Raw genomic sequence first — 126,741 nt, forward strand, 5'->3', positions numbered from 1 at the left:
ACAACAAGATAGGATGAAGCAAGACCGTTTAGTATTTTATACGTAAGTAGTAAAACATTAAAGTTGCATCTTAAGTGCATAGGAAGCCAGTGCAGGTGAGCCAGTACAGGCGTACTATGATCAAACTTTCTTGTTATTGTCAAAAGTCTAGCAGCCGCATTTTGTACCAACTGTAATCTTTTAATGCTAGACATGAGGAGGCCCGAAAATAATAGGTTACATTAATCGAGACGAGACATATCGAACACATGAATAATGAACTGAGTGTCAATGGTGGTTTAAAAGGAACACATTTTAGCAATATTACTGAGATGAAAGAAGGCTGTTTTAGTAATGTATAATGCATATGTTCCTTTTTGACTGTACTTAAATGTATAATAGACTGTCCATCCATCCATTTTCTATTGCTTATTCCCTTTTTTGGGTTGCGGGGGGCGCTGGCGCCTATCTCAGCTACAATCGGGCGGAAGGCGGGCTACACCCTGGACAAGTCGCCACCTCATCGCAGTTGTATAATAGACTGTATTTATATTATTCACATGTGAATAATGCTGTATAATAGACTGTATTCATATTATTCACATGTGAATAATGCTGTATAATAGACTGTATTTATATTATTCACATGTAAAATATACCCAAGTGTTTATTGTTTATTGTGAGCAAACTGTGGTGCCTGATTTCCCCCAGGGATCAATAAAGTACTTTCTATTCTATTCTATTAATGTGTGACTCAAATGAGAGAGTTGGGTCGAAGATAATACTGAGATTCTTTACCGAGTCGCCTTGTGTAATAGTTTGGTTGTCAAACGAATTGTCAAATCAACGGTTGGTAGAGCGGCCGTGGCAGCAACTTGAGGGTTGCAGGTTCGATCCCCGCTTCCGCCATCTTAGTCACTGCCGTTGTGTCCTTGGGCAATACACTTTACCCACCTGCGCTTAGTGCCACCCACACTGGTTTAAATGTAACCTAGATATTGGGTTTCACTATGAAAAGCACTTTGAGTCACTAGAGAAAAAGCGCTATATAACTATAATTCACTTCACAAATGTGAAGGTGGTACATGCAATTGCGAAATTAAAAAAAACAAACTTTTGGAAGAAATACTTCCTTATCACAGACTAATACATAATGTGCGGCACATTTGCGTATTTGTATAGCAGTTAATTTTAAATCTATTAGTGAAAATAAGTATTTGATGATTTAGTGAGTTTACTCCCTTAAAAAAGACTCTGCATGAATATTTCAAAACTTATATGCTAATTTTATTGTAACAGAAGGAGATAGACAGCAAAACAAAGTGCTGAAAATAATGAAGAACAACATTGATTAAATGTTATGTTTTAAAAGTAGTTGATGTCTGATCAGCGAGGAAGAATTCAAACTCTCCCTGTACCTATGACGCACACAAATTGGTTGTGTCCCTTTAGGAAACACCTGTCAGGTCAATTCAAAGCCCTGACTGTCCCTCAGAGAAACACCTGATCCCCCTGCACTACTTATCAAAACCATTTATCCTAGTCGGCCGCCCCGGTTTCATCACCTCCTCTGCACCTGGAGCTTTTGCAGCTGCCTTTACTGGCTTACACTTGGGTTCCTGGGACAGACATGCCTCATTTCTCTCCCATGAGGACTAGGGGCAGAGTTAGCTCTTTAGGCTCAATGTTAAGCCCGAATGTTTTCTGAAAAGCCTCAAATCTAAATTTTACTTTGGAATGGTGGGAAAGAAACTCTCAAAAGTTACGGTTTGGATGGCGGTTTGGCTTCCTCAACACGTTCTGAACATGACGCCAATGCAGATTACTGTAGCTATGTAGTTCAGTTAAGTTCAGTTTATTTATTTATGCAGCATATTTAAAAACAACTGCAGTTGGCCAAAGTGCTGCAGAATCACATACTTGCCAACCCTCCCAAATTTTCCGGGAGACTCCCGAAATTCAGCGCCTCTCCCGAAAACACATTTTCTCCCTAAAATCTCCCGAAATTCAGGCGGAGCTGGAGGGGGCGTGGCCTCCAGCTACATGCGGACCTGAGTGAGGACAGCCTGCTTTCACGTCCGCTTTCCCACATTATAAACAGTGTGTCTGCCCAATGACGTTATAACTGTAGAATGATTGAGGGCGATTTTTGGTTTCTTATGTGGGTTTATTTTTAGGCAGTTTCATTAACGTCCTCCCAGCACGGTAACAACACACAACAACAGCAGTCACGTTTACGTCTACCGTAAAGCAGTGTGTCTGCCGTAAACAGCAATGTTGTGACACTCTTAAACAGGACAATTCTGCCATCTACTGTACATGCACCACAACACCTCCAGGCAACACTTCCAGGCAACTTCAACCCTTTACTAATACCCTCCTCCATTCACATCCCATCGCCCCGGATTGTAAATAACCTAATATAAATAATCGAGTGTATTTCTAATGTATATACTTGTTCTTATGCTATCTGAACTCACTATGTTCTCTGCTCGCTGTACATATCCTACTAAGTAAGACCTACACTGTTTCAATGTCCATTTCTCTGTTGATGCAATTGTTGATGACTGAAGTACTGATATCAACCAAAGCTCCTCATCCCACCCCCCGGATTGTAAATAATGTAAATAATTCAATGTACATACTATGATGATTAACTTGTATGCTGACTGTATTATGCTGATAGTATAGATTTGTATCATGAATTGATTAACGTGGACCCTGACTTAAACAAGTTGAAAACTTATTGGGGTGTTACCATTAAGTGGTCAATTGTACGGAATATGTACTGTACTGTGCAATCTACTAATAAAAGTTTCAATCAATCAATCAATCAATCATGCATATGTGACAATAACATCTACGGCTTTTAGAAAGTGCAGAGCACAATTGCACTCACAACAGCTGTAAATATACTCCTCCCCTCTTAACCACGCCCCCGAACCACGCCCCCACCCCCCACCTCCCAAAATCGGAGGTCTCAAGGTTGGCAAGTATGCAAAATCATAAGAAACAATTTGAATTTTAAAAAAAGTGCACTTAGTGTCACATTTACATTGTAACACAGGGGTGTCAGTCATTGTAGCTCAGGGGCCGCGTGGAGGTAAATCTATTCCCACGTGGGCCAAAGGAGTAAAATCATGGCATGATAACTTACAAATACAACTAGGACAAGTTCAGATTGTTTTCTTTGTTTTACTTCGGCCCAAAATAAAACAAGCAAATTGACAAAATGAAAAAAGGAAAAAATTGGTGGAGTTTCAAAAACATCATGATGAACACAATCAACTTGATCTCAGTATCTCTACAAAGCAATTCAACTTTAGGTCAAAGCCCGTCTAGGATTCAACAAACAACTAAATAAAGCGTAAATAAAAATTATTCTATGTTTTCACTACCTCATTTGTCATTTCCCCTGGTCACTTTCTTTCAATTTGCAGAGAAGACAATCATTTTCACAGAACCATTTCAATGTGTAGCACGGTGACAGAGTGGTTAGTGCGTCTCCCTCACAATACGAAGGTCTTGAGTTCAATCCCAGGCTTGGGATCTTTCAGTGCGGAAATTGCATGATCTCCAAGTGACTGCGTGGGTTTCCCCCGGGTACTCCGGCTTCCTCCCACTTCCAAAGACATGCACCTGGGGTTAGGTCGATTGGCAACACTAAATTGGCCCTAGTGTGTGAATGTGAGTGTGAATGTTGTCTGTCTATCTGTGTTGGCCCTGCGATGAGGTGGTGACTTGCCCAAAACGCATAGCTAGGCTCCAGCAACCCCGAAAGGGACAATCGGTAGTAAATTGATCGATGGATGGCATATCAATGTGCAGCATTTTAAGTGTTTAATTTACTCCTGTTTGTTTAAAAGCCTCGCTTCACCATGTACCGCTTGCTCACCCTGGCATAAGCTATTTGCTTGCCTAACAGAATTGCTATTGCGACATCCAGTGGACACATTTAGAACAGCAGTTTATTTTCTTTAAAAATGCAGCTCAATTTTTACACTTAGCAAACTCATCTCGCGGGCCGGATTGAACCTGTACGTGGGCCTGATCTAAAAACAAGAAATAAAAAGATATTCAGCCTACCTGGATTTCAACGCCAGGAAGTAAAAATATGTTTTTAGCCTAGATTTAAATTGGCTCAGAGACTGGGAGGATCTAATAAATAGTATAAGGTTGTTCGATAGTCTGGGCCCTGCCACTGAGAAGGCTCTAGCTATGAGTCTGTTTTTTGGAACAGCCAGGAGAAGCTGGTCTGAAGACCTTGAAGTCCTGCTGGGACAATAAGGCTGTAGCAGCTCAGTAAATTAGGGCGGAGCTACTTGATGTAGGCATTTAAAAACAATAAGTAACATTTTAAAATGAACTCTAAAAGTAACCTGGAGCCAATAAAGGGAACCCAGGACAGGGGTAATGTGGTCACGTTTGACCAGCTCAGTGGCCTTGTCGTTAGAGTGTCCGCCCTGAGACTGGGGGGTCGTGAGTTCAGAATCAGAAATACTTTATTAATCCCCAAGGAGAGATTAACATTCCCATCAGAATCCCTTTGAAGATCAGACATTACAGGGAGACAGAACAGGATCGCTGACGGGTCTGCTAACCCCGGCCGAGTCATACCAAAGACTACAAAAATGGCACTCATTGCCTCCTTCAGCATCAAGGGTTGGAATTGGGGGTTGAATCACCAAATAATCCTGTGCACAGCGCAAACTGCTGCTCACTGCTCCCCCCCTCCTAGGGGGTGAACATGGGGATGGATCAAATGCAGAGGACACATTTCAACACACCCACTGTGTGTGTGTGTCAATCGTTGGGACTTTACGTTGTTACCACAGGCCTCCATATCGCTTCTTGATGAGCCTGTGATGCTTTTGTATTTAACTCTGCCATCTTCATGTGGTCACCGTGTCCAGTGGCCACATAATGAAAGGCTGGGAGGAAAATGTGACTCGCAGATTATGGCGCTGTTCACACAGTATTATCACGGATCTTTCGCTCTTTACACGACCGGTTTCGAACCGCCAAGACTGTCACAAAAAATTTGCAAAATTTTTTTGTTGGGTACAGTTCTCTGGAATCATGGCAGATGAGTGACAAAGGATCCTTTGTATCATAAATTCTACATATTATCTTATTGTACTTAAAGTTTATTGTTCTCAAATTTTATGAATGTCTTGCACTTTTGTCCCACACTTTGGGTGAGATTTAACGGATGTAAGAGGCTGTAAAAAATGCTGTTGAAATGATTAAAACCTCTCCACCAACTGGTCCAATAACTTGCTATGTGACGGATAAAGTAAGTAAATAGGACACTTTCACAAATCAATAACCCTGATTGACTTATTATGCTGTACAGTACATGACTTTGAACTGAACTCTCGCGGTTGTATTGGAGCCACTATGGATTGAACTTTCACAGTATCATGTTAGACCCGCTCGACATCCATTGCTTTCGGTCCCCTAGAGGGGGGGTGCGGGTGGGTGGGCGGTGAGGTTGGGGGGTGGGGGGGGAGCATTTGGGGGGTTGCCCACATTTGAGGTCTTCTCCAAGGTTCTCATAGTCATCATTGTCACTGGCATCCCACTGGGTGTGAGTTCTCCTTGCCCACTGGGTGTGAGTTTTTCTTGCCCTTATGTGGGTTCTTCCGAGGATGTCGTAGTCGTAGCGGTTTGTACAGTCCTTTGAGACATTTGTGATTTAGGGCTATATAAATAAACATTGATTGATTGATTGATTGATTGATTGAATGATGACAGCCAGTCGCACAATGTACCACAATTAACTTGTTTTGGACATGAAAAGCTATCATTAGTTAATCCATTTGAGACCGGTTAACATTTGGAGCCGAGATCATTCAACCTGGCAGCTATCCCTCTAACCTTATCTAAGAGTTGATAACCGGATGCTGCTCTGTCACAAGCTTTGAAGAACAGAGCAGTCGGTGTTGAGATGAACAGATTCGCTTTGTTCCTCGAAGGCAGCTGGGATTGGCTCTCAGCCTGCCTGAATCCTCTCCAATAATGAATCTGCAATACCCACCATTCAAATACAACAGAGCATCTGTGGAGTGAATTGCAGGTGCACATACAAACCCCATTTCCATATGAGTTGGGAAATTGTGTTAGATGTAAATATAAACAGAATACAGTGATTTGCAAATCATTTTCAACCCACATTCAGTTGAATATGCTACAAAGACAACATATTTGATGTTCAAACTGATAAACATTTTTTTTTGCAAATAATCATTAACTTTAGAATTTGATGCCAGCAACACGTGGCAAAGAAGTTGGGAAAGGTGGCAATAAATACTGATAAATACTGATATCAAATACTGATTGATAAAGTTGAGGAATGCTCATCAAACACTAATTTGGAACATCCCACAGGTGTGCTGGGCTAATTGGGATTAGGTGGGTGCCATGATTGGGTATAAAAGCAGCTTCCATGAAATGCTAAGTAATTCACAAACAAGGATGGGGCGAGGGTCACCAATTTGTAAGCAAATTGTCGAACAGTTTTAGAACAACATTTCTCAACGAGCTATTGCAAGGAATTTAGGGATTTTACCGTCTAGTGTCCGTAAAATCATCAAAAGGTTCAAAGAATCTGGAGAAATCACTGCATGTAAGCGATGAGATTACGGACCGTTGATCCCTCAGCCGGTACTGCATCAAAAACAGACATCAGTGTGTAAAGGATATCACCACATGGGCTCAGGCACTCCTCATAAAACCACTGTCAGTTACTACAGTTGGTCGCTACATCTGTAAGTGCAAGTTAAAACTCTGCTATGCAAAGCAAAACCCATTTATCAACAACACCAAGGAACGCCGCTGGCTTCGCTGGGCCTGAGCTCATCTATGATGGACTGATGCAAAGTGGAAAAGTGTTTTGTTGTCTGACGAGTCCACAATTCAATTTATATTTGGAAACTGTGGACGTGGTATCCTCCGGAACAAAGAGGAAAATAACCATCCCGATTGTTATAGGCGCAAAGTTCAAAAGCCAGCATCTGTGATGGTATGGGGGTGTATTAGTGCCCAAAGCATGGGTAACTGACACATCTGTGAAGGAACCATTAATGCTGAATGGTCCATACAGGTTATGGAGCAACATATGTTGTCATCCAAGCAACATTATCATGCTTATTTCCGCAAGACAATGCCACGCCACGTGTTACAACAGTGTGGTTTCGTACTAAAAGAGTGCAGGTACTTTCCTGGCCCGTCTGCACTCCAGACCTGTCTCCCATCGAAAATGTGTGGCGCATTATGAAGCGTAAAATAAAACACCGGTGACCCCAGACTGTTGAATTAATAAAGCTCTACATAAAACAAGAATGAGAAAGAATTCCACTTTCAAAGCTTCAACAATTAGTTTCGTCAGTTCCCAAACGTTTATTGAGTGTTGTTAAAAGAAAAGGTGATGTAACACAGTGGTGAACATGCCCTTTCCCAACTACTTTTGCACATGTTGCAGCCATGATATTCTAAGTTAATTATTATTTGCAAAAAAAAACAAAGTTTTTGAGTTTGAACATCAAATATGTTGTCTTTGTAGTACATTCAAGTGAATATGGGTTGAAAATGATTTGCAAATCATTGTATTCCGTTTATCTTTCCATGTAACACAATTTCCCAACTCATATGGAAACGGGGTTTATATATATATATATATATATATATATATATATATATATATATATATATATATATATATATATATATATATCACTAAAAATTGGCCCTAGTGTGTGAATGTGAGTGTGAATGTTGTTTGTCTATCTGTGTTGGCCCTGCGATGAGGTGGCGACTTGTCCAGGGTGTACCCCGCCTTCCGCCCGATTGTAGCTGAGATAGGCGCCAGCGCCCCCCGCGACCCCAAAAGGGATTAAGCGGTAGAAAATGGATGGATGGATATATATATATATATATATGTATATATATATATATATATATATATATATAATATGTATATATATACAAACCCCGTTCTTTAATGAATTTATTATGGGTCTACTGAAAATGTGACCAAATCTGCTGGGTCAAAAGTATACTTACAGTAAAGTTAATATTTGGTTACATGTCCCTTGGCACGTTTCACTGCAATAAGGAGCTTTTGGTAGCCAGCCACAAGCTTCTGGTTAAGATTTTGACCAATCCTCTTGACAAAATTGATGCAGATCAGCTAAATTTTCTCCAGAAGGTCTTATCTTTGTCCATGTTATGTCAGATGAAACACAAATTGAGCTGTTTGTCCGCAATACCCAGCTCCCAGGGGGTGATCATGGGTGATGGGTCAAATGAAGAGATTAATTTCGCCACACCTAGTGTGTGTGTGACAATCATTGGTACTTTAACTTTAACTTAATATGTTTGGAGGAGAAAAAATGAGGCCTTTAATCCCAGGAACACCATGCGTACCGTCAAGCATGGTGGTGGTAGTATTATCCTCTGGGCCTGTTTTGCTGCCAATGGAAGTGGTGCGGCAGCACGGTGGAACAGGGGTTATTGCGTCTGCCTCACAATACGAAGGTCCTGAGTAGTCCTGGGTTCAATCCCGGGCTCGGGAACTTTCTGTGTGGAGTTTGCATGTCCTCCCCGTGACTGCGTGGGTTCCCTCCGGGTACTCCGGCTTCCTCACACCTCCAAAGACATGCACCTGGGGATAGGTTGATTGGCAACACTAAATTGGTGAATGTTGTCTGTCTAGCTGTGTTGGCCCTGCGATGAGGTGGCGACTTGTCCAGGGTGTACTCCGCCTTCTGCCCGATTGTAGCTTAGATAGGCACCAGCGCCCCTCACTGTAGAAAATGGATGGATGGAACTGGTGCTTTACAGAGAGTAAATGGGTCAATGAAAAAGGAGGATTACCTCCATATTCTTCAGGACAACCTAAAATCATCAGCCCGGAGATTGGGTCTTGGGCGCAGTTGGGTGTTCCAACAGGACAATGACCCTAAACAAACATCAAAAGTGGTAAAAGAATGACTAAATCAGGCTAGAATTAAGGTTTTAGAATGGCCTTCCCAAGTCTTGACCTAAACATGTGAACAATGCTGCAGAAAAAAGTTAATTTCAGAAAATCAACAAAATTAGCTAAACTGCAACAATTTTGTCAAGAGGAGTGGTCAAAAATTCAACCAGAAGCTTGTGGATGGCTACCAAAAGCGCCTTATTGCAGTGAAACTTGCCAAGGGACATGTAACCAAATATTAACATTGCTGTATGTATACTTTTGACCCAGCAGATTTGGTCACATTTTCAGTAGACCCATAATAAATTCATAAAGAACCAAACTGCATGAATGTTTTTTGTGACCAAGTATGTGGTCTAATCACTCCATCACAAAAAAACAAGAGTTGTAGAAATTATTGGAAACTCAAAACAGCCATGACATTATGTTCTTTAGAAGTGTATGTAAACTTTTGACCACAACTGTATGTAACCGGTGTTCTTTTACTTCGCGGTGTGGCTTTTAATGGAACACGACCGACACGGGGAACCCACGCAGTCACGGGGAGAACGTGCAAACTCCACACAGAAATATCCTGAGCGCAGGATCAAACCCAGGACTACTATGTGAGGCACATGCACTTACCCCTTTTCCACCGTGTACTCCGGCTTCCTACCAACTCCAAAGACATGCACCTGGGGATAAGTTGATTGACAACACTAAATTTGGAACTAGTGTGTGAATGTGAGTGTGAATGTTGTCTGTCTATCTGTGTTGGCCCTGTGATGAGTTCGCGACATGGCCAGGGTGTACTCCGCCTTCCGCCCGAATGCAGCTGAGATAGGCTCCAGCAACCCCAAAAGCGAAAAGCGGTAGAAAATAAATGGATGGATGGATGGATGGATGGACTGACACAGGGGTTTCTGCTCAGCTGCACCTACTGACAATACAGGAAGTACAATTGTTGTCAAAATGTTTCTGCCACATACTTGCCAACCCTCCTGGATTTTCTGGGAGACTCCCGAAATTCAGCGCCTCTCCCGAAAACCTCCGGGAAGAAATTTTCTCCCGAAAATATCCCGAAATTTAGCCGCAGCTGGAGGCCATGCCCTCGTCCAGCTCAAACATGCACAGTTCAAAGCTTGAAAAGGAGGATTGCAGGCGGATCTGAAGGCATTTAAAGTAATTTTTAAAAACGACCACGGCTATTTAAAGTAGGAACACTCCAGAGGCAGAAATTCATTAAGAGGCGCGGACTCACTGGCTCTCAGCCCTGTTTCCGTCACACAGAGGAAGTCAAGTCCGCGGGAAGTGAAGAAATCCTTCAGGATAAACGTTTTGTGTGTCAAAGATCTTGCGTTTACAAGACCAAACCTGGCGGGGGCCAGCATGTCCAAGGGCGCAGCTTATCAAGGTGGGGCCCGACACACAGCCCGCAGGTGGCGGGGGAGAGGATCCACGAGGCGGTAAAGGAAGGCAGGAATCCGGCAAGGTGAAAAAGCTGACTGGGATGTCGAAAAACCAACGTTGAAGTTGATCATATCAGTGGGAGAAGGGCAAAGATCCAACAGTGTTTGGCAGTCATACACAAGCAGTGAGCTGACAGAGACGGAAATAGACGCAAACAACACAAAAACGAACAGAGCTGACAGCGTGACACGGCAGGTCAAAGCACATACTGGCGCCATCTTCTGGAAACTCGGAAGCGACGTTACTCAAATAGTGAAAGGTAAGTGTTGTTTTTTGTTTTTTTAGTAACCAGCAAGCACAGTACAGTTAGTAGAACCACTGTGTTTTTACTACTGTGTATTTGATAGGTGCCGTCTGAAATTCAACTATTTCTTTTATTTATACATATATAATAAAATAAATATATACAGCTATAATTCACTGAAAGTCAAGTATTTCATGCATATATATATATATATATATATATATATATATATATACATACATATATATATATGAAATATTCGAGTTGGTGTATTGGCTGTCAATATATTCCTCCCCTCTTAACCACGCCCCCCGCCTCAACAACGCCCTTAAACCACGCCTCCGCCCCACCCCCGACCACGCCCCCCACCTCTCGAAATCGGAGGTCTCAAGGTTGGCAAGTATGTTCTGCCATCAAACATATATTAGTACAAAGCAAGAAATAGTGAACCTTAAATTATTTACGAAAAAATAAATTAACTTTTTTTTGTCGTTGCCTACCACTCTCGTTATCATGGACAAAAGGGACGTAGGAAGGCGTGTCCAACGCATATAAAGAGACAGGTGTTACTGCAACTATTGCAGTAAGAGGGACAGCGACACAATGCTTCCACATTGACAACACATCAGACAACCTTCAGGTATTTACATGTAATTTAAACGCATAAATATTTCAATTTCACTTTTTTGAACAAAATGTATAATTTGTTCTTCCCCTCTTCACGGTGGCAGAGGGGTTAGTGTGTCTGCCTAACAATACGAAGGTCCTGCAGTCCTGGGTTCAAATCCAGGCTCGGGATCTTTCTGTGTGGAGTTTGCATGTTCTCCCCGTGAATGCGTGGGTTCCCTCCGGGTACTCCGGCTTCCTCACAATTCCAAAGACATGCACCTGGGGATAGGTTGATTGGCAACACTAAATTGGCCCTAGTGTGTGAATGTGAGTGTGAATGTTGTCTGTCTATCTGTGTTGGCCCTGCGATGAGGTGGCGACTTGTCCAGGGTGTACCCCGCCTTCCGCCCGATTGTAGCTGAAATAGGCGCCAGCGCCCCCCGCGACCCCAAAAGGGAATAAGCGGTAGAAAATGGATGGATGGATGGATATAATTTGTTTTGCATTCCGCACTCAAATAAGATATATATATATATATATATATATATATACACATGTATATATATATATATATATATATATATATATATATATATATATATATATATATATATATATATATATATATATATATACAGTGGGGCAAAAAAGTATTTAGTCAGCCACTGATTGTGCAAGTTCTCCCCCTCAAAATGATGACAGAGGTATGTAATTTTCATCATAGGTACACTTCAACTGTGAGAGACAGAATGTGAAAAAAAATCCAGGAATTCACATTGTAGGAATTTTAAAGAATTTATTTGTAAATTATGGTGGAAAATAAGTATTTGGTCAACCATTCAAAGCTCTCACTGATGGAAGGATGTTTTGGCTCAAAATCTCACGATACATCGCCCCATTCATTCTTTCCTTAATACGGATCAATCGTCCTGTCCCCTTAGCAGAAAAACAACCCCAAAGCATGATGTTTCCACCCCCATGCTTCACAGTAGGTGTGGTGTTCTTGGGATGCAACTCAGTATTCTTCATCCTCCAAACATGATGAATTGAGTTTATACCAAAAAGTTCTATTTTGGTTTCATCTGTCCACATGACATTCTCCCAGTCCTCTGCTGTATCATCCATGTATCCATTTTGGTATAAACTCAACTCGGCGTGTTTGGAGGAAGAAAAATACTGAGTTGTTTCAAGAACACCACACCTACTGTGAAGCATGGGGGTGGAAATATCATGGTTTGGGGCTGTTTTTCTGCTAAGGGGACAGGACGATTGATCCGTGTTAAGGAAAGAATGAATGGGGCCATGTATGGTGAGATTTTGAGTCAAAACCTCCTTCCATCAGTGAGAACTTTGAATGGTTTACCAAATACTTATTTTCCACCATAATTTACAAATAAATTATTTAAAATCCCTACAATGTGAATTCCTGGATTTTTTTTCACATTCTGTCTCTCACAGTTGAAGTGTACCTATGATGAAAATTACAGACCTCTGTCATCATTTTTAGGGGGGAGAATTTGCACAATCGCTGGCTGACTAAATACTTGTTTGCCCCACTGTATCCCTTTGAGACACTAGTGATTTAGGGCTATATAAGTAAACATTGATTGATTTATTGATATATATATATATATATATATATATATATATATATATATTATTTTATTTTTTTTTTTATTTTTTATTTTTTTTTATTTTATTTTTTTTTTTAAATCTTTTTTTAAATTTATTTATTTATTTATTTTTTTATCAAGTCAATGTATCTGTTCGCTATAAAAACTCCGATACAAATTAAGCTAAGAAAAAAAAAACAGACAATAAGTAGGCGGGTTTAGTAACTTCCTGTGCGTCTCAGCATCTCAGTCAGTGCGTTGAGAGCTTTACCGAGAGCAGACCGCCTCCAATCACTCATTCTTTCCCGGCTGCCGATGCTTCAATAGGCGACAGAGGAGGAACAACTCGCCGGGCACTGGAAGTGTAAAAAGCAACAGTTTTCTTTTAGACAAAAAAAAACAACAAAAAACTCCTCGAAAACCTGAACTATTACATCCAAGTTGGGGTTTCGGTTTGACTTGGTGAATACGTCGTCATCCAGGGGTGGAGCCGCGGTGCCCTGCTGCTGCTGGTGGTGTTGGTGGTGGTGGTGCGTCTCCGGCGGTGTGACAAGAGGTGAAGGATCAGCCTGCAGGGAGGCCGAGCAGTCAGGAGGATGCTGGAGGGCAATGCCTGCAGAAAGAGAGGATGAGATTTGTCGAAAGGCGCTGGAGTTGCTCTCCGACCTGTGCTCCAAGGGAGAGGTGCAGGACGACAGTTGCATAGATTTCATCTACTACTTCAGGGACCTGGCCAGACCTCGCTTCACGGACTCTGGTAAGGGAGCCATGCATTACTTGATTTATGGATGCCTATTTACTCCACTGGTTTCAATGGGCAGTGAGAAAAGTGGCAGATGTGAACTTGTTGCTTTCCTCTCTTAAGAGTCCATCATCCTTCTAACACAATTGAGCAAGCTAAAAAAAGCAGAGTTGCTTTGTTTTTGTTTTTGTTCTAATGTACATACTCTATAATATAGTGAGACAGAAGCCCCACCCGGCATCCCCTTTTAGCTCTCGGCTCTTTGATGCATCCAGAAAAACAAACAAGCTTTGAGCTAGAATATCCAGTTAATATTGCTTCTTTGACTCTCCTGCTCTTAATATTTATTCATGTATTTTTTATTTACAGATATACATAGTTTTTTTGTATTTCATTATTGTTTTTTTTGTTAATATCAGGGTCCGTTTTGCAAAAAGGTCATCCCTACAAGCGTACGGCTTATGGACAGGAACCCACAGTTAAAATATACATCATCATATAATATACAATACAATATATTTTAGAATCTACCAAACAAATACCCATTTACAATTTCATTTATGAATAAAAAAGGAATCTTTAAATTCACCAAATCAGTCTCACTATCCTATTATTCAAATTTGATTAAGAGGTTGCATCTTGAAGACTTGCGATAATCTCATACATACATACAGAGGTCAAGACCAAAATTATGCGACCCATTTGAATCCCTCAACCATAAGGGGTGTGCTAAATATACTAAGCATAACGTCGCAATGAATTTAGCTTAAAACACTTTTTAAAAATGTTTAAAGAATTTGATTCTTTTATAGAACTATCAATCTCCACAGCAGGGGTCACCAACCTTTTTGAAACCAAGAGCTACTTCTTGGGTACTGATTAATGCGAAGGGCTACCAGTTTGATACACACTTAAATAAATGGCCAGAAATAGCCAATTTGCTCAATTTACCTTTAATTATATATATATATATATTTATCTATATATATATATATATATATATATATATATATATATATATATATATATATATATATATATATGTGTATATATATATATATATATATGTATATGTGTATATATATATATATATATATATATATATATATGTATATGTGTATATATATATATATATATATATATATTAAAAAATGGGTATTTCTGTTTGTCATTCCGTTGTACATTTTTTTTCCTTTTACGGAAGGTTTTTGTAGAGAATAAATAATAAAAAAAACACTTAATTGAACGGTTTAAAAGAGGAGAAAACACGAAAAAAATTAAAATAAAATTTTGTAACATAGTTTTTCTTCAATTTTGACTCTTTAAAATTCAAAATTCTACCGAAAAAAATAAATAGAAAAACTAGCTAATTCGAATCTTTTTGAAAAAAAAACAAAAAAATTTATGGAACATCATTAGTAATTTTTCCTGACTAAGATTGATTTTAAAATTTTAATGACCTGTTTTAAATAGGTTAAAATCCAATCTGCACTTTGTTAGAATATCTAACAAATTAGACCAAGCTATATTTCTAACAAAGACAAATCATTATTTCTTCTAGATTTTCCAGAGGTTGTATTTTTTCTCTAAAATTGTCTTTCTGAAAGTTATAAGAAGCAAAGTAAAAAAATAAATACATTTATTTAAACAAGTGAAGACCAAGTCTTTAAAATATTTTCTTGGATTTACAAATTCTAGTTGAGTTTTGTTTCTCTTAGAATTAAACATGTCGAGCAAAGCGAGACCAGATTGATAGTAAATAAATAAAATTTAATAAATTGAGGTAGCTCACTGGTAAGTGCTGCTATTTGAGCTATTTTTTAGAACAGGCCAGCGGGCTACTCATCTAGTCCTTATGGGCTACCCGCGGGCACCAGGTTGGTGACCCCTGCTCTACAGGCTATACTAAAGCTTGTACACTTTAGATGACAATTTTTCCCTTTTAATAAAAGTTTACTTCTTGTGTTATGTCTATGAGAAGTAGTGGTCACTGGAATCATATTTGTTGAGTTGACTATTTGGAGACAGGAAAAAAGTCTGGAGAAAAAACTACATCAGCAAAACTAAAATAATGCTATTTGGTTGCAGTAGAAGAGAAAGTCAAATACAAATACAATTACACAGATTAGCCATTGAAAGGGTAAAAGAAAACAAATGTTTTGGGTGTAATAATAGATTATCAAATGAATTGGAAATCTCATGTAAAAAATATACAACATAAAGTAGCAGGAAACACGTCAATAATGAATAAAACTAAACATGTTCTAAACCAGGGGTGTCAAACTCATTTTAGATCGAGGACCGCAAGGAGAAAAATCTACTGTGGGCAGGAGTGGTAAAATAACGGCACGATAACTTAAAAAAAAAAAAGAACATTTCAGATTGTTTTCTTTGTTTAAAAATAGAACAAGCACATAGTGGGTTTTTTTTTACTCTTAAATGTTGCGGTTGTGAATTATGTGAATGTGAATTATATTTATATAGCGCTTTTCTCCAGTGACTCACAGCGCTTTACATAGTGAAACCCATTATCTACTGTAAGTTACACTTAAACCAGTGAGGGTGGCACTGGGAGCATGTGGGTGAAGTGCCTTGCCCAAGGACACAACAGCAGTGACTTGGATGGCAGAAGCAGGGATCGAACCCAGAACCCTCAGGTTGCTGGCACGGCCGCTCTAACAACCGAGCTTTACTGCCCCATTGTTAATAGTTTTCTATCTTTGTTTGTCATTACTTATAGTTTCTGAACAATTATTATGTGATAATGTTCATCAGTCAACCTCATTGAGTGCCAAGCAGGGGGGCAAAGGGTCCCATTTTTTTTTATAGTCTTTGGTATGACTCAGCCGGGATTTGAACTCCCAACCTACCGATTTCAGGGCAAACACCCTAACCACTAGGCCACTGAGTAGGTTAAAACTATTAGTTCATATTTGTTCACTTCCTGTCTCAACCTGTAACACAAACAGAAAACTGAGTACATAGTTATATATCAATAAGATTTACATAAAAAAATCATCAAAAATTTTGGTTCACATAATTTACTAAAGACTGTGATAGATAAAATATTGTCTCATTTTTTACAAGGTTCACAATATTTATGAAGATTCTTTCTTGTAGTTTGTAAACACATTATTCGTAAACTGGATCATATAAGCACATTGTGTATTTGTTTATTCCATTCCATAATTTAATTCCACATACTGATATGCTTAAGGTTTTAAGTGTTGTACGTGTATACAAAAGTTTTAAGTTGAATTTTTTCCTAAAGTTGTATTTCTCCAGGTTTGTTGCAAATAATTGTTGTACATTCCTGGGTAGCAGGTCAATGTCTGCGTTTTGAATACTTTTAGTTGTTTTCAAATGCACAAAATCATTCAATTTTAATATTGTTTTAGTCTACTAGTAATTAGTTTGAATGTTTTCTATTACAAACATTATGAATTATTCTAAATGATCTTTTTTGTAAAATGATTAGTGAATAAATCATACTTTTGTAGTTATTTTCCCATATTCCTACACAATATGGTAACAGGAGCGAACAGATGGATGTAAATGTATTGTTATTATGCGTGTGCTTCTATGTTGACTTTGTTAATTGCATCTGAGGCCGGGCCGCTGCCTTTTAAAAATGTTACAATCCATCATTAAACATGTATGACGTAGAGGAAGTTCAAGCTACCAGATTGGTTCCCTGAGGAACTGTGACCCACTTCCTCTTGTATTAGACTGCTCTAAATGCACGCACACATAGTTTGATCCACATCGAACAACTGTCCTGCAAACTGTGTAGATGCAACCGAATCAAGTGCAGAGTAATTTCACAAAAAAAACCCTTCATCTTATTAAAACACAGTGATTTTACACTGGATAGCTTCAGTGCCAAAACACATGATTGTGACTTAGTTGAGTCATGTATTGATTAATTTTACAGATAGTAAAAATATAACATATAAATGCAGATGGTATCCATCGTCTTGCTGAAAAAAAAGTAAAATAATGTTTTAATTGATGGCCTGTATTAACCACAAATCTGAGTAAGTAGTCCCACCATTAGCATTAAAGGCGTACTGAAACCCACTACTACCCACCACGCAGTCTGATAGTTTATATATCAATGATGAAATATTAACATTGCAACACATGCCAATACGGCCTTTTTAGTTTACTAAATTACAATTTTAAATTTCCCGTTAGTTTCGTCTTGAAAACGTCGTGTAATGATGACGTGTACGCAAGACGTCACAGGTTTTTAGGAAGTATGAGCGCTGCACACACACCCAGCTAAATGTCGTCTGCTTAAATTTGTTCAAATAATATTGGAGAAGTCACAGTAGAAAGATGGAGTTGGGAAGCTTTAGCCTTTAGCCACACAAACACACGGTGATTCCTTGTTTAAAATTCCTGGAGGTGAAACTTTACTATGGATCAGAGCGCGGTCAAGCGAGCATGAATCAAGACGGAATGTCAACCAGCAGTTTTCGGTGAGAAAATTGTGGTTAAAAAGTCGCTTCTTACCGGAGAAAAGCTGAGCTTGTGTCGTCCATAGCTGCCGTCGACTCCTCTGAGACACTGCGCGTCAACACACCCGTGGAGACACCCTTCTGACTATCAGGCACTATTTAACTCACTAAAACACTAGAAACACAATAGAAAGATAAGGGATTTCCCAGAATTATCCTAGTAAATGTGTCTAAAAACATCGGAATCCGTCCCAATCACGTTTTTTTTTCATTTTTCTAGTCCGTCGCTATCAATATCCTCAAACACTAATCTTTCATCCTCGCTCAAATTAATGGGGAAATTGTCGTTTTCTCGGTCCGAATAGCACTTTTTGTTGGAGGCTCCTATTATAAACAATGTGAATATGTGAGGAGCCCCCACACTTGCGACGTCATCATCTGCGACTTCCGGTAAACGCAGGGCTTTTCTGTTAGCACCAAAAGTTGCGAAGTTTATTGTGGATGTTCTCTCCTAAATCCTTTCAGCAAAAATATGTCAATATCGCGAAATGATCAAGTATGACACATAGAATGGACCTGCTATCCCCGTTTGAATAAGAAAATCTCATTTCAGTAGGCCTTTAATGTGTTATCACCTGTCATGTCAGGACATGTTATGTTTTCAGTATTATTCTTAGTTGAGTGTCTATTTCTGTTTTGATGCCCACTTCAGTTTCCATAGTTCCTATGAGCACTGATTGTTTTCACCTGCCCCTGATTAGTGGTCAGGAGGCTCACCTGCTCCTAAACACCAATCAGAGAGCTACTTATACCTGCCTCATTCTCCACTCAGTCTTGTTTGCTCTGCGCGACTGTTCATGTTTGCTTCATGCTATTTAGTTTTGTTATTACGCTGAACTAAGTCTGCCCACAAACATCTTTTGCGTTCCAAACAGCTAGCTGGTTTGTGTTTAGACGTATGCAAGTAAAGAATACTTCTTCGCCTTACCTTTTTAGTGCTTCTTGATATTCTTCTGCATTTTGGGAAAACGACCACTGCAAACATGCCACAAAACACAACAGAAGACTGCCAGCAATACGTTTTCCCGCAGAAGGCGTCTCCAAGGAACAATTCACTGTGTAGAACATAGAGCATGGGTCACCAACACGGTGACCCATATATAGCTTGGTCCAATTTGTTATATTTTATAACAAATTGCAGATTGGATTTTGACCTATTTAAAAAATGTCATCAAAATTCTAAAATTAATCTTAATGAGGAAAAATTACTAATGATGTGCCATAAATTATTTTTTAAATTTTTTCAAAAAGATTCGAATTAGCTAGTTTTTCTCTTCATTTTTTTGGGTTGAATTTCGACTTTAAAAGAGTCGAAATTGAAGATAAACTATGTTTCAAAATTTAATTTTCATTTTTTTCCTGTTTTCTCCTCTTTTAAACCGTTCAATGAAGTGTTTTTTTCATCATTTATTCTCTACAAAAACTTTCCGTAAAAGGAAAAAAAATGTAAGACGGAATGAAAGACAAAAATACCCATTTTTTTATATATATAGATTTATTTATTAAAGGTAGATTAAGCAAATTGGCTATTTCTGGCAATTTATTTAAATGTGTATCAAACTGTTAGCCCTTCGCATTAATCACTACCTAAAAAGTAGCTCTTGGTTTCAAAAAGGTTGGTGACCTCTGAAATAGAGGTATTTGACAAAGTGACTTGGCGGAAAGGGCAGAACGGTGGGTGAGGGGTTAATGTATGTGACTCACATTACGAAGATCCTGGGTTCGATCGCCGGGCTCAAAGTCTTTCTGCATGGAGTTTACATGTTTCCCCGTGACTGCGTGGGTTCCCTTCGTTAAAATTCTGGACTAATGATATTGCTACAAATTTCATTTTACCTATCTAAGCGTCGTAATTATGAAACGGCACGCTGAAACATTCATTCAGGTGCTGCTGCAAAGCATAAAAAAGACACAGCGGAACAGCCAATCGGAGTCCAACTTTTATCGCCTTGCTTCTGTGTAAGGAGAAGTTAACATATTCTATAGATTTGTGCTAAAAACAGACTTTAAATGTGGAGAGTCTCAGAAATTGGCGCAATGTGACTGAGATACTGTCATTGAGAAGAAAAGCGGAAATTTTACCCGTGCATTGGACACACACTCACCTCCACAGAGGGGCCAGCACTCTATTGGAGGCTGCCCTGCACAGTGCATCCTTCTGTGCATTTCTGTGCTTGCTTCCCGGACACACGACCACCTCAAGCTACCAAACTAACTATAATACAGTGCCCAACATTTCCAAAATGACTTATAAGTGTTAGGGGATATGTTTTATTTTGCAAACATGATGACTATTTGTCGCCATAAAGTTGTTTGAAAAACACCTGCTACTACTGCAGCCAGCTGGGTATTGTGGCCAAAAGGATGAATATTTATTTCATCTGACATCACATGGACAAAGATAAAACCTTCAGGAGGGAAGTTCTGGGGTCAGATGAAACAAAAATGTAGCTGTTTGGCTGCAATACCCAGCAATGTGTTTAGATGAGAAAAGGTGAGGCCTTTAATCCCAGGAACACCATCCTACCATCAAGCATGGTGGTAGTAGTATTATGCTCTGGGCCTGTTTCGCTGCCAATGGAACTGGTGCTTTACACGTCAAAAGAGGTAAAGGAATGGCTAAATCAGGCTAGAATTAAGGTTTTAGAATGGCCTTCCCAAATATATATATATATATGTGTGTGTGTGTGTGTATATATATATACATATGTATATATTAGGGCTAGGCAACGATTAAAAATTTTAATCGAAGTTAATCGCACCTTTTCTCCGATTAATCGTGATTAACTGCATTGTATACGCAAAGCCCAATAATGAATTCAAAAGTAGTGTGTAGTGCACCTTTATTGGAATATTCTCCCACATGAACAGAAGCGCCAAAACATTTGTTGTGCAAACACAATTCAAATCAGTCTTTGTTAAACAGTAGCAGTTAAATAGCATATTTTATGAAAATCAACTCAAAAAATGTAAATACAAACATTTAAACTTATTTCCACTGCCAGGGTATTTAAGTTATCCTGTTTGTAATGGAAAATAAATATAATCTACATACAAATGATGGAACATTTGGCGGAAATGCCGACCAGTTCTGCAGACTTCATGGCTGGCTCGCATCGTGGTCACTCCGTGATCACGTACGACCGCCAGACACTTCTGGATATGGACACATCGGGCCGTTTTGGACTGATAGACGCGGGCGTGCTAAACATGCTAACTAGCATGGGGATACGTCGGCGGCTACATCCAGCGGCCTGTGAAGCAGCGGAGTCTAGTAGCAGCGGGGGCCGTCTACGGAGCAGACGCCAGCGGTGTGATCGGAAACGCGGATGTCGAGCGGGGCTAAAAACAAAGCAGAAGGCTAATCCCCACAGAACACCACTTCCCTCCACCCTGAAGACGGATTTAAATAAGGGATGCGAGACTACTGGTCTGGGTAAGGAGTCAGTTAAATTAGAACAAGTTTTTTCTGCTTTGAGTGTTTCAGAGTTGGACATGTGTTTTACTGAGGTGGCTAACTATGATGCGTGCAGTTTATCAAAGCAACAAACAAACAATCGGAAAATCCCCGTTACTGAGGAGGCTAACCATGATGCGTGCAGTTTATCAAAGCAACAATCAAACAATCGGAACATTCCCGTCGTATCAATTCCTAGATATGGTCGTAATTATACTGAATGCACTGGGTATAATAAACACAACATTATTAATATTGCTACTACGGATAATTTGATCAAAAATTCCCTAAAACAGCCCACTACCTATAATATAGGTTTTTTAAACATAAGATCATTGTCTCCCAAAACGTTGTTAGTTAATGATATCATCAGAGACAACAATCTTAACGTCATCGGTCTCAGTGAAACCTGGCTTAAACCAAACAACTTTTTTGCGCTAAATGAGGCATGTCCTCCTAACTTTACACATGCGCATATTGCCCGTCCGCTTAAAAGGGGTGGGGGGGTCGCACTAATATACAACGAAAACTTTAACCTTAGTCCTAACATAAATAATAAATATAAATCGTTTGAGGTGCTTACTATGAGGTCTGTCACACCGCTGCCTCTACACCTGGCTGTTATCTACCGCCCCCCAGGGCCCTGTTCGGACTTTATCAATGAATTCTCAGAGTTCGTTGCTGATCTAGTGACACACGCCGATAATATAATCATAATGGGGGACTTTAATATCCATATGAATACCCCATCGGACCCACCGTGCGTAGCGCTCCAGACTATAATTGATAGCTGTGGTCTCACACAAATAATAAATGAACCCACGCATCGCAACGGTAATACGATAGACCTAGTGCTTGTCAAGGGTATCACCGCTTCCAAAGTTACGATACTCCCGTATACTAAAGTATTGTCCGATCATTATCTTATAAAATTCGAGGTTCAGACGCATGTTCGTCAAACTAATAATAATAATAACTGCTATAGCAGCCGCAACATTAATACGGCCACAACGACAGCTCTTGCTGACCTACTGCCCTCGGTAATGGCACCATTCCCAAAGTATGTGGGCTCTATTGATAACCTCACTAACAACTTTAATGACGCCCTGCGCGAAACCATTGATAACATAGCACCGCTAAAGTTAAAAAAGGCTCCAAAAAAGCGCACCCCGTGGTTTACAGAAGAAACTAGAGCTCAGAAATTATTATGCAGAAAGCTGGAACGCAAATGGCGCACGACTAAACTTGAGGTGCACCATCAAGCATTTAGTGATGGTTTAATAACTTATAAACGCATGCTTACCTTAGCTAAAGCTAATTATTACTCAAATCTCATCCACCGCAATAAAAACGATCCTAAATTTTTGTTTAGTACGGTAGCATCGCTAACCCAACAAGGGACTCCTTCCAGTAGCTCCACCCACTCAGCTGATGACTTTATGCAACTCTTTAGTAAGAAAATTGAAGTCATTAGAAAGGAGATTAAAGACAATGCGTCCCAGCTACAACGGGGTTCTATTAACACTGACACGATTGTATATACGGCGGATACTGCCCTCCAAAATAGTTTCTCTCGTTTTGAGGAAATAACATTAGAGGAATTGTTACAACGTGTAAATGGAATAAAACAAACAACATGTTTACTTGAACCTCTTCCAGGGAAACTGATCAAGGAGCTCTTTGTATTATTAGGTCCATCAGTGCTAAATATTATAAACTTATCACTTTCCTCGGGCACTGTTCCCCTAGCATTCAAAAAAGCGGTTATTCATCCTCTTCTTAAAAGACCTAACCTCGATCCTGACCTCATGGTAAACTACCGACCGGTGTCTCACCTTCCCTTTATTTCAAAAATCCTCGAAAAAATTGTTGCGGAGCAGTTAAATGAACACTTAGCGTCTAACAATCTATGTGAAACCTTTCAATCCGGTTTCAGGGCAAATCACTCGACGGAGACAGCCCTCGCAAAAATGACTAATGATCTATTGCTAACGATGGATTCTGATGCGTCATCTATGTTGCTGCTCCTCGATCTTAGCACTGCTTTCGATACCGTCGATCATAATATTTTATTAGAACGTATCAAAACACGAATTGGTATGTCAGACTTAGCCCTGTCTTGGTTTAACTCTTATCTTACTGATAGGATGCAGTGTGTCTCCCATAACAATGTGACCTCGGACTACGTTAAGGTAACGTGTGGAGTTCCCCAGGGTTCGGTCCTTGGCCCTGCACTCTTCAGCATCTACATGCTGCCGCTAGGTGACATCATACGCAAATACGGTGTTAGCTTTCACTGTTATGCTGATGACACCCAACTCTACATGCCCCTAAAGCTGACCAACACGCCGGATTGTAGTCAGCTGGAGGCGTGTCTTAATGAAATTAAACAATGGATGTCCGCTAACTTTTTGCAACTCAACGCCAAAAAAACGGAAATGCTGATTATCGGTCCTGCTAGACACCGAACTCTATTTAATAATACAACTCTAACATTTGACAACCAAACAATTAAACAAGGCGACACGGTAAAGAATCTGGGTATTATCTTCGACCCAACTCTCTCCTTTGAGGCACACATTAAAAGCGTTACTAAAACGGCCTTCTTTCATCTCCGTAATATCGCTAAAATTCGCTCCATTCTGTCCACTAAAGACGCTGAGATCATTATCCATGCGTTTGTTACGTCTCGCCTCGACTACTGTAACGTATTATTTTCGGGTCTCCCCATGTCTAGCATTAAAAGATTACAGTTGGTACAAAATGCGGCTGCTAGACTTTTGACAAGAACAAGAAAGTTTGATCACATTACGCCTGTACTGGCTCACCTGCACTGGCTTCCTGTGCACTTAAGATGTGACTTTAAGGTTTTACTACTTACGTATAAAATACTACACGGTCTAGCTCCATCCTATCTTGCCGATTGTATTGTACCATATGTCCCGGCAAGAAATCTGCGTTCAAAGGACTCCGGCTTGTTAGTGATTCCCAAAGCCCAAAAAAAGTCTGCGGGCTATAGAGCGTTTTCCGTTCGGGCTCCAGTACTCTGGAATGCCCTCCCAGTAACAGTTCGAGATGCCACCTCAGTAGAAGCATTTAAGTCTCACCTTAAAACTCATTTGTATACTGTAGCCTTTAAATAGACTCCCTTTTTAGACCAGTTGATCTGCTGTTTCTTTTCTTTTTCTTCTATGTCCCACTCTCCCCTGTGGAGGGGGTCCGGTCCGACCCGGTGGCCATGTACTGCTTGCCTGTGTATCGGCTGGGGACATCTCTGCGCTGCTGATCCGCCTCGACATCTCTGCGCTGCTGATCCGCCTCCGCTTGGGATGGTTTCCTGCTGGCTCCGCTGTGAACGGGACTCTCGCTGCTGAGTTGGACCCGCTTTGGACTGGACTCTCGCGACTATGTTGGATCCATTGTGGATTGAACTTTCACAGTATCATGTTAGACCCGCTCGACATCCTTTGCTTTCCTCCTCTCTAAGGTTCTCATAATCATTATTGTCACAGACGTCCCACTGGATCATTATTGTCACCGATGTCCCACTGGGTGTGAGTTTTCCTTGCCCTTATGTGGGCCTACCGAGGATGTCGTGGTGGTTTGTGCAGCCCTTTGAGACACTAGTGATTTAGGGCTATATAAGTAAACATTGATTGATTGATTGAAATCTCTGAGCCACAATCATAACATCTGAACAGGCAATTTCTGAGGTAACAGCAGAAACATTTTTTATCAGGGATCTTATGTTTAAAAAACCTATGTTATAGGTAGTGGGCTGTTTTAGGGAATTTTTGATCAAATTATCCATAGTAGCAATATTAATAATGTTGTGTTTATTATGCGTAGTGCACTTAAAATAATTATGACCATATCTAGGAATTGATATGATGGAAATGTTCCGATTGTTTGCTTGGTGCTTTGATAAACTGAACGCGTCATATACATGGTACTATATTGTGATGTTATGAGCCAGGGAAAAAAAGAACTACCCTACCCAGCATGCAACAGGAGTGACGAGCATGCGCGGTAGCCCGGTATAGGTTGTGTCGCCATGACGGCATCTTGTATGTTGTGATATGCACGCTCTGAAAGCAAACGTTAAGAACTCAGCCAACACGCCTCGTCTGCATTATTCATAAATAGACAGACAACACATATACTCCGCTGCTTCACAGGCCGCTGGATGTAGCCGATAAAGTATTCCCATGCTAGCTAGCCGGTCTAGCAAGCACGCGTCATTCAGTCCAAAACGGCCCGATCTATCCACATTCACAATTGTCTGGCGGTCGTAACTGATCCCGGAGTGACCACGCTGTAAGCCAGCCATGAAATTTGCAGAATTGTCCGGTATTTTTGCCAAATGTTCCATCTTTACCAAGAGCCCCTCCACGCCGAAGCCCGTCCGGGCGCCGCCATCTTTATAAGAAAAGGCGTTAGCAAAATAAAAGCATGTAAACAACATACGCAAATGTGCGATAAAATAATTGTCGGCGTTAATAGATTGATGAGTTAACTCGTAATTAACGCATTAATTTGCCCACCCCTAGTATATATGTATATGTATGTATATATATATATATATATATATATATATATATATATATATATATATATATATACTGTATATGTGTATATATATTTATATACTGTATATGTATATATATATACTGTATGTGTGTATATATATATATATATATATATATATATATATATATACTGTATATGTGTACATATATGTGTAGCATGGTGGAGCAGGGGTTAGTGTGTGTACCCCATAATACAAAGGTCCTGGGTTCAATCCCCAGGTTCGGGGTCTTTCTGGAATTTGCATGTTCTCCACGTGACTGCGTGGGTTCCCTCCGGGTACTCCGGCTTCCTCCATGACATGCACCTGGGGATAGGTTGATTGGCCAGACTAAATTTGCCGTAATGTTGGCCCTGGGATGAGGTGGTGACTTGTTCAGGGTGTACTACGCCTTTCACCCGAGTGCAGCTGAGTTAAGCTCCTCCCCAGTAGTAGTAAATGGATGGATGGGTGGGATGAGGAGCTTTGGTTGATATCAGTACTTCAGCCATCAACAATTGCATCAACAGAGAAATGGACATTGAAACAGTGTAGGTCTTACTTAGTAGGATATATACAGCGAGCAGAGAACATAGTGAGTTCAGCTAGTTCAGCTAGCATAAGAACAATTATATACATTGCAAATACATTTGATTATTTACATTAGGTTATTTACTATCCGGGGTGATGGGTTGTGAATGGAGGAGGGTATTAGTAAAGGGTTGACGTTTCCTGGAGGTTTTGTTTTAGAGCGGTTTTGAAGGAGGTTAGAGATGCACTTACTTTTACACCAGTTGGGAGTGCATTCCACATTGATGTGGCATAGAAAGAGAACGAGTTAAGACCTTTGTTAGTTCGGAATCTGAGTTTAACGTGGTTTGTGGAGCTCTCCCTGGTGTTGTAGTTATGGCGGTAATTTACATTAAGGAAGTAGTTTGATATGTACTCTGGTATCAGGGAGGTGTAGTGGATTTTATAGACTAGGCTCAGTGCAAGTTGTTTTAATCTGTCCTCTACCCTGAGCCAAAGTGGGCTGGAGTGAGGTGTGATCTGGGGTGGAGGTCTAAAAGTAACTGGACTAGCTTGTTCTGGGATATTTGGAGTCTAGATTTGAGGGTTTTGGAGGTGCTGGGATAACAGGAGGTTATCTGCTATCCTTTCAGCTGGCGGACCAAAAAATAAAGTGTCTGCCAGAAGGAATCGATGTCTGTGATAGGCATCAAAATGCATCAATCAAATCAATTCATGAAAAATGGCTGATACTGATCTGTGTCCCATTGATCGGCACATCCCTTGTAAAAATGATAGCACTTTAAGCATATCTGTATGTCTATCATAGGCCACTATAATTTCTGAGCAAAAAAATCATAGTGAAAATATTTGTAAACCATGGATTGTTATAATTTCTCTGTACACTAATATATCTACTAAACCTTCGCTTGTTTGGAGTCAGCTATAATATTTGAAACACATTTTTTGTAAATATAACATGGGGGTGATTCCACTTCATTCCCAAAAAGTTTTATAGCAGAGGCTTACCCTGAAACACAGACTTGTTTAAAGTTATGTACTGAAGATACCTACATGTAAATTATACCGACCACATTATCAAAAACTTTTGTGGAGCATAAATGCAGCACAAAAAACTTAAGGAATTATGGGCGAAATTGGTCAACATTAGCTATTATCAGCATGTAGCATTCTCTTGCTCTACTCACAATTCTACAGCTAGCCAATGAATTGATTAACGTGGACCCCGACTTAAACAAGTTGAAAAACTTATTCGGGTGTTACCATTATTGGTCAATTGTACGGATAATGTACTGAACTGTGCAATTTACTAATAAAAGTATCAGTCAATCAATCAAAAACCAAGCTAAATGACCACAATCGTCCCCCAGTGTATGGTAGGCTGACAGCATTTTCCAAAGAAACCAGGACTTCACATACACATGTAAAAATTGGGTAACCCCTGAGAATGGGGAACATGTTTTAAGTAACAACGACTTTTTTTTTTTATTGAATCAACATAAAAATACACAAGATACACTTTCAATTAGTGCATCAACCCGCCCCAGAAAAAAAAAAACTCCCTCCCCCATTCACACTCATCCACACCCACTCACACAGAAAGGGGTTGTTTCTTTCTAACATTACAATTTTTTATGTATTTGTTTTTAAATTATTTTACTTTCTTTTTTATAAAAATAAAATTTTAATTTTTAATTTTAATTTATTAATCTTATTTTACTTTATTTATAAAATAAAAAAGGACCTTATCTTCACCAGACCAGGTTGTTAATGAAATTAGACTTGTCTAAAGGGTTTTTAAAACCAGGTCCAGTCCAGATAATGTCCAAGTCGGGCTCAGCAACACAGACCCTATTCCATCTACAACAAAAATTAGGGAAACAACAGTAACAAAGACTTAATTTAGAGTTATTTGGACACTAGGAGAACATATTCGAAGTAACAAATACTTAATTTAGGGTTGTTTGGTTAGGGTTAGGGTTAGTGTTAGGGCCATGCAGAACAAGGCACTAATAAATACTTAGTAATGACTAATTAAGAGCCAATCTTACTAATTTGAATGTTAATAAGAAACTTTTTAATGGTGAATATGTTCCCATACTAAAGTGTTACTAAAAATAGATTTTTTATAAATGGATTTTTAACTAGTTTCATGCATGGAAATGTACTCTGAATGCAGACTTACTAGAACTATGAAAATATATATACACATCTAGAATGAAAGTAAATTAAAAGTCAGGACATTGTTGTATGCATGTAAACATTAACCTGACTCCCGCCAGATCCTTGTAGTTCGCTGAGCTCCACACAAGGATTTGGGCTCGAGGGCATTGGAAACTCCTTCAAGATAGCAAAAAAATAATGAACCAATCAGGATCGCCGGGCGGGATTTCATAGACATGACGTAGCGCCGATGCGACTGTTTGATTCAAACAACAATGGCGGCACTTAGCGAGGAGTCGTGTGCTGACATTGATTCTGCATATTTTCTTTGCACAAACAACTTCGATCGTCTAATGACATTGCTACGTTGTTTCAGTAAAAGTTCTCTAACTTTTTGCTCTGTCCTTATCCAATATGTCGGCTGTTCTGTTTTGGATTTCCCAGCGTCGCTCTCATCAGCGTCATGGGTTGATTTTGATGTGAGTGGTTGAAGTAGCACGTCATTCAAGATAACGGACAAGTGGTTTATCCAATCACATACAATGATTTTTTTTTTACAAGGCTCCTATTGAGAAGTCCAAAATCTTCGTGTGGAGCTCAGCGAACTCCAAGGAGCTGGTGAGAGTCAGGTTATGTAAACATCGCCACTGTTCATGTAAATGAGGCAGCTGAAATTTCCAGAGCTGCTAATTGAAAATGCAAGTGTGTCGATACACATTCATTAAGAGATGCCACGGTTCTACCATATGTTTTTTTTTTACTGATGTTGATTAGTTGTACAACACATACACATGCAACACTGCCTGATTCATTGTTAGTTGCTGCTTTTGGGGTGGAGCCCTTCTAGAGAGCTGCTTGGATCAAAGAGAAAAAAGGAACAACTTATTGTTGCTGCTCCAGTTACTGGTTTTAGGAATATGTTGATGCAACAAACAGTAAATGCAAAACCTTGTTGCCTCTAATTGGAATTAGGTCAAGATCAGTCCTAGCTTTCTCATTCATTTAAACTTGGAATGCATTGTCACAGTTGTATGTTACTGTCCATTAACCTGGAAGAATGAATCAGAGTTGGTGCTGTTAAGACATTGTGGAATGGAATCACCACAACTTAGCATTGCTTATTAGCAGTGTTACTGTCGGAAACAACTTTAAAAAATTATTAATTATCCCCCTCCAACCCTAACAAGTGTTTACATTTCTAACGGACTGATAATATCTTGATTTTGTATGTACTTTATGTCATATTTTATTAATTATAGTACTTTTTGGTCACTTAGAATATTGTTTATCCTTGGTACACTAATGTGTTTATTGTAGGCCAGTGGTCCCCTACCACCGGTCCAGAAACCGGTACCGATCCATGAATCTTTGACTTAACGTTCGCCTGTCCCACTAAACACACTATAAGCTTGTTTGTAGATGTAAAATAAAACTCCTCATATGAAGTTACCATTTGTTATATTTGTTACAACTGTGTGACATGATACAATGCAAATTAATGAACGTATAAAATATAAATATGACAGATTTTATCCAAAGGCTGAGTTCCATTGCAAAGAAACAAGCCCAGGGCTCCCACTAATTCAGCGTTATAGTGAGTTGTATTTTTCATGCACTTATTTTTGCTATATTTATCTGGCAGTGGAAAGCCGATCCCTGAAAATAATGCCTACTTTAAACCGGTCCGTGGTGCAAAAAAGGTTGGGGACCACTGTTGTAGGCCATTGGTTCTTTGTTTTATCCTTCCATCCATCCATTTTCTACCGCTTATTCGCTTTGGGGTCGCGGGGGGCGCTGGTGCCTATCTCAGCTACAATCGGGTGGAAGGCGGGGTGCCGCCGCACTCCCCAACGGACGACCTTACGTAAAACTTTAGAAGGGTGAGTAACTCTGATTCCCCCCTATAGAAATATAGTTTGTGTAACTTAAAACAAAATGTGCTCATACATTACGCCTGCTGGCCCTAGCGAACTAATTTTTGTTAGAACTATTTTTCGGTTAAACATGCCAGAGCTATTAAAAAGGGTTTTGAAAGACTTTTACTCTTGTCTGATTACCATATTTTTCGAACTTATAATCCGTTCATCTCCTCAAAACCTTAACAGTACGCCTTATAACCCGGTGCGCCTAATGTATGGAAACATTTTGGTTATGCTTACCGACATCAAAGCTATTTTATTTGGTACATGGTGAAATGAAAAGTGTGACCAGTAGATGGCAGTCACGCATACGAGATAAGTGTAGACTGCAATATAATGGCAGTCACACATAAGCGATACGAGTAGACTGCAATATGACTCAAGTAAGCGACACCAAAATTGTATATGTTCTGTTGAAAATATATAACATCACACACGGCGCTCAAAAATCCATCAAAATGTTTTAGTACGACTTTAGAAATCTATGAAGCCGCACCGCTTTGATGGATTGTACTGTGCTTCAACATACGAGTATTATGGTCTTTGTATAAGGCAAGACATATTATCTGGTGTTTTGTTTCGCAATGTTATGCAAAAGCAACTTTTCTTACCTTCTGGTACCCACTGATCTGTATTTGGGATCTGCATAAGTTCAGAAAATTAGAGCGCCTTCACCTTTGTAGTCTGTGTCGACACTGTAGTTGATAAACGTCTTCCTTTTCTCTATCTTCATATGTGGCATTCGTCCCTCCGCTGTTGCCGAAGGTGAGCCACGTAAATAAAAATGCCCACAAAACGATGCATTCAGAAGCGACTGTCAGAAAGTGGCTTGGAGATGACCTGTAAAACATCGTCTATGCAACATTTTGACCAAAAAAACACCATTACATGTTATGTAGACCACAAGAAAGTGTTTTCAATTTAGAATAAAATAATATATATATACATATATATGACCCCTTTAAGTCGCCCTATAATCCGGTGCACCTTTTTAATGAAAATAGACCTGACTCGACCCGCTCATCGGCGGTGAGCCTTATAATCTGGTGTGCCCTATGGTCCGGAAAACACGGTACTCAATGTCTTTGTTATGGATTGGACTCAGGGAGACGACGGCAAAGACACCAGGGGGTTTATTGCTCGATGTATTTATTATATGTATATACATGCGATGAGGTGGCGACTTGTCCATGGTGTACACCGCCTTCCGCCCGATTGTAGCTGAGATAGGCACCAGCTCCTCCCGCGACCCCAAAGGGAATAAGCGGTAGAAAGTGGGTGGATGGATGGATAATTTAATTAACTAGAGAATGGTGTGTGGCAAAATCCAGGAGTGTGTATGGTGTAAGACTATGTGTAGGAATTAATTGCTGAGTGTTTACCAGAAGTGTTGACTCAAGAGGAGGAACAAGGCGTGCAGGCAGTCCTTGGGGCAGGCAGATGATCCAGGGCGAGAGAGAGGCGTCAGAGTCCGTGTCCATGCGAGGGCTCAAAGATCGAGGGTGGCAGTCCAAAGTCCAAAATAGAAGTCGAGACGCACAGCTCGATCACACGGGGACGAAGGCAGATTGCTAGGGAGGACAACAATGAATAACAATGAAACACGGAGGGGAGAAACCCAGGGAGAGAGAAAGAGAGAGAGATACAGAGAGAGAGTGAGAGAGAGTCATAAAGCTGGTTATCGGCTTACGGTATGGCAGATTGTGCGGGTTTATGAAGGCAGCTCGCTCATACTCGTAGGTGAGCTGATTGCGGATTATCTGCAGGCGCAAGGAGGCACTCAGGACGCGAAGATGAGGGTGCATTGGAATGCGCCCTGGTCGTGACAGTCTTATTACAATATACAGGCGAAGACTGTCGCAGCCATACAGCATGTGACCGATTTGACCCCAGGTCTCCAAATATTGCCTGGATAAATTAATGTCATCACAAATATTAATACAAACATGAAGCATTAATTGCATTGTCAAACAAGTGAATTTTGTGTCTTTGCCTCGATCTTTTATACACCGTTAAAATCAATTGTGGCAGAGCCCGAATGTCAGGGGTGGGGAGTTGGGGGGGCGATGTAACTGTTCATATAAGCCTTGAAAAAGGGTTTTAGGGAGGTTTTTGTGCGTAAGCAAGCTTTGTACATGAGACCCCAGCTCCTTATCTTTATTCCTTTTTATATTCTCAGCAGCCGTAAACTCAATTGCTGTTTTAGCATTACCACCTGCAGTTTAAGTGTAAACTTTGAGGCCATGCAGATTAATTAGCACACAAGACAAAAATCGCACTTTCAATAAATTAATGACACTGCGAGCAGAAAAGAGACAATATAAGGGGCAAAAAGTTAATATGCAAAGTTATTCTTGCTCTGTAGCTGTAGCAGTGGAAGAATACAGTGTCTATATATTCCCAGCTGTAAGTGAGGCTGTGAATTGTTATTCACACGGAGACTCTGTAGCCGTATTAGTAGTCTGGTAAGCTTAGTAAAAAAAGATGTTCCATTTGGCCTCCCAAAACGCAGATGGCATCTGAACACAATGCTGAAATGGCAAACACTTTTGTTGAAAATGTTTTGGTGTCGCCTTAAAAGAAAGTTGAGGCTGGAGTGTTGCATAAAATAAATCTTTCTTCTATGCTTTTTTCAAGCTGAAACGACACACGGCCCCAGAGGAGATAATGTTTGGAAAAAAGCGTAATTTTTTAGCCAACTTTTGTAATGAAGTGGGAATAGCAAACGTCCTGTTGATTTTATCCGGGGGATGTCACTGGATGAAACATAGGTCGAACTGAGACCTATGTAGTGGTTTTTGTTTCATGTTTCTACGACATTCCTACTGGAAGTTACAGACAGTCTTGTCTGTGTTTTCTTCCTAAGGGGCGCTAGAGCACAATTTTGAGTTTTGGGGTTTGGTTTGTTGATTAGATTGCAATTTTTGCCAGTCCTGATTTGTGTGTAAAATTTGGTGAGTTTTGAAGCATGTTAAGGGGGTGAAATTACAGCTCAAAGAGGCGGCGGTATCATAATAATAAAGAATAATAATAAAACCTTAGAAATTCAATAGGGTCCTCTGTCCCTAAGGGACATCGGTCCCTAACTAGGGCTGGGCGGTATGGCCTTTTTTTAATATCTCGATATTTTTGGGCCATATCGCGATACACGATATATATCTCGATATTTTGCCTTACCCTTGAATTAACACTTGATACATATAATCACAGCAGTATGATGATTCTATGTGTCTACATTAAAACATTCTTCTTCATACTGCATTAATATATGCTCATTTTAAATGTTCATGCAGAGAAGGAAAGCACAAGGAAGTCAAGTGACCAAAACTATATTATTGATCAGTAACTAAGCAGTGGCACAATCATTCATGTCATTTAAAAATAGAAAGTGCTAGTTGTGAGAGACATTTTAAAACAAGCTATTAATGCACTTTTGTGCATGATGTCACTAAGATGACATATCAAAACCAAACTAAATTAAAGTGCACTTTTTGTACAGAACACCACTACAATAGTTTAAAACAAATAAAGTGCACTTTTGTGCATGATGTCACACAAGATATTTCAGTAACTGTCAAATAAAAATGAGCTACATAATAGGAAATCAAATAGTGTTCATCCTTTGCTATGTGGTAGGTTACTAGCGACGTTATTAAATTATTTCGTTGACAATTTTTTTCATATGGTGTTGATCTGGAATTGTTTGCCTCGGCATTTTGATGGTGTGGGCATGTGGCACCGAACGGAGATGTTGACATGCGCAGTATGCACTCTTCATTCTCTAGCAGGTGACTTTTCAAATGATGCTACATATTAGCAGTAATGCTACTTTTTGTAGCAACGCTTTTGGCCACACACTTGACAAATTACGTTTGTCTGTTCGACATATTCCCAGTTGAAGCCAAACCACCGCCAGACGATGGAAACCCTGCTGTTTTTATTGGGAATTAAATCTTCCTTAATCCGCACCTTCTTTCTCTCGTATTACCACTCGCACGGCTCCGCCTGAGGTATTGAAAGTCCGTATTTTCATTGCTTACGTGCAGCTAACGTTACCCATGCTGCTACCTCTCTGCTTCGCGAGGGCGTATGACGTTGTATGTGATGTATGACGTGACATTATGTGACGTATGTAAGAAGGTGCGCTTGCTGTCCGTGAGAAAGAGAGACAGGAATGAGCGAGAAGAGCCTGTAGTTTAATGCCAGCAGCTAAAAGCAACTGCGTGAGAACGTATACTCGAATATCCCGATATATTAATTTTCTATATCGCACAGAGACAAACCCGCGATATATCTAGTATATCGATATATCGCCCAGCCCTAAGGTAAACACATAGGCACTGATCTACTGCGTGTACAATCCATACAATTTTGGGGTGGGTGTGTTTCTGGTCACCTACTAAGACTGCGTGTTAAAATTGTGCAAAAGTGGATAATACGGTCTGTTTTGAATTAGGATTTTGGCTGTCACCATGGAGTAACTCATTTCCCGCCTCATTTATGGCCTTGTGTGGTGTCTGTGGCGTATTGTCATGTTGTTGACATGCAGCACACACATATACAGTAATACAGTGCATTCGTAAAGTAATCCTAGTGTTTCACTTTTTCTACATTTTGTTATCTTGAAGCCTTATTCCAAAATTTAAAGGCCTACTGAAATGAGATGTTCTTATTTAAACGGGGATAACTTGATCATTTCGCGATATTGCCATATTTTTGCTGAAAGGATTTAGTACAGAACATCGACGATAAAGTTTGCAACTTTTGGTCGCTAATAAGAAAGCCTTGCCTGTACCGGAAGTAGCAGACGATGTGCGCGTGACGTCACGGGTTGTAGCGCTCCTCACATCCTCACATTGTTTACAATCATAGCCACCAGCAGCAAGAGCAATTCGGACCGAGAATGCGACGATTTCCCCATTAATGTGAGCGAGGATGAAAGATTTGTGGATAAGGAAAGTTAGAGTGAAGCACTTAAAAAAAAAAAAAAGGCAACGGCTTCGGCCGACGGCAGTGGGAGCAATTCAGATGTTTTTAGACACATTTACTAGGATAATTCTGGAAAATCCCTTCTCTGCTAAAGTCACACCTGAAAGTCGGAGGGCTGCGGTGAACGCCAGTGTCTCTGAAAGAAACCAATGGTGAAGCCAAGATCAAAGCTGCCTTTTTGACAGCTGCAGGAGGAGGTCGCATAATCCGCTCAAGTATCCGGTAATAGCCGACTTAATATCACAATTTTCCCATCCAAAAACTTGCTGGTTGACATGTGGTAGAGAAACATGTTCGCTTGACCGCTCTGTGTTAAAGCTTCACAACAAACAAAGAAACACCGTCTGTGTTTCGGTTGTTAAAGGCAGCTGCAATCCACCACTTTCCACCAACACCAGTATTCTTTATAGTCTTCATTATTAATTGAACAAATTGCAAAAGATTCAGCAACACAGATGTCCAAAATACTGTGTAATTATGTGATGAAAAGAGACAACTTTTAGCTGTGAGTGGTGCTGGGCTGAAATGTCCGCTCCAACCAATAATGTCACAAGCACGCGTCAACATAAGCGTCATCATTCCGCGACGTTTTCAACAGGATACCTCGCGGGAAATTTAAAATTGCAATTTAGTAAACTAAACCGGCCGTATTGGCATGTGTTGCCATAAAGGAAAAGAAGAAAGTGAATGAATGTTTAAAACTGAATACATTTACATATGCATAAATATTTGTTTTCTTTTGTATTATTTTTTTTATGAATTAAGTAACGTTTAGGACAGTGGTTCTCAAATGGGGGTACGCGTACCTCTGGGGGTACTTGAAGGTATGCCAAGGGGTACGTGAGATTTTTTAAAATATATTCTAAAAATAGCAACAATTCAAAAATCCTTTATAGATATATTTATTGAATATTATTTCAACAAACTATGAATGTAAGTTCAAAAACTATGAAAAGAAATACAACAATGCAATATTCAGTGTTGACAGCTAGATTTTTTGTGGACATGCGCCATAAATATTGATGTTAAAGATTTCTTTTTTTGTTGAGAAATGTTTAGAATTAAGTTCATGAATCCAGATGGATCTCTATTACAATCCCCAAAGAGGGCACTTTCAGTTGATGATTACTTTTATGTGTAAAAAAATGTATTTATAATTGAATCACTTGTTTATTTTTCAACAGGTTTTTTAGTTATTTTTGTATCTTTTTTTCCAAATAGTTCAAGAAAGACCACTACAAATGAGCAATATTTTGCACTGTTATACAATTTAATAAATCAGAAACTGATGGCATAGTGTTGTATTTTAATTCTTTATCTCTTTTTTTCAACCGAAAATGCTTTGCTCTGATTAGGGGGTACTTGAATTAAAAAAAAATTCACAAGGGGTACATTACTGAAAAAAGGTTGAGAACCACTGGTTTTGGACAACCTCTTTCCAAAACACAATATGAAATGTGAGATATAACAGGATAATACATACATTTATCATTTGTTCTCAAAACGCTTACAAAAAGTGGGAGCCTCAAAAATTCATTGTGGAACCCCATTTTTATGATTATATTATTTTGAAAATTCCTACTGCCAACACTGCGTAAGTATTCACAGCGTTTGCTCAATACTTTGTTGATGCACATTTGGCAGCAATTGCAGCCTCAAGTCTTGTTGAATACAATGCCTCACAAGCTTCCTCAGGTTGGAAAGGAAGCAATGGTTTTCATCCAGGATGTTTCTGCACATTGCTAGATGGCTCATCTTAATGTGCAAACATTTCAAACATGCTGAATGCAGACAAAAAACAGCAGCCACAGAACTGTTCCATTAGTCCAACTCTGCAAGTGCTAAATGATTATATTTGCATCGCCTCTTTTGAGTATTGTGGGCGGTCTAATATTCAGCATATAGATGAAGACAGACAGGCTAAATGGATTGCCCTCGCTATTTTCTCATTTGAAGGCCTACTGAAACCCACTACTACCCACCACGCAGTCTGATAGTTTATATATCAATGATGAAATATTAACATTGCAACACATGCCAATACGGCCTTTTTAGTTTACTAAATTGCAATTTTAAATTTCCCTGGAGTTTCTTCTTGAAAACGTCGCGTAATGATGACGTATACGCGTGACATCACGGACTGTTAGGAAATATGAGCGCTGCACACACACACAGCTTAAATTCGTCTGCTTTAACCGCATAATTACACAGTATTTTGGAGATCTGTGTTGCTGAATCTTTTGCAATTTGTTAAATTAATATTGGAGAAGTCAAAGTAGAAAGATGGAGTTGGGAAGCTTTAGCCTTTAGCCACACAAACACACAATAATTCCTTGTTTGAAATTCCCGGAGGTGAAACTTTATTATGGAACACAGCGGTCAAGCGAACATGGATCCCGACCGATTGTCAACCAGCAGGTTTCGGTGAAAAATTGTAGTAAAAAGTCGCTTCTTACCGGAGATCAGCTGAGCTTGCGCCGTCCATAAAGCTGCCGTCGACCTCTCTGAGACACTGGCGTCAAGACACCCGTGGACACACACCTGTGACTATCAGGAACTATTAAACTCACTAAAACACTTGCAACACAATAGAAAGATAAGGGATTTCCCAGAATAATTCTAGTAAATGTGTCTAAAAACATCTGAATCTGTCCCAATACAATCGCGTTTTTTTTGTTTTGTTATTTTTCTAGTCCGTCGCTATCAATATCCTCAAACACGAATCTTTCATCCTCGATCAAATTAATGGGGAAATTGTCGTTTTCTCGGTCCAAATAGCTCCTTTTGTTGGAGGCTCCCATTAAAAACAATGTGAGGATGTGAGGAGCCATCAACATGTGACGTCATCATCTGCGACTTCCGGTAAACGCAGGGCTTTTCTGTTAGCACCAAAAGTTGCGAACTTTATCGTGGATGTTCTTTCCTAAGTCCTTTCAGCAAAAATATGGCAATATCGCGAAATGATCAAGTATGACACATAGAATGGACCTGCTATCCCCGTTTGAATAAGAAAATCTCATTTCAGTAGGCCTTTATTAGACTCAATCCTCTGCACTCAACTTTGTGTGTGCTATCAAGTTTGCACATGGTTTAGTACACGTCAACCTTTATCAGATCATTATGTTTCACCAGGTATAGTTCCGGGTGGGACTTTTAATTTCTATAAAAACATTTAATTAGTTTTTTCCTCTCCAAAACAAAACCCTAAAACATGTCACATGGGAATATGTTGTTTCCAAAAGTTAAATTGCAGAAAAACATTTTGTGACTGTAATACTACGGAGATTCATTAAATGTTGGAAGACTTGCATCATAACACTCATAATTGCATTCAGAGGTATTGTTGCTTGGCAACTTATTAACACCGCGGACTCACTTAAGGACTTTGAGCCTCTAATGAGTTTCCGGGATGACCTATTCAAGGTTATGTTTCTCTCTCTTCTGAACTTTCATCAAACATACATTTGATATTCCGAAACGTTCTAATGAACTCTCTTTAGATTGTGTATATTCTTGTGGGTCTTATTGCAAATGTTCCCACTCTGCACTCAAGAAGAACATTATGCAGATGTTTCCCATTGGACCCACTTTCCAATGCCCTTTCACTGCAGTTATTGTCTCTTATTGACCTGCTGCTGACTTAGCTGCTCATCTTATTGAGCTATTCTCAGAGCTTGACTCTAGGGATGGGGGACTACAGTATAGTTTAATGAGATGCATCCAAACTCTCTGACAGCAGCACTCCGCAGAAAACAATAAACCTGTCTTGATCATCGGATTTCTTGGGTAATCCACGTCTAATATGAATACAATTAACTTGAACTTTTCATCCAAACCCCATTTTAAACAGGATCATTAAAAATTGGACATTCGCTTATGGTTTGCGTTTTCTTTAAGTTTCATGTCTACACTATTACAGATAAGTCAAGTTTGTCTTAAATATATCCATCACCTCGTCTATTCTGTAGGATTGTTATGTAACGTGAATCACTCAAGTGCCACTAACTTGTACTATAAGAAGTTGAACATTCAGTGATGGCTCAATGCTTTTTGTGGCTCTAAACACGATTTGGTCTGTGGCCCATTTCGATATTTCATTTCTTGGGTCTAATGTTATACATTGCTGATGAAAATGAACTATTTAAACCAGGAGTCCCCAAACTTTTTGACCTGGGGGCCGCATTGGGTTAATACATACACACACATATATATATATATATATATATATATATATATATATATATATATATAATTTACTCCAAACTCGGAAAAAGTAAGAGCATATCCTCCTTAGCCGCCATGTTGTGAAAGACTTCCAAAGTTCCAGACTTCAGACCAAAACAATCATTGGACTAGATTCCTGTTAGTTTGATTATTAGTTATGTAATGAAATACATAGTTGAATATTACAATAATCATTATTAATTAATTAATGTAAATGACAATGATTGATTTATTGCTAAATGTCACTGTGACGGACTTCCTGCCGCCGTCACCGTGTGGGTTGCCATGACACTGGATGCAGGACGCGTCATAACAGGTTTGACACTTTATTATTTCAATACTGTCATTTTCTTGCCATTCCATCGCGCCGCTTGCTGGCTCGCTGGCTCTCCCTGGTTGCCGTCACGCACCTTTCAGTGCCCGCTGGGTGCGTCTGCTGCTGGGCCTCATCCTCGTCTGGATCATGCTCGTTGTCCTCGTTGTGCTTGTGGTCGGTCGTCTCTGGTGGTTCTCCATCGTACCCCCTTCGCCTCTCTTATAATCTAGGAGCAGATGCGCAGATTGTGAGCAGGTGTGTGTCTTACGCACCTGACTCAGATTGCCGTTGTTGTGCCGCTCCGCGTGCGTCACGCCTCTCCTCCTGGCCTTCCTTCTGGTCCAGAACACCTCTGTCCGCCCGCTGTCGTACTGTCGGCTGCGTCTCTCCACAGTCACCTTTTAAATCCAGCTATTAATCTTTTATGCCTTTATTTTATTCAATGTCAAATGGTTTTCTGTTGTTAAATTCTTAAGTTAAATTGTATAATCATTTAATTTTACTTTTATTGGTTTTTGTAATGTGTCTTAGTGTTAAAAAATTGCTTCCATATTAAATGTGTTATCAATACGATTATAACTATCATTATTGTTGTTGTTGTTTTTATTATTATTATTAGATATACTTTCACATTAACTACATTTACACATTTCTGTATTTAATTACAATAATAATTATTAATGACACATTTAAATAGTGGTTGATTGATTTAAATAATCTAATATAATTTATAATGGGTTTTTATTATTTTTTTAGTTCAACACAATGCCAAAGTGTGTAAACATTGTGTGTAAACATTGTGTGTAAAAATGTTTACACACATTTTTTATAAGTCAAGGTAATGTAACTGAGGTACAGGGATGAGCAAGTTACTTGCAACATGTAGTAAGATTAAACGTCGCTAAGCTACAGCTGAAGCTATCCCCAGAAAGTTGTATAACAGACTACACCACATCCATCCATCCATTTCCTACCGTTTATTCTCTTTGGGGTCGCGGGGGGCGCTGGTGCCTATCTCAGCTACAATCGTGCGGAAGGCGGGGTGCACCCTGGACAAGTAGCACCTCATATATATATATGTATACATATGACATTATAAGGACACCCACCAATGTCCTAATAATACAATTATATTCAGGATACCAAATATAATCAATTATATTATCCTCTTAAACCCCTTTTTCTCAAAAATGATATTTTCAAAAATAATTTTTTCACCCCAGGTCTTCACAAATGATCTTAATATAAAATTAAAACAGACATTATGATTGTTTGATGGATGTGACTCAAATCATAAAAGATTGCAGCCAAGGTAGCCAATGTAATTATTATTTTAGGCGCACGGCCAAGCCCATTGATGATGTTGCATATTTCCCAGATGAATATGTGAGCAATCCATCTGTCAGGTTATTCATCCATGCCACTAAACCATCTCATTGGTGTCATTTTACAGAAACCCAACTGTGAACCTCCTAGAGGCTATTCATATTTCTCACTAATAATGTACTAGAAGGTACAGTAGTTTCTGCTGTATGTGTAGCTAGAACATCCATCCATCCATCCATTTACTACCACTTGTCCCTCTCGTGCCCCCTATTTGAGAAAGCCTGAGCTTGAATAACCTAAATCAGCTAACATAAAATGTGGCCATACTTCCTTTACAGTTGCCCCTCTCTTAATTGCACTTTAGATATCGCGGCTTCAAAACATTGCAGATTTTTTGTACGTCTTTAAAGCATAGTCCACATGTTTTTGGCCTTAAGTAAGGGTACCATTACGTTTTGTTTATGTGTAATACATATTACAGTGCAGTACTTGTCTTATTTATTTTGTTGAGGCGATCGATAAAGATATTCACAACGGGGGGACAATGCTAACAACAACAAGCGGCTAATCGTTGCACTCTCTTTTCGGCAAAAATCAAGTTTACCAAAAGTTGGTGAACATTTTTTTGATGGACTTTCTTTTAAACTAAATTGATGTACAAAGTAAATTATAACCTGCTACAACAATTCTTCTCAACTAAAGAGGAGAAATATAACCTTAGAGGAAAATCTAACTAAAAACATTTGTATGCCTGTACAACACTTAAAACTTTTAGCAAATCAGTATGTGGAATTAAATTATGGAATGGATTAAGTAAAGAAGTTAAACATTGTACTGATATTATCCAGTTTAAGAGGATGTTTAAATTAATAGTGCTTACAAAGTACAAAGAAGAAGTATTATGAGAAACACTTTCAAACCTATTGAAAGTAAGATATTCTTAATCTTAGCATGTTAATAATGACTGAAATAATTAAGTACATGTTAGAAAACTGCTGTGTTACTCACTCACAGATGTCATTTTGCTATTTTGATATTTTGCTGTAAAGAAAGTCAGTGAATGAATGTATATATTTGTGGGCGCTCTGAATTGGAAAAGGGGTAGGATTAAATTAGCTTTGCTTCTTCCTACTCCTTTTCGGACATGATGTATTGAGATCATTATCCATGCGTTTGTTACGTCTCGCCTCGATTACTGTAACGTATTATTTTCGGGTCTCCCTATGTCTAGCATAAAAAGATTACAGTTGGTACAAAATGGGGCTTCACGGTGGCAGAGGGGTTAGTGCGTCTGCCTCACAATACGAAGGTCCTGCAGTCCTGGGTTCAAATCCAGGCTCGGGATCTTTCTGTGTGGAGTTTGCATGTTCTCCCCGTGAATGCGTGGGTTCCCTCCGGGTACTCCGGCTTCCTCCCACTTCCAAAGACATGCACCTGGGGATAGGTTGATTGGCAACACTAAATTGGCCCTAGTGTGTGAATGTGAGTGTGAGTGTTGTCTGTCTATCTGTGTTGGCCCTGCGATGAGGTGGCGACTTGTCCAGGGTGTACCCTGCCTTCCGCCCGATTGTAGCTGATATAGGCGCCAGCGCCCCCCGCGACCCCGAAAGGGAATAAGCGGTAGAAAATGGATGGATGGATGGATGGTACAAAATGCGGCTGCTAGACTTTTGACAAGAACAAGAAAGTTTGATCACATTACGCCTGTACTGGCTCACCTGCACTGGCTTCCTGTGCACTTAAGATGTGACTTTAAGGTTTTACTACTTACGTATAAAATACTACACGGTCTAGCTCCATCCTATCTTGCCGATTGTATTGTACCATATGTCCCGGCAAGAAATCTGCGTTCAAAGGACTCCAGCTTATTAGTGATTCCCAAAGCCCAAAAAAAGTCTGCGGGCTATAGAGCGTTTTCATTTCGGGCTCCAGTACTCTGGAATGCCCTCCCGGTAAAAGTTCGAGATGCCACCTCAGTAGAAGCATTTAAGTCTCACCTTAAAACTCATTCGTATACTCTAGCCTTTAAATAGACTCCCTTTTTAGACCAGTTGATCTGCCGTTTCTTTTCTTTTTCTCCTATGTCCCACTCTCCCTTGTGGAGGGGGTCCGGTCCGATCCGATGGCCATGTACTGCTTTCCTGTGTATCGGCTGGGGACATCTCTGCGCTGCTGATCCGCCTCCGCTTGGGATGGTTTCCTGCTGGCTCCGCTGTGAACGGGACTCTCGCTGCTGTGTTGGATCCGCTTTGGACTGGACTCTCGCGACTGTGTTGGATCCACTATGGATTGAACTTTCACAGTATCATGTTAGACCCGCTCGACATCCATTGCTTTCCTCCTCTCCAAGGTTCTCATAGTCATCATTGTCACCGACGTCCCACTGGGTGTGAGTTTTCCTTGCCCTTATGTGGGCCTACCGAGGATGTCGTAGTGGTTTGTGTTGTGGTTTGTGCAGCCCTTTGAGACACTAGTGATTTAGGGCTATATAAGTAAACATTGATTGATTGATTGATATTGCGAAATGATGAAATTACCTGATGTATAATGTTGTATGTATGTCATGTTTGAAATAAACTAAGAAAAGAAAAGAAAGAAAAGAAAACTCCTGCCCAATCAATAGCACATCTTCACATTGGTGGGCCTTTAACGTGAGTAATATCAAAAGGCAACAGTAGGATGTAGCATTGGACTCGCCGCAGCACATCAGGCTAACAAAAATGCTATAAACTTCCAGCTATCAGCAGCTGTTCAGCCAAAGTAGAAATTACCTCTTTTGGTGCACTTCATCTTTGATGTCAATACCACAATTTCGGGGTGACCGATGCTGAATGACAATGCAGACATGTGTCACTAACAACATGGAATGCTGACAACAAAGCGCATGATTATAGAGTAGCTGCGACTGTTGACTGAGTTTGAGCAGGACACACCCGAGGTCACACGGAATCCCAGTTCTGACGTAGGCCCCTTCTACACTAAGCCACTTATCCAGGGTAAATCCCAACTAACCTTATCCGTGTCCACACACACACACAATGGTAGTTTAAGACCCCCCCTCTCCGTCCGCCGGCACAACGCAACCTAGTATGCATGCGCGGAAAATGCGCACGTCATAGTCACCTCCAGTGTTGCTTTGTGTGCAAGTTCTTAAATTTAACTTATCTGTACAATATCCATTGTTGTGGTATTTCAATTAACTGGAATCCAGTGTGCTGTGGGGCCCAATTGTAGTGAATCACACATTAGCCATCATAAATTAATCAAATCTTTAGTGGACAAGTGGAAGTAAAATATGTGATAAAGAACATTTTACATCAATCAATCTAGGGATCTAGATATTTGGTCAGGACACTCCTCACTCTTTTGCCCTCACCTTCATTGGCCATTTGTTTTTGGTGACTTTATATACTCTGGACCTAGACTTTGAGTCCGCGACATACACGGCGGACAACAACTGATACAGTCTACTTTTCCAGTCCAAATGCATTCGCCGTTTTTCAAAGTCTTCCCTTGACGGCCAGGTAATACAAAGCCTTTTTAACCACATCCATGGGAGCCCGCATTCTCGTCTGTACTTCGAAAAATAGACAAAGTTTTTTGTTGGGTAGAATCACAGCTGACCTTGACATTCGAAAGTTCTCTTGCCGACTGAGAAGTGTTGTATCCGAAATAGCTGCAGTCGCTTTCTCTTAAGGTATTCATGTGTGATTTCCACTAGCGTCTTTACAGACGGAAAGAGAAACAAGGGCATCTCTGGATGACTCGTCTCCATGTTTCCAGTGCTTAGGTCCGAGTTACAAAACCGCTTTAATATGAAGCTGGTCGTGGCGCGTTCTTTCTGGCCTCACTTCCTGTGTGGGGCACGTCTTTCTGGTGTCACTTCCTGTGTGGGGCACGTCTTTCTGGTGTCACTTCCTCTCCAAACTCAGTTTGTAAACAATCAATGAGTCCATACAAAGCTAAGAACCGGAGATTCAAGAAATACACGGCGCACTTACCCGTGTAAAAAATTATCCAAGGAGGGGAACCGATGATTTAGTGTGGCTGAAACATGTCCCAGGCGAAATAATTATTTGTGTAATGAGTTATCTAAATTAATGTAGACAGGGTCTTGTCAGGACTGTGACTTGGATTTGTATTGCTTCTTCAATGCAGAGAATATTAGTGACGAGCCAGGCGAGAATGTGAGTACATGATGAATTTATTAATACACTAAATACAAAAATAAGCAAACAAAGGGCACACACAAGGAGGTACTAATGCTAGACTACAACATACAAACATGAAACAAAAACACTTGCTCGATGGCATGAATAATGAACTATGAACAAAACTAGCACAATGGCTTAAATAACAAAAACTTACTTGACGTGGACAAAACTGAATGGCATGGCATGAAGTTTGGAGCAGCAAGCATTAAGCAGTATGCAAGCAATAGCAGAATGCAAAGTTTCCAGACCGAGAAACAGAAAGCAAATGACTTAAATAGTGGCTATGGTGATGAGAAACAGGTGTGGGGCTGAGGGCAGGGGCGTGACTCGGAGACCAGTTGGAAACTAACGAGTATCTATGGCAACAAACAGAACCAGGTAGTGCAAAACAGGAAACAAGAGTCCAAAACAAAACATAACATGATCAAACATAAAACGGATTTACAGGCATGACAGGTCTTAGACGAATTACCCAGCATGTGAGTATTTCTACATCTGTGTTTTGGTGGCCAGGCGACAGTCATAACAATGTCGCCTGAAGGATTCTGAGTGAATATTGTAATCCAGTGTTTTTCAACCACTAGTGTGCCGTGAGATACAGTTTGGTGTGTCGTGGGGGATTATGTAATTTCACCTATTTGGGCTAAAAATATTTTTTGCAAACAATAATTATAATACGCAAATAATGTGCCGTTGTTGAGTATCGGTATTGTCTAGAGCAGGGGTAGGGAACCTATGGCTCTAGAGCCAGATGCGGCTCTTTTGATGACTGCATCTGGCTCTCAGATAAATCTTAGCTGACATTGCTAAACTGTTAACATGATAAGTAACTAACAATTCCGCTGGTAATCACATTGTTAAAAATAACGTTCAAATTATAAAACATTCTCATGCATTATAATCCAACCATTCGTTTTCTGTCACACCTGTCCAATATGTCGCATTAATGGTAAGAAGTATCATATTTATTATTGGTTAACTTTTAGAATAACAATGTTATTAAAAAGAAGAAGAGACTTATTATGCTCAAAAAATGTTGGTCTTACTTAAAAATGCACTCATTTAGTTGTATTCAGCGTTAAAAAATATAATATGGCTCTCACAGAAATACATTTTGAAATATTTGGCTTTCATGGCTCTCTTAGCCAAAAAGGTTCCCGACCCCTGGTCTAGAACTTGGCAGAGTCACCATCTTATACTCTTCCATGTCAGTAGGTGGCAGCAAGTAGTTAATGTCGTAGATGTCGATGACGGGAACATGGTTTGTTGTGCTCACAATATACAGACGACATTTTAAACCACAAATAAACCAAAGGGGATTGCCGCTAAGAAAATACATTGAAGCTTGGGGATGGCTACTAAAACTGATCTGGCTGCAAAGCAAACAAAAACAGAATGTTGGACGACAGCAAAGAATTACAGCGTGTGGAGCAGAGAAGGCGTCCACAAAGTACATCCCGTACATGACATGACAATCAACAATGTCTTCACAAAGAAGGATAGCGTCCGCACTACTTAAATATTCTTGATTGCTAAAAAAAAGCAAGTGCGGGGGAATAGCGTTCAAGGAAGAAATGAAACTGTTACAGAAAAATACCAAGAAAAAAGGAAAAGCCACTAAAATAGGAACGCAAGACAAGAACTAAAACACTACACACAGGAAAACAGCAAACAACTCAAAATAGTCAAGGCGTGATGTGACAGGTCTTGACAGTACTTTGAGACAAGAGTTATTTTGATGCATGGTTGATTATGGTTTGAATTTGTATCCAACAAGTACGAGAACAACTTTTTATCGTCAATATCGGCTGCATGTTTTTATGTTTTCTGCTGGTGGTATACCTCTGAATTTTTTCAATGAAAAAATGTACCATGGCTCAAAAACGTTTGAAAAACTCTGCTGTATTCTACAGTAGAACACAATTAAAGCTACTATATCAGGTGAAAATAGCGTAAAAGTGACGGACTATATGGGTGTTATTTCCTGTTTAGAGGGCTTTTATGGCGTTAAAAACTTTTTAGAAGGACTTAAAAAAAAAATTACACTCTTAGTATGAAACTATTTTATTCATTAATCATCCGACTTCGCAGTAATTTGTTTCACACAGTCATGTCCGGTACCAGTTAACCATGTTAAACCAGAGACAATTTGTATTTCCTAGGAAATTTGTGATGGTAATTTTGTCTCCTCAAGGGAGTCGGTTCTTTTGGCTCGGCTCCCAAAAATAGTCTGCTCTTTTAGCTTTCAAGTGACTCTTTAGATTTTTTTGTTGCCAGTCTGGCAGCTATTTGTCATGAACTCGCATGATCGCTGTTGTTCTGACTCCAAGATGCGGAGCCAGGAGACAACGTCTAGGCAAGAAGAGACTTTAATAACAAATCCTAAGGACTAGTGCATCCAGAAGTGCAAAGGGAACACAAGAAAAGCTATGTAGCATGGAATTACAAAGCAATGACTTGTGTAAAGCAACAAAATTCACGTTAGAGACTTAACGATCCAGCCCTGATTGCCAATCGGGAGACAGCATTCAGGCCAGAGGAGTGGTGGAGCCAAACGGGAAGTGGACAAAAATACGAATCCGAGAAAGTAAACAAATACAGTACATAATGAAAGACAGAACGTAGTCAGACCTGACAGGTCGTGACACTATTATCGCAGCATCGCTGACTGGTTGTTGTGTAACTCTGTGTGCATGTCAGGCAGAGCAGTGGAGATTAAGCTTTTCAGAAAATGTTGAGAATTTCATGAGGTCCGGTCACAAATAAAAACCAAAGCTGTCATAATACAATGACTGTATATTGTTTAAGCAGTGGCCAGCCAGCTATTTATTAGTTTAAGGGCTGATAAAGGTAAGATATTATGCAGTATAGCAGGTTGGCCAGCTGACTTTAAACATGCACTTTTGGTGTGAATCCATCAAGCAACCATCTGTGCTTTTGTTATTATTGATTCACATCAGAGGCAGGAGAACATCAGTGTTAGAGGTCCCACGTGGGAAATCCACTCATACTGTAAAACAGTGATAACGTGGCTCTGATCTTTTCTGTTGATAATAGATTGTTAAGGCTTCCCCTCTATTTGATATCGCTCATCCACATTTCAGCTTATCTGAAGCCTGAAGAAAGTCCATCCATTTTCAACCGCATTAACGATCCGGTTCGATCCGGTGGACATGTACTGCTTGCCTGTGAATCGGCTGGGGACATCTCTGCGCTGCTGATCCGCCTCCGGTTCGGATGTTTTCCTGCTGGCTCCGCTGTGAACGGGACTCTCGCTGCTGTGTTGGATCCATTATGGATTGAACTTTCACAGTGTCATGTTAGACCCACTCGACATCCTTTGCTTTCCTCCTCTCCAAGGTTCTCCTAGTCATCATTGTCACCGACGTCCCACTGGGTCATCATTGTCACCGACGTCCTTTCCTTGCCCTTATGTGGGCCTACCGAGGATGTCGTAGTGGTTTGTGTTGTGGTTTGTGCAGCCCTTTGAGACACTATTGATTTAGGGCTATATAAGTAAACATTGATTGATTGATTGATTGATTGTTTGTAACCATGAACCATCGTATCACAGAATATTGTCTGCAAGGGGCACTTTTTAGGCTTAGTAGTAATTTTCCTTTTTCTATACGGGATGTTTTGAATATGCAACAACTAGCTAGGGTTGTGACGATACTAAAATGTTCAACTCGATACCGATACACTGGAAAATATTAAATATTTGATACCACAGGGATAAAAAAAAAAAAAGAATATATATACATTTTAATAGAAACTATTCTACTCACATAACAATTGCAAAAAACATACCACAACATTTAGCAATTAACAGAACCTCAGGATAAACAGTTGAAAATAAAGTGACAGCAAAAAGAAACTGCAACTATGATAACATGCTTCAGGTTTTCTGAGGCAGTGCATGCAAAAATATAGTATCAAAACTTTTGTGAATAAGAATCGTATTAAGGATACTTTAAAAAAAAAAAATATTGGTGCTTTTTGAATAACAGCATTGGTTTTATTCGTACAGCATTTGGTCTGAATTCCGATTGAAAGCTGAGGTGTATTCTGGGATTAAAGGGGAACATTATCACCAAACTTATGTAAGCGTCAATATATACCTTGATGTTGCAGAAAAAAGACCATATGTTTTTTTTACCGATTTCCGAACTCTAAATAAGTGAATTTTTTGGTGAATTAAACGCCTTTCTATTATTCGCTCATTGTACAGTAAGCACAATACAAATGGGGCGCGATTTGCAAAATACGCAACCGCATTTTGCAAAATTTAATGTCAAATCAAATCAAATGTTTATTGGATTCATCACTATACAGTATACATCCACGACTAAACTACTACCACAACTTGGTTTACTATTTATAAAATATAATAATGTAGGGTTACCTGGAACTTGAAATATGCCGCCTGGCCTGAATCCACACTTCTCTTATTAAACCAAGTTGTGGTAGTAGTTTAGTCGGGGATGTACACTGTATAGTGATGAATCCAATAAACATTTGATTTCATTTGACATTAAATTTGCAAAATGTGGTTGCGCATTTTGCAAATTGCGCCCCATTGGTATTGTGCTTACAACAACTGCCAGCTAATCAATGCTAACATGCTATTTAGGCTAGCTGTATGTACATTTGTAGCTATATTTGCATCCAGCCTTTCCCTCCACCCACATTTAATGCCAAACAAACACTTACCAATCGACAGATTTAAGTTGCTCCAGTGTCAAAAGACGCTTAAGCCGCTGAAATCCGAGTCTGAATCCGAGCTAATGTCGCTATAGCTTGCTGTGCTATCCGTCATGTTGGCATCACTATATGACATCACAGGTAAATAGACAGTGGATTTACAAGATAATGAAAATCAGGCACTTTAAAGGCCTACTGAAACCCACTACTACCCACCATGCAGTCTGATAGTTTATACATCAACGATGAAATATTAAGATTGCAACACATGCCTATTATGGCCTTTTTAGTTTACTAAATTGCAATTTTTAATTTCCCGGGACTTTTTTCTTGAAAACGTCGCGTAATGATGACGTGTACGCGTGACGTCACGGGCTGTTATGAATATTAGCACTGCGTACACACACAGCTAAAAGTCGGCATAATTACACAGTATTTTGGAGATCTGTGTTGCTGAATCTTTTGCAATTTGTTCAATTAATATTGGAAAAGTCAAAGTAGAAAGACGGAGTTGGAAAGCTTTAGCCTTTAGCCACACAAACACACGGTGATTCCTTGTTTAAAATTCACGGACGTGAAACTTTACTATGGATCACAGCGAACATGGATCCCAACTGAATGTCAACCAGCAGGTTTCGGTGAGAAAATTGTGGTTAAAAAGTCGTCTCTATTCTGATATCAGCTGAGCTTGTGCCTCCCGTACAGCTGCCGTCGACTTCCCTGAGAAACTGCGCGTCAACATACGGCCGTAGACGTACACTTCCGACTATCAGGTACTGTTAAACTCACTAAAACACTAGCAACACAATAGAAAGATAAGGGATTTCCCAGAATTATCCTAGTAAATGTCTCTAAAAACATATAAATCCGTCCCAATGCAACGTGATTGCAATCGCATTTAGTTTTTTTTTTTAACTTTTTTTTTTTTTTTTTCTAGTCCGTCGTTATCAATATCCTAAACACGAATCTTTCATCCTCGCTCAAATTAATGGGGAAATTGTCGTTTTCTCGGTCTGAATAGCTGTTTTTGTTGGAGGCTCCCATTAAAATCAATGTGAATATATGAGGAGCCATTAACATGTGACGTCATCGTCTGCGACTTCCGGTAGAAGCAGGGCTTTTCTCCAGTTGCGAACTTTATCGTGGATGTTCTCTACTAAATCCTTTCAGTAAAAATATGGCAATATCGCAAAATGATCAAGTATGACACATAGAATGGACCTGCTATCCCCGTTTAAATAAGAACATCTCATTTCAGTAGGACTTTAAAGCCTTTTTTCGGGATATTCCATGATGGGTAAAATTTTGAAAAAAACTTCGAAGAATAAAATAAGCTACTGGGAACTGATTTTTATGGTTTTAACCCTTCTGAAATTGTGATAATGCTCCCCTTTAATGAAAGGCCCAAATATTGAACCAATTACACGTTTTGAAAATGCTCCTGTTATATGGACATGGCCAGAAAAAGAAGGGGTTCTCTGTTGGCCTTGATTGACAGAGAGGAAAAAGTGCCCTCTTTGAGCGTTACACTGTGCCTGGCCTACCAAATAGACTCTTGCCTCCATGTTGTTTTGAGTTATGCCTGGGAGCACAACACACTCCACAGGACACATGCTCAAGCAAGTATTCAATTAATCACATTCTCGGAGAAATTTAATGATAATTCTGTAGTGAACTTACTGATTAGTGGAGCTATTCATGTTATTAGCTGCCACCAGCTGTACAGAACTAAAGACCGTGATTGCAGTCTGTAAGGCGACCTTGAAAGTCTAGACACCCTGTAGCTCCGGGAAAGGCTGTCTTTCAGGTAATGTCGACAAGTGTTCTGTTGATTTAAAAATGGATTGAAGATCATTTAAAAGCTGAATTTAGATGTTGGTTTTTTTTTATGTGCTACAATCTATATTAACTCAATTACAATCATCAGTGTGACACATCAAAGCAAGAGCACAATTGGACAAGGGTGTCGTCCTCTATGCGAAGTTAGTGTTTATCCCTACACAAGGCACGCTCTGTGTATTATCTCCAGTGCTCTCTTCTGACCCAGGCTGGAACTCTGTTCATATAGCTGCAAATCAGTACTGACTGCTTTGTGCCTGCCTCGTTTCGCAAATCAGAGCGCTGACCGTGCTTTAGTGCATTCAAGCAAATATATATTTTCAATGTCTGTTACAGATTCAGGGAATAATTCCCTGGACACAGGAGGATTTTAATATGTACTGTATTTTTCAGACTATAAGGCACACTTAAAATCATTTTTTTCCCCTCAAAACTCGACAATGCGCCTTATAACCCGATGCGTCTAATGTAAGGAATACATTTGGTTGGGCTTACCCACCTCAGAGCTATTTTAGTTGGTATATGATGTAATGATAAGTGTGACCAGTAGATGGCAGTAAAACATAAGACATAATTGTATATTGCCACTATGATGGCAATATGTCTCAAGTAAGCAACACCAACATTTTAAATATTCCATTGAAAATATACAACATTACACATGGCACTCAAAAATCTATCAAAATGTTTTAGTACAACTTTGGTAAGCTATGAAGCCGCAAAGATTGTCGGCGCATTAAGCTTACGAGTATTATTATGGTGTGTGTACAAGGTAAGATATATTGTCTGGCGTTTTGTTTCGCAATATTATGCAAAAATAACTTTTCTTACCTTCTGGTACCTGCTGATCTGTATTTGGGGTCTGCATGAATCCTGAAAAATTGCGCACTTCCGCCTTTGTAGTTCGTGTTGACGCAGTAGTTGATAAGCTTCTTCTTTTTCTCTGTCTTCTTGTTATGTGACATTCATTCTCCGCTGTTGCCATTTCTAACATAAAGTAGTGTAAAGTTCTTACTTATATCTGTCAGTAAACTCGCCATGAAAGCGCTAAAACTTTACATTATTCAGCCAAGCAACTTTAGTTATTAGAGTTCTGACCAGAAGGTTGTGAGCCACAGTTGAGGAGATGCTGCTCCGTTATTGGTTTAAGTAAAGTCTGAATGTCATTAAAACAGTTAGCTCCATCTTTTGACACTTATTCCACTCCCGTCCTTGCACGCTAAATACACCGCTACAACAAAGATGATGGAGAGAAGACGCTGCCGAAAGTGAGCCACGTAAATAAGACCTCCCACAAAACGGCGCATCCAAAAGCGACTGTCAAAAAGCGTCTTGAAGATGATCTGTAAAACATAATCTATGCAACATTTTGACCAAAGAACCACCAATACATGTTATGTAGACCACAAGGAAGTGTTTTACATTTAGAACAAAATAATAATATTATGACTCCTTTAATGCGATCTGCTTTATGTATAAAAAGTCCACTGGAGTTTTTTCTACATGCATCTGAGTTGCTTCAAAATACTGTAATGCGGGGAACTCTTTCTGATGAGCTTGAAGAAGAATAAGATAGAACAAATGGAGATATGATGGAAAATGACATTGTGAACACAATTACCCCTCAAGGTCTTCTTCTCTGGAAGTATCTATTGGTCTCCGCCATGCTGTTAGATGCACTTGTGGAATTAGACGTGCCTGAGAAAGCCTATTCACACTTGAGTGGCCTCCTATATCAACTTGCACTTCATCTGCCCAGAGAACAATTTCCCAGAAGTGAAAGGGTAATAATGACTCCTAAATATGAAAGTATACACCAACCCTTGTCCTGTTCTTAAATGTATGTAATGGAAAATCACAGGTGAACAATCTACTTAGAATTAGCAACAGCATAGCAGAGAAATGTCTTATACTGTATGCCAGCCCCTTCCTAAAGCATCCTGATTTACAACCATCAACATGTGTGTCATGATTGCTAATCAGGAACAAGTCGGGGAGTGGAAAACTACAATGAACTAAAAACAACAAAATATAAGTCTCAAACATGGTTGAAACTAGGGTTGTACAGTATACCGATTTTAGTATAGTACCGCGATACTAATGAATCATATTCGGTACTATACCGCCTCTGAAAAGTACCGGTCCGCCCCCGCCTCCGTGCCACAGTCGTCGTCACGTCATGTCATTGTTGGTTTACGAGCATGTTTGGTAGCGCACAATCACAGATTACTTACAAGCAGACACAGTGTGTAGACAGAAAAGGGAGAACGGACGCATTTTGGCTTGAAAACTCAAGATAAAGGTGAAGTTATAACACTGAAATGCCCACCGGAAGAGGTGCTTTAAAACATGGCTAGCTAGCTAGCAGCTAAAGTCCAGCCCCAGTCAGCAGTGTTTGAGCTACTTCTAAATCACTAATCCTCGCCTCCATGGAGACAAATTAAGTAAGTTTCTTACAAGTATCATCCCTGCAGGACGAGGAAAAGCCAAACATACTTCACTACACACCATAGCTCACTGGCGTCAAAATGTAATCAAACACCATTGGTGGATCTACACCTAATATCCACTGTAATGATACCAAGGACAGGAGTGTATCTAGTCGATACTATTATGATTATGTCTATTTTTTGACATCACATCTTCTTTCGTTTTTTTAAAATGTATATGTGACGCGTCTCTTGCCGTCATCGTGTGGGGTGCAGTGCTGATCGTTGCAAGATGCATCATAGCAGGTTTGACTCTGATTTATTATTTCAATACACCTTTGGTCTGGCCAGTCTAACGCGGCAATTTCTGGCGTGCTGGCTCTTCCTGCTGGTCGCGGCACACCTTTCGGTGTCCAATGGCTGCGTCTGTTGCGGGGACTCATCTCTGATCTGGTCTTTACCGTCGCTCTCGTGGTCGTTCGTGTCGGGTTGTTCCTCTCCTACTTCTGCCCCAAGTGCTCCTCCTTCGCCCCTTTTATGCTGCAGCAGAAGATGATAGGATTGAGCGCAGGTGTGTGGTGTACGCACCTGACACTGATGGCTGCAGTGTCGCTCCAGGCGGGCCCGCCTCTCTACTTCGCTGCATGATCCACCTTCTCGCCGCCATCTTGGGCCGGACCATCGTTCGTCCGAGCCCGCTGTCGGCTCGTCAGCTCCGTCTCTCCACAGTATATTTTATTTATAAACTCAGGAAATATGTCCCTGGACACATGAGGACTTTGAATATGACCAATGTATGATCCTGTAACAATTTGGTATCAGATTGATACCCAAATTTGTGGCATCATCCAAAACTAATGTAAAGTGTCAAACAACAGAAGAATACGTGTTCATTACATTTTAACAGAAGTGTAGATAGAACATGTGAAAAGAGAAAGTAAGCAGATGTTAACAGTAAATGAACAAGTAGATTAATACAACATTTTCTACCACATGTCCTTAATAATGTTGACTAAATAATAGAATAATAAATGACAGCAGCTAAATTGGGAGCCTTTGTTTGCTTACTTACTAATATAAGACAAGTTGTGTTGAATGTTCACTATTTTATTTAAGGACAAACCTGCAATAAGAAACATATGTTTAATGTACCCTAAGATTTTTTGTAAAATAAAGCCAGTAATGCATTTTTTGTGGTCCCCTTTATTTTAAAAAAAAAGTACAGAAAAGTATTCAATTAATTTTGGTACCGGTACCAACGGGGGCGGTATAGCTCGGTTAGCAGAGCAGCCGTGCCAGCAACTTGAGGGTTGCAGGTTAGATCCCCGCTTCCGTCATCCTAGTCACTGCCGTTTTGTCCTTGGGCAAGACACTTCACCCACCTGCTCCCAGTGCCACCTCCACTGGTTTGAATGTAAAAATTAGATATTGTGTTTCACTATGTAAAGCGCTTTTAGTCACTAGAGAAAAAGCACTATATAAATATAATTCATTTCATTTCAACATATTGGTATCGGGACAACACTAGTTGAAACGCACATTGCTGCCAACGGTGCATCAACCAAGTATAGAGAAAAGACTGTGAATACTTATATACATGGGATTTTTTTGTTTTGTTTTACTAAGGGTACAAACATCCATCCATCCATCCATTTCCTACCGCTTATTCCCTTTTGGGGTGGCGGGGGGCGCTGGCGCCTATCTCAGCTGGAATCGGGCGGAAGGCGGTGTACACCCTGGACAAGTCGCCAAACCATTTTTTTTTTTTAAACACCTCTCATGTTGTCTTCATGGGGTATGGACAGTAGAATTTCAGGACAAAAATGTGTCTAAAACAGCAACATTTGGAAAAAAGTAAAGCGCTGTGAATACTTTAGGGATGCACTGGATATTTTGTTGCTTCTGATAATGAGTGTAATTTAATGAGTGTAATTTAAAAAAATTATAAAATCCTGGAGCGCCCAGAACTTAGTATACATCGACAAAGCTTTCGCACGTCTGGTACAATATAGCGCACGTTGAAGTGGTGGTGGGTGGGTGCTGTTATCTGAGTGGGGGTGAACACCTGAGATTTTTATTTAAATTTTCTTTTTTTTTTTTCATAAATGCACAAATGCTATTTCAGTGTTGAATTTCAATGTTGACGTGAATTTATTAGAAAAAGAGAATGATGCGTATTGGAAGCAGAACAATTATGCCTGAAATATGCATTGAGGCTATAAAAATACATAATAGTTATGTACATATGTATGTGCACCCAGAAAATGTGTCCCCGGTCATTAAGTACAACATGAACTGTACAGATCATCAAAAGCATTTTACCAACAACTTTTTTCAAAATCAAGGCTCGAACGTAACAATCCACATTTTGTATAGTATCACTAACTAAATGAAGCAAATTGCGTGTGCATGCTCCAATGATGAACCTGAACTGAAATGGCCTTGGAATGTAGAATGAATGTAACAATAGTCAATGAATCAATCAATCAATCAATCAATCAATGTTTACTTATATAGCCCTAAATCACAAGTGTCTCAAAGGGCTGCACAAGCCACACTTTTTGCGGGCTTTGGGATGCTCATCTCAACTTCCCTTTGTGAGATGAAAGCCAAAACTGATTTTAATGATTAAAGGATTTTCTAATGCACAATGATCCCTGATTTGTTAAAACAAACACATTAAATATCTGGCTCTCCTAATGAATCCAACTTGCAAATATAGTTGCAGTGACACTGCCTGTAAAAAGGGTTTAGGAAGTTTGTTCTCTTCAGAGTAGGATTGGACGATTATGACAAAAATGATAATCACAATTAATATGATTGATATTGAAATCACGATTAACAAGATGTTTTATTAATTTGAAAATATGAGCATTTATTGTACCACCAAAGCTCAACTTTAAGTTAAAAGTTAAAAGTCACACACACACACACACACTGTGTGGCGAATTTATCTTCTGCATTTGACCCATCCCCTTGTCCACCTCCTAGGAGGTGAGGGGAGCTGTGAGCAGCAGCGGTGGCCGTGCTCGGGAATCATTGTGTTGACTTAACCCCCAATTGCAACTCTTGATGCTCACTGCCAAGCAGGGAGGTAATGGGTCTCATTTCTATAGTCTTTGGTATTACTCGGCCGGGGTTTAAACTCACGACCTTCCAGTCTCAGGACGCACACTCTAACCACAAGTCCAATGAGCAGATTAAATGTCATTTAAAAGAAGAGCGGATATAATTTAGTTAGGAATACACCACAACAATTAAGATAATAATAATAATAATAATACTAACAACAATACATTGAAAAAAAAAATAGCAACATAAAAAAAAATGTAATAAGTTTTTCCATGTAAAACTTTTAAACTTACTTTACTACCATAGAGTGTGTGCTTTTTTTGTCCTTTATGAAATTTAATAAAATGGTCATTAATCAAATGCAAAAAAAATTGTGCAACACATCTGGACAATTCTGACCAATATTTTAAGTCAACGCATAATAATTGTGTAAATTTATAAATAAGTGCTTTCAGTAGATTATACTTGTGTAAGGCACGTTTTGAAACTTTTATTTTGTTAGCGCAGTGAGGCCAGATGTTAGCGCTGTTATTGTAAAGGTCTGAAGTGTGCCGTTGTTCTGAGTTTGACATGTAGAGACGACTTGAGGCTGTTGAAAAAAAAAAAAAAAAGAAGCCATAGCTTCTCAAGTAGATACGATGTGTTGTGGGTGCATGGATTGTTTTAGGTGGTTTTCATTGTTTAGTTTAGGACGGGCCTGGGCAATTATTTTGACTCAGGAGACCAAGTTTTGATAAAAAAACAAGTCTGGGTGCCGGTATATTTATCTTTTGGAACACGATTTCAAAACCTCACAACGATGTCTGATTGAATGCTAAAAACGTTATGACGGACCGCCTTAAAAAACGGAACGGAATTTTACATTGCTTTTACTGAATGAGACACCCAGAATGTACATGAAAATAAAGAATGTGGGATTTACAATATTAACTATGAAGGCTAAAACACCGAATATTGACAACTTATGAACATCATACCCCCTCTCTGTCGACATATTTTACAATCAAGCGAAATGCAACAAAAATGCAACAAACAGCGAAATATGAACATGAAGGCTGAAAAAAAACACACCTACAATCTGATATATCTGTGATATCAGTAAGATTTAGAAGTTTGTTGTAAATATCTCCTTCCGCATCTGTCACTGACACCCGCATTTCAGGCTGGCCGTTCTGAAAACACACTCCTTAGGGCCTCGTCTGAGCTGCTGTGACTTAGATTACCATAGCATCTAATTAGATTACCATCGTAAATAAGTAGATTACCATAGTAACTAGTATATCACGCAAAAGGGCAGAAAGTAACCATTAAAATACTTTGTATAGTTCAAGACTTACGGTCATTTGAAAACGTCACTGCACATCATAATGGTAGCTATAGTTTCCATCTTAAAGATCTAAAAAAAATATTTGGGAATGTCCGGCGTGCCAGATTGAAAAGCTTAACGGGTTCCGTGGGCCATAATTTGCTCAAGTCTGGTTTAGGATGTGTTTTTAGGGATAAACGAGCAGTATCTGCATTATTTTGCCAAACTAATGGTAAATGGGTTATACCTGTATAGCGTGTTTCTACCTTCAAGGTACTCAGAGCGCTTTGACACTATTTCCACATTCACCCATTCACACACACATTCACACACTGATGGCGGGGGCACATGTTCCTTTACCTCCCAATGACAGCATTTTACTCACATCTATGTCCATTTTCGTTCCTTTACCTCCCAATGACAGCATTTTACTCACATCTATGTCCATTTTCGTGATAGTCTGCATTTAACAGAGGTTTCTGGTTTAGTGGGCAGTTCTGTGAATCCGTCCACGGATACGTGAGCGCCGCAATCATATGGCCTTACTTTTTTGTTGAGTTTAGGAATGATTGATTAGGCGTACTGTTCTAGCACTCTGTCAAATAAAAAGTAGCAACCATGGTCAGATCCTTAACTGTTCCTCTCATTCACTCATCTGTTTCATTCTCGCAAGCTCAGTAATTTGCATGCATGTCGATTAATTGTTCAGCCCTACTTCAGAGGTAAATGACTTAATGCTAAAAGCCTGCTAAGTGATTTTAAAACATCTTTCAGAAGTGCAACCAGCTGTGTCATTTCTTCAATGTCTTCAGCAGCTCGACAAGACTTTGCACTTGGGCACTGCTTTGCCTGCAGCTTATCTTTTGCACTTCCAGCATATTTGACAGTTTACCATACTTTGGACTTTCAGGGCTAAACTGAATAAATAAAAGATAATAAAGCACAAGTGTGTGTGTGGGCTGTACTGAAATGCCGCCTTGCTCGAAGACTAACAAATGCTTGACAAAGTTGTAAAGTAAACTGTCTTAAAGGGGAACATTATCACCAGACCTGTGTAAGCGTCAATACATACCTTGATGTAGCAGAAAAAAGACCATATATTTTTTTACCGATTTCCGAACTCTAAATGGGTGAATTTTGGCGAATTAAACGCCTTTCTGTTTATGCCTCTCTGAGCGACGACGTCAGAATGTGACGTCACATCGGTACTCAACGCCATTTTTCCCTACACATCAGACGCATCGAGTCAAATCAGCTCTGTTATTTTCCATTTTTTCGACTGTTTTCCGATACCTTGGAGACATCATGCCTCGTCGGTGTGTTGTCGGAGGGTGTAACAACACGATCAGGTACGGATTCAAGTTGATTTACGTAGAATGTGCATTGATTAGCATGGTATGCTAATCGATGCTAACATGCTATTTGGGTTAGCTGTGTGTACATATTGCAGCATTATGCCTCATTTGTAGCTATATTTTCATCCTTTTCCCTCCATCACATTTAATGCCAAACAAACACTTAGCAATCGAGTGATTTAAGTTGCTCCAGTGTCAAAGATGCAAAAGTCCCCCTTTTGGTTTTTACCGGCGATGCTACGACAGAGATGGCACAGAGATGACAAAAATGTCTGGATATCCTGCAACACTCAAAGCAGATGCATTCCCAACGATAAAGTCAACAAAATCACAAAGGTGAGTGTTGTTGATGTTACTTATGACTTATGTGCTATTCAGACATATTTGGTCGCGGCATGACTGCCAGCTAATCGATGCTAACATGCTATTTAGGCTAGCTGTATGTACATTTGAAACTATATTTACATCCAGCGTTTCCTTCCACCCACATTTAATGCGAAACAAACACTTACCATTCGACAGATTTTAGTTGATCCAGTGTCAATGCGAAAGTCCTGATCGGTTGGTCTGCACATTTTACCGGCGATGCTAACGCAAAGATGGCCGAATAGCATCAATAGCTATTCGCTCAATAGCTTCAGTTTCTTCTTCAATTTTGTTTTCGCTCTCTGCCTCCATACTACAACCATCCGTTTCAATACATGCGTAATCTGTTGAATCGCTTAAGCCGCTGAAATCTGAGTCTGAATCCGAGCTAATGTCGCTATATCTTGCTGTGCTATTCGCCATTGTTTGTATTGGAATCGCTATGTGACGTCACAGGGAAATGGACAGTGGCTTAAGCAAATAGTGAAAATCAAGCACTTTAAGGCTTTTTTTAGGGATATTCCGGGACGGGTAAAATTTTTAAAAAATTTTCGAAAAATAAAATAAGCCACTGGGAACTGATTTTTATTGGTTTTAACCCTTCTGAAATTGTGATAATGTTCCCCTTTAAAACTGGAGCCATTGTATAGTACTACTGTGAGTGTGTGTACTTCTGTGGCATAGTAATTAGGTATGAATCCTCATACATTTAATCCCACAATGCAGAGGTGTCAAACTCATTCTAGCTCTGGGGCCACATGGAGGAAAATCTATTCCAAGTTGGCCGGTCTGGTAAAACCATGGCAGGATGAGTTAAGAATAAAGACTTCAAATTGTGTTCTTTGTTTAAAAAAAATTATACATCATAACGTTTTGTTTTGAGGGGTAGGGGTTTACACTTACATGTTGCGGTTAATATTATTCTATCTTCATTTGTTGTTATTGATACTTTATGAATACATTGTCATAATGTTCATTAGTCAAATTGGTGGAATTGAGTCTGGGAGAGTTAGTGTCAATTGTTATTCTATCAGAAGATGAAATAAAAAAAAAATAGTTAGCATGATGTTAGTGTACTAACATCATATGGTTTATTCTGTACATATGTAACATAATTTACAACAAAACTTTTGGATTTGGAGTTATTTCATTAATCAAATATGAAGCTTGAAGAGGATGCATAATATTTATGTGCACCCAGAAAATGTGTCCCCAGGCATTAAATACAACATGAAATCATCAAAAGCATTTTACCAAACAACATTTTTTAAAATCAAGGCTTGAACGTAACAATCCACATTTAGTATACTATCACTAACTAGATGAAGCAATTCCTGAAGAAATTGAGTGTGCATGCTGCAATGATCAACCTGAACTGAAATGCTCATGGAATGTAGAATGAATGTAAGAATAGTTGGAATGTTGAAATTGTTTGAATGTTAAAGATTTGACGCTGAACTAAAATGCTATTTAAATGTATGATGAATGCAGAAATGGTTTGTATTTGTATTTTGAAATGGTTGAAATGTTGAAATGGTTTGAATGTGCAAATTATTTGAATGTTGAAATGGTTTGAATGTTGAAGAGCTGACACCAAATGTAAAATTCTAATGGAATGTAGATATGCTTGTAAACAGCATACATTTCCTGAAAAGGTAGGTGTTGGAATTGGTTGACTCGATAAAGAAATGTTGAAGTACTAACATATTAAATTTGAGCAATGCATTAAGGAATTCCGGGAATTTGGGGAAAAACTGAAATTTTTGTGTTTTAAAAACTAAATTATTTGGAATAAACAAAGTACCTACTCCCATGTGCTGGTTTGCCTGTACTGCTGTTTAGTCACTGGAAACGTGTTCATAGTTCACTGAGCCTCTCACTGTCTTTTATCTGCAGATGTATCTGTGAGCCTGTTGTCCCTGCTGGTGACCACCTGCGGTCTGGCTCTATTCAGCGTCTCCCTATTTGTATCATGGAAAATTTGCTGGCTACCCCTGAGTGGCCGTTTTCTCCCAGATGTCCTCAAGGGGGCACATTTTCTGGGAGGGGACCAACAGCCTGTCCTAACAGAGGTAAGATTAAAAAAGCTCTCATAAATGTATATCAGTACATTACCTGAGGTAGGCTGACCATATTCTGAAATCCCAAAAAGAGGACACATATATGCGTGCCAAAGCGGGCAGCACTAAGTGAAAATTTGCCAATGATACTTGAACTTGAACTTGCTTTATAAATAATATATTTATTTAAATAAAGCATTTTTTTCTCCTCTGTTGACAGCACTGATGGCGCTAGGAATTTTTAAATTGCCCATCAAGTCATAAAAATGGGGTCTCGCAGTACATTTTGGAGTCCCACTTTTTTGCAAGCGCTTTGAAAATAAATTATAAATGTATGCATTATCCTGTTATATCTCAAATTCTATATTGTGTTTTGGAAAAAGGTTGTCATAAACGTTTCTTAATTCATTAAAAGAAATAATTTTAAAAAAGAAGTCAAATTTGTATGCATATGTAAATGTATTCAGTATAAACATTCATTGACTTTCTTCTTTCCTTCAAAGATCTAAACTTTACCACTGCTGGTAGTTTTTTTCTATGTTTTTATTTAATAAGTTATAGGTGTATTTATTTAAGTATAAAAGTGTAATAAGTGTTTTGCTTTGGTCATGAAATGATGATAATGGTGTGCCAGGGCATACATACATTTTACATTTAACTCTTAAATCTCTGGAGTCTATATCAACTTCAGATCTATTCCTCATTTCAAAATGTTTTAGTTGTTCTAATATCGATTCTTTTGTTTGTTTGTTTTCCGCCCTTTGTCAAACAAAACTATGTTTTTTTATGGCAAACACACAAAATATGCAAAATCTTTCACCCAAATTTTTTTTCAAAGTGGAATATTTGATGTGACGTAATCGGGGTTGATGTGGGGGGTTAAGGGGTATGGGGGGAGGTAAATTGTAGCATCTCGGAAGAGTTAGTGCTGCAAGGGGTTTTGGGTATTTGTTCTGTTGTTTATGTTGTGTTACGGTGCGGATGTTCTCCTGAAATATCCAATTTAGACACACTAATTTTAGCAGTGCATTGTCCCAGAAAACAAACAAGCTTGTTGCTGCTACGTAGACATCATCAGCTGGTGAGCTGCTTTCTCTCCTCAAAAATCGTGAAAGTCTATTCCAGATCATAAATCATGTCTCTCGCATGCATAGAGAAAGATGAGGACGTGATCCGAGAAATTGGTCAACTTTGGCATCCAATTCAGACACAGAAATGGCGAGAAAGACATGAAAAGAAGTTTGGTTCAAACCCCCTTTTCTTTGCGAGGATTATGAGTCATTCTTCATATAAACAGGACTAAGAACACATCCTGACAGTCGACATCATGCCAGCAGACAATGTACAGTACAGTAAGGTTTTATTATGTTTGTTGGCTTTCATGAAGTCTGCAGTGAGCAGTAATCAGCGATGTTGTCGAAGTACAAAGCGAACGGTGTGATGCGTTTCTTAAATCACTAGGCTGCCGTATGCTTACAATGAGCAAAATATTCACAAATAAATCATCTTATTATGAATGTGTCTGTTGCTAAATTATATACAGTAGCAATCAAAAGTTTACGTACAGATGTAAAGAACATAATGTCATGGCTGTCTTGAGTTTCCAATAATATCTAAAACTCTTGCGTTTTTGTGCTAGTGATTAGAGCACATACTTGTTGGTCACAAAACACATTAATGAAGTTTTGTTCTACTATGAATTTATTATAGGTCTACTGAAAATGTGACCAAATCTGCTGGGTCAAAAGTATACATACAGCAATGTTAATATTTGGTTACATGTCCCTTCGCAAGTTTCACTGCAATAAGGCACTTTTGGTAGCCGTTCCACAAGCTTCTGGCAAGCTTCTGGTTAAATTTTTGACCACTCCTGTTGTAAAAAATTGGTGCAGTTCAGCTAAATGTGTTGGTTTTCTGAAATTGACTTGTTTCTTCAGCATTGTCCAAACGTTAAGGTCAGGACTTTGGAAAGGCCATACTAAAACCTTAATTCTAGCCTGATTTAGCTATTCTTTTACCACTTCTGACATTTATTTGGGGTCATTGTCCTTTTGGAACACCCAACTTGTCATGATCCGCTACCCGGATCATATGTTTTGTGGAGTTTTAGTTGGTTTGTGCACTTCCTGGTTTGTTCTGTCACCATGGTTGCCTATAAGTTTCACCTGTTTCTTGCTTTTGACGCACACCTGTTGTAATTACTGTCTCTTATTTAAGTATGCCTTTTCCGTTTCGACCTCGCATCCTAGCTTTGGTTAACCATGACAAGTGACGACGCTGCTCCCTGTTCCTGGTAAATCTGTTTTGTACTTGTTAGCTTCCACGTTATTCCTGTGTTTAGTTCCCTAGCACCCATGCCAGCGCTTTTGGTTTGCCTTTTCTGCCTAGCACCAGTGATTTTGTTGTTAGCCTGTTCGTAGTTTAAATAAACCAGCATTTTCTACCTCTACGCTGTGTCCGAGCCCGAACTGCATCTTGGAAGAAGCACCATCACCACCATGCCCAGCAAACGACGCACAACTGTGCCCAAGACCCAACCTCTGGGCTGATGATTTTAGGTTGTTCTGAAGAATTTGGAGGTAATCCTCCGTTTTCATTGTCCCATGTAAAACACCAGTTCCATTGCCAGCAAAACAGGCCCAGAGCATAATACTACCACCACCATGCTTGACGGTGGGAATGGTGTTCTTGGGATTAAAGGCCTGACCTTTTCTCCTCCAAATATATTGCTGGGTATTGTGGCCAATCATCTCAATTTTTGTTTCATCTGACATCACATGGAGAAAGACCTTCTGGAGGAAAGTTATTTGGGATGTGCTGAAGTATGTGCTCCAATCACCATTATCATAAACAAATAAGAGTTGTCGAAAGTATTGGAAACTCAAGACAGCCATGACATTATATTGTGTAGTGTATGTAAAGTTTTGATCGCAACTAAATATATATATATATATATATATATATATATATATATATATATATATATATATATATATATATATATATATATATATATATATATATATATATATATATATATATATATATATATATATATATATGTCCAGGGTGTACCCTGCCTTCCGCCCGATTGTAGCTGAGATAGGCGCCAGCACCCCCCGCGACCCCAAAAGGGAATAAGCGGTAGAAAATGGATGGATGGATGTATATATATATATATATATATATATATATATATATATATATATATACAAAGCATACTTAAAGGCCTACTGAAATGAGATTTTCTTATTTAAACGGGGATAGCAGGTCCATTCTATATTGCCATATTTTTGCTGAAAGGATTTAGTAGAGAACATCCATGATAAAGTTCGCCCTGCCTCTACCGGAAGTCGCAGACGATGACGTCACATGTTGAGGGCTCATAATATATTCACATTGATTATAATGGGAGCCTCCAACAAAAACAGCTATTCAGACCGAGAAAACGACAATCTCCCCATTAATTTGAGCGAGGATGAACGATTCGTGTTTGAGGATATTGATAGCGACGGAAAACAAGTTAAAAAAAACAAAACGCGATTGCAATCGCGTTGCATTGAGACAGATTCATATGTTTTAGAGACATTTACTAGGATAATTCTGGGAAATCCCTTATCTTTCTTTTGTGTTGCTAGTGTTTTAGTGACTTTAACTGTACCTGATAGTCGGAAGTGTTCGTCCACGGCAGGGTGTTGACTCGCAGTGTCTCGGGGAAGTCGACGGCAGCTGTATGGACGGCACAAGCTCAGCTGATATCCGGATAGAGGCGACTTTTTAACCACAATTTTCTCACCGAAACCTGCTGGTTAACATGTAGTCGGGATCCATGTCCGCTGTGATCCATACTAAAGTTTAACCACCGTGAATTTTAAACAAGGAATCACCGTGTGTTTGTGTGGCTAAAGGCTAAAGCTTCCCAACTCAGTCTTTCTACTTTGACTTCTCCATTATTAATTGAACAAATTGCACAAGATTCAGCAACACAGATGTCCAAAGTACTGTGTAATTATGCTGTTAAAGCAGACGACTTTTGGCTGTGTGTGTACGCAGCGCTCATATTCACAACAGCCCGTGACGTCACACGTACACGTCATCATTACGCGACGTTTTCAAGAAAAAAGTCCCGGGAAATTTAAAATTGCAATTTAGTAAACTAAAAAGGCCGTATTGGCATGTGTTGCAATGTTAATATTTCATGATTGATATATAAACTATCAGACTGCGTGGTCGGTAGTACTGGGTTTCAGTAGGTCTTTAAAGCAAGTATATAAAGCATTGATGAAGGTGTTTGGATTTTTTTTTTAAGCGCTTTATAGGCAGAATGGAGTGACTCCAATAGGATCCTTTGTAAGCAGACTTTTGATCGCATTTATTTACTAGTTAGAATGCATTTAAAAAAAATATATGTGTTCTTGTCCTACATAAGAATGGTAAACGAAAGACAAAATTCCACCCAAAAGTGCAGCTCCCATTTAAGACTCCAACTTTCCTGTCACTGTTGCCATTTTGCACTGAGCTTCTACAGGACAGATGTATACCACTATATTAAGAACTATTTGTTCACAGGTGGACGGGGATGACCGTGAGTACAGTGAAGATGGCTGCACGAAAGAACCCGCAGGCCCCTCGTTGGCTATGGCTGTCCCGGAGTCGGCTCTAAAAATCAGCCACACATCACCTGACATCCCTCTGGAGACTCAGGCCAATGTGGACCATATCCAAGCACACACTATAGCTAGAGACAGAGTGCAGAGACAAATTACTGAACCCACATCATCAGTACGGTTAGTACACGTGGACCCTGTATTGACTACGACTAAGGTTGAACAAAGAAAGACATGGCATATATATTTAAGTACCCATTTATTTGGCTTGATGTGAAATTATAGCGTTATTCCGCTTTATCGTCTACACCAGGGGTCTCAAACACGCGGCACGAGACGTTATTTTTGCGGCCCGCACCTTAATATGAAAATTTAATGTTGGTGCGGCCCGCGGGTTATATGTGAATGGCGCTATACAGCGTCATACTCGTATACCCTCGATTTTTCCGGGTGACTCCCAATTTTCCGTGCCCCTCCAGGGGTAATCATTCCCCCGAATTTCAACCTAACAACAACATTAAGGGGGCACCGTGGAGGCACTACCTTTAGAGTCTTCTACAACCTGTATAAACAGCGTGCCAGCCTAGCCACATGTTGTATTTAGCTTCTGTAGACGCAGTAAGCGACTGCAAGATATAGTTGATCAACAGCCATACAGGTCACACTGAGGGTGGCCGTAAAAACAACTTTATCATTGTTACAAATATGCGCCACACTGTAAACCCACACCAAACAAGATTGTCAAACACATTTTAGGAGAACATCCGCACCGTAACACAACATAAACACTACAGAACAAATACCCAGTATCCCATGCAGCCCTAACTCTTCCGGGCTACAATATACACCCCCACCCCTCCCCACTCCGCTCCCTATTGTAGCTCGGAAGAGTTAGGGCTGCATTGGATTTGGGGTATTTGTTCTGTTGTGTTTATGTTGTGTTACGGTGCGGATGTTCTCCAAAATGTGTTTGTCAATCTTGTTTGGTGTGGGTTTACAGTGTGGCGCATATTTGTAACAGTGATAAAGTTGTTTATACGGCTACCCTCAGTGTGACATGTATGGCTGTTGATCAAGTATGTCAAGCAGTCACTTCCGTGGGTCTGCAGAAGCCTCATACTTCCATGGGTCTGCAGAAGCCTCATACAATATGTGATTGGGCCGGCACAGTTTGTATGGTTGAAAAGCGGACGAGACGACAGATTCTAGAGGACGGTAAATACAGTGCCATCACCGCACGCCCTTAATATTGTTGTCCGGGTGGAAACCAATTAGAATGTTCGCTCCGGGAGGTGAGTGATCAGACAAAGAGCAGCTCAAAGACTTCTATGGAATTACAACAAAATGAACCCAGATTTCCCTCGCCCGGACGTGGGTCACCGGGGCCCCGCTCTGGAGCCAGGCCCGGAGTTGGGGCACGATGGCGAGCGCCTGGTGGTCGGGCCTGTCCCCATGGGGCCCGGCCGGGCACAGCCCGAAGAGGCAACGTGGGTCATCCCTCCAATGGGCTCACCACTTATAGGAGGGGCCATAGAGGTCGGGTGCATTGTGAGCTGGGCGGCAGCCGAAGACAGGGCACTTGGCGGTCCGATCCTCGGCTACAGAAGCTAGCTCTTGGGACGTGGAACGTCACCTCACTGGGGGGGAAGGAGCCTGAGCTAGTGCGCGAGGTAGAGAAGTTCCGGCTGGATATAGTCGGACTCACCTCGACGCACAGCAAGGGCTCTGGAACCAGTTCTCTCGAGAGGGACTGGACCCTCTTCCACTCTGGCGTTGCCGGCAGTGAGAGGCGACGGGCTGGGGTGGCAATTCTCGTTGCCCCCCGGCTCAAAGCCTGCACGTTTGAGTTCAACCCAGTGGACGGGAGGGTAGCTTCCCTTCGCCTTCGGGTGGGGGGACGGGTCCTGACTGTTGTTTGTGCTTACGCACCAAACAGCAGTTCAGAATACCCACCCTTTTTGGGTACACTCGAGGGAGTACTGGAAAGTGCTCCTCCGGGTGATTCCCTTGTCCTACTGGGAGACTTCAACGCTCATGTTGGCAACGACAGTGAAACCTGGAGAGGCGTGATTGGGAAGAATGGTCGCCCGGATCAAACCCGAGTGGTGTTTTGTTATTGGACTTTTGTGTTCGTCACGGATTGTCCATAACAAACACCATGTTCAAACATAAGGGTGTCCATATGTGCAGTTGGCACCAGGACACCCTAGGCCGCAGTTCCATGATCGACTTTGTAGTTGTGTCATCGGATTTGCGGCCTTATGTTTTGGACACTCGGGTGAAGAGAGGGGCGGAGCTTTCTACCGATCACCACCTGGTGGTGAGTTGGCTGCGATGGTGGGGGAGGATGCCGGACAGACCTGGCAGGCCCAAGCGCATTGTGAGGGTCTGCTGGGAACGTCTGGCAGAGTCTCCTGTCAGAGAGAGTTTCAATTCACACCTCCTGGAGAACTTTGAACATGTCACGAGGGAGGTGCGGGACATTGAGTCCGAGTGGACCATGTTCCGAACCTCTATTGTCGAGGCGGCTGATTGGAGCTGTGGCCGCAAGGTTGTTGGTGCCTGTCGTGGCGGTAATCCCAGAACCCGTTGGTGGACACCAGCAGTGAGGGATGCCGTCAAGCTGAAGAAGGAGTCCTATCGGGTTCTTTTGGCTCATAGGACTCCGGAGGCAGTGGACGGGTACCGATGGGCCAAGCGGTGTGCAGCTTTAGCGGTCGCGGAGGCAAAAACTCGGACATGGGAAGAGTTCGGGGAAGCCATGGAAAACGACTTCCGGACGGCTTCGAAGCGATTCTGGACCACCATACGGCGCCTCAGGAAGGGGAAGCAGTGCACTATCAACACCGTGTATGGTGCGGATGGTGTTCTGCTGACTTCGACTGCGGATGTTGTGGATCGGTGGAGGGAATACTTCGAAGACCTCCTCAATCCCACCAACACGTCTTTCTTTGAGGAAGCGGTGCCTGGGGAATCTGTAGTGGACTCTCCTATTTCTGGGGCTGAGGTCGCTGAGGTAGTTAAAAAGCTCCTCGGCGGCAAGGCCCAAGGGGTGGATGAGATCCGCCCGGAGTTCCTTAAGGCTCTGGATGCTGTGGGGCTGTCTTGGTTGACAAGACTCTGCAGCATCGCGTGGACTTTGGGGGTGGTACCTCTGGATTGGCAGACCGGGGTGGTGGTCCCTCTCTTTAAGAAGGGGGACCGGAGGGTGTGTTCCAACTATCGTGGGATCACACTCCTCAGCCTTCCCGGTAAGGTTTATTCAGGTGTACTTGAGAGGAGGCTTCGCCGGATAGTCGAACCTCGGATTCAGGAGGAACAGTGTGGTTTTCGTCCTGGTCGTGGAACTGTGGACCAGCTCTATACTCTCGGCAGGGTTCTTGAGGGTGCATGGGAGTTTGCCCAACCAGTCTACATGTGCTTTGTGCACTTGGAGAAGGCATTCGACCGTGTCCCTCGGGAAGTCCTGTGGGGAGTGCTCAGAGAGTATGGGGTATCGGACTGTCTTATTGTGGCAATCCGCTCCCTGTATGATCAGTGTCAGAGCTTGGTCCGCATTGCTGGCAGTAAGTCGGACACGTTTCCAGTGAGGGTTGGACTCCGCCAAGGCTGTCCTTTGTCACCGATTCTGTTCATAACTTTTATGGACAGAATTTCTAGGCGCAGCCAAGTCGTTGAAGGGTTCCGGTTTGGTGGCCACGGGATTAAGTCTCTGCTCTTTGCAGATGATGTAGTCCTGATGGCTTCATCTGGCCCGGATCTTCAGCTCTCACTGGATCGGTTCGCAGCCGAGTGTGAAGCGACCGGAATGAGAATCAGCACCTCCAAGTCCGAGTCCATGGTTCTCGCCCGGAAAAGGGTGGAGTGCCATCTCCGGGTTGGGGAGGAGACCCTGCCCCAAGTGGAGGAGTTCAAGTACCTAGGAGTCTTGTTCACGAGTGGGGGAAGAGTGGATCGTGAGATCGACAGGCGGATCGGTGCGGCGTCTTCAGTAATGCGGACGTTGTATCGATCCGTTGTGGTGAAGAAGGAGCTGAGCCGGAAGGCAAAGCTCTCAATTTACCGGTCGATCTACGTTCCCATCCTCACCTATGGTCATGAGCTTTGGGTCATGACCGAAAGGATAAGATCACGGGTACAAGCGGCCGAAATGAGTTTCCTCCGCCGGGTGGCGGGGCTCTCCCTTAGAGATAGGGTGAGAAGCTCTGCCATCCGGGAGGAGCTCAACGTAAAGCCGCTGCTCCTCCACATCGAGAGGAGCCAGATGAAGTGGTTCGGGCATCTGGTCAGGATGCCACCCGAACGCCTCCCTAGGGATGTGTTTAGGGCACGTCCAGCTGGTAGGAGGCCACGGGGAAGACCCAGGACACGTTGGGAAGACTATGTCTCCCGGCTGGCCTGGGAACGCCTCGGGATCCCCCGGGAAGAGCTAGACGAAGTGGCTGGAGATAGGGAAGTCTGGGCTTCCCTACTTAGGCTGCTGCCCCCGCGACCCGACCTCGGATAAGCGGAAGATGATGGATGGATGGATGGATGGCTCCGGGAGATTGTCGGCAGGGGCACTTATATTCGGGTGTTTTCCGGAAAGATCGCGAGAGTTGGCAAGTATGTTGCTAGGGCGGGAAAGCCATTCAAAGATGGTGAATTCATTAAAAAGTGTATGTTAGTTTTTTTTAAGAAATCTTTTCTTGCGGGCCAGCCTCACCCAGTTTCTGCATCCAGTGGCACCCAGGTAAATTGAGTTTGAGACCCCTGTTCTACCCTGTGTGCAGCACAGAGGCTTATTGATTACATCCTACTGGTAACTAATTATTAAGATGATTCTAATATGCTACCCTTGTGGATGCTTTACATGCAATTTATTAAGTTCCTGCACCAATAATATTTTCCAGATATCATACATATGTTTCCGAACAAATGTGTATCACAATACTTTATAGGTGCCCTCAAAGTGTCAGTCATAGACTTAGACTTAAACTTAGACAAACTTTATTGATCCACAAGGGAAATTTGTCAAACTTGCAAAAAAGATCATCACATTTTTCTTTCATGATCATTTTTATAATAATGTTTTAAAATTTATTAATAACATAGCATGCAACTAATGTACATCGAAAAGTATCGATATGCATTTTGGTACAGGTACCAAGCTATTGGTATCGGGACAACTCTTGCATCGGTTTCGATTCTCTGGTACCAGAAATTGGTACCCCAATGATTCAAATGTGAAAGGTACCCATCATTAGTTGGAAAACTGCTAGTCTACTTACTATTGAGGTGCCCAAATTGCATGTCACAAATTTATTTTGGTTGTCCTATTTTTTTTCCAAAATACCACAAATTTAATTGATTAACAAGTGACTCTTTAACAGTATCTGAATACATTTTATCGTTACTTTTTTATCCAGCCACAACTCTATCCGCCGTCAGATGAACCTGTCCAATCCAGACTTCAACCCTGCTCAGTTCCAGCGCCAGGAGAGTCTGACCGGCCTAGGTCGGCTCAAACCTGAGCTTTACAAACAACGCTCTGTAGATCCAGATGACGGACGTAGACCAGACAGCTGTGGATGTCTCCATTTCATTCTTAAGTTTGACTTTGATCTGGAGCAGCTGATAGTGAAGATTCACAAGGCTCAAGATCTACCTGCCAAGGACTTCTCAGGGACTTCTGATCCTTACGTCAAGATCTATTTGCTTCCTGACCGTAAAACCAAGCACCAGACTAAGGTGCACCGCAAGACTCTCAACCCAATATTTGATGAGGTGTTTCTATTTCCAGTGGCCTACACCGAGTTGTCGAGCCGTAAGCTGCACTTCAGCGTCTATGACTTTGATAGGTTCACTCGACATGATTTGATTGGTCAAGTGGTGGTGGACAACTTCCTGGATCTCGCAGACTTCCCTCGAGAGACCAAATTGTGCCGGGACATACAGTATGTCACATCGGTAAGATACACATTTTTATTTAATATTTGTGAAAAGTTTTATCCTGCTTTGCCTTTACCACAGTAACAATACCAGTCTCATTTCTTTTTGAGACTTTGAAGATTTGGAAAAGACTCATGTTAAATAAAAGTTGTATTCACGGTTTAGTCACAAACTTTTATTTAACAAAGTTTCTGAATCTTATAGGATAACTATTCATCAAACTACTGTTGCACAATTTTCCCAGTCATGTCTATCTAGCATTTGAAAAATATTACTCACAATAAAGTAAAAATATGACAAAAAAGTTATATACTTATTTGGCTCAAAAAGACTTTGGGTTTCAGCAACTGGACCTTTTTTGACATAGAAAGTTAATGTTAACATCACTTTCTTATTCAGTTACTCACTGTCCTTTTTACGATTCATATTTTTTTAATCCCTTTTCTATTAAGATTTTGATCAAATATATATAATAACATAGTAAACAAACAAACAAAGTTACAGCTTCTTCTTCTACATTTGAATCTGCGCTTGGAGATGTACCAGATCAGATTTAAGTTTATTATGAAAGCTAAAATGCCGCAATGCATTTGCAGTTTATTTACGTCATTGGTATCCAATTTGGTCCGACTGACCATCTGCTTATTTGACCAAAATGAGGCCAACATCTTGTCTATTTGGGTAAGAACAGGATTCAGACATATCAATGAAGTAATGTGGAACTTATCTGTACTTTCAAGAGACAGAAACATTGAAATATACTTAGAGTTAGTTAATGTTTAATGAAAGCGGTATAAATCTTTGGTGTGATGACCCAGATACTCAAACACAACACTTGAATTGTTGTGACAGAAACACATGGATGATACTGTATATATATTCCATTACTCAGACTGTATATGTAGCATTGGTAATCAATGTGACTTAGTGAGAAGGTAATGCACATCTTCGTGTTTAAGGAGCAAAGAGTGATCTGGATTCCATCTATCTAGGGAAAGCTCATTACCATGTGATTTCATAAGATTTTCCATGTAGAATCACTGTGCAATCTAAGTCAAAGTGGGATGTTATTTACTGTTAATGCTTGAATTAACCCTAATATTTCAAAGGTGTTGAACTTCCGGCGCATGCAGTGGTGAATGTCTACCAAAAATCGAAAAACTTTGTGTGTATATCTTGGCAAATGTGACACTTATCTTTAACTAAAGAGGAAAGAGCAGCAGCTCACACTTCCTCAAAAATTCTGTAACATCGAGGATGAGATGATATGAGCCAGTTTAAAACATGTCTCAACTATAAGCATCGTGATGAAGCCTATAATTGTTTTTTATTTTCATTTGTGCAATACTGCAGTTTCTCACAAGGAAGCCTTATATTAATTTGCAAAACCAGACAGGCTGATGGCGCAATGGTTAAAGACACAGTCTTTTGGGCATGACATAAGATTCAAATCCAATGTAAGGCATGTATTATGATTTTCTGTTTTGATTGTTTTCTTTCTAATTTATGCAATATTTGGTAGAACTAAAAATCCCCATTTTTACCCATTTACCAGGAACATTTCCCATATTGTGGAACGCAAATGTTGAAAGTATGTAATTGCCTTTATCTACCGACATCCCGACTGAAGTTACAAACCTCCCAGATCCTGATGTTTTTGTGTGCATGTATCAGGGATGGTAATTTTCCGTGGATCCGCGGAATTCCGCCGATTTTGGCGCCGCAAGGGTTATTTCTGTGAATCGTTTAAGTCCGGGGAGAAACTTATAGGGGAGGTTAGGTGCTCGTGGTTTTTGTCTCTGCGTTGACCTAGTTATCAGTACAAGGCAGAGAATTCCCGCTAAAAATATTATTCCAATGTGTGAAGGCACCAGATTGGCCAGCTCTACTATCAGCTGACAACATCAACCAATGACATTGCCCGTTATAGGCGTCTGCACGCGTCGTTTGCCGACAATATCTAGTCCCTGAACCTCAATTATTGTGAGCTTTTCTGAACTCGTATTCTGTTTATATTGGTTGTGTTTATCGGCGACTAATCTGGAAAGAAAACACAGTAGCTCTCAATTAACACGTTTCTGTTTGGACATAACAGTATCAGACACGGTTAAGCTTATTCAAGATAGGAATGCTTCATTAACAAAAGATATCAATAAGGGCGTGAGAAACAAGTGGAACCGGGCATGGTTCGATATATCTATCAAACTGAAGGTGAAGTATACAAACTGATCAGCGATTTCATTGCAAAGTGCGATGAACCGGGACGTGCTCAGTGCTTATATTGCAAGGACATTGTGAACTATGGATCTCGGGGAAAGGTGGGACTCTTCGACCACGCGATATTGGCAAGGCATCTAAGTAAAGTGAGTTTACGGAGAAGTAATTTTTCACTGGGATCTGCCTTCAAACTGAAGTCAAACATCGTCACAAATGCAGCCTCAAATCAACTATCGAAGCCTCCCACCTCCGACTCAACTCCTCTCACACCAATCTACGACAGACGAGTCCATTCAGAGGTACAATACACAATTTTTTTATTTCTTGAATTAATTGATTTAACATATCTTGCATGTTTAATACAGAATGAATTAATACAGCATGATGTTTTCTTCAAAATAACAGATTGAATGTGTGAAAAGCATGTTGTTAACTAAACCTTTAAAGCATGACAAGCATGTAAGTTGTTTTATTATATAATATTTTTTCAATTATTGATTGAAATTTTAAAAAAATGATCTTTGCATCTTTTTGAAAAAAAAAATTTCTTTCCAAATTAAACTTTTTGTGGAATGAATTCAACTTGTGTTCATTTTCTAGGCCCTGGTCCTTGGAGTTATCGCTGAGCATTCGCTCCCACTGTCATTTGCCCCAGTCCTTCTTTAGACAGCAAAAGAGTTGGCCAAGGATCCCAAGGCAATGAATCACATGGCTTTAGAAAGAACTACTACATCATACAAGATGAGATTTGAATTGGCAAAGACCTTCCAGGAGGAGACCATTCATGATCTTCGCACTTCACTTTTTTCCTTGAATATTGATAAGAGCAATAGCAATAATGACAAGCGTGTCTTTGCTGTCCTTGCCAGCTACTATTCGAGGAAGAGGTAATTTGTTGTTGTGGAGCATCTTGCTTCCATTGAAGTAGTGAAGGTTGACACTCGAAGTCTACTGACAGTCCTTGAGAAATTATTTTGCAAGCATCAAATTCCTTGGTCAATTGTGGTCTCTATTCTTATGGATTCTTGCAGTGTCATGCGAGGCAGCAAAAATGGACTTGAAGTTAGAAAAAAATCAGAACAGGCACCTCAGCTATTGGATATAGATGGAGACTCATGCCACCATGTTCACAACGCCTGCAAGAAATTCAGCAGTTCGTTTGAAAATGTTATCGAACATCTTTAGTCTGATATTCCTAAGTGGTCGCCTGACCTCAAGTAGTTCTTTAAGGAAATTTGCATGATCTTGGGAATCAAATTCACAATACCGGATGGTTTTGTCAACCTAGATGGCTTTCGTGTTTTGATGGATGTAGAAATAACATGCCTATGATGCCTGCAATGAGGGTGTTCTACTTTGCATTCTTGGACACATCAGATAAGGATCTCTACAAGGAACCCACTCTAAGAATCCTTACTGACCAGAATATAAGGGCAAGGGAATTAAGAGGATTAAGGAGATATGGCAATTACTGGAAAAGAAGAAGTTCACAGATGATGGAATGAAACGCAAAAAGAGGATTGCAGCCAAAATCATAGTTCATAACAAGAAGATGATGCTAATCAGCAACTTCTACCTGGCTGTACTACCATTGCTAAAGGACTATGTCTTACTTTTCCGGTCTGCTGAACCCCTCATCCATGTCCTTCATGAACAGCAAGAAGATCTCTTCAGGAATTTCCTGTCTTGCTTTGTAAAACCTGAGTGTCTGATTGGCAAATCTGCGAAGAAATTGAAGTCAATGGATTTGAAAAGCGACAAAGGACAATTTTTGGACGTACAGCAGATGTTTGTAGGATAGAGAAATGATGACATCATCAAAATGAGTCACAAGAAGGACATCATTATTACTGATTTCATGAAGAGAGCAGCTTCTGCTTATGTCTTATGCTCTCAACATCTGCAGAAGAAACTGCCCTTGGACAATCCAGTCTTGCAGGCATTGTCTTCCTTAGACCCATGTGCAAGAGGACACAGCGAGACTGCCAGAGCAATGGAGAAATTGGGAGAATTGTTGAAATCATTCCTGACGAATGACCAACAAGAGAACCTTCCAAGGGAAATCAAAAACTTTAATGTGGATAATTTGAGGGATCCTGAGGAGGGTGAGTAGATAGACGTCTGGTAGAAAGACGTTGTAAAGAAGGACAAGTACTCAGCCCTAGGAAGAATAGCCATGGCATCACTGAGCTGTTTCCATGGTCCTAGGGTTGAATCATCATTCAACACCATGGAAGACATCTTAGATGTTAAAACATGTAGGATGAAGATTGAAACCTTCAGTGCTATACAAACAGTTAATTATGGTTTGAAATCCAGAGGATCTACAGCTGTAACTCACTTCAAAAAGAAGGATTTCAAGCATGAACCTGTATATACAAATCTAGTTATAAACTTCAAAACAGTAGCTAGTTGCCATCAAAAAGAAAAAGAAGGAGAAGCAGCACCAATTACGTAAACAGAAGGACCTTCTTGAAACAAGAGCAACCTTCAAGAGGAATCAAGACAAGGCAGCACAAGTTGCCAGAACTGCCCATCTGAAAACTCAGAAGAGAAAAGCAGTTGAAAGACTAACATCTTTGGCAGCTAAGAGGAAAAAGTTGTGTTAACTGTGTATGAAACACACCTTATAGATGTGATAGATTTGAAAGAAAATGTGTTGTCTTTCAGAATTTATAAAGAATAGATATTTGGATAAACTTGTATATTAATTATAGATTTGAATGAGAATGTTAATATTGTCTTGAGACATGTGATTTGAAAGAAAAGGTGCTGTCTTTCAGACTTTGTAAAGAATGTGATTCTGGGTAGGCCTAAACTTGTATGTAGATTATAGATTTGAATGACAAAATATTGTCTAGTTAAGACATGTGATGACTGTCTATCTGCCACCATTTTCAGGAAGAAAGTTTTTAGTCTTATGTATTTAAACATTTTTATATTTAGAATTCAGGTTAATCCATTTGTAGGCCCTTTTTTGTCTATAATCCAAAAGTGTGCAAGAATTTGATACATGTGTAAACTTGTATACATAATTTTCATCACGATACATTTTTATGAAAATATTTGGTAATAAATGTGAAATTTCGGTCAGGAGAATATTGTTAGATTTTGATTCCAAATAGCAGGAAATGCATCCTAAGCTAACATAGATTTCAAAAATTTTCTGGGGGGGCATGCCCCCAGACCCACCTAGCACTCGTTATGCGACCTTCTGCAGAGCAGTGTTTTAGGATTACAAAATTTTCAGCTGATTTTGTAAATATTCATTCCCATCCCTGATGTATACATTATAGCATTGATGAGGGGGTTGTGGATCAACGATCACTTTATTAAAAGTGTATACAAAACGGTTCTCTCCCATAGTATCTTAGCCAGTGGTGTCAAACATACGGCCCGGGAACAGGTTTTTTCCCACCTGTGGGATGAGTTTGCTAAGTATGAAAGTTAATCTAAAAATGATTGCATGAAAGGAACTGCGGTTTTAAATGTGTCTGTCTACTGGATGTCGAAATCTTTTTTTTTTTTTTTATCAATCCAATTAAACAATACACAGCAATACCATAACAATGCAATCCAATTCCAAAACCAAACCTGACCCAGCAACATTCAGAACTGCAATAAACAGAGCAATTGATAGGAGACACAAACACAACACAGAACAAACCAAAAGTAGTGAAACAAAAATGAATATTATCAACAAAGGTACCAATATTAGTTATAATTTAAGCATAGCAGTGATTAAAAATCCCTCCTTGACATTATCATTAGACATTTATAAAAATAAAAATTGAGAACAATAGTGTCACAGTGGCTTACACTTGCATCGCATCTCATAAGCTTGACAACACACTGTGTCCAATATTTTCACAAAGATAAAATAAGTCATATTTTTGGTTCGTTTAATAGTTAAAACAAATTAAAATTATTGCAATCAGTTGATAAAACATTGTCCTTTACAATTATAAAAGCTTTTTACAAAAATCTACTACTTTGCTTGCATGTCAGCAGTCTGGGGTAGATCCTGCCGAAATCCTATGTATTGAATGAATACAGAATCCTTTTAAATCGGGAAAAAATCGTTTTGAATCGAGAATCGTGTTGAATTGGAAAAAAAATCGATTTTGAATCGAATCGTGAACCCAAGAATCGATATTGAATTGAATCATGGGACACCCAAAGATTCGCAGCCTTATAGACATGATCACATAATTTATTCAGAAAATATAAATAATTACAAATTAAGATTGAATGCTACTAACCGCAACAAAAACAACAACATTATTATGATTTGTAGAATTTCAGGATGTGCTTATTCTATTTTTAAACAAAGAAAACAATCTGAAGTTGTCTTTATTTTTAAGTTATTCTGCTGTGATTTTACCAGTCTGGCCCACTTGTGAGTATATTTTTCTCCATGTGGCCCCCGATCTAAAATGAGTTTGACAACCCTGATCTAAGCCCTAATTTTACTAGCACTCGGTCAATTTACTAGTCATAGACTCCATCCATCCATCCATCTTCTTCCGCTTATCCGAGGTCGGGTCGCGGGGGCAGCAGCCAAAGCAGGGAAGCCCAGACTTTCCTCTCCCCAGCCACTTCGTCCAGCTCCTCCCGGGGGATCCCGAGGCGTTCCCAGGCAAACCGGGAGACATAGTCTTCCCAACGTGTCCTGGGTCTTCCCCGTGGCCTCCTACCGGTTGGACGTGCCCTAAACACCTCCCTAGGGAGGCGTTCGGGTGCCCGAACCACCTCATCTGGCTTCTCTCGATGTGGATGAGCAACGGCTTTACTTGGAACTCCTCCCGGACGGCAGAGCTTCTCACCCTATCTCTAAGGGAGAGCCCCGCCAGTCGGCGGAGGAAACTCATTTCGGCCGCTTGTACCCGTGATCTTGTCCTTTCGGTCATGACCCAAAGCTCATGACCATAGGTGAGGGTGGGAACGTAGATCGACCGGTAAATTGAGAGCTTTGCCTTCCGGCTCAGCTCCTTCTTCACCACAACGGATCGATACAATGTCTGCATTACTGAAGAGGCCGCACCGATCCGACTGTCGATCTCACCATCCACTTTTCTCTCACTCGTGAACAAGACTCCTAGGTACTTGAACTCCTCCACTTGAGACATAATCTCCTCCCCAACTCGGAGATGGCATTCCACCCTTTTCCGGGCAAGAACCATGGACTCGGACTTGGAGGTGCTGATTCTCATTCCGGTCGCTTCACACTCGGCTGCGAACCGATCCAGTGAGAACTGAAGATCCCGGCCAGATGAACCCATCAGGACCACATCATACTGCAAAAAGCTGGGACCTAATCCCGCGGCCACCAAACAGGAACCCCTCAACGCCTTGACTGCGCCTAGAAATTCTGCCCATAAAAGTTATGAACAGAATCGGTGACAAAGGGCAGCCTTGGCGGAGTCAAACCCTCACTGGAAATGTGTCCGACTTACTGCCGGCAATGCTGACCAAGCTCTGACACTGATCGTACAGGGAGCGAACCGCCACAATCAGACAGGCCGGTACCCCATACTCTCTGAGCACTCCCCACAGGATTTCCCAAGGGACACGGTCAAATGCCTTCTCCAAGACCACAAAGCACATGTAGACTGGTTGGGCAAACTCCCATGCACCCTCAAGAACCCTGCCGAGAGTATAGAGCTGGTCCACAGTTCAACGACCAGGACAAAAACCACACTGTTCCTCCTGAATCTGAGGTTCGACTGTCTGGCGTAGCCTCCTCTCCAGTACACCTGAATAAACCTTACCGGGAAGGCTGATAGTTGGAACACACCTTCCGGTCCCCCTTCTTAAAGAGAGGGACCACCACCCCGGTCTGCCAATCCAGAGATACCTCCCCCGATGTCCACGCGATGCTGCAGTCTTGTCAACCAAGACAGCCCCACAGCATCCAGAGCCTTAAGGAACTCCGGGCGGATCTCATCCACCCCCGGGACCTTGCCGCCGAGGAGCTTTTTAACTACCTCAGCAACCTCAGCCCCAGAAATAGGAGAGCCCACCACAGATTCCCCAGGCACTGCTTCCTCATCGGAAGATGTGTTGGTGGGATTGAGGAAGTCTTCGAAGTATTCCTTCCACCAATCCACAACATCCGCAGTCGAAGTCAGCAGAACACCATCCGCACCATACACGGTGTTGATAGTGCACTGCGTCGCCTTCCTGAGGCGGCGGATGGTGGTCCAGAATGGCTTCGAAGCCGTCCGGAAGTCATTTTCCATGGCTTCTCCGAACTCCTCCCATGTCCGAGTTTTTGCCTCCGCGACCACTGATGCTGCACACCCCTTGGCTTGTCGGTACCTGTCCACTGCCTCCGGAGTCCTATGAGCCAAAAGAACCCGATAGGACTCCATCTTCAGCTTGACAGCATTGCTCACCGCTGGTGTCCACCAACGAGTTCTAGGATTACCGCCAAGACAGGCACCAACTACCTTGCGGCCACAGCTCCAATCAGCCGCCTCGACAATAGAGGTGCGGAACATGGTCCGCTCGGACTCAATGTCCAGCACCTCCCTCGTGACATGTTCAAAGTTCTTCCGGAGGGGGGAATTGAAACTTTCTCTGACTGGAGACTCTGCCAGACGTTCCCAGCAGACCCTCACAATGCGTTTGGGCCTGCCAGGTCTGTCCGGCATCCTCCCCCACCATCGCAGCCAACTCACTACCAGGTGGTGATCGGTAGAAAGCTCCGCCCCTCTCCTCACCCGAGTGAAGAGAGGGGCGGAGAAATCGTGAGTTTGGGGCGGCATGGCGTAGTGGGTAGAGCGGCCGTGCCAGAAACCTGAGGATTGCAGGTTCGCTTCCCACCTATGGACATCAAAATTGCTGCCGTTGTGTCCTTGGGCAGGACACTTCACCCTTTGCCCCCGGTGCCGCTCACACCGGTGAATGAATGATGAATGAATGATTGGTGGTGGTCGGAGGGGCCGTAGGCGCAAACTGGCAGCCACGCTTCCGTCAGTCTACCCCAGGGCAGCTGTGGCTACAGATGTAGCTTACCACTACCAGGTGTGAATGAATGATGGGTTCCCACTTCTCTGTGAGCGCTTTGAGTATATAACAATAGAAAAGTGCGATATAAATTTAATCCATTATAATTATTATTAGTATTATTTTGAGCTAAAACCTCCTTCAGTGGTTCAGTGAGAGCTGTGAATGGTTGACCAAATACTTATTTTCCACTATAGTTTACAAAAAAAATGTTTTAAATTCCTACAATGTGAATTCCTGGATTTTTTTCCACATTCTGTCTCTCACAGTTGAAGTGTACCTATGATGAAAATTACAGACCTCTGTCATAATTTTAAGTGGGAGAACTTGCCCAATTGGTGGCTGACTAAATACTTTTTTGCCCCACTGTACATTCATTAGAATCAGACAGTAGTGCTGAAAATGTCAACATTTTCAAATGGAGGAGAAAAAAAGTCATAATTTCTGTCCAATACCACATGAAAGTGGCATTTTATTTGTCCAGCTTCCATACTCCTTTTTATACACTTTACAAAAAAATACATTGTCGCCAAACTCCGTGGCTTGCTGGCTTGTGCCCGCTAGCTTTCTGAGACTCTTATTTTGTTAGCCAAGGCAGGATAAAGCAGGGCTTTAATTGTGAAGACAGGAACTGTGCAGTCGGTCTTTAGAGTATTGACGGCAGGTACGGCACGTGAGTCTGTTGAACTCAAAAGTGTTTCTCGCCCGCATGTCGGTCATTTATTCTTTATAATGATCTTGCAGCAGCCAGCGTCATCTCACTAGATCCTCTGGTGCCTTGAATGTCAATCAAGTGACGAAAGTAACGTCTTAGTGAAGATTGATGAATGCTACTTTTTAGGTGTATTTTTTTAATGCTTGGATGGCGATCGACTGACACACCTTTCGCCGTTGTAGCTCGCGATCGAAGTAATGGGCATCCCTGGCCTATCGTAGCAACAATATGACTGCAAATTGTTTCTCCTTGTTTCTTACAAATGTCTGCACAACTATTTTACCTCCCGGTACCATTAAAGAAACCTTGACCAGGCACGCTTTTGTGTTTCTGCATGCCAGACTTTTTCCTCAGGTCGATGAGCATCTCTTATTCAGTATAATTGGTAGTTGTGAAAAACAAAGACAATAACAATCTTTTTGTTAAATCACTCATGGTGACATAAGCTGGTCGGTGGTGTTCCTCTTTTATTTTTTTGCTTGAAAAACATAACTTTAATAAGCAAGTTGCAAACAGCCCCTTCGATTGAAAGTACAAGCACTGTTCAATTTGTTTTAAATGACTTTAAAAAGTGCAAATACACCTAATTATTACCTCTTTCTAACTTGTTACTTCCTACCTCTCGAATTTGCTCAGAACTTCAACAGGCACATCTGCCACGGAAATTGTCACTTTAAATGCAAGGCGTTGATTATTTTAACACCTTCTTGGCCGTGCCTGCAAGCATTGCCTGCTGAATGATGTCATTGTTAAAGTTAGTGCAGCACTTGTCATCTACAGCTGGCCTGTCTGTAGTATTGCAAGAGTTCACATTATAATTGCATGCACACTTATAAACCATCTAAATTTTCTGGTTCAATATTCCAGATGTGTTACAGTTAACTCGTTCTCAAAATTCATTAGATCTGAACTACAACGATTACATACTAAATGATGACTTAATAAACACGATTTTAAAGGCCTATTGAATTGTGATTTTCTTATTTAAACGGGGATAGCAGGTCCATTCTATGTGTCATGCTTGATCATTTTGCGATATTGCCATATTTTTGCTGAAAGAATCTAGTAGAGAACATCGACGATAAAGTTCGCAACTTGCCTTTACCGGAAGTCGCAGACGATGACGTCACAAGGGTGAGGGCTCCTCACGTCCTCACATTGTTTTTAATGGGAGCCTCCAGCAGCAACAGCTATTCGGACCGAGAAAACGAAAATGTTCCCATTAATTTGAGCGAGGATGAAAGATTTGTGTATGATGATATTGATAGCGAAGGACTAGAAAAAATAAATAAATAAATAAAAAAAGTAAAAAAAAAAAAAAGGCGATCGCATTGGGACGGATTCAAATGTTTTTAGACACATTTACTAGAATAATTCTGGGAAATCCCTTATCTTTCTATTGTGTTGCTAGTGTTTTGGTGGGATTAAATAGTACCTGATAGTTGGAGGGGTTTGTCCACGGGTGTCTTAACGCCAGTCTTTGAGGGAAGTCGACGGCAGCTGCATGGACGGCGCAAGTTCGGCTGATATCCGGTAATAAGCGACTTTTTACCACAATTTTCTCACCGAAATCTGCCGGTTGACAAGTGGTCGGGAACCATGTTCGCTTGACCGCTCTGATCCATAGTAAAGCTTCACCTCCGGGAATTTTAAACAAGGAATCACCGTGTGTTTGTGTGGCTAAAGGCTGAAGCTTCCCAACTCCATCTTTCTACTTTGACTTCTCCATTATTAATTGAACAAATTGCAAAAGATTCAGCAACACAGATGTCCAGAATACTGTTTATTTGCGCGATGAAAAGAGACGACTTTTAGCCGCAAATGGTGCTGCGCTAATATTTCCTGACAGTCCGTGACGTCACGCGCACGCATCATCATTCCGCGACGTTTTCAACAAGAAACTCAGCGGAAAATTTTAAATTGCAATTTAGTAATCTAAACCGGCCGTATTAATATTTCATCATTGATCTATAAATTATAAAACTGCGTGGTCGGCAGTAGTGGGTTTCAGTAGGCCTTTAAAGTCTATATAAAGAGCGTGACTCAGAAATTTGGAATTGTTTTTTTTTTTTTTATTTGTAGGCACGGTTGAGAAAAAAGAATAGAGCTTGTTTAGCCTTCCCCAGAAGAACTAGGATAGATCCCCTGGGTGCAAGCAGGGAGCCTGTGCTGCTTCCAGACTATGTGCATTAAACATAGCTGCAGGCACATCAAGACCTAGGTCACGTGCACTGGTCTGTAAGCTGCACGGATACATGTGCTGCATAGTCCTGTGTGAATGAGTGAGACACATTGATTATAACATATCCTTTTATGATCTCTGTTTTCATGTACGTAGCTTTGAAAACACTGTTCTGCATTGATTCATGGAGGAATTTGAACACAGTTTGTATTCCACACATATGATTTACAGGAAACCGTTCCGTATTTTCCGCACTATAAGGCACACTTAAAATCCATTTTTTTCTCAAAACTCGACAGTGCGCCTTATAACCCGGTGCGCCTAATGTACGGAACAATTATGGTTTTGCTAACTGACCTCAAAGCTATTTTATTTGGTACATGGTGAAATGATAAGTGTGTCCAGTAGATGGCAGTCAAACATAAGAGATAGGTGTAGACTGCACTATGATGGCAGTCAAACACAAAATATAAGTCTAGACTGCAATACGACTCAAGTAAACAACACCAACATTGTGTATGTTCCATTGAAAATATAGAACTGTCACAGGTATTTGTTGTTGAACTCCAAGATGCAGAGAAGGAGGCAGGCATTGAATGGGAAAACATGATTTAATTAAAACTAAACAAGAACAAACAAAAAGCACTAAAGGAGCTAGCACTGGAAGCTAGAAAACAAAAAGGAACTTTAACATGGAAGCTAGTGGACAGCAAACAGAAAAACTGGAAATAACTAATGGCTAACAAGAACAGATTACCGCTACGACGACCAGGACAGGTAATAGCTGAAAAGAATCACATCGACACGACAAGAGCAACATATGGCAACGACAAGTCCGAATGACAATACAATACAATGATCCAGCAACTGACACAAGACAAAGCAGGTACAAATAGGAGCGGGCTGATTGGCAACTGGTGTGGCCAGGTGCCAATCAGCCGCAGCTGAGGAGGAACGCAGCACTCAGGGAACAAGACAGGAAGCTGACAAAATAAGAGCACTAGACAGGAACTAAAGACAGGAGATACTAAACACAGAGGAAACAGACAAATGTAGAGGAAAAAACTAAAACATAGACAAACTGTCAGGGGAAAGCCTGACAAGAACATTACACACGGTGCTCAGAAATGTATCAAAATGTATGTAAAATGTATACATACGCCATTGGTGGATCTACAACTGACATCCACTGTAATGATACCAAGTACAGGTGCGTATCTAGTCGATATTACTATGATTACGTCAATATTTTTTTGGCATCGCAACATCTTTCAATTTTTTTTAAATTTATATTATGTTTATATACTCAGGAAATATTTCCCTGGGTACATGAGGACTTTGAATATGACCAATGTATGATCCTGTAACAACTTGGTATCGGCGTCGTACCCAAATGTGTGGTATCATCCAAAACTAATGTAAAGCATCCAACAGAAGAATGAATGATTATTACATTTTAACAGAAGTGTTGATATAACATTGAAGAAGAGAAAATAACCAGAAATCAAGAGTAAATGAACAAGTAGATAAATAATACATTTTCTACCACTCTAATAATTTTGACAAATATTAGAATGATAAATGACACAATATGTTACTGCATACTTCAGCAGCTAAATTAGGAGCCTTTGTTTGTTTACGTACTGCTAAAAGACAAGTTGTATTGTATGTTCACTATTTTATCTAAGGACAAACTTGCAATAAGCAACATATGTTTAATTAACCGTAAGATTTTTTGGTTAAAACAAAGCCAAAAATGCAATATTTTGTGGTCCCCTTTATTCAGAAAAGTACCAAAGTGCCGAAAAGTATCTGAATAATGTTGGTACCGGTACGAAAATATCGGTGTTGGGCCAACACAATTTTATATTTTGAACACGGCAGTTGTTCAAATCTTACAACTTTTAGTTCATCAGTTCCTTGTTGCCACCAAACCTTAAATTTGAAGTGTGGAGGTAAATATGTGTCATCTTAACAGTGCGGCCCTTGTTTGTGTTGTTGTTGTTAAGTACATACATATCAACAGAAAAAGTTACAAAACGCAACTTTTGGTAATTGTTTGTTTTATTTTTTGTTATAAAACACCAAAATCCAACTTAATCGATTCAATGCACCTGATATCTCCACCCTAAACCACAGAGACTTAAAACTGCTCTGTCGATACATTCGTATCCATCCATCCATCCATCCATCATCTTCCGCTTATCCGAGGTCGGGTCGCGGGGGCAGCAACCTAAGCAGGGAAACCCAGACTTCCCTCTCCCCAGCCACTTCGTCTAGCTCTTCCCGGGGGATCCCGAGGCGTTCCCAGGCCAGCCGGGGGACATAGTCTTCCCAACGTGTCCTGGGTCTTCCCAGTGGCCTCCTACCGGTTGGACGTGCCCTAAACACCTCCCTAGGGAGGCGTTCGGGTGGCATCCTGACCAGATGCCCGAACCACCTCATCTGGCTCCTCTCGATGTGGAAGAGCAGCGGATTTACGTTGAGCTCCTCCCGGATGGCAGAGCTTCTCACCCTATCTCTAAGGGAGAGCCCCGCCACACGGCGGAGGAAACTCATTTCGGCCGCTTGTACCCGTGATCTTATCCTTTCGGTCATGACCCAAAGCTCATGACCATAGGTGAGGATGGGAACGTAGATCGACCGGTAAATTGAGAGCTTTGCCTTCCGGCTCAGCTCCTTCTTCACCACAACGGATCGGTACACACTACCAAATAATCTTCCCATTCCTACTTTCCAGAATACCCAAATCTATGCATTTATACTTTTTACTTGCAGTGAAAATGTATTTTACTTGGGTATGTATTCAGGCTGCATACTGTACTGTAGTCGGTTCTGTCTGTTTACTGGGTGGTCAATACTTCAAACTTTTTGTGCCCTAGACACTTTTACCACTATGTAAGTTTTAGCATGAGAAAGGTTTCCTTTTTGTCCGATAATTTGCTTTGTATGATACATTATTGCATATTTTATCTTAACGAACAGGAATAAGCTCCTACTGTAATCCTGTTTATGACAGCATTTCCCCAAGGTTGTGTTGGTTACATGAGGTCTGTAAGTAGTCATTTTTCCACTCACCAAAATGCAAGTGAAAATGGAGAAAGATAAATTAGCGGGCAGTATTATGAATGCAGTATTATAGGGACCGTCTCCTTGTTGATTCTATAAGTTTCTCTTTTGGCATTGAATGTGAACTATGTTGTGTGGACTTACATAAGTATCCTTGATTTGGCCATCCTGTTTTATAAATCCATACCAATGATTTTATGCTTGTCTGGGTATTCAGCATTTCGGGCAGCGGGACTTTGGCTAATTTTATTTCCAAAGAATGGTAACATCAGTCATTAACCAGCCCATCTAAAACAGTTACAAGGTTAAGATTCCTTTCGAACAAGCAGCGTAACGGAATGCAGCTTACTATTGTATGATTTTTGATAAGAAATCCCCGATTTGGCTTAAGTATCAATCACATGGTCTGACATTGGACATGATGTCTGATCATACCAGGAGGCAGGCCTAGAATTTTTTTCATTTTAGGGGCAAGACCACCTGGCCTTTGGTGCTGTTAACCTTTTGACGACACAAAGGCCAAATGTCAGGACAGAAGGCCATAAATTAAACAATGATTTTAAGTTGACGGTCATAAAGGTTAAGGATGATTACATTTGTAACATGCATAGGACATGTAAGATTTAATTCACGTTAAATTGGGTAGAAGAAAACTGGAAAGCCAGCACACATCAGCGTTGCTTAATATGAACAGTGTGTTATATAACATTTGTTGAGAGTAGTGTTGTCCCGATACCAATATTTTGGTGCCAGTACTTTTCGATACATTTTTAAATAAAGGGGACCACAAAAAATTGCATTATTGGCTTTATTTTAACAAAAAATCTTATGGTACATTAAACATACAAACCCTGTTTCCATATGAATTGGGAACTTGTGTTAGATGTAAATATAAACGGAATACAATGATTTTCAACCCATATTCAATTGAATATGCTACAAAGACAACATATTTGATGTTCAAACTGATAAACATTTTTTTTTTTGCAAATAATCATTAACTTCAAAATTTGATGCCAGCTACACGTGACAAAGAAGTTGGGAAAGGTGGAAATAAATACTGATAAAGTTGAGGAATGCTCATCAAACTCTTATATGGAACATCCCACACGTGTGCAGGCTAATTGGGAACAGGTGGGTGCCATGATTGGGTATAAAAGCAGCTTCCATGAAATGCTAAGTAATTCACAAACAAGGATGGGGTGAGGGTCACCACTTTGTAAGCAAAATTGACGAACAGTTTTAGAACAACATTTCTCAACGAGCTATTGCAAGGAATTTAGGGATTTTACCATCTACGGTCCGTAAAATCCTCAAAAAGTTCAGAGAATCTGGAAAAATCACTGCACGTAAGCGATGATATTACAGACCTTTGATCCCTCAGGCTGTACTGCATCAAAAACCGACATCAGTGTGTGAAAGATATCACCACATGGGCTCAGGAACACGTCATTATGAAGCGTAAAACACGCCGGACTGTTGAACGACTGAATCTCTACATAAAACAAGAATGGGAAAGATTTCCACTTTAGAAAGCTTCAACAATTATTTTCCTTAGTTTCCAAAACTTTATTGAGTGTTGTTAAAAGAAAAGGTGATGTGACACAGTGGTGAACGTCTCCTTTCCCAACTACTTTGGCACGTGTTACAGCCATGAAATTCTAAGTAAAATATTATTTGCAAAAAAAAATAATGTTTATCAGTTTGAACATCAAATATCTTGTCTTTGTAGTGTGTTCAATTGAATATGGGTTGAAAAGGATTTGCAAATCATTGTATTCTGTTCATATTTACATCTAACACAATTTCCCAACTCATATGGAAACGGGGTTTGTATGTGTCTTATTGCAAGTTTGTCCGGAAATAAAATAGTGAAAATACAAGACAACTTGTCCTTTAATAGTAGGTAAGCAAACAAAGGCTCCTAGTTAAGCTGCTGACATATGAAGTAGCATACTGTGTCATTTTTCATTCTATTATTTTGTCAAAATTATTAAGGACAAGTGGTAGAAAATGAATTATTAATCTACTTATTCATTTACTGTTAATGTCTGCTTACTTTCTCTTTTAACATGTCTTATCTGCACTTCTGTTAAAATGTAATAATCACTTATACTTCTCTGTTTGGATGCTTTACATTAGTTTTGGATGATACCACAATTTTGGGTATCAATCTGATACCAAGTCGTTACAGGATCCTACATTGGTCATATTCAAAGTCCTCATGTGTCCAGGGACGTATTTCCTGAGTTTATAAACATAATATCCATTTTTTTTTAAATAATACAATTTTGTGATGCTAAGAAAAATATCGATGTAATCATAGTAGTATCGACTACATACGCCCCTGTCCTTTGTATCATTACAGTGGATGTCAGGTGTAGATCCACCAATTGGCGTTTGTTTACATTTTGACACCGGTGAGCTACGGTGTGTAGTGAAGCATGTTTAGCTATTCCTCGTCATGCAGGGATGATACTTGTAAGAAACTTACTTTATTTGTCGCCATGGAGGCGAGTATTAGTGATTTAGAAGTAGCTAAAACACTGCAGACTGTTGATGGACTTCAGCCCCTAGCTAGCTAACCATGTCTTAAAGCATCTCTTCCTGAGGGTGCTTCAGTGCTATAGCTTCACCTTTATTGTTTTTAAGCCAAAATGCGTCCATTCTCCCTTTTCTGTCGACACACTGTCTGCTTCTAAGTACTCTGTGATTGTTCGCTACCGAACATGCACCTCTGTTCGTAAACCAGCAATGTCACGACGTGACGACGATGGGGGACTGGTACTTTTTCGAGGCGGTATAGTACTGAATATGATTCATTAGTATCGCAGTACTATACTAATACCGGTATACCGTACAACCCTAGTTGAGAGTTTATTGTATTCTTATGCTTTCATAAATATATCAAAATGTCTTCCCTTAGCTGATCTGACATCTTCATTCAGTGCACTGGGCTTTGAGGAGTAAGACATTTGTGCATCTGGGTTACAGGATGCTACGTGCATTGGATTTAAGTCCTGTTTAGCCCGGTGATGCTTTGTGTGGTATAGCACTGTGCTGCCTTTGATACAAAGGAGGCAAAATAGAATAGAATAGAAAGTACTTTATTGATCCCTGGGGGAAATTCAGCACCACAGTTCGCTCACAATAGACAATATTAATAATAAACAATATAATATATATCCATCCATCCATTTTCTACCGCTTATTCCCTCTTGGGGGCGCTGGCGCCTATCTCAGCTTCAATCGGGCGGAAGGGGTGTACACCCTGGACAAGTCTCCACCTCATCGCAGGGCCAACACAGATAGACAGACAACATTCACACTCACATTCACACACTAGGGCCAATTTAGTGTTGCCAATCAACCTATCCCCAGGTGCATGTCTTTGGAGGTGGGAGGAAGCCGGAGTACCTGGAGGGAACCCATGCAGTCACGGGAAGAACATGCAAACCCCACACAGAAAGATCCCGAGCCTGGGATTGAACCCAGGACTGCAGGACCTTCATATTGTGAGGCAGACGCACTAACCCCTCTTCCACCGTGAAGCCCATAATATATATCATGTATTATATACAGTATATATAATATATGAATAATGTAAATATTCATCCATCCATCCATTTACTACCGCTTGCCCCGTTCAGGATCGCGGGGGGGGGTCGCTGGAGCCCATCTCAGCTGCATTCGGGCGGAAGTCGGGGTTAATATAAATATTTTCTACATATATTTTACATTTAAGTGCAGTCATGAAAGAACATATGCATTATTCAGTCTGATGGCTGTCGGTATAAGGGACTTCTTGTGTCGTTCTGTATTGGATTTTGGGAGTCTGAGGCTTCCACTGAAAGTGCTCATTCTCTCCGCAACAATTTAACCCATCACCGGTCAAAACGCCGTACTGACACAAAAATCGTAGAAGAAATGCGGCAGTCGGGCTGCAATGTAGCTGTGGCGCATATCATTTTTTTGAATGGCATATGGCCATACAGAGGGGCAATGAGAGCCATGGCTGCTATGAAATTCCTGCCCTGCCAGTAGGACAAACAAGATCCAGCCAATTTGTGTTCTTCCTTTTAGACATTCTCTTTTGTCTTTTCTTGAGCATTCCAATGCAGAAATTGCTCACAGGGGTAAACTTGAGACCTGAACCTAACCATTAAGGTGCAATACCCGGTGACGAAATTGCACTCTTGTTCGGATTGTTTTATTCGTCTCACTCGCTCATTTGTGATTTATATTGCCTTGTTGAGGCCAACTTGCGCTTATCTCGCATCTTACCGCGGACTGTCAGCTGCTGCGTGCTGTCAATCATTGTCACGTTGGCAAAAAGGCAACCCCAGAAAGACAATCAATGAACTTGCGGGCGGTCTTCAGTTAAAGGGGAACATTATCACAATTTCAAAAGGGTTAAAAACAATAAAAATCAGTTCCCAGTGGCTTGTTGTATTTTTTTGAAGTTTTTTTCAAAATGTTACCGGTCCCGGAATATCTCTAAAAAAAGCTTTAAAGTGCCTTTTTTTCGCTCTCTGCGAAGACACTGTTCATTTTCCTGTGACGTCATACAGTGCTGCCAATACAAACAAACAATGGCGAAGATACAGAGACATTAGCTCGGATTCAGACTCAGATTTCAGCGGCTTAAGCGATTCAACAGATTACGCATGTATTGAAACGGAAAGTTGGAGTATGAAAGTATTGAAGAAGAAACTGAAGCTATTGAGCGAATAGCTATTGAAGCTATTCATAGCCATAGCATGGCCGAATAGCTGCGTTAGCATCGCCGGTAAAATGTGCGGACCAAACGATCAGGACTTTCGCATCTTGTGACACTGGAGCAACTTAAATCCTTCGATTGGTAAGTGTTTTTTTTGCATTAAATGTGGGTGGAAGGAAACGTAATATAGTTGCAAATGCATCTCTGTTCCATGTCTGCTTTAGCACCGCCGGTAAATAGCATGTTAGCATCGATTAGCGTAGCATGTTAGCATCGATTAGCTGGCAGTCAACATCAACAAAACTCACCTTTTTGATTTCGTTGACTTTATCGTTGCAAATGCATCTGCAGGTTATCCATACATCTCTGTGCCATGTCTGCTTTAGCACCTCCGGTAAACAGCATGTTAGCATCGATTAGCTGGCAGTCACGCCGCAATCAAATATGTCTGATTAGCACATAAGTCAACAACATCAACAAAACTCACCTTTATGATTTTGTTGACTTTATCGCTGCAAATGCATCTGCAGGTTATCCATACATCTCGGTGCCATGTCTGTCATCGCCGGTAAAATGTGCAGACACTCCAGCACATTCAATGGGTGTCTGGCGGCAGATTTCTTGCCACTTTCGCATCTTCGGGCCAGTGGTGCAACTTGAATCCCTCCCTGTTAGTGTTGTTACACCCTCCGACAACACACCAACAAGGCATGATGTCTCCAAGGTTCCAAAAAATAGTCGAAAAAACGGAAAATAACAGAGCTGAGACCCGGTGTTTCCAATGTGTTGAAAATGTAAATGGCGGCTGTATTAACTATGTGACGTCACGTTCTGACGCCATCGCCACAGAGCGATAAACAGAAAGGCGTTTAATTCGCCAAAATTCACCCATTTAGAGTTCAGAAATCGGTTAAAAAAATACACGGTCTTTTTTCTGCAACATCAAGGTATATATTGACGCTTACATAGGTCTGGTGATAATTTTCCCCTTTAATGAGAGAGACTTCAGCCCGAGCGTCCGTTTTTCGCCTTTTCTCCATTAAATATTGTAATATTATATTTGGACGTTAAAAGTGCAGAGGACGAGAACTGCTTTTTGAAAAAGTGAAGGGGACATGATACTCATCCTCGCTAATCCCCCAAAACATACAATACAATACAAAACCAATACCACCGACATCCTAGCTCAGTGGTTCTTAACCTGGGTTCGATCGAACCATAGGGGTTCGGTGAGTCGGCCTCAGGGGTTTGGCGGAGGTCATGTCACATCCGACTCATCATGTAAATAAAAACTTCTCCCTATCGGCGTATTATGGATACAGAAACAGTTGAAGTCACACCGATTCGTGTAATTTGTTGTGAGGTCATGCACTGTGTTGGTTTTGTTCTATGAACACGGTGATGTTCATGCACAATTCATTTTGTGCACCAGTAAAAAAAACATTTGTCTTGAATTTGAAAAAAAAAAAAAAACATTTTAAAGAAGGGTTCAGTGAATGCGCATATGAAACTAGTGGGGTTCGGTACCTCCAACAAGGTTAAGACCCACTGTGCTAAAAGTTATAAAATGTAGGATAGTAACAAACAATTATTTTAGTCCCAAAAGTACCTGAATGAAGCAAATGGTACTAAAAATGTGACAGAAACCCAAACTGAGGTAATAGAAAAAAATTAACATGACTGTAAAAAAGGTGATTGATCAATTTAAACTGAGCCAGTCATTAATAAAGACATGGCACACAAGAAACCTAATGCTATAACCTCACTGTTCCTCAGGGGGAGAAGGTGCTAGTATTGTAATTGGGGAAGATGGACTGTCCTCTTTTTCCTCTTCTTTATTGTTGTGCTTCTGGCGCTGGTCTAATTCGATTGGCTGCAGCACAAGTGACCATAATACTCACCGCAGGCCTTGATATGAGTGCTCAAAAGAGTAGCGACCAGCACTTTGTAGTCTGAGAGCAAGCACAATGAGTGTTTGTGTAGCAGGATATCACATTATCTCTGGAGAGCTACTGTAAATTGCAGGCTGATCAGTTTATGCATGCCTGTTTAAGTTTGTTTCTGCAGAGCATTCAAATGCCTTTTTCGGTGCTTTAAAAAGTGTAAAAAAAGAAGAAATATGCATAATGTTTTAATCTCTTTTGTGTAGGGGTGTAACGGTACAAAAACATTTCGGTTCGGTACGTACCTCGGTTTAGAGGTCACGGTTCGGTTCATTTTCGGTACAGTAAGAAAACAACAACGAGACATGCCAGTCGGGCCCCTGACAACTTCACCAAACCAATCGATGCCCCCCGCCCCGCCTCACAGTCCCCCAACACCAATGACTACCTCCCCCACTTAACATCTCACCCTCAGAATGATGACTCCCCCCGCCCCCAACGACCTGAGACCCCCCCAGTGTGTCTGTCTGCAGAACAGGTGAATGCACAGCTAAATAAGTTACACACAGGCAAGGCCGCGGGTCCTGATAGTGTGAGCCCCAGGGTGCTCAAAGCCTGCACCCCACAGCTGTGTGGTGTGTTCCAGCACATCTTCAACATGAGCCTTTGGCTGAAGTAAGTCCCCACACAGTGGAAAACCTCATGCGTGGTCCCCATCCCCAAGTGCACGCAACCCAGCACGTCAAGGGACTACAGGCCGGTGGCTCTAACCTCCCATATCATGAAGACCATGGAGAGGTTGGTCCTGGAACAACTGCGCCCTACAGTCAAGCCCCACCTGGACCCACTCCAATTCGCCTACCAGCCACGACTGGGAGTGGAGGACGCAGTCATCTACCTGCTGAACCGAGCCCACACCCACCTGGACAAGCCTGCGAGCAGTGTGAGGGTCATGTTTTTTGACTTCTCCAGTGTTTTCTATACTATACGGCCTGGGCTACTGGGTGTGAAGTTGGAGAAGATGTAGGTGGAGGCTCCCTTGGTGTCCTGGGTTGTAGATCACCTGACTGACAGACCACAGTACGTTCGACTGCAGGACTGTGTGTCTGACAGGCTGGTCAGCAACACCGGGGCCCCGCAGCTTGGCATTGTCTTGCTGAAATAAGCAGGGGCGTCCACGTTAACGTTGCTTGGATGACAACATGTGTTGCTCCAAAACCTGTATGGACCTTTCAGCATTAATGGTGTCTTCACAGATGTGTAAGTTACCTATGTATTCCTCAACTTCACCATTTTCACCACCGATTTCACTAGAAAAATGAATAGATGGATGGGTGTCCATTCTCCCTTTTCTGTCTACACACTGTGTCTGCTTGTAAGTACTCTGTGATTGTGCGCTGCCCAACATGCTCCTCTGCTCGTAAAACCAGCAATGACACGACGTGACTTCGACGTGGGCGCGGGGATCTGGGACCGGTACGTTTCAGACACTGTATAGTATCGAAAATGATTAATCAGTATCGCTGTACTATACGGTATACCGTACAACCCTAGTTTGTAGACCTAAAACTCTGGTTCAGTTGCTTTTTCACTAAATCCAAACAAACTAAATTCATCTCAACAATCCTGGGCGATCTGTGGTATTTCTTTATTAGTCAGTGACGGCACAATAATGTAAACAGGACCATAGTTTGGTGCATGGACCAGTGAAAGAAAAAAGTAATACACACAACATAGTGCTCAGAAACATGTCTGTGAATATTCTCATTCATTCAGGTTTTGGTATTCTCAAGGCACTGACTCAATCCCAACTGGACTGCTCAGATCGTCCTAGAAGACGGTGCAAAGCCTGCTCAAATGAGAGGCAAAACATTTTTTAAGACAATCTGAACACTTCAGTTGTGGTCAATTTAATGCCCTAAAAACATAATGTTATGATTCTGCATAGCCAAATTGCCAGAGACTGACACATAATAATTTGATAAGTTAACAAAAAAGGCACGTAATAATGTTGACGCAAACAATAATCACAAAGTTAATTAACCATGACAGCTATGAAAGTACAACACAAGCGGATACGAAGCCACATGGAGAAAAAGTTGAACATAAAGACACAACCACAACACAAAACTCTGCATACGAAAGTAATTAGCAAATACGTATTAGCAATGGCATGTAATGTGTTCACACAGGGAATAAGGCAGGCAAAGCACGAGGAACTAGTCACAAAATTAAAGTACCAGTAGAGTGGATCTTTTGTTTTACTTTGTATGGTTAAAGGTGCCCTTATGTATGTAGTAACGTGGCCAGAACTGGTACTGCAATCACAGTCAAAACCCCACTCTCCATGACTGAGGTTGCCATATCGCAGCCGAATCCCAATCCTACTTCAACGAACTTCAAATGGCAATCGACGAGTCCTACGCTGTAGGTTTCTCTTCTTTATGCTTCCTGCAAGATGGTTTACAAAGTAAATGTCAGGTTCAAACACCGATGACATCCATTAAACAGACAAGAAGCAAGGAATTAAACAGAGACAGGATTCAATGTGGCTCATAAGGAGAAACATCTGGGCTGTACTTTTGTACAGTCTTCCACCACGCTCTGACGAAATGGTTGCACGCTTCCTTTTTTATTTGGACTTTCCCGGATTACATAGCAACAGCTGTTTTCTAAGGAAGATGGGGTCGTAAAAAGCTGTTGCACTCGGTCACAAAACAGTTCAAAGAAATGATGCATGTAGCTTGCGTCAGGTCCTGCTTCCTCTTCGCTTTGTCTTCCCATCGTACACAGTGGAGTTTTACAAGCGTTTTGCTTGGTAAGATCAAGGGCAGCTTTTGTTATTTAGCTAATGTCAATTAGCTAAATGTATGTGTAATGTTACGCAGCAATATTTTCGTCGGGAGTCGGGACAGATTGTTGGCTTTATCCTCACAAAATGTATACTTTGACCGCACGGACCCACAATCAAAATAAATATATATGATAATATATACTATATTTTATATTGCAAGGCCAGCAGTAAAATAACCAGCCATATTTCGTTCAGTAAACTCCATGTTGCATCCAAGCTGACGCACTGCTTTCTCTTCCATGTGCGCACATTACCATCTTTCAGTGCAAAGTGCCAGTCTATGAGTCAACCCACGTTACACAAAAGCCATGTTACGCATACATCATGTAGCCTACTACCATGTCAATACACAAAGTAGAAATAAATGACATGTATTGCATTATTATATTGTGCCAAGCAAATACCACCCCATATGTGCCTGATGCACATACAGTACCAGAAACTGCAATTGGAGCACATTTCTTCAGTGTAGCAGCATATTGAAAACGAAATAGGCAGTGACACACTTCACATATACACATACAGTAGGTTTTATTTGTCAAAAATACAAACCCTGTTTCCATATGAGTTGGGAAATTGTGTTAGATGTAAATAGAAACGGAATACAATGATTTGCAAATCATTTTTAACCCATATTCAATTGAATGCACTACAAAGACAAGATATTCGATGTTCAAACTCATAAACTTAATCTTTTTGCAAATAATAATTAACTTAGAATTTCATGGCTGCAACATGTGCCAAAGTAGTTGGGAAAAGGCATGTTCACCACTGTGTTACATCACATTTTCTTTTAACAACACTCAATAAACGTTTGGGAACTGAGGAAACTAATTGTTGAAGCTTTGAAAGCGGAATTCTTTCCCATTCTTGTTTTATGTACAGCTTCAGTCGTTCAACAGTCCGGGGTCTACGCTGTCGTATTTTACGCTTCATAATGCGCCACACATTTTCGATGGGAGACAGGTCTGGACTGCAGGCGGGCGAGGAAAGTCCCCGCACTTTTTTTACTACAAAGCCACGCTGTTGAAACACGTGGCTTGGCATTGTCTTGCTGAAATAAACAGGGGCGTCCATGGTAACGTTGCTTGGATGACAACATATGTTGCTCCAAAACCTGTATGGACCTTTCAGCATTAATGGTGCCTTCACAGATGTGTAAGTTAACCATGCCTTGGGCACTAATACACCCCCATACCATCACAGATGCTGGCTATTGAACTTTGTGCCTATAACAATCCGGATGGTTTCTTTTCCTCTTTGTTCCGGAGGACACCACGTCCACAGTTTCTAAATATAATTTGAAATGTGGACTCATCAGACCACAGAACACTTTTCCACTCTGCATCAGTCCATCTTAGATGAACTCAGGCCCAGCGAAGCCGGCAGCGTTTCAGGATATTGTTGATAAATGCGTTTGGGCTTGCATAGTAGAGTTTTAACTTGCACTTACAGATGTAGCGACCAACTGTAGTTACTGACAGTGGTTTTATGAAGTGTTCCTGAGCCCATGTGGTGATATCCTTTACACACTGATGTCGGTTTTTGATGCAGCACCACCTCAGGAATCAAAGGTCTGTAATATCATCGCTTACGTGCAGTGATTTCTCCAGATTTTCTGAACTTTTTGTAAAATCCCTAAATTCCTTGCAAAGCTCGTTGAGAAATGTTGTTCTAAAACCTTTCGACAATTTGCTTACAAAGTGGTGACGCTCACCCCATCCCTGTTTGTGAATTACTTAATATTTCCTAGAAGCTGTTTTTATACCCAATCATGGCACCCACCTGTTCCCAATTAGCTTGCACACCTGTGGGATGTTCCAAAAATGTTTTTGATGAGCATTCCTCAACTTTATTACTATGTATTGCCACTTTTCCCAACTTATTTGTCACGTGTTGCTGGCATCAAATTCTAAAGTTAATGATTAATTGCAAAAAAAAAAATTTTTTATCAGTTTGTACATCAAATATGTTGTCTTTGCAGCATATTCAACTGAATATGGGTTGAAAAGGATTTGCAAATCATTGTATTCCGTTTATATTTACATCAAACACCATTTCCCAACTCATATGGAAACGGGGTTTGTAAACGGGATTATGTGAGTGTGGCCTTATTCAGCATCCCAGGGAGAGTGGAAATTGTGTGTTTGTTTTATTGTGGCAATGCTGCTGATGCTATAGTGTTTCAATAAAGTTGAATCCGTGAGTACTCAGCTTCTAAAACATATTACTCATCCTCTTTGTGTTCCGGCTCAAAAAGATAAGGTTCTGGATAAAGTTGAGGAATGCTCATTAAACATTTATTTGGAACATCCCACAGGCGTGCAGGCTGATTGGGAACAGGTGGGTGCCATGATTGGGTATAAAAACAGCTTCCCAAAAAATGCTCAATCCTTCACAAGAAAGCATGGGGCGAGGTACACCCCTTTGTCCACAACTGCGTGAGCAAATAGTCAAACAGTTTAAGAGCAACGTTTTTCAAAGTGCAATTTAGGGATTTCAACATCAACGGTTCATAATATCATCAAAAGGTTCAAAGAATCTTGAGAAATCACTCCACGTAAGCAGCATGGCCGGAAACCAACATTGAATGACCATGACCTTCGATTCCTTTAGACGGCACTGTATAGAAAACCGACATCAATCTCTAAAGAATATATCACCACATGGGCTCAGGAACACTTCAGAAAACCACTGCCACTAAATACATTTCCTCGCTACATCTGTAAGTGCAAGTTAAAGCTCTACTATGCAAAGTGAAAGCCATTTATCAACAACATCCAGAAACGCCACCGGCTTGTCTGGGCCCGAGATCATCTAAGATGGACTGATGCAAAGAGGAAAAGTGTTCTGTGGTCTGATGAGTCCACATTTCAAATTGTTTTTGGAAATATTCGACATTGTGTCATCCGGACCAAAGGGGAAGCGAACCATCCAGACTGTTATTGACACAAAGTTCAAAAGCCAGCATCTGTGATGGTATGGGGGTGCATTAGTGCCCAAGGCATGGGTAACTTACACATCTGTGAAGGCATCATTAATGCTGAAAGGTACATACAGGTTTTAGAACAACATATGCTGCCATCTAAGCGCCGTCTTTTTCATGGACGCCCCTGCTTATTTCAGCAAGACAATGCCAGGCCACATTCAGCACGTGTTACAACAGAGTGGCTTCGTAAAAAAAAATTGCGGGTACTTTCCTGGCCCGTCTGCAGTCCAGACCTGTCCCTCATCAAAAATGTTTGGTGCATTATGAAGTGTAAAATACAACAGCAGAGACCTCGGGCTGTTGAACGACTGAAGCTCTACATAAATCAAGAATGGGAAAGAATTCCACTTTCAAAGCTTCAACAATTAGTTTCCTCAGTTCCCAAACGTTTATTGAGCGTTGTTAAAAGAAAAGGTGATGTAACACAGTGGTGAACATGCCCTTTCCCAACTACTTTGGCATGTGTTGCAGGCATGAAATTCTAAGTTAATTATTATTTGCAAAAAAAAAAGTTTATGAGTTTGAACATCAAAAATCTTGTCTTTGTAGCGTATTCAATTGAATATGGGTTGAAAAGGATTTCAAATCATTGTAATCCGTTTAAATTTACATCCAACACAATTTCCCAACTTGTATAGAAACTGGGTTTTATATAAATATATATATATATATATATATACATATATATATATACATTTTATATATATATATATATATGTGTGTGTGTGTTTTATATATATATACATATATGTACATATACATGTATGGGTGCATATATATATTTTTTTAATTTTTTATTTATTTCTCTCTCTCTATATATATATATATATCTATATATATATATATAGATATATATATATATATAGATATATATATATACAGGCACCTGCTGAATTCCTGCAGTTCTGATAATCTTTACCATCGTAAGGGAACACTTATTGCTGTCTTAAGAGGTGCATTGATTTTCCGGTGTGGTCGTTTTATCTGACCTTCAACTACACTTTCTGGCTAATTGCTTACTAGACATTAGCACGATATCGTGTGATCAACACTGACACTGGTATCAGTCAAATTAGCCGAACTTGCTTTATAACATCCATCCATCCAACCAGCCAGTCAATAATCCCTCAAAAAGCATCCTATGATGAAGAAGAAAAATGGGCTTTTCTTTGCCTCCAATGATCTAAACACTTGAACTTTGGTGCTCGGCTGATTGTCACTAACGATGACCGTTTGGGGTGCTGCTGATCTCAACCTTGGATTTTAAAGGAGGAAATATTGAAATCTAAACCCCACTGGCAAGCCTCCTCATGAAAAGTCTGGTGATCACAGTTGGGTTCTCTCATCTCTGGAGAAGAGGTAGCGGAAGCAGCTAAAAAGCGATTCTCAGTCGCGAAGCCTTGGGGTTGGTCAGTGCAATCCGCATGTAGTTCCTGAAGGTTGTTGTTCGTACCAGAACTTTTTGCTAAGATCTTTGGAGGGGTCCTCCTGAGTACATACCATCAGATACTTAAACTTCAGAGTCAAGAAGGTTTTCCTCCTGGTTGTGAAACAGTAGTACAGGCTGAAGGTCGTTAAATTAGGAGCTAGGCAGAAGAAATGTAACTCAGGTCTAGCAGAAACTCAGAAAGCAACCGCACACTATGGCATTGATTACACAATGAACAACCACAGAAGGAGGAAACAAGGTGGAACTAATTATACCTTATAAACAATTAGGAACGGGTGTGCTGGCAGGACAAGGAACAGAAAATTTTAAATACAGACAAAACAAGAGCACCAGGAAAGGAGGTGATATTAAAGTCCTAACTGTTAAGTGGTATCATGACAATGTTCAAATTACCGTATTTTTTTGGAGTATAAGTCGCTCCGGAGTATAAGTCGCACCTGCCGAAAATGCATAATAAAGAAGGAAAAAAACATACAGAAGTCGCATTTTTTGGGGGAATTTATTTGATAAAATCCAAAACCAAGTTTTGACATTTGAAAGGCAATTTAATATAATATAAAGAACAGTGAACAGCATGCTGAATAAGTGTACTTTATATACGTTTACCAAACAATCTGTCACTCCTAATCGATAAATCCCATGAAATCTTATACGTCTAGTCTCTTACGTGAATGAGCTAAATAATATTATTTGATATTTTACGGTAATGTGTTAATAATTTCACGCATAAGTCACCCCTGAGTAAAAAAACTGCGACTTATAGTCCGAAAAATACGGTAGGTCAACTTTGCCATTAATTACAAACATGAAAAAGAAAGGGAAATGGAAACCATGCTACCAATAAAACAACACACATTTTCATTTGTACTGATGCTTCTTAATGTTTTTTGTGAATTTAAAAAGTGCGAAAAGAGTTTGACGACAAGGTTATAATTCAATCAATCAATCAAGGTTTATCTATAAATATACTGTATACATATATATATATATATATATATATATATGTCTTGATTGGATTATCCGGAGAAAAGTGCTCGATACCGTGGTAGAGCGCAATATGTAGGTGTGGGAAAAAATCACAAGACTACTTCATCTCTACAGATCTGTTTCATGAGGGGTTCCCTCAATCATCAGGAGATTTTAATGGAAGCATTCACATACAATGGTTTATATAGAGCACAGAGTGGGTGGGTACAAGCAGGCGTAGGGTGTGGTGATTGGCTCATGTGTTACCTAGGAGGTGTTTCCGCCTGTGGCGGCCTGTTGAAATGATTTCACTGCGCTTGTTGAGGGATGATAGATCTGGATGATATATAATAAACAGTTTCTCTTTTAAGCATAAGTTGCATCTTTTATTACCACTGTTGTAAGGTGTGCTGGATGCAAGAATTTGCCATGTTATTGAATATTCAACATTATGGTCTTTGAGGTTCCAAATGTGTTTGCTGAGTTCGGTAGAATTCTGCAAAATCTGGTTTCTAAAGGAGGCGTTGTGATTATTCCATCTTGTTTTGAACGCTCCTTCGGTTAATCCTACGTACGTGTCGGATGTGTTAATGTCCTTGCGTATTACCTTTGCTTGGTAAACGACTGATGTCTGTAAGCACCTTCCGTTGAGAGGGCAATCAGGTTTCTTGCAACAGTTATATTCATTATTGGTTTCAGAGTCGTTTAGTCTGGGGGTAGGCAGTCCTTTTGCCTCGGACTACGACTCAATCACAGGCAACGAAAGAAACATCATCATCCACGCAAAGAACTCCATACTCATCCACAACAGTACACCATGGCAAAAAAAGAACAATTCAACATTTGACGTTACTATGGGGAGTTTTGACGGAGCAGAAACGTGCGAACTCGTTGGGAGTTTCCTCCTCTCCCAGCTTGCTAGCCTCAACCTGAACCTTGGTATTTACCGTGATGATGGACTGGCAGTGTGCCGCGCCTCGCCAAGGAGCAGCGAGAACACCAAGAAGCGCATATGCCAAATCTTCAAAGAAAACGGCCTACGGATCACGATTGAAGCCAACAAGCAAACCGTCAACTTCCTCGACGTCACTTTCAACCTGAGAAATAACAGCTACCAACCATTCACGAAACCCAACACAACACTCCAATACGTGCACCACGACAGCAACCACCCACCCACCACCACGAAAAGAATACCTACCGGAATTAATAAAAGGCTATCGATGCTGTCATCCAGCAAAGCTGAATTCGACCAAGCAACCCCCCCGTACCAGAAAGCACTTGATGAAAGCGGATACAACTTCACCCTCACCTATGAACCCACCCCAGGAAACCAACCAAAAAAGAGCAGAAAACGAAACAACATCATCTGGTACAATCCGCCATTCAGCAAAGACGTCTCAACCAACATCGGCCGCAAGTTCCTCACTCTGATCGACAAACACTTCCCCAAAGGCGACACCCTAAGAAAAATATTCAACAAGAACAACATTAAATTGAGCTACAGCTGTATGAATAACATGCAACAAATCATTTCAAACCACAACAAAGCAATTGCAAAAGGACTGCCTACCCCCAGACTAAACGACTCTGAAACCAATAATGAATGTAACTGTCGCAAGAAACCTCATTGCCCTCTCAACGGAAGGTGCTTACAGACATCAGTCGTTTACCAAGCAAAGGTAACACGCAAGGACATTAACACATCCGACACGTACGTAGGATTAACCGAAGGAGCGTTCAAAACAAGATGGAATAATCACAACGCCTCCTTTAGAAACCAGACTTTGCAGAATTCTACCGAACTCAGCAAACACATTTGGAACCTCAAAGACAATAATGTTGAATATTCAATAACATGGCAAATTCTTGCATCCAGCACACCTTACAACAGTGGTAATAAAAGATGCAACTTATGCTTAAAAGAGAAACTGTTTATTATATATCATCCAGAGCTATCATCCCTCAACAAGCGCAGTGAAATCATTTCAACATGCCGCCACAGGCGGAAACACCTCATAGGTAACACATGAGCCAATCAGCACACCCTACGCCTGCTTGTACCCACCCACTCTGTGCCCTATATAAACCATTGTATGTGAATGCTTCCATTAAAATCTCCTGATGATTGAGGGAACCCCTCATGAAACAGATCTGTAGAGATGAAGTAGTCTTGTGATTTTTTCCCACACCTACATATATATATATATATATATATATATATATATATATATACATATATATATATATATATATATATATATATATATATATATAGAATGTGAATATATATATATTTTTTAATATATGTATAGTCTAAAATCCTCAATCACAAATGTCTCAAACGATATCCTCAGTTTAGATCTTATTGATAAGTGATAAATAATTAACTCTGACTTAAAAGTCTTAAAATTTAAGTTTTAATGACTTTCTGTTGCCTTTCTGATCCCATGTCAAAAAAGCAGGTTGTGCCACAAGAAAGCAATGATAGGCTTCACTATAATCACGTTTCAACTGGGATGACAAAGTTAGACTAGGATTTTACTGCGGGCCTGTAGCGGATGACAGAACACAAAGAACGTGGTTTGAACTCTGTGGACAGTACGCACCAGCGAAGTAAACAACAAAAATAGAAACACATAATTACAACCAGAGGACTTCATGTACGGTAATTAGGTCTTGTGAAAATGCTGCCATATTGTGACCAAAAGGTCACAGCTAACTGGATTACATGCAAGAGTATTGTGCACTGTACAGTCAAATTTGTGGTAACTGATCTTTGCCCGATGCACTATGGTTATCAAACCTTTATCTGCCCAAAAACATAAAAAATGCTTCTTGGCTTGAAAAATAATTACATTGAAATTATTTGATTTGCAGGACAACGTGGATCTGGGAGAGCTGATGTTCTCGTTGTGCTATCTCCCGACGGCTGGCAGGCTCACCATCACGATGATCAAAGCCAGGAATCTCAAAGCCATGGATATCACTGGAGCTTCGGGTGGGTTCTCTTCGACTTTCTGCCAACTATTAAACATGCCAACGTGTTGTCTGTAGATGTAATATCCACATTGAACTCACTTCCTCTCTAGATCCATACGTGAAGGTGTCACTGATGTGTGAGGGCCGCAGGCTGAAGAAGAGGAAGACATCAACCAAGCGCAACACTCTCAACCCAGTTTACAATGAAGCCATTGTGTTTGATGTTCCACCAGAAAACATAGACCAAATCAGTTTACTAATAGCAGTCATGGATTATGATCGGTCAGTTGTTCAACAAACTTTTGCTGACATGCAAACCAGTTGGGATTTTCTTCATTTTTCCTTTTTACCTTTGTAGGGTTGGACATAATGAAGTCATCGGGGTGTGCAGGGTGGGCAATGAGGCTGACACCCTGGGAAGAGACCACTGGAGTGAGATGTTGACGTATCCACGCAAGCCTGTTGCACACTGGCACCCGTTAATCGAGGTACAACTGTTTCCATCTTTTTTTTTTTACAGATGGAAAAATATATTACATAACAAAAATAATGCGTAACCTTTGTGCGTACTTGCTCTATTTTTTCTGTGATTGCCACAACAAAGCCAGTGAACTAAACAAGGAGAGGTGGCTACTTTCACAGGGCTGTTTCTATTTGTGAATTCCCAGCCCACACTCATTAAAAAAAAAAAGAGCATGCCAAAACAGATGCCCGGCTGATTCATGTAAATTCATGTTCTTTGTCAATGCTGCATCGACTGTAGAAAAAAAAGGGACAATTATAATGATTAAAATGGAATATGTCTAGATCTGTTGTTTTGGTCTGTTATGCTTCAGTATATCTGATGTGATTGCAGTAAATATATATTCATACAACATTGGTATCATTTTACAACAAAAGTTAGTCACGTTGCCTCGAAATAACTTTTATTGACCAATTAAATATCTGCATACTTTAAATAAGTCAAATACTGTGTGTGCTATTACTATTGTGACTTCGGCTTCAAGGTTTATTATCATTGTCATTGTGCGATATTAAATGACGTCTTTCTGTACAAGCGAAACGTAAAAGTAAGAAAAACATAATGCCTGAATGCCGTATCAAAGATCATAAATTGAGAAATTTGCTAATAATCCTTAATATTTTCACTATTTACTATTTAAAATCCATCCATTTTCAATCAATCAATGTTTACTTATACAGCCCTAAATCACGAGTGTCTCAAAGGTCTGTTTGTCCCTTTCGGGGTCGCGAGGGATACTGGAGCCTATCTCAGCTGCATTCGGGCGGAAGGCGTCGTACATCATGGACAAGTCGACACCTCATCACAGGGCCAACACAGATAGACAAACAACATTCACACTCACAATCACACCCATCCATCCATCCATTTTCTACCGCTTGTCCCTTTTGGAGTGGCGGGGGGTCCTGGAGCCTATCTCAGATGTATTCGGGCAGAAGGCTTTGTACACCCTGGACAAGTCGCCACCTCATCATAGGGCCAACACAGATAGACAGACAACATTCACACTCACATTCACACGCGAGGGCCAATTTAGTGTTGCCAATCAACCTATCCCCAGGTGCATGTCTTTGGCGGTGGGAGGAAGCCGGAGTACCCGGAGGGAACCCACGCAGTCACGGGGAGAACATACAAACTCCACACAGAAAGATCCCGAGCCTGGGATTGAACCCAGGACTACTCAGAACCTTCGTATTGTGAGGCACATGCACTAACCCCTGACCACCGTGCTGCCCCTCACGTTCACACACTAGGGCATCTTTAGTGTTGCTAATCAAACTATCCCCAGGTGCATGTTTTTGGCCCTGAAAAGACCCAGTAGTGCAGCATATGAAGGACATCTGGACTGCTAATTTAAAGGAGACTTAAAACGTGCAATAGCAGCAGAATCTGCCCTAAAGTGGGGTAGACACATACAGTGGGGCAAAAAAGTATTTATTCAGCCACCGATTGTGCAAGTTCTCCCACTTAAAATGATGACAGAGGTCTGTAATTTTCATCATAGGTACACTTTAACTGTGAGAGACAGAATGTGAAAAAAAATCCAGGAATTCACATTGTAGGAATTTTAAAGAATTTATTTGTAAATTATGGTGGAAAATAAGTATTTGGTCAACCATTTAAAGCTCTCACTGATGGAAGGAGGTTTTGGCTCAAAATCTCACGATACATGGCCTTCATCATTCTTTCCTTAACACGGATCAATCGTCCTGACCCCTTAGCAGAAAAACAGCCCCAAAGCATGATGTTTCCACCCCCATGCTTCACAGTAGGTATGGTGTTCTTGGGATGCAACTCAGTATTCTTCTTCCTCCAAAAGACGACGAGTTGAGTTTATACCAAAATGGATACATGGATGATACAGCAGAGGATTGGGAGAATGTCATGTGGTCAGATGAAACCAAAATATAATTTTTTGGAATAAACTCAACATGTCGTGTTTGGTGGAAGAAGAATACTGAGTTGCATCCCAGGAACACCATACCTACTGTGAAGCACGGGGGTGGAAACATCATGCTTTGGGGCTGTTTTTCTGCTAAGGGGACAGAAGGATTGATCCGTGTTAAGGAAAGAATGAATGGGGCCATGTATCGTGAGATTTTGAGCCAAAACCTCCTTCCATCAGTGAGAGTTTTGAATGGTTGAATACTTATTTTCCACCATAATTTACAAATCAATTGTTTAAAATTCCTACACTGTGAATTCCTGGATTTTTTTTCCACATTCCGTCTCTCACAGTTGAAGTGTACCTATGATGAAAATTACAGACCTCTGTCATCATTTTAAGTGGGAGAACTTGCACAATCGGTTGCTGACTAAATACTTTTTTGCCCCACTGTACATATTTTAGAAACCTGAAGGTATAAAGATTTGTTTTTAAATCTGTAATTTAGCAGTTTGTATATTTATGTGGGTGGTGTGCTATGGTAATAAGAAATCCCACCACACACATATCCATTCAACACCACCTTGTCAGACTCCAGTCCTCCAAGCCCGATATTCTCATGCGCACAAAAGTCATTCATCAAAGTCAGTCATTGAAAGTCAAAAGAAACACAGCGACCACCACAGCATCAACTGGGACACAAAAACAACATGGAAGAGGATATAAAGGATAGGAAATACTTTTATTCATCCCAAAATAGGGAAATTATGTTTAAGTTAAATTCCCAACCATAGTCACACACACACTAGGTGTGGTGTAATTATCCTCTGCATTTGACCCATCCCCTTGTTCACCCCCTGGGAGGTGAGGGGAGCAGTGAGCAGCAGCGGTGGCCGCGTTTAGGAATCATTTGTGATGTTGTTGCAGTGCAAGTTTTTACATATAGAAGCAAAAGTAAAGTGTAATAAAAAAATAATTGCACACCAAAAAAAAGATCACAGTAATCACCTAAGTGCATTGTAAAAGTCTTATGGCTGTGGGTAGAAAGGACCTAAAGTAGCGCTCCTTTTTGCACAGTGGAGGTAAAAGTCTAATACTGAAGGAGCTACTCAGGTCCTCCACAGTGCCGTGCATGGGGTGAGAGGTAATGGACATTATGGATGTCCACTTGGTCAGCATTTTTCAGCCAGACACCTCCTCAATGCTGTCTGTCTACTGTGCAACCTAGGACGGAGTCAGCTTTCTTAATTAGTTCATGAAATATTTTACTGTCCCCAGCAAACAACGGCACAGAACACTGAGTCGTAAAGGTGCGCAGCAGTGACCTGCACAGCCAGAAGGCCTTTTGTTTTGCTTATGAGAGAAGGTGTCATGGCTTGGCAGCTCTGCAGCCGCCTGTTTTCCTTTTTGTTGCATTGCCTGGTTTCTGGGTCACTAGGCGTGACCACCCCCGTGCATACATGACACTCATTTCCTCCTAAATCAGTGGTTCTTAACCTTGTTGGAGGTACCGAACCCCATTAGTTTCATATGCACATTCACCGAACCCTTCTTAGTGAAAAATAAAAAACAAAAATTTCAAATTCAAGACAAAGTTATGTGTTTTTGGTAAGACTTTAGTATGGAGAACATATTCTAAGTAACGAAGACTTAATTTAGAGGTTTTTGGACACTAAGGGGAACATATTCTAAGTAACAAAGACTTAAAGGCCTACTGAAACCCACTACTACCCACCATGCAGTCTGATAGTTTATACATCAATGATGAAATATTAACATTGCAACACATGCCAATACGGCTTTTTTAGTTTACTAAATTACAATTTTAAATTTCCCGGGAGTTTTGTCTTGGAAACTTCGTGTAATGATGACGTGTCCGCAGAACGTCACACGTTTTTAGGAAGTATGAGCGCTACGCACACACACAGGTAAAAGCCGTCTGCTTTAACGGCATAATTACACAGTATTGTGGAGATCTGTATTGCTGAATCTTTTGCAATTTGTTCAATTAATAATGGAGAAGTCACAGTACAAAGATGGAGTTGGGAAGCTTTAGCCTTTAGCCACACAAACACACGGTGATTCCTTGTTTAAAATTCCCGGAGCTGAAACTTTACTATGGATCAGAGCGCGGTCAAGTCAACAGGGCTCCCAACCGAATGTCATCCAGCAGGTTTTGGTGAGAAAATTGTTGTTAAAAAGTCGCCACTTACCGGATATCAGCTGAGCTTGTGTCGTCCGTACAGCTGTCGTCGACACCCGTGAGACATGGCGTCAACACACCCGTGGACGTACACCTCCGACTATCAGGTGATATTAAACTTACTAAAACACTAGCAACACAATAGAAAGATAAGGGATTTCCCAGAATTATCCTATTAAATGTGTTTAAAAACATCGGAATACATCCCCATGCTATCGTGTTTTTTTTTTTTTTAACTATTTTTTATTTTTCTAGTCCGTCACTATCAATATCCTTAAACACAAATCTTTCATCCTCGCTCAAATTAATGGGGAAATTGTCGTTTTCTCGGTCCGAATAGCTGTTTTTGTTGGAGGCTCTCATTAAAAATCAATGTGAATATGTGAGGAGCCCCCACACTTGCGACCTCATCGTCTGCAAATTCCGGTAAAGCCGAGGCTTTTTCAGGAAGTACCAAAAGTGGCAAACTTTATCGTGGATGTTCTCTACTAAATCCTTTCAGCAAAAATATGGCAATATCGCGAAATGATCAAGTATGACACATAGTATGGACCTGCTATCCCCGTTTAAATAAGAAAATCTCATTTCAGTAGGCCTTTAATTTAGAGGTTTTTGGACAATAGGGGAACATATTCTAAGTAACAAAGACTTAAAGGCCTACTGAAATTGTTAGGGCTGGGCGAAAATGAGGACTCAGGTGCAGAAGCGTGACAATTGACTCAGACTTTATTTTATTAGTTTTCTTTGCTATCTCTAGAACGGAGTGATCAAAACAAAGTGGCCACAAAATCTGAGATATATTTGAGGAACAAAGGAATGTAGCAAAGGGCATAAGGCAAAAAACAGAAAAGCACTCCATAAGGAGAAAAAAGGCAATAGAAAAAAATTATATCCGAATCTAATAGCTAAAACCAACAATCTACAATTATCTACAAAAATTAAAATCACTCATGCAAACGAGTCAAGAAGCCAGCAAACTAAAGGCGCTCCAGAAGGAGGAGAAAGGAAGACAAGGCACTATAAAAAAGACTAGCACAAAAAACTTTAGCAACAGAAAATCACTCTCTCAGAGGAAACAAAGAAATCAATAAACAAAGCGAGACAATACTTATCAAACTTGGTACAAGGCTGTGGACAAGGCTGGAGGCACGTAGCGAGACGATATACTCTGGCACAAGACAAGAGGAGGAAGAGACATTTTTACACATGAGGGAGGGTGACACAGGTGGGCACAATCAGGCAATCAGGAGAGACATCAGACCAGTGACACGGGAGGAAGAGCAAGTGACCTGAAACGAAATGGAGAGTTAACCTTTCAAAATAAAACAGGAAATGACAAGACAACATGAAACCAGACAAGACTTCACCCAGGTGTGACAGAAATGAGATTTTCTTATTTAAACGGGGATAGCAGGTCCATTCCATGTGTCATACTTGATCATTTTGCGATATTGACATATTTTTGCTGAAAGGATTTAGTAGAGAACATCCACGATAAAGTTCGCAACTTTTGGTCGCTAACAAATAAAAAAGCTTTGCCTGTACCGGAAGTAGCAGACAATATGCGCGTGACGTCACGGGTTGTGGAGCTCCTCACATCCTCACATTGTTTATAATGGGAGCCTCCAGCGGCAAGAGCTATTCGGACCGAGAAAATGACAATTTCCCCATTAATTTGAGCGAGGATGAAAGATCTGTGGATGATGATATTGATAGCGAAGAACTAGAAAAAAAAAAAAAAAAAAAGTTTTTAAAAAAAATAAGGCGATTGCATTGGGACGGATTCAGATGTTTTTAGACACATTTACTCGGATAATTATGTGAAATCCCTTATCTTTCTATTGTGTTGCTAGTGTTTTAGTGAGATTAAATAGTACCTGATAGTTGGAGGGGTGTGTCCATGGATGTCTTGACGGCAGTGTCTGAGGGAAGTCGACCGCAGCTCCATGGACGGCGCAAGCTCAGCTGATCTCCGGTAAATGGTGACTTTTTACCACAATTTTCTCACCGAAACCTGCCGGTTGACAAGTGGTCGGGAACTATGTTCGCTTGACCGCTCTGATCCATAATAAAGCTTCACCTCCGGGAATTTTAAACAAGGAATCACCGTGTGTTTGTGTGGCTAAAGGCTGAAACTTCCCAACTCCATTTTTCTACTTTGACTTCTCGATTATTAATTGAACAAATTGCAAAAGAATCAGCAACACAGATGTCCAGATTACTCTTCAATTGCGAGATGAAAAGAGACGACTTTTAGCCGCAAATGGTGCTGCGCAAATATGTTCCCTGCAACCCAGGACGTCACGCGCACGCGTCATCATTTCGCGACGTTTTCAACAATAAACCCAGCGGGAAATTTAAAATTGTAATTTAGTAAACTAAAAAGGCCGTATTGGCATGTGTTGCAATGTTAATATTTCATCATTGATATATAAACTATCAGACTGTGTGATCGGTAGCAGTGGCTTTCAGTAGGCCTTTAATTATTAGACTGAGTTATTTGGTTAGGGTTAGGGTTAGAGGGTTAGGGTTATACTGAGGCCATGCCGAATTAGGCATTAATAAGTACTTAATAATGACTAGTTAAGAGCCAATATGTTACTAATTTGCATGTTAATAAGCAACTAAGTAATGGTGAATATGTCTGCCATACTAAAGTGTTACCATGTTTTTTTTACTGGTGCACAAAATGAACCGTGCATGAACATCACCTTGTTCAAAGAACAAAACCGACACTAAACTCACACTAGACCGCATAAACTCACAACAAATTAAAAACCTGCAAATCAGTGTGACTTCTGCTGTTGCCGTATCAATAATATGCCGATAGGGAGAAGTTTTTATTGAGACGATGAGTCGGGTGTGTTTTGACCTCTGCCAAACCCGTGAGCCTGACTCACCGAACACCTAGGGTTCGATCGAACCCAGGTTAAGAACCAAACTAAATGCTTAAGTTCTCCAGTTCCTTCACTCGGCGCCAGTAGATTTCGTGATGGTTCACCCTTCCAGTTTGTGTACATTTCCTCTGCTTTGGCTCCACACACGCTTCTCGTTCCGTGTGGCTTCCTCACGCCTTGAAGGGGAACTTTTTGGGGGGGAATTTTGTTTATCGTTCACAATCATTATGAGAGACAAGAACACACATTGTTGTTGTTTTTTAGACTTTCAAAGATCATCAAAAAACGATTGGTAGTTATGACTAATGGGAGTCACCATTGTTGCTTTCAAAGCCTTCTAAAACAGCTTCCAAACCCTCCATAAACGTTTTATATACACACTGCAAGTATATCTACTCAGTGGCCTAGTGGTTAGAGTGTCCGGCCTGAGATCAGTAGGTTGTGAGTTCAAACCGAGTCATACCAAAGACTATAAAAAAGGGACCCATTACCTCCCTGCTTGGCACTCAGCATCGAGGTTTGGAATTGGGGGTGAAATCACCAAAAATGATTCCTACGCACAGCCACTGCTGCTGCTCCCCTCACCTCTAAGGGAGTGACCCAAGGTGATGGGTCAAATAGAGAGGACGAATTTCACCACACCTAATGTGTGTGACAATCATTGGTACTTTAACTTAATATATATAATGTAGTAACAGACACGTTCATAACAAAAAGTAATATCTACGATATTTACTGTATTTTGGTCATTTTATGTATTGTCAGAACTTTTATCATCACATTTATTTATGTTTCCAAAGCAGTGCTCTTCCAATTTCTGGCAACAAATGTGAATTCCTATTTCCAGAAACAAACGCGAGTGTATTCTAACGATGGCAAACTTGGTAATAAACAACAGATGTGACTATTTTTGGACACAACAGAATGCACTACCTTATCTTTTTGAAGCTGAATATACGGAGGACGAACAATTGCTTCTAGAAAAGAGCACAAAACACAGGGTGAAACGTTGGCGTAGACACAAACCGATTGAGTGAGGTCAGCGTGACTGGACTCTGTAAATGTTTTGCTTGGAACCAAGCTATTTTCAACACACATGGAGTGTTACCCAAAGTGAGTACATGCTGATTCTGGAGGTCCAAAATGAAAGAATAATGTGCAGGCATATCAATGGCAGCTAAATGAGGATATGGAGGCCTTTGTCAAATATCTGATACGGAGACCGGGAAAGCTGAGGACTGATTGTGTGACACGCTCACCAGGGATGATGTTACTGTTGTAAAATCAAATCTTGCATAGAGCAATGACTCGGAAGCCATCTGGTTTTCCCCACAGACATTAAGAGTTTTGGTATTGAATATTAAAAAGAAGTTCAAAGATTCTTGGTTTTGGAGTCAATTATTGGGACTAATTAATTCTTAACTCACTTCAGACCACGGGACAGGGCAGCACGGTGGTAGAGGGAATAATGAGTCTGCATCACAATACGATGGTCCTGGGTTCGATCCTGCGCTCGGGATCTTTCTGTGTGGAGTATGCATGTCCTCCCCGTGACTGCATGGGTTCCCTCCGGGTACTCCGGCTTCCTCCCACTTCCAAAGACATGCACCTGGGGATAGGTTGATTGGCAACACTAAATTTGCCCTAGTGTGTGAATGTGAGTGTGAATGTTGTCTGTCTATCTGTGTTCTCCCTGCGATGAGGTGGCGACTTGTCCAGGGTGTACAAAGCCTTCCACCCAAATGCAGCTGAGATAGGCTCCAACACGCCCCGCAACCCCAAATGGGACAAGCAGTAGAAAATAGATGGATGGAATATTAAAAACAAGTTCAAAAATTGCGGTTTTTGTTGTCAAATATTAGGACTAATTTATTCTTAACTCACTTCAGACCGCAGGACAATCTTCCAAGACATAAGATAATCGGGCGTTTGCTGTATTTTGTCGAAAACGGGAAAATCAGGCTGGGAAAAGCCTGATTGTCTTCATGTGTGTACTCCGCTTTAGATATTGGGTGTAGGAAGGTGAGACCTAAAAAGAAACACCCAACACTAACTACAGTGTTTAGGCAAAGACTAAAAAAAACTGAATACATGCATGGATGTTCATAAGATCTACAAAAAGATGGAGAATAACAGACTGATCAACACTAGAAAAAGATCCTGGATAATCTTTAGGTGCAAACTCACACTAGGCCTTTTGTGCCAGGGCCCACTTATCATCTACAATCCAGTATGTTTATGAGTACAGGGAATAAATAGCTCCTCATCTCACCTTGGCCAGTGGTCAATCTTCTTACTGGCAGCAGATAGATAGATAGACAGATAGATAGATAGATGGATGGATAGATAGATAGATAGATAGATAGATAGATAGATAGATATATAGATAGATAAATAGATAGATAGATAGATAGATAGATAGATAGATAGAACTTTATTGATTCCTTCAGGAGAGTTCCTTCGGGAAAATTAAAATTCCAGCAGCAGTGTACAGAGTTGAGATCAATTTAAATAGGACATCAGTTATAGATTTCTTTGAAAATGAAAAAAAGCTTCCCCAATTTAAAAGATAGAATTGGTTTTATCCCCATATCAGACCACTGTTTTCAAGAGAAACATCCTAAATCTTTGTCCCTAGCTTATGTGAGTGATGTATATAAACACAGGAAGTGTTGTATCACAGAATGCAGACAGCTTGGATAAAAAGAGAGGCACAAACTTCCTCTTTTATCTATAAAATACGTTTTGCATTGATATTTTTCCTGCAACTAACTGTGTTTATTTCTCTTTTTTGTCTGTCTTGTTTGTTGTGAATCAGTGGGTAGGACAGGGAACAGCAGGGAGTGGAAGTCAAGGAGGATCCACCAATTCCTTAAAGGCGCCACCCTCACCATGATCACGAACACCCACACACACACACACACACACACACATTTGTGTATTCGTTACCTTCTTGAGACCTCCGAAGAATGCCTACCTTTTGAGGACGACCCTTTCTAGATATATGAAGATTTGTTTTTTACAACAATAATAATATATGAAGAGTTCATACGCAAAAACCGATAAACGCCATTTTGATAAAGTTTAGCCCAGCCTCGGTAATATATAGTCCGCCACTTCTATTGTGGTATACCAAAATTAATTTGTTTGCAAATGCAGACAAATGCCGCTTTTAACGTCATTTAGTTCAGCGATTTATTGCAAAGGCCGATAAGCGCCATGGATCATCTACCACAAAAGCCGATATATCCCTTTGCCCAACCAGCGCTGCAGTACGGGATCACGTGACAAACAAAATGGGGTCGCGCACGGAGTCACTCAGTGTTGTTATCCACGCATGAATAATTTGGAAGCTTCTCCTGTGAACACTGTTAAGCCAGCGAAAAAAACTGACCTGTTGAAGTTACTATTTGATGTTGGCGCTAGCACGCGTGTCCGTGAGTTTTACACCGCTGCGTTAAACGATGTTGTCGAGCATGGAGCTAATGTCGATAGCGATGATAAGTGAGCTGTTATCTGCACAGGAGTGTTTTTGATAGGCAAACCAGGTTGAGCATTTGTGGTTGTTTTATTAATAAAACATTGTCTTCATTGCAACACTGTTTTTTTGTTTTTTCATTTTGTGCTGAAAAGCACGAGGTAAATATGTGAGGTCACAGTTCCAAAAAAGCATGTCCGGTTAGCAAGTACGAAAAAACAATGTTCGCAGGGACAGCTAGATTTATTATACGTACCGAGGGATCGAAACTGTTAAATAATGAAGTAAAGAAATGTGAACAGTTGTTACCTTGAAATGTGGCTTTCGATAAATTTCACGTTCTGTTTTTCTCTCTATCTTTATATTGAATATTATGCGAAATAACGACCGCAAAGAAAACGATTTTGGAGATATCTGTTTTTGCGACATATCATAATTTGGATATATCTGCTTTTGACGTAAAACCACATCAAACACTCTTATTTGAAAGCCATTCATTACATCAGCATTTCTTAAAAGTTTAGGCTTTCATGACTTGCTTATGTTGATATTAAATAAACCATTGTACGCTTGTACATGTACCGGAAACACCAGCAGGCAGAAAATCGTTAATATACAGAATCGATCAAAATGGATTTATCTGCTTTTGCATATGAACTCTTCATATACATACTATGCAAATATAAAATGTAAGCTTTTAGTATTTTATTTTATCATTATTTTTTTTGGAATAGTTTTTTAATCTTTATTATTCAAGTTAGTACTGTAAGTCTCTTTACACATACACACACACACACACATATATATATATATATATATATATATATATGTATATCTAATTATTGTTATTATTATATTATTTATATTTTTTTATTAATTTTGGGCCTAAGGGGGTGCATTTCAATTTCTTACACACACTTGTAATTACATATGTTGGCCAGAGAGGGAGCACTTCAAAATTTTACACACACTTGTTATGTCCTATGTTGACCAGAGGGGGAACACTTTTAAAAGCGACACACATTCAATTAAAAAAATCCCTCCTTTTTGGGACCGTCCTCATTTTGATGGATTTCACGACCAAGGGTTCAAATGAGATTTTGTTTATTGTAATGTGCTTAAGGCCGATGACAAACGAGTCACGGACCACAGGTGCCCCCTGTGCCGCACTTTAGATTAGATTAGATGGATTAGACAGTACTTTATTTATTCCGTCAGGAGAGTTCCTTCCGGAAAAATTAAAATTTTCAGCACAATCCCATTCAAAATCAGACAAATATTACAGGGAGACGGAACCGGATCGCTGATGGGTCTGCCTGCTTCCAGCGCCCCTTACAAAAAAGATGAGATACAGGTAAACAAGGGGGGGGGGGATGGGAGAAATAAAATAGAAGATTAAAATAAGATTAAAAAAAAAATTAAAAAAAGGCAACCCAGCTGTAGAAGCTAACTGTTAATGGCCACTATAGTCTTAGTACCGTAGTGTATTTGTTCATCCTATGGTCATTTAAGGGACGCGGTTTGTTTACGTCAGCACCGGAAGTCGTAAAATGAACTGTTCACCTGGCGGGTTTTTTCAGGGATGAAAAGGGAAGTCCTTCTTTAGCTGCTGTCTTGTTTTATCATATATTGCTGCCTTTGCAACTGTCAATGTTTAATTTTGTATACACATTAACTCAACAAAAAATCCTGACTTTGGAGCAATGTTCATAGACTTTCGTATTTGGTTGTCTATCAGATGCAATGGTTTTCCATCTTGGGTCCATGATTTCGGTCCTCATATGAAAGGTACTTTTCCTTGTTGATGTCTTAAGAAGGGCAGAAATACAAGAACACACACACATATACATAAACATAAACACACATACAAACTAAGCTTCATGGTGGTTAAATACTGAAAAAATGGACCTGCTAAAAAGGCTTAATTTTACATCTTACTTCATGACCAAAAAACTTACATTCCAACTGAACTGCTGCAGTATATTGTTATCTAGCTGTTACTAACAGTATTAACAATTTAAAAATAGGTCGAACATGCTTTTGTGGAAACCGTAGCTTTCGATATTTGTAAGTGATGAGCTATTACAAAAAATGTTTTTCTCTCCAGTTACTTTAGAGGTTTATAGAAAAAATATTAGTTTTAATTTGTGAGCGATTTTCTCATATGCTTCTTGTAAAGATATAGATCAGGGGTCGGGAACTTTTTTGGCTGCGAGAGCCAAAAAGCCAAATATTTTAAAATGTATTTCCGTAAGAGCCATAGAATATTTTTTTTAACACTGAACACAATAAACGTGTGCATTTTTAAGTAAGACCAACATTTCTAGAGTATAATAGGTCTCCTATTCTTAGTAATAACATTGTTATTCGGAAGCTAAAAGTGGAGGGGGCGTAGCCTGCGGGCCTGCAGCGAAGCAGGATGTACCAGGACCGGCCTCGAAATCGGCGACAGGTGTGTAGATGGCCCGTCTGGGCCTTCTTTTCTAATCACCTGTCGCTATGTCATAAGAAGCAGCCAGGAGGATAGACGGGGTTGGGGCTGGAGCCAGAGTGCGAGCGAGAACGAAAGACAAAAAGACAATTGCTGGAAAGCAACTGAGAGACTTATTGAAAATAAAACAATATTGTAACCCTGAAACAGGCTCTCATGTCGGTGCTTGGTAGTCTGAAGAACCCCCAGGAGAGCAAGCCCCTAACTAACCAATAATAAATAAACAACTTCTTACCATTAACGCAACTTCTTGAACTGGTGCGGTAGTAAAACGGATGGATGAATTAAAAATGCATGAGAATGTTTTATATTTTGAACATTATTTTTAACACTGATTACAAATGGAATTATTCATTACTTATCGCGTCAAGCAGTGTCAGCTCAGATTTACCTGAGAGCCGGATGCAGTCACCAAATGAGCCACATCTGGCTCTCGAGCCATAGGTTCCCTACCCCTGATATAGATGATATATTCATGTATTTGCTTCGAGTGTGTGTAGAGAGACTAACACAAAATATATGACTTTGTTTTTAATCGCATGGTTAAGTAAAACTGTTCACGGGGTGTGGTCCAAATATAGAAAAGTAAAAACATAGTAAAAGTGTTGATAATGACAGTAAACCTGGTGTGTTTTTCATAGAATTGATCCTTGTTACAATCAGACAGTGTGGTTACTTTCTTTATGTGTTTTATTTTGCTTGGGGGCAAATTAATTTGAACAGTTCTAATTAAGGAAGATGCCCCATAAAAGCAAAATTAAACTAGGTCTATAAATTAGCTAATGAAACTACAAGATAGCACCGATTAACCATTTACCAATGTGCTGTTTTACCTATTTATACTACAGATGCATTTCTGAAAAGGTAATATGTCTGCCTGTCTGCTCTTCTTTTATTAATCAATGATCTATGTATTGTGAGGGATTGAACAATGGAAATTAATGTTTTTCAGTCAACTCATTCTCTTCCTCTCTCACAATAGTGTCCCCACATTCACATGTATGTTGCATTGTTGTTTTGCATAAAATGAATTGTTTTGTGTTGTTGTTTTAATAGAGTATACAAACTAGTTTAGTTAGTAAAAACACAATTGTTAAAAATCTTATTTCTTATAACTGTTTTCCTTAATCCTAACGGTTACAATACGTTGGTATTCCAAAAAGCACATCAATTGGAGATAAATACATCTAACAGTTATTTACATTCTGAAAAAGCGAATGTATCACTAATGATGCTGTTTTATTCTTTAAATTGGGATTGTGTTGTATTTTTAAACCTGTTTTAAGTCAGTGTTTAGTTTTGAGGTATGTTTTTTTTCTATCTTGAACACCATCACAAAAAACCTTCGACAAACTGTATTTGTAGATCAAATGCATGCATTATACTTTCCTTTAAATCTGTTTTTTTAGCTCATATTGTAACACAAGCTGTATAAGGCGACTTAATAAATCTTTCTACATGGATGGATTGGTTTATTGCAGTGACTTGCAGTCATTAAAAATAAAAAAAATGCAAAATATCACATAAAATACATATTTGTCCAATTGATCTGTGTTATATATGTACTTTCTGTATCATTTAATTTGGTTTTAACATCCTGATCAAATACAAACCTGAGATGAGCGTCCTTCATAAACTTTGTGAAATGGCATGCTGTTTACATCCTTTTTGTCGCCAATATAATCTTTACAGAAAATGTACTGTACACCATGCCATTGTTAGTGTCACGGCTTGTCACACCACGCCTTGTCTTTTTTGGAGTTTCTCGGTAATTCACTGGGTGTAGTTTTAGTTCCTGTCTTGCTCTCTTATTTAGTTATTTTCACTTTTTGTTTTTCCCTTTCCTGCACACTGCAAAAAGTCAGTGTTCAAAAACGAGGAAAAAAATACAAAAATGAAGGGTATTTTATTTGAACTGAGTAAAATTATCTGCCAATAGAACAAGAAAATTTGGATTGTCAAGACTTTCTAAAACCAGTAAAATTAGCTAACCTCTATGAACCCAAAAATACTTTAAAATAAGTATATTCTCACTAATAACAAGTGCACTTTTCTTGGTAGTAAAACAAAAATATGTTGAAAAATATTCTTAAATTAAGTCAATGCTAGTGCCATTATATTGACATAATGATATGCGCTTGGCATTACATTTTTTGAAACCAGCAAACTTATACTAAAAACACCCCAGTCAAAAATGTTTTAATTGTAATTTTGAAGAATTCATCTGAATGTGCGTGAACTATTTTTGTTCAAAATTGTTAGAAATGTCACGTGTTAAATATTAACTGTCAGTTTACTGTACTGTGCCAACTTTACTACTTTAAGTACATATTTTGTATTGTTTCATTGAAAATAAAACAGCAAAGTCCATCCGTTCTAATTTGAGACAAAATTGTGTCAGTCATGATTTTTTTTTTAAATGCTTGAAGTAAAAAATTATTACTTTAAAAAAGTAGTTTTATACATGTGAGTGTAGATGACACAGCTTTGCAACAGTTGATATTCCAGTTTCAAGCATGTTTTACTCAATATAGATCATAAAATCTCAGCAACAAGCTGTAATATCTTACTGAGATCATTTAGGAGCAAAACCCTTAAAACAAGTAAAACACTAACATAAAATCTGCTTAGTGAGAATAATTATCTTATCACACAGAAAATAAGCAAATATTACCCTTATTTGAGATATTTAATGTTACTTACAAACCCCGTTTCCATATGAGTTGGGAAATTGTGTTAGATGTAAATATTAACGGAATACAATGATTTGCAAATCATTTTCAACCCATATTCAGTTGAATATGCTACAAAGACAACATATTTGATGTTCAAACTGATAAACCTTTTTTTTTTTTAAATAATCATTAACTTTAGAATTTGATGCCAGCAACACATGACAAAGGAGTTGGGAAAGGTGGCAATAAATACTGATAAAGTTGGGGAATGCTCATCAAACACTTTTTTGGAACATCACAGAGGTGTGCAGGCTAATTAGGAAAAGGTGGGTGCCATGATTGGGTATAAAATCAGCTTCCATGAAATGCTAAGTAATTCACAAACAATGATGGGGCGAGCGTCACCAATTTGTAAGCAAATTGTCGAACAGTTTTAGAGCAACATTTCTCAACGAGCTATTGCAAAGAATTTAGGGGATTTTACCATCTACGGTCCGTAAAATCATCAAAAAGTTCAGAGAATCTGGAGAAATCACTGCACGTAAGCGATGATATTACAGACTTTTGATCCATCAGGCGGTACTGCATCAAAAACCGACATCGGTGTGTAAAGGATATCACCACATGGGCTCAGGAACACTTCATAAAACCACTGTCAGTAACTACAGTTGGTCGCTACATCTGTAAGTGCAAGTTAAAACTCTTCTATGCAAAGCAAAACCCATTTATCAACAATATCCTGAAACGCCATCAACAACACCAAGGAATGCCGCTGGCTTGGCTGGGCCGAGCTCACCTAAGATGGACTGATGCAAAGTGGAAAGGTGTTCTGTGGTCTGACGAGTCCACATTTCAAATTATATTTGGAAACAGAGGACGTGGTGTCCTCCAGAGCAAAGAGGAAAATAAGTATTCGGATTGTTATAGGCGCAAAGTTCAGAAGCCAGCATCGGTGATGGTATGGGGGTGTATTAGTGCCCAAGGCATGGGTAACTTACACATCTGTGAAGGCACCATTAATGCTGAAAGGTACATACAGGTTTTGGAGCAACTTATGTTGTCATCCAAGCAATGTTATCATGGACGCCCATGCTTATTTCAGCAAGACAATGCCAAGCCACGTGTTATAACAGCCTGGTTTCGTAGTAAAAGAGTGCGGGTACTTTCCTGGCCCGTCTGCAGTCCAGACCTGTCTCCCATCGAAAATGTGTGGCGCTTTATGAAGCCTAAAATACGACAGCTCGCCCCATCCTTGTTTGTGAATTACTTAGCATTTCATGGAAGCTGCTTTTATACCCAATCATGGCACCCACCTGTTCCCAATTAGCCTGCACACCTGTGGGATGTTCCAAATAAGTGTTTGATGAGAATTTCTCAACTTTATCAGTATTTATTGCCACATTTCCCAACTTTTTTGTCACATGTTGATTGCATAAAATTCTAAGGTTGATGATTATTTGCAAAAAAAAATGTTTATCAGTTTGAACATCAAATATCTTGTCTTCGTAGCATATTCAACTGAATATGGGTTAAAAATGATTTGAAAATCATTGTATCCCGTTTATATTTACATCTAACACAATTTCCCAATACATATTGAAACGGGGTTTGTAAATTTCAGTTTTTGCAGTGCAGCAGCTACACTCCTGCCTTTGAGCACTTTCCCCTCACCTGTTTTCTGTTTGTAATTAGTCTTCCCTGTTGCTCTCTCTTTTGTTTTTTTTTTGTTTAATCAATAAATACCCTTTTTACTGTATGCTGACACCTCGTTTGTCTGCATTTCAAAATCATTAAAACCTCTGTCTTCTCCACTACGCAACCCTGAACATCCGGACACTCCCTTTTTTACAGGGAGAAGTCCTCCCAGATTATTTCAAACTAAAGGTTGTCTGTGTCAAGACTGGGACTTTGGTGAGGTTTGTTTTCCCGTGGTGCAAAGCGACTGGACCGGACTCGACGTGAAGGTAATGACATCTTTTAATTATACTATAAACAGGAACAAAAAAAAGGCGCTCACAGCGGAGGTACAAAACTTGGTTAAGAAGACAAAAACTATTACTATAACGTAAACTATGGACATAAAACAAAACTTGCAAACTATGGCATTAATAAAAAAAACTTACTTGGAATGAGAAAAGAGCATAAAAAAGTGCACCATGGATAACAAGGGTGTGTAGAGGGTGGTGTCGCCAGGCTAACTGCCTGGCAATTACAGGCTTAAAAAGTGATGTGGTGATTGACAACAGGTGCATGAGTCCAAGTGAATCAGGTGCGTGACATGACGACAGGTGAAAACTAATGGGTTGTCATGGAAACCAAACAATGGTTTAGGAACTAGTGGAGTCTTGAAGTAACATAACACAACTAAACAAAACGTTATCACAAAGACATTACAGTCTGATTAAAGCATAGTGACTTGAATTGAAGGTTAACAATTTCTTCTACAAAAGATGAATAAATACAAACAACTGGCGAGAAGACCTGATTGTCTAAATTCTGGAAAATTCTCTGAAAAGGGTCGCTCTCTACTTACCATATTTCCTTGTATAGCTGTCGGGCAGGTAATAAGCGCCTGCCTTAAATTACTGCCGGGTCAAACTCACTCCCCAAAATTTATAAGCACATGCTTACTTTTACCGCCGGGTCAAATTCGTGACGCTTCCCCTGTCGACATTTTCAAAATGGTGGAGGAGGGTTTTTTTTTTTTGGGCATTTACTATGTGTAAACCAGGTGTCTTGTTCCACAGCCATACAGATCACACTGATGGTTGTGATATAAAACAACTTTAACACTCTTATTAATATGCGCCACGCTCTGTGAACCCAGACCAAACAAGAATAAAAAACACATTTCTGGAGAACATCGGCTCTGTAACACATTATAAACGCAACATAACACTTACCCAGAATGCAATGCATCCATGACTCTTACCAGCTATATTATACACCCCGCTAACACCAAACTCACAGATACTCCGGCTTCCTCCCACATCCAAAAACATGCACCTGGGGATAGGTTGATTGGCAACACTAAATTGGCCCTAGTATGTGAATGTGAGTGTGAATGTTGTCTGTCTATCTGTGTTGGCCCTGTGATGAGGTGGCGACTTGTCCAGGGTGTACGGTGCCTTCTGCCCAAATGCAGCTGAGATAGGCTCCATCGAGTTGAGTTTATACCAAAAAGTTATATTTTGGTTTTATCTGAACACATGACATTTTCCCAATCCTCTGCTGTATCATCCATGTATCCATTTTGGTATAAACTCAACTCGACGTGTTTGGAGGAAGAAGAATACTGAGTTGCATCCCAAGAACACCACACCTACTGTGAAGCATTGGGGGTGGAAACATCATGCTTTGGGGCTGTTTTTCTGCTAAGGGGACAGGACGATTGATCCGTGTTAAGGAAAGAATGAATGGGGCCATGTATGGTGAGATTTTGAGCCAAAACCTCCTTCCATCAGTGAGAGCTTTGAATTCCTGGATTTTTTTTTCACATTCTGTCTCTCACTGTTGAAGTGTACCTATGATGAAAATTACAGACCTCTGTCATCATTTTAAGTGGGAGAACTTGCACAATCGGTGGCTGACTAAATACTTTTTTGGCCCACTGTATATACAGTGTATATATATATATATATATATATATATATATATATATATATATATATATATACATATATAGTCATTCTCATCACAAAAAAAGTGATGTGCAATGTGAACACAAACTACATCACATGACGTTGGACTTGTTGCAGTGTAGATATGAGTCGATATCAGTCCTGGCGCATTTTAAGCAATTTCAAAGATTTTGCGCAATCAAATTCTTCATTTTCCAAACAAATTATTGCGCATAGAAGATTCAGAATGAAAAGTCCAAGCATTTTGGCTCTTGCAGTTTGTGTGATATTTGTTCTGAAAAGTGTGTGAGCGAGCAGTTGTGAAGTGAATTATATTTGATATAGCGCTTTTCTCTAGTGACTCAAAGCGCTTTGCATAGTGAAACCCAATATCTAAGTTACATTTAAAGCAGTGTG

General features: G+C 40.2%; 1 protein-coding gene across 1 annotated transcript; it reads left to right on the forward strand.

Moving 5' to 3' along the window:
* The first annotated feature begins 13,140 nt into the window (after positions 1-13,140).
* Positions 13,141-121,546, forward strand: syt9b (synaptotagmin IXb). Its single transcript, XM_061917387.1, has 8 exons — positions 13,141-13,631; positions 62,813-62,988; positions 67,546-67,763; positions 72,992-73,532; positions 106,451-106,571; positions 106,663-106,834; positions 106,911-107,040; positions 116,879-121,546. The coding sequence occupies exons 1-8, from the start codon at positions 13,484-13,486 to the stop codon at positions 116,954-116,956; spliced, it is 1,584 nt and encodes a 527-aa protein (XP_061773371.1). The 5' UTR covers positions 13,141-13,483; the 3' UTR covers positions 116,957-121,546.
* The last annotated feature ends 5,195 nt before the right edge of the window (positions 121,547-126,741 follow it).

Source organism: Nerophis ophidion, linkage group LG12, assembly GCF_033978795.1.
Source record: "Nerophis ophidion isolate RoL-2023_Sa linkage group LG12, RoL_Noph_v1.0, whole genome shotgun sequence".
In the NCBI taxonomy this organism is placed as follows: Eukaryota; Metazoa; Chordata; class Actinopteri; order Syngnathiformes; family Syngnathidae; genus Nerophis; species Nerophis ophidion.

What these genes read in the sequence shown, in the direction of transcription:
- syt9b (XM_061917387.1), top strand. Translation starts at nt 13,484, where the DNA reads ATGCCTGCAGAAAGAGAGGATGAGATTTGTCGAAAGGCGCTGGAGTTG. An exon ending in GCAGTCATGGATTATGATCG is followed by an intron (nt 106,835 to 106,910) that starts GTCAGTTGTTCA and finishes TTACCTTTGTAG; the next exon opens with GGTTGGACATAATGAAGTCA. An exon ending in ACTGGCACCCGTTAATCGAG is followed by an intron (nt 107,041 to 116,878) that starts GTACAACTGTTT and finishes GTTGTGAATCAG; the next exon opens with TGGGTAGGACAGGGAACAGC.